The sequence below is a fragment of the Lissotriton vulgaris genome, unplaced genomic scaffold (assembly GCF_964263255.1).
Source record: "Lissotriton vulgaris unplaced genomic scaffold, aLisVul1.2 SCAFFOLD_5407, whole genome shotgun sequence".
Classification (NCBI taxonomy): domain Eukaryota; kingdom Metazoa; phylum Chordata; class Amphibia; order Caudata; family Salamandridae; genus Lissotriton; species Lissotriton vulgaris.
In genome coordinates this window covers 1-128,460 of record NW_028243407.1, presented here as the reverse complement: position 1 = coordinate 128,460, position 128,460 = coordinate 1, and the positions used below count along the sequence as shown (strand labels likewise).

Below are 128,460 nucleotides of genomic sequence, written 5' to 3'. Positions count from 1 at the left end.
TGCAAGAAGCGCCCTGCCATGTCAGCACCACTCTGGGTGTGTTCTTCTCAGTTGTGCCTGTTTCACACCACACAGTGCTGCATTGTGGCTCACTGCATGGGTCTCAAACAGTCCATGAATGTCAGCATTGCTGCTGCTTTTGGGAGCGGTCTGTGGACTGGGTTCCTGGGAGTGTTTGTAAAGGTCTGTATGCAGAGGGCTGGAACAAGAACTCGCTTCTTAACACTATACATAGATTTTTGGGTCCTATAGAGGGTTATTTGTTAATAGTAACTTTTTCTTCCAATACCTGTTAGCTCCCTTGGACCAAGGTGAGCTGTGAGTGCCCTCTAAGCGCCGAGGCACTCAAACCCTTTGGTCTCCTTGTATTGTTTAAGGAATAGCAGCACCCTAATGCTACATTGCTCTTGGCCTGAGGGTTGTTCCAAGCCTGTGTAAGCACTCTGTTAAGGTTTGCGAATCATCAGACTGCTCCAAGGTTGGAATACTTCAAACATATGCAACAGCTAGTTAATCCAATCAATGTGTTGTTTTTTGCGCTCCAGTATTAACAAGCATTTACAATGCAATGGTCTCGGCATCATTAAAGGTAGAGCTATTGGCATTGCTCATGACATTTCTTTTCTTTAAATCATAAATAAATGGCATTGTCATTTACAATGGGCAACTGCAAGACTTTGTTTGTAATGTAAGCCATGCTTTCGCAGTACTGTTGAATTTCATTATCCTCGCCTTGTCCTATTTTTCAGCCGTATATAGCGTGAGTTTTGTGGAATTAAGCATAGTGTAACCTACCTTTGTGTTTTGGAATCTTGTGTAACAAGACATGTGTTCCGCTGTTCTTTGTTTTAGCTCCTGTGTGTCAGTGCACCGTGTAAGCGCACAAACATACCCTGCTCTCTCTGGAACAGTCACTCTGCACTCTGCCCTCAACAGCACTCTGCACTCAACAGCACTAAGCACTCAGCCCTCAACAGCACACATCACTCTGCCCTCAACAGCACACAGCACTCTCTGCACTCAACAGCACTCTTTGCACTCAACAGCACTCTCTGTACTCAACAGTACTCTCTGCACTCAACAGCACTCTCTGCACTCAACAGCACTCTCTGCACTCAACAGCACTCTCTACACTCAACAGCACTCTCTGCACTCAACAGCACTCCCTGCACTCAAGAGCACTCTGCACTCCACAGCACTCTGCACTCCACAGCACTCTGCACTCCACAGGACTCTGCACTCCACACCACTCTGCACTCAACAGCACTCTGCACTCAACAGCACTCTGCACTCAACAGCACTCTCTGCACTCAACAGCACTCTGCACTCAACAGCACTCTCTGCACTCAACAGCACTCTCTGCACTCAACAGCATTCTGCACTCAACAGCATTCTGCACTCTGCACCCAACAGCACTCAACAGCATTCTGCACTCAACAGCATTCTGCACTCAATAGCATTCTGCACTCTGCACTCAACAGCACTCAACAGCATTCTGCACTCAACAGCATTCTGCACTCAATTTGAAAAGTATTTAGCAAAAGTAACTCATTCTGACAAAGTATATTGTGATACATTGTCGGTTCTAAAATAAAACAATTATATATTTTGATACAAAATAATTGGCCTAGAGTTCAGTTCTCGAGTGTGTGAGACCATTTGCTGACTGAGTGTGTACAACAAATGCTTTACACTGTCCTTTGGTTCTACCTTACTGCTCAACCAAGCTACCACTTTAGAGAGTAAGGTTATATCTAACTTTAGCCTCTGCCAAACCTCTGGGGACTGTGGACTCTATACACACTGTACCTTACTTTGGTCCAGTATATATAGAGCCACTTTCTTACACATTATAATTGAACTGCAAAACGTGACTTTTGGTGAAAAATGCTGTTTGCAGCAAAATGTATTTCTTTTCCCCTCACACCACATGATTTCATCGTATTTAGATAGTTTTCTCTGCCACATGATTATAATGAACAAAATCTAAGTGAAAGAAAATGCTTGCTATCGCTCTGATTGCCATGATCTAACGAGACATGCCATACAATAATATTTCATAGAACAGCCCATTGTTACACAATGGGATAATTAACAACTGACAGAGTAAGCTTGCTAAATGTTCTCATGAAAACCTAGCTAGATGTATCTTTTGTAGCCGCCTATTAAACAACAACATGTCGAGATGGACGTTTATCACGGAATTCCAGGAATAAGGCAACAGACCATTGGAAGATCCTCTCCCCTTGGTCGGGGGTGAGTCAACATTTCGAGTTAGCAACATGTTTTGTGCTTTTCCCTATCGTATGTTCCTAGCTAGGGAGGAAAAGCATTCTATGCATACCTTCCCTGCCATGCCCCTTACCACTTTACTGTGCTAATCCTGCCCAAGATTGCTATAAACTACTGCGAACTGTGATTTCCTTTATTTTCCTTACCTTTTGTGACAAGACTTTCCTTCTTTGTGCTGATCATAGCTACTGCTGTGACTGCTTCTTTCTATTTTATGGGTTGTCAGTGCAGCTGGTAGAAAACTCTGCTGAGTTTCAGAACTACTCTTTGTGGGGAGTTTGGCCTTCCATTGCCATTAGCCTTTTACTATATAGTGCTTGCTCTTTTCCAAAATAACTCTTTATGGGCGCTCTTCAGGATACGTTAGGTTCTTTAGATTACGATAGGGAGTATTTCCTTTGTGGAACACACTGTTATTTTAAATACTGTCTCTAATAACACCTTCGAGACCTTCCTCAACCTCTACAACCGCCTGCTAAGGGCAACAAAGAAGACAGCCCTTGTTGCACTCATTGAAACCAGCGACACCTATGAACTTTCCAATATTGTTAAGGAATTCTCCAACCCGGTTGCTGAAAACAACATCACACTCTCACAGAAGGTGCCCGACAACCACACCCACTTCTTTCACGACAGGATCGCAATCATATACAGAAACTTCAAACCCCAACCCTCATTAAGGGGCTTGCTCCACAGATACACCACCACTAAATTCGACACTCAACACACACTGACCACCTGGAACATCCTTTCCACCCAGGAACCCACCTCCACCATGAAATCCATCTACTCAGGAGCTCCTACAGACTGCACAATATCTTCATCCTAGGAAACCAAAGGATCAACCAGGAACTTACCACCATACTCAACACGTATATTACCACAGCATAATTTCCTGACGCCTGGAAACACGCCAAAGTCAGACCACTACTCAAAAAACCCTCTGCTGACCCCAGCGAACTCAATAACTACCTGCCAATCTCCCTGCTCCCATTCCCAGCAAAGGTACTGGAAAAGATCAATCAACTCATGACACATCTGGAGCAGAACCAGCTACTTAGCGCCTCCCAATCCGGCTTCTGCAGCAATCACAGCACTGAAACCGCCCTGATATCAACCGACGCCATCCGAGCCCTCCTCAACTGAGGAGAAACAGCAGCTTTGATCCTCCTCAATCTCTTGGCAGCCTTTGACAACGTATCCCACCACATACTGATCGAAAGACTCCACCACATCGGCATTCAAGGGGACGTGCTCAGATGATTCACCTTATTTCCCACTGAAAGAACACAGAGGAAACACCTCTCAACTGTTGCCTCTGAATCCGAGATAATCACCCTCTGTGTTTCGCCCAGGCCTCAACCCTCAGCCCCACAATCTTCAACGCATATATCATCACCCCGCTGGCCAACATCGTCAGATCCCATGGTCTCAACATAATTTTTTTTACACAGACGACACCCTACTCATCCTCTCACTCACTGATTATTCCCACTACCACCAGAACCAACTTCCACGGATGCAAGACAAACGTCGCCGACTGGATGGACAACAACTGCCTGTAGCTAAACACAGATCAGATGGAAGCACTGATCTTTGGCAACAGCAGCAACATATGGAACAATTACTGGTGTACATCAGATCTAGGACCCGCACCCACTCCCTTCAACCATGCCAGATACCTCGCAATCATCATTGACAACAAACTCACCATGAAATCATAGATAACCGTTGTTTCCGCATGCTTCCTCACTCTGCGCATACTATGTAAAATCTTCAAAAGGCTACCACTACACACGAGATGCACAGTGACAAGCCCTCGTCCCCAGACATCTGGACTATGGCAATGCCCCCTACATAGTAACCTTCTACAGAGACTTCAGATGATACAGAACGCCACAACCAGACTCATCCTCTGCCTTCCCAGACGAATCCACATCATACCCCACCACAGGAAACTGGCTCCCTGTACAGAGGAGATGCCAATTCAAGTTGCAAACCCATGCACACAAGGCTCTACACAACAAAGGTCCCGCCTACATTAATTACCAACCATTGAGAAGACTACGCTCCACCTCGCTACCACTTCCCCATACTCCCTGCATGTACAGAAGAAAAAGTGGAGTACGGTCCTTCACCCACATTGCAGCAAAGAACTGGAACAGCCTCCCCACGCACCTCCAGACCATTATCTCACTTTCGGAATTCCAAGTGGCTCTCAAGACCTGGCTGTTTGAATAAAGCTCTGGGGCCTGCAAGTGCCTGGATACCCATTTGGGTGATTAGCCGCGCTTTTTGAACCTTGATTGATTAAATAATGATTGTTTATATTTCAGTAAACAAACTTTTCTGTCTAACCTGAATAAAAGAACAAAATTACAAACTAATCCCTTTTATGAGAAATAAAGCTTTTGAATCTTAATCAAACCACTCATCGAGTGGTTTGATTAAGCAGTGCGAACCCCCCCCCCCCCCCCCCCCCCCCCAAGCGCCTTGAGACCCTCCGGGTGAGTAGTGCGCGGTATAAATGCCTATGATTGATTGATTGATTGATTGACCAAACATTAAATGTTGTTAGTTAGCAATGTATTCAGATTGTGCTCCATTCTAACACAGTGGCAAAGATTTGTCGACCAAAGAAAGAAATATTCAGAGAAATTGTAGTTCCACTTAGTAAATCTTTAAGTGGAGCTGGTTATAAAATGTTCAAGAGATTTGCACGCTCGCATAACTGTAACTCGCTGTAACTCAGGTACCCTGCTACTGTTGTAAAGTGCTCTGAAGCCTTCGGATCATGTCCACGCTATATAAAAATTGCAAAATTACAAATAAATACCCGGTAGAGCGCCCTGCTTATTCCAACTTGGGCCACATAAACCTGTGGCACTTGACACAAACCGTTTCTCGAATGCTGCTCCCTTCCCTACCTGTACCTGGAACAATCTCCATTCACCCTTGCTGCACCTGAAAGTCCACGTTCTGTGATCACCGCTTCCCCACACCTGGCACACTTTGGTTTACTATCTCACCGCCACATTCATGTAGTACTGGCCTCCGACCCTCGCTCATGCTAATGTACCTGGCAGTGCCTCTGTTTTAAGCTGTCTTCCTCGCCTGTGGCGTTGAAGAACAAACGTTTCTGCAGATCTAAAAGCCTGGCCAACTGTACCTGAAGAATTCCCCTACTGCATGGGACCGCTAAATATTAGCACTGATATCTCCCAGGACATTAGACCCCCACATTACCTGATAAAACCCCTCCCCATATTGTTGCAAACCTCTCCTCCCGCAACTGTAGCCATGACATGGCCCTTCCCTACTCTACCTTATGTCCTACTTTTCTTTTTCAACCCGACACTTTCCTCCCTGAAAGACCCCCATGGCCTCCGTCCAGGGCTGTCCAAAAGCCACGTGCCAGGAAGGCAGAAACTCCGATCAGTGTCCCCATCGACGCATAGGCAATGCGCACCCAGAGGCGCCGGCTGAGCGCCATAGGGAAGAACAGAGGAAACAGGCAGACCTTCCGAAGCACTTGCTGGCGCTGACAACTAGGGCACACAAGGGGGCGGGGTAGTCAGGGACACCCAAGAGGGACTAGGGCGGGCACACAGGGGAAGGGTATGGGCAAAGACACTAAGGACGGACTATAAATATATTGTAAGGGGGAAGAGTTGATGCTAGATACAGAAGAAGGACAAGAGAGGAGACAAAAACTGAAGATGCCTGTTTGTTTTAAAGTGAAGACTGACTATCGCTGTTGGATTGACCCCGAATGGATTTCAGTCCAACTTTAAGTTTCAACAAGTGCAGCGCCCCATCTACAGTTCGTTTGAAAAATAAAGCAACGTTTGCGGTTCAGAGGTCCCCTCACACCCCTGGGGCAGTGTAAATACTGCACAAGTGATTGCTAGCCCTTATCCAAAGTATGTTTTGGGCACCTTCACAGAGGACACGGACAGACATGAACAGCGGGAGGGGACGGGAACAGCAGAAGGGGGATTTTTTGGGTAGTTAACACTTTTCTACACGTTCTTAATAGGAGCAATATTTAATTAAATTATGATTTTTGTTCTCTCAAAAATCCGGGCGACATGGGTTTTTCGAGAGGAGTTAAAGCTTAACGGAATGGCCGACCACTTTTTTATTTCCATGATTGAGACAGTGACACCATTACAAATGGGGCGGAGCTGGAAACCGGACGCAATTCCCGGAACAGAACGGCCACGGCTTGTGCAAGGCTGGTGCAAGAGCTTGTATAGGGCGTGTTCTACAAATGTAAACAGTATTGCGCAGACACTGTAAACATTGACGGTTCAAACCTCCCGCAAGTTTACTATATCCACTTAATTAATTTATGTATCCTACTAGCGGACAGACACGAACAGCGGGAGGGGGCGTGAGGGAGGACAGCGGGAGCCACAACAGAATGGCCACGGCTTGTGCAAGGCTGGTACAAGAGCTTGTATAGGGCATGTTCTACGAATGTAAACAGTATTGCGCAGACACTGTAAACATTGACGGTTCAAACCTCCCGCAAGTTTACTATATCCATTTAATTAATTTATGTATCCTACTAGCGGACAGACACGAACAGCGGGAGGGGGCGGGAACAGCGGGAGGGGGCGGGAGGGAGGACAGCGGGAGCCACGAACAGCGGAAGGGGGCGGGAGGGGGGACAGCGGGAGCCACGAACAGCGGGAGGGGGCGGGAGAGGGGACAGGGGGAGCCACGAACAGCGGGAGGGGGCGGGAGCCACGAACAGCGAGACAATCCTCATAGGAAGAGAAACTAAATAATGGCGGACGGAAGGTTCCAAATTTTTCGGATAGGGGGCGTGTTCGGTGTTTTCAGAATGGGCGTGGCCTAAAAGTGGAAGGAAGAACACCGAACACACCTCCAAATCCGAAAAGGACGGAGCCTATTCGGAGGGACAGCTCTCTCTTCCAATGGCTGGCCTCCGTTTAGGAAGCCAGCCAATGGGAGAGAGGCAAAAACAGAGGCGGGACAAATAGTCCACTCTGAGAAACATAAAATCTCGGTACTTCCGGTTCTGCCTTTGGCAAACCGGATATTACCTCGACCTAAAAAACGACATCAGTCATCAGTGACTGTATCCATTCTTTTAGCTTGTTAATTTTACAGTGAAGTACAAGCTTAGTATGTCTACTTTATATCTGTATGATAAATAGCTGTGGGATAATCAATCCCAGGGTAGCCTCTCTCTCATAACTCATCATAATTCATCAATAATAATTAGGCATATTTTGCAAACTATGGGGCCCATTAGGATGGCGGGTGAATCGCCCCCACTGGGCCGGCTGTAGCCACCGCTGGCCCGGCGGGGGAGATCCGCACGCCATCCACACCTAAAAGACCCCCCACCATATTAGGATGGCACCCCTGGCGGACAGTCCCGCATTCCGTTCAAGGCCGGACTGGGAACCAAAACCGGCCCTGGCAAAGTGCTTGGCCGGCCCCCCTCCCCACTCGGGGTGGTTGGAGGTGCCGCCGAGCTCTTTGCCGGGGCCGGTTTTCGGCCATTTTTGGTACAGGGTCGATTTTGCAACTATGCTGCAAAAACGGCCCTGTAACAAAAACGGCACCCAGGGGCCCAAAACCGGCCCCTACCCAGGCGGCGCACCGGGGGATTGCCTGGTGCCCGCTATGGCCAGTCCGGCCCTGATTCCGTTACGGTGGCGGGCAGACAACATCGTAATGGACCCTATGTCACTTCCTCCATATTTTCGGCAATTGCCAGGTGAATCATTAGTACCTAGGTATCCTGTATGGAGAACTAGTTGTTTTAATATACATGTAGAGGGGAAGGGTGCTCAGATGAAAAAAGTCAAGCCACAGTGTCAACTGTCGCTTAACTAGGTAGCTAATGGCAGAACCCTGGGAAAGGAGAATGCAGAGCAGGGCAAGTATTTTTAGCTAAAAGGTCACTTTAAAGTAAAGAAATATCTTAGTAGCTGTAAACATGTTACCCAATGCAGGAACATACTGATAATGAAAGAAATGATTGCAAGCACGTTTACTGATTTAACTTCCTAATCATTTTGATTTATGTAGCCCTTAATGTTCCTGCATATCTCCACTCGAAGAATAGGAGAGATTCAACCAGTATGACCTTTCTATCACAAAGGAAGTGGTTTACACTCAGGGAGCAAAACTGTTAGTTTCCGCATTGTATATGGTAGATACATGTATTTTATTCTCATAGGGCAAAAGTACAAAACTGTTTTATGGTACAAAAATTATTAAAATCTCTACTTTATATTAATTGTTTTCATCAGTTCCAAATGGCTATTCATAGTTTCACTTTCCAGAATATAACTGGTTTCAAATCTGTATCACTTCTATTTCCTTTGATTATCCCCACATTAAATGTCTTCTAATCCAGCTCTTGCATCCAGTTATAGGCGATTGGATCACTGTTATTTTCACAGCCAACCAGTCATTCAGTTCATGTGTAGGCCATTAGATCACAATTAACTCTATGGCCTGCCAACACGTGTTTCTTAGGATCACCAGCTACTTCTGGGCTACTTCAAGGCTGCATATTGCTAGAACACAAATAAATAATTACTATGGATGTAATATCTTTGGCATAAATACCTGTCTACGTTATGTGAAAGTACTTCACCTTCTCTAATAGAGGTATCTCTCAAATTTTCCTATTACGCTTTACAAATTATAAATAAATGCTGCTAAATAGTTTTGATCCATCAACATCAAAATTCTTCTATTCAGGCAGGCAGTGTTGGAGGGGTTTCCATTAAATTAATGCACTTTTATATTTTGACTTAAGATGATTTGGGGACCAATCCTTTGAATTTGTTGGCATTGCCTTGTCACAATCGCGCACCTACAAGGTGTTAATTAAAAGTCCTCTCTCCGTTATTTTCAACAGGAGTGTGCTGCAGTAATTGTGAGTTGCCAAGGGTGGCACTTGACTTACCCTAAGGTTGGATGGCTTTCATTTACTACTGTTTTGTAACATTCAGGGCTCTAGTAGCTTTAGAAGCGTGGTTTTCGAACAACAATGGGCCTACTTTAATGTGGGTGTTTGTAGTAGCCCTACTCTCCCCAAACCTCTCCTTTCCTTTCCTCAAACTCTTTCCATTTTGTAGTAAATATTCCCTATTTTTCAGCCACTCCCCGTTGCCTCCCACATTTGCTAATGAAATGTAGGCTTATGAGTGCAGATATTGTTACCACCATGGTGGAGATCTCTGAGCAGAAAAGAAAAACAAGGAGGGGATCTCCGTTCATAGGTAGTGAACACAATTTTGTAGTAATTCTTCATATACTACAAAATGCAGTTTGTCAAAAGGCCCTACAGTTAGCAAGGCATAAGTGATATAAATCATGTTTGCTTAAGTGGGCTAATTCAGAAAAGACCAGTGGACATGATGAACCTGGCTTATTCGTTCTTACTCTACAAAGTGAGAAACTCTGTTGAAGTAGCCCATATCAATATAGGCGATTAAGCCTGCCTACATAAAAATTATCTAAAGCATTAGTGGGGAAACGGTTTTAGGGAAATGGTAGAATCTTGATGCATTTTTCATATCTGTGAGTGTTGATTTGTTATTAGGCTATTTGTTGATGGAATGTGCAGCTCTTCCATGTTGGCTTAGTTATCATTCTGGAGGATTATGGATATGGATCAGCTACAGCTGATCCAGAAATGGGGTGCTTTTTTTCTGCAGATCGTCTTCCAGGGCCAGACTGGGGTACCAAAAGCAGCCCAACAAAAATGCTCAAACCAGTCCTGCTCCCTTTGTCGCCTTGTGATATTTCTCCATATCCATCGCACCATTCTCTCACTCTAATTCACTCCTCTCTTTGCCTCTGTGATTGCTTTCTCTCCCGGCTTCCTCCCTCCCTCCCGCCCTCTCCTCTTTTCCTCTCTCTCGCTTAAATCCTCCCTGTGTCTTCCTGTTGAAATTAACCTCTGTAGCTAGGAACAGTGACAGGGGTGCCAGGCATGGCCCTGGACTTTCAAAATCAGCCTTCAAGGGCTCCAGCCACGCAGAATAAAAGACCTGTCCATCTTTGGTGTCTTCTAACTAGAATATTTGCAGTTTGGAAGAAAGAAAAACCAAAAATATTCCCTGAGACTCAAAGAACCAGAAAATGGTGACCGTTTGTGAGGTCTCCCACACAAACACACACTTCTGAAAACAATTATCTTTCTAGAGTCCTGTCAGACCTCACACTTCATGTATGTAAGAGACCAAGGGGCATATTTATCACAGAGTTGTGTCGCCCTTACACCGCGCAAGGGGGCACAAGTGCAACGCAACTACTAAATCAGATTTATCAAGCCACCCAAGGCCACCTTGCATGGCCCTGCATGGCATGATACATCAAGAGTAACACAACTCAGCGTAAATCACTGTGATGCATTCTGCTCCCCCAGGGAGGCGTTCCATGGGTGTAGCATGGGTGTTCCCATGCATTCACCCATGGATTTTGGCACATTCCCAGATGTACCATTACTAGTAGACCTGGCAATGCGTCAAAATGCTACACCTCTCAAAGTGAGGAGCAACAAGGAGAAATATCTTTATTTCTCCAAATGTTTTTCTCTTTCTATGTGTGCTGCATTATGCAGCCCATATAGAAAGAGGTAAATGCCTCTGAGAAATCCTGCCTGCAACACAGACACACGCAAGGGTGCCTGCTTGGGTGCTAGGCAGCACATTGTGCGCCACCACAAGGAAAGAACAGGAAGGAGCCGTATAATGTTAAATATGTCACGTTCCTGGCCTTTCTCTTTCACGCACAGCAGCACAGGAAGGTGGCTTGCTGCGCTGCGTGAAATGTTGAAAAATATGTCTTTTCACACATGCACGCACACACACATACACTACATTTACATGCAAAACAGACACATCATGACTATTAAGCCTAAAACAAGTCAAACTGTGGGATTTGTTTTTAGGTCGAGCCCGGCAGCACATGCGCTGCTCTGCGAGGCATGCTGTATTCAGGTACGGACTTGAAGCTCCACCCACTCTCTGCCCATATTTTCCTTTGGTTTGTGTCATTATCCACTGTAAACTGTGGCTTTTCATTGGACAATAGGCTTAGTAGATCCTCCTTAGTATCTCCCGGACTCATTTTTTTAAATCTGTTTTACAATGTTAATAGCTCAAACTCTCGTAAATGCAAGACCTATTGCATTGCAAATGCTTGTTTCATTTTGGGGTGTATAACACACAAGAAATTGGGCTTTCTTTTATTTAGGCCAACTTTGCTTTGTCGTCCACCTTGGATGCAACACTGTAGTCTACCATGTGATCATTATTGTTGGTATTATTTTGCTGTAATAAAGTATTTTAGGCTTTTGCTATGAAGAACAATACACTATGTGACAAGTCATGTCATGTGTACAGACTTTGGGAACACCCAAGTCCAATGTAGTAGAATTGTGAGAGAATGTTCGAAGTATTCTGTAATAAATGTTTCCTTATGTTTGCTTCTTATTAATGCAAAGCCTGTGGACCACGTAGGAAATCTTTTCTTTAGAGACTTATAAAAGGATCTGATTCCTCCATGCTAAAGAGAACCCCTTACCCGCCCTTAGAAAGCAAATCTACGTGGATTTCCGGGTGAACTTTACTGAGTTCTTCTATGTACTCCTTATGATTTGTATCCATATTGGACTAACTGATTGATGGCCCAGTTTACACATATGATATTCTTTACAAAACTCTTTAATCTTTAGTCCTTCTCTGTCATTCTTTAAGTAGTATTTCTACCACTCCAATATTCCATGTGTAAGACTTAATTAATAGAGAGACGGAACCAGCGGGGAGCACCAAAGTTCGATAGGGACTATACCACTCCTGGTCCTGTCGTTGGCGCGTACAGAATGGTACGCTCTGTAAGGTTTGCACGCCTACAGACTCTGAGACACTATAAATAAACACACACCAGACTCGAGTCAAACTGACTGACAGGGCATAGGGACACAGTGGTCATTGGGTGGTGGTCAGGTATTCTGTTATGAGTTCTTGGTTTTCAGGAACATTCCCCATGACAATTTGTCCAACCCCAACACTGAAGGGGAGTACATGTAATCAATCTCTTTGTGGTAAATGTTCTTACACCGATTCTCCATAAACACAAAAAGAAGAAAATTCACTCTGATTCCCCTGCTCTTGAGTTGCAACAGAAGAGCATCTCATTTCGGCCCGTGACAACATTGTTCAGCTCCCTTGTGCACCAAAAAAACACACCTTCTGTAAACTAAAACCAGTTTTATATTTTTAGCACCCTTTATACACATCAACTCAGTAGTTCAGTGGCTGCCTGCCTTGAATTCAGGAATTGTGCTTTCATTTCTTTCGAATGCACTTTTCCCAACTCTTTCGGAAGTCATGAAAATTCATGTTTAATATAATTCACACAATTCAAGCTGTAACGTGTGTTTTGTCTATAATGAGAAATGAAATCCAACACATTTGTTATTGATGGAGCAAAAGATCTGTACTGTATACATGTGCAATAAGTAACTATTGCATTATTTTTTAAACTGCATATCTAAATGGCATCAATATTTCTTTCAGATTACTCCAGGGAGCAAGTCCTCTGCAGCAAACCTGTGCCCCGGTGACGTCATCCTCTCCATCGATGGCTTTAATACAGCTAACATGACACATGCAGAAGCACAGGACAGAATCAAAGCAGCGACCCATCAGCTTTGTCTCAAGATCGAGAGGTAACGTAATCCTAAAGTATAAGGTAGCAATCCATTATTCGGTTACTAAAATATCACAATCAAGTTATGGAGAAAAACCGAGGTTTGTTAAAGACATAGGGGCTCTTTAAAGTTGGGGTGTATTTCGGCCCCCAGTGTGGGATCTAAATACTCCACACTGCATGTTTTGGGGAAATGACGTGCAGGGATCAGTGTGCCACAATAATTCCTGCATGTGTTCTCCCAGAGTTTCACACAGAAATTTCTGCTGCCTTTAGTCCCCAGGTGAATTCTAGAATTATACAATCCTGATAAGGCTAGTAACTCCTGTTACCGAAGCCCTGCCAAGTACCACGCATCAGGCGTTAGACTAACGCATTTCAGTGTGGTGGTCCGCACACCGCACTGAAGTGCCAAGTCACGCATAATAGGCATAGCGCCTCCTGGACTGTGAAGTCCTAGCGCTGCTAATCATGCACCATTAATGCTGATTGAAACTAAAGCTGGAGCTGGCTGCGCGCCCTGCACGCTGCTCCCTGCAGACCTGGAGAGTGGCTGAACTGCTCTGCAGCTCTAACTGCTACAATGCAACAATAAGATTCATGCTGCATTACTGATTTAATACATCATGAGGGAAAGAACGACTGTGCAAGTGGGTGGCTTCAGTTCATGAAGTTAAATGGTGGGAGGCTGCAGCTATTGGCAATGCCTGCGCTGCTTGCACCGCAGTAAAATTTGTTGATAAGAATGAGAACGATCCCCGCTACTGGACCGGACCCCAACCCCATGGACCGTGGTGGCTGCTTAGCCCAGAGTACACCACTGTGCCTCTGCTGCTTCTGTGCCTGAGACTCATGGCACGGAGAAGCAGCTGGGTCTTTGGGGCTGTGTTGTTACTCTTGGGCACCTCCTTTCCTCCTGCTTACAGCCGCTATCACTTGTCGGGCTTTGAAGCTGCTGGGGGATGCTCAGGCTGATGGGCCCCTGCTGCTTGCTATGCAGGATCTCTGGTGAGTGTGCAACCGCCTGCCTCCCCCCTTATACCACACTGGTACTCTGCCACAGGGTACCAGGTGGCTCTGCTATCTACTTGCAGCCACTTCCTGATATGCCTCCCTTAGTGCACCCACCACGTCTGGTGCTCGGATCAGCCTGGTGTTGAGGCATGAAGGTGGCCTGCTTCCCCTCTGGCATTCTGGTGGCCCTGCTGGGGGCCGGTGGCCTGACTTCTGTTTCTCGCTATGCTCTGAGGCCCCCTTCATGCCCCTGCTCTTACCGCCCAAAGCTATTCCACATCCCAATGGGCACCTGAGAATAGGCCTTTGTCTCTATGATACCCTCCGCCAGCTCCCATCTATGAGAGGGGTGACTCTTAATGGCAGTGGCCTGACTGAAGCAACTATATAGGACTGGCCCTGAGGAATGGCCTTTGAGAGATTTGGGCGCTATTAATAACACGGCGCCCTGGCTGTCTGATCTATGTGGGTCACCTGGGGACTCTCCAGACGTGACGGTTTTCCTTTATGTTTCTTTATTTGAGAAATGCATGAAACATTCTGCAGTCATGAAGTGTGTGACACTTACAAAAATTAAGACAGATAAATGATGTTTAGTAGTCAGCCTCACACGACTGATCTCGCGGTTCGGTCGTAATGCACCCACCTGCTTATGCACATTTACTGGCCTTGGTGAGGTGCACTAACCTCATATCAGCCACTATCGCACACTCACGGTGTGTCTGGCACGCACATTCTAGTGGCACCATATATAGACGAAAACGGGACTAACAGACACATGCTCTCAAAGTGGCCACATGATATTGGCCTGGGTCTTCTCAGATCCTCTTTGGGCCTTTGTGATTCTAGTTTGATCCATTTGGAGCTCAGGGGCGATTTGAAATCTGCTAGGACACGGGAGGGCCTAGGCAGCAGTGCAGCACTATTTAGAGCTCCGAGGCCTGGAACCACAAGGCTTTCATTTGAAGAAACCCTAACCCAAGTCTCCCAAGGCTGCTGACACAATTTAGTTAATTATAAACCTAGTCTTAACCTTCCTTTTCAGGGGCTTTGTAGCAGTTTCAAGCAGTTTTCAGAGCTTCTCATTGCTTAATTGGGTGTAATTTCTGATATTTATATCTTTCCTTGCACTTCATTTCTTGGTTTTACTCGTCAGAAAGTGTCACCCATAGTCTTTGAAATGTCACTCATAATTACACTGAAATTCTGAAAATGTCACACATAGCAATCTGAAACCTTGGCAGTTATATTATCGACAACTGTGGGCTTTTTGGGCCAGTTATAATGAGGACCTAGAGTCCCTCATTGCTTCATAACTAATCAAACAATACCAATTCCACAGAGCTGAGGGTAAAGAATCTACTCAGCACACAATGAGTGGGATGTTAAAGGACCACAACATGTATATTAGGAATGAAGATAATCCTCTTGAGTCAGAACACTAGCAAAGCAGACATCATATGCTGTGAAATAGAAGGCATGGAAGCTGTGCAGGACCAACCTCCAGAATCTTGACAGGAGATCAACCTGCTAATGCGACAGCAAAGTCAATCAGCCTATGAAGTCCTGGATTAGGAGTGATCCAAAAATACCAATGAGTCAAGTAACTGGAGTTACAGGGTCCATTGGAATTGTTTTGGCTTTTCACATGTCGATTTGATTTTGACTGCTGAAAGCTGCCTCAATATCCGTTAGAAACTCTGTAGGAAAACGTGGAAATCTGAGCAGAAACACCAATCCCACATGTTATATCCAAAAAACATGTACTCCCTGTTATTTCTTCTTCCCTGGAATGACAAGAACCCGTAGTCCCACTAATATCCAGATTGAAATAGTCTACACAAGGAAACAAGTAAAAAAAAATGTATAGGTAGTGACAACAGCTGTTAAACGACAACAATGGTGATTTGTATGTTGGTGGACCACTTCTCTATAATTCTCCATGCAAATAATGGAATCCCCATAAATGAAAACAAGCGTTGTGTGTTCCCATTGTAAAATACGCACACGCGTATACAGATTCCTGAAGGAAGGGGATAGTGTCTACCACCATTGGACTGGTGTACATTTTCTGCATCACCGCATCTTTTGTGGAGCATTGGCAGAAGGCAAGGAGTGCCTGGGGATGCTTGCTGCTACCCTAACCAGCTGTGTTCCATTGCTTGAAGCATGGCAGTGTGGCAATGGCAGGACAGTTTGACCGTGATCCAAGAATGGCTGCAAATGATAGGAGTTTGTGGGGTACTGGAGGTCCTCAGTTAGGTAGATTGTTAGTATCTCCAGCCCACTCATAAATGGGTATGGTCCAAGTGGTGGCTGAGCTGTAGGATCACAATTGCTATGCAATCCTATTCTAGTTCCAGATTCCTGAGCACATGAGAAATCCCATCCACCTTCCACAACGCAGTAATATATATAATGCCATCTAGACAGTTTCCTAGGACACTTTAATACACTGCAGGTATGCTCAACATCAGTTTCCTAGGGAACTTTTTTTATGGCACAGGTAGGTTTAAATCCTTCAGGTTATCAGCAATTATAATGATTTATTTGCATAGTTCAGCAATAAATTACGGTTACCCCTGTGAGGCGAGAGATGGAGGACAGAACTTGTTTAATGCCTTTGAGCTACATGGCAAAACAAATGATTTACAGGTGTATGGGTGGAAGATAGAAAACATAGCTAGGATTTACCAGCCAGTTGCTTTCCTAATACCACTTATTCTACCTCATGAGGATAAAGCCTTGCAAGCCATGACCCATCATGTTGAGTGACCACAGGTAGAACTTAGAACAACTCCCACCTTCTTGTGCCTTACAAATATCATCCACCTTCTTGGGTTGTAGAAGTAATAGGGCCTAAAAGACTTCTGACTCAGATATGAGCTGATGAACACATGCAGGTCTACAGGTGAAGGATTTTTTTCATAGTACTGCGGGGAATGAGATTTTAATATCTTTTCTGATTACTTTGATACCTATCTCATTCGTCAAATTTGGATCGATTATTTTCTGTCATTGAGTAAAAGACAAACCCCGCATAGGTTAGATAACCCCATAGACTGACGCAACTCTGAAGAACCACTTACAACTGATATAGTTTAAAAGTTTAATATAAAATTAGAAAAAGTTGCATATACAATCCTCTCAGGATAAGATTCAATAAGTATACAGGAACTAGAAGGAACATAAATTCCCTAAAGAACCTCAGTCTACAAACGAATACAATCAAAATCAATTCCAATATCAACAGATTAAAAAGCATAGACACAATGTGGTTCCGTTGCGTCATCTACAAAAAGAGAAATAAACAAGTTAAATCTGTCCCTACTCTATACTAGGTGACAATCCCTACTTCGCAAGTTCCTTACCTAAAAAAGGTGTCAGCAGTTTGACTTCCAAAGAAGTTCAAACTCTCTTAGCCTCTAATGGTAACTTGTCGAGAAACAGTACCCTCTCTGCCTACCCATCCGCTCTCTAAGGGTCCTCGGCCTACTGCTCTCTTGCGCTCTGCTCTCTCTGCGCATCTGCTCAAGTCATCTGTTCTTCGCTATCTTCTCCCCGGGGTGCTGTCCCTAAAATACACAATCACAGTATGGGTGAAACGCCCCTTTGACGCCCACCACGTACTTTCACATGATGTCATTTCTGGCTCTTTCCATAGCTTCATCTCTTCGCGTCGTCCGTTAAGTTGACCCTTCTTCTTCGGCACCATCTTCGTCTTCGTGCTGGTGACTTCATTGACATTCCATTTGACACTTTCAGAGCAAAGTCTATCACCTCAGCAGAACTCTACTCTTTACGACTATGTTCTTAACCTCCTTTGGTCCTGTGAATGGTCATTTCAAAACAAGACTCAAATTCCAAGCGTCTCTTATCACGTTTAGGCCATAAACTTCGTCCAGCATTGTCACCTTAAATCTAACAAGACCTTTGACTCTTGGCTCGCACATTCAGATCAAGGCTATTCACGACTCCTGTGAGCCCACTAAATTACATACAGCGGACTACACTCCTGCGAACCCTTGGTCAGTCAGGTTAAAATCACATATGACCAAACTCTTCTAACATTCCTACAAACTCTTCTACACAGTATAACCTTTAACACACATTTATATATAATCGCATTTAGCAAATCCTTAGATTATAAGTGAATACATTTTACATAGAATACAACGTTTATATTCTCGTGCTTACATCGTCTATATATGCTCTCTGCACATTTCTTCATTTTACATTTCTTCGCTTTCTCCATTTAGAATTACACGTACATGGATTCTGTTTTGCACGTTCTTCTGTTCGTAAGCATTTCTACACATTACTACATTAGCCCACTATGTATACGGGCCTTCTAAATCTAATACATTCTAAAGTGAATACAGAATACATTTCCTATTATTCATGTTACATCGGCTAACTTTACGCTACAAGTGTTAACTTCACGTTATAGATTCTACGTTTGCGTTATATGCTTGTGAATATGGTACAGATATACTTTTTATTCAAATTGCGCTCTCTCAGTTCCCCCCTTTGATGACCTCTAGGGGTCATCACTAAATGCAATTTGAATGACACTTTACACAGAACTAGTTACAAGATTCCCTCTTTTTATCGTTTCGAGAGTTCTTAAACTTTTATACTGTTGGTCTTGTAAAGCAGCTAATCTCCTTTCTTGCTCTCTCATGGACCTTTGTAACCGGTTCGACCTATACCATTTGTACAGTTTCACTAAACCTAACAATGTGATTATGCAAATCAATATTATCAAAACAGGTTTCAATAGGTACCACACAACACTTTTACCAAGGTTGGCAAACCAACTTCCAACCTTTCCTACTCCATGACCTACTTTTTCCCAAACATTTACTTTTGTTAAATCTTCGATTTCTTGGTGTATCTCTGTAATGTTCCGTATGACTTTCTCAAGTGGTTTTGAATTGTCTGGAATATAAGTACAACATTCCTGGACCTTCAAAGCCTTGCAGACTCCGCCCTCTTTTGCTAGCAGAACATCTAAAGCAAGACGGTTCTGAAGAACCATTGCTCTAATCGACTGCATCTCTCCTTCTACTAGCATCAATGACCTTGCAGTACTTGCGGATAATCTATCTACGACTGTAGCTAGTCTCCTGATCTTAACATCATTAAGTATCAAACCTAAAAGAGGAAACATCGCTCCAAATATGTCTCCTACTACTTCTGCATCTCCTACTTCTCTTTTCGCTCTTGTCGAAGCCTTTCCTTCTATGATCGCTAAATCCTTTGCATGATATATTTTGGGGAAGACAATTGCCAAATAACACGAACCATACCAATTGTCAGGCAGTTTTACATAGGCATTTCTTCCACATACAAAATATACATTGGGAATAGCTTGCATCCCTTTCATAAAATCTTTCGTATAGTACTCTAACCTAAAAGCATGTTCGCAATTTACTTCACCTACAAATACACTCTCATAATATGTCTTGCTTCGAGTTAAACATAACTTTCCTTTCTGCGTTCTATCCAAAGCTATTGGACCATTGCTACCTTTCTTTTTATGTGCCTTTTCTTCTTCGGTCCAATCTGTTTTCCACTGTCCTGACATTTTCAGAATCTTCTGCCTTCTGTATCTGTCATCTACTTGTCCTATGAACTTTTTCTCTACCTCTGACACCTTGCAAGTCAGATTATTTCTGCGTGCATGTGATGTATCTAGTGTATCCCAAGGAAGAAAGAATTTTGCTAGTCTATCTTCCTTTTTATAATAGTCCCACTTATTCATTTGTTTATAATTCGGGACTTCAGGCAGTACCGAATCATAATTTGAAAAGTAGTACTCGAACCCTTCTCTACCATAAAATATACTGAGCAGTAAACTACATATTATCCCATAAGTCAGTGGGAGATGATGATATCTGATGCCTTCATCTACGGAAGCCGGCAATTGCATACAAACATAACAATCTTTGGCCTCCATGGCATCGATATACTCGTACAATAGTTTGGCATATGCGTTTGATCTAAAGTTTCCCTGTGACTCGTCTATGTGTAACCTACGAGCTTCATCTGCCAGTAACGCTTTTTCACGGATCACATTGCTCTCCTCCTTCTTCCCAACAAGAGCAGGTTTCAAAGTCGTTACAGGCTTTACATCTGCTGTTTCTTTTTCACTTTCATGTCCTACTATGTATGATATGGTAACTACTGTAATAATGAGAAAAATTACTACTGCTATTAGTGTACCTATTATGCATTTGGCTTTTCGGTTTGGGTTGCCGTTCTCCATGTTATCAAACAGCGTAGCTCTTTCTTTTTCAAAAAAAAATTTTCTTTGCAAGTCTTTACTTGCCTTGTTCGCTTTTTCAGTCTGTAAAGTGCTCTTCATCAACAAAGTCTCTTTTGCACAACAACAATGTCTTTTTCTCTTCAGCAATAGACAACCCTAACCCTTCTCCGTCCTCTAAATGTAATCCCTAATTTTATTCTTCTTTCCACTCGGCGCTAGGTTATCTTCTTCTTTATTAGCTTAAACACAAAAAGTCTTTATGCATCTACAATTATTCTCGTACCTGCAGCTTTAATAACATGTTCCAATAATTCCAAACAAATGACTTGTTCTTCTTGTTCTGGTATTTGATAACCAAAAGTCGGAAACTCTAATCGATTTAGCACTAGATCTTTGATCCGACTCAGGTAAGGGGGTATGGGAAGTGTGAAAGTCAGTAGCCCCTCAGTCTCGATTCCAGGCGTCAACATCCATATCTCCACTGCCACAAATGGATCGAGATCGATCACCTTCACTTCTCTCACTCTCCCAGATTTCTGTCCCCAAGACATCTGCTAGATAAGTCCACTCTGGGGTGGCGTACCTTCTGCAGGGCACACGTACCCTTCTTGATCTTCTCGGACTCTCAGTGCCTGAATCCGTAGTTTCTTCTTCTAGATCCGACTCTTCAGAGATCGGGACAAGGGTTCTTTCTTGATTTGCTTTTAAGCTTGGCCTTCTCCTTCTCTCCGGCCAACTAGCTTCGTCACTCCTTGTCCTCCTGCTCCTTGTTCTTGGACTTGTCTCTTGATCACTCACAGCTTGTTCGGTATCTGATTCGAACTCCCAGTTACTCTCTTCTTCTGAGGCGACTTCGGTCCCACTGGTGTCCTGACCGTCGTCAACCTGTTCCGACACAGGCTCAGCCTCTTCGATCACCTCTACAGCTTGGCTTTCCCCCTCTTTGGTTTCTCCGCTTTCCGCTGGATTCTCATCCGAGAGAGGAGCTGTTTCTTCCAGAGGTGTTGGCACTCTTCGGGTGTGTGAGGCGTGTATCCAGTTGGGCAAGCCTCCACACTTTACTGCAGTGTTCGTAACTAGTGTGACCTGGAATGGTCCTCGCCAGCGCACGTCTAGGCAGTTCTTCCTGACATGTTTCTTCACCAGGACCCAGTCCCCCGGACACAGGTCATGGCACAAGTCTTGTGCTGATGGAACCTCTGCAGCCTGGACCTGGAGGGACACAGAATTAATGGCATCAGATAGTCCCTTGCAGTAGTCCAAGATCAAATCGTCTGTGATGTTCAATAACGCTGCAGTCGGAACCGATGGCAATCTCATAGCTCTCCCCATTAGCACTTCGTGTGGAGAGAGACCTGTTTTTCTATCTGGTGTGCTACGTATACTCATGAGAACCAATGGAAGTGCATCAGGCCAACTCAGAGATGTCGATGAACAAACTTTGGCGAGTCTGGACTTGATTGTACTGTTGATTTGCTCTACGATCCCTGAAGCTTCTGGTCGATAGCTGCAATGGAGCTTCTGATCGATACTCAAAGCTGAACATAGCATCTTCACTATTTCGCTGTTAAAATGAGTTCCTCTGTCCGATTCCAAAGAGGATGGCACCCCAAACCTCGGTATCAACTCTCTAAGTAACAATTTTGCTACTGTAAGTGTATCGCACCTACGTGTAGGGTAAGCTTCAACCCATCTTGAAAATATACAGACAATCACTAAAACGTATCTGAGTCTATTGCATTTAGGCATTTCGATGAAATCAAGCTGCATTCTATTGAAAGGCCCCCCAGACCTTCCTATATGCTCAATGTGACTGGTGTTCTCTTTCCTACGTTTAGTTGCTGACAGATCGCACAACGCTGACATACTGCTTCTGCCGCTACTCTAAACTTCGGATTAAACCACGTTTGTCTGAATACTCTCACCATGGCATCTCTACCTATGTGTGCTGATCCATGCAATTTCCTTGCCATTGGACTAACAAGTTCGTTTGGTAAAACTGCTCTCCCATCTGCAGAAATCCAAAAATTCATTTCACTTTTAGTACATCCAGCTGTCTCCCAGCCCTTTTTCTCATCATCTGGTGCATTTTCCTGAACACATTTCAATTCGTCCCACGTATCTACAGTGTCTAACAACATTGTTAACTCAGTTCTTTCTTGTATTCCCCCCACTTCTACATTGGTGTGAGAATATCCCTGTTCTGCACAATAACGTGCAACTTCATCTGCGTAACGGTTACCTTGCGACACAAAATCTACATTCTTCGTGTGCGCGGCACATTTGACAACTGCTATGGCTGTCGGACCTTGCAATGCTTCTAACAATAATCTCACGAATTCTCCATTCCTAATGGGAGAACCCGAGGAGGTCATGTAACCTCTTTGAGACCATAACTGCCCGTAATCGTGAACTACCCCGAAACCATACTGGCTATCGGTGTATATGGTGACTCGAATTTTGTTACCTGCCAAACAGGCACGCGTCAAAGCAATAAATTCAGCTACCTGAGCGGAATGTACTCCTTCCAGGCAAGCGGCTTCCACAACTCTGGTAATAGTACAAACTGCATATGCTGCTCTCAGCTGACCGATATCGTCTCTTACGCATGAACCATCAACAAAGAATATTTCATCGGGGTCAGTCAATGGCTCATCTACGATATCGGGTCTCGGTTTGGTGCATAGTTCAGTCACATCAAGGCAGTCATGATCTGTACAAATTTCATCATCAATCTCATTTGGAAGTGGCATCAAAGTAGCAGGATTCAAGACAGAGCATCTCTTTAGGGTCACATTCTCGGCAGCCAATATGACTTGCTCGTAGCGTGTGAGCCTGCTATTCGTCAGATGCTGAGTCTTGGTCCTGGTCATTAACAATTCCACAGAATGCAGTACGTACACCACTAACTGATGTCCCATTACCACACTTTCACATCGTTCAATGCTGACACCCGTTGCAGCTACGGATTTGAAACATCCGGGCAACGCTGCGGCTACTGGATCTAATGTAGCCGAAAAATAAGCAACTGGCCTACGCGCATTTCCGTGTATCTGGGCCAAAACTGCTAAAGCGCAACCTTCTCTTTCGCAGCAGTAAAGCAAGAATGGTTTTTCGTAATCAGGCATTCCTAAAGCCGGGGCACGACACAAGTCCTCCCGCAGCTGCAAAAACGCCATCAAACAATCTTTGTCCCATGGTACCGGATGACTCACTCCTTTGTGCGTCAGTTGTAGTAACGGTTTTGCCTTCAGTGAAAAGTTGGCTATCCACTGTCGACAATAACCGACCATGCCTAGAAACATCCTGACTTCTCTTTGTGTTTTAGGCGCGTTCATTTTCATGATCGCCTCTATTCTGTCTGGAGACACCTTCCGTTTTCCCTTTTCAATCCTATGGCCCAAGTATTGCACTTCAGTCAGACAATACTGCAATTTACTTGGAGACACCTTGTGTCCGTTCTCGGCCAAGTGATTTAGTAAGGTAATGGTGTCTACCTTGCAAGCTTCCTCAGTTTCTGACGCAACTAGGAGGTCGTCTATGTACTGGACCAGAACCGAGTTCATGGGCAGCACTAGACTTTCAAGATTTTTCTTCAACAGCTGGTTAAAAATCGATGGGCTTTCTGTATACCCCTGGGGAATACGACACCATGTTAGAACGCGATTTTCCAGCTTAAAAGCGAACAAATACTGGCTCTCCTCATCTAATGGAATCGAAAAGAAAGCCTGGCACAAGTCTATCACTGTGAACCATTCAGCTTGGAACGGTATCTGAAACAATATCACTGATGGATTCGGTACCACTGGACAACATGAAACAACGATATTATTAATCTTTCGAAGGTCCTGCACTATTCTGTATTTCCCACTAGGCTTCTGCAAACCCATAATCGGGGAGTTACATGGACTACCCACGATCTCCTTCAGTATTCCCTGTTTAATCATGGATTCGATCACAGGCTTTATTCCTGCAATCGTCTCCGGTGTCAACTTATATTGTGGTGTTCTTGGATACTCGGCATTGGGTCTTACCATGATCTTTACTGGTTCTACCCCTTTAATCAGTCCTATTTCTTCTCCAGTAAAATCCCACACCTCAGCTGACACTTTCTCCCTCAAGTCCTGTGGAAGCTCCTCCACTGTTAAGGTAGGATATAGTTCCACGCATCCCTGCGAGTTTACAACCTTAAAATCGGCATCATCATCGTTAGTCTGCACTTCTACTCCTTCAGGTGTGCAATATATTGTGCAATTTAGTTTACACAACAGATCTCTTCCTAGTAGACATACAGGGCTAGAATCACAGATCACAAACTGATGTTCATCACTGTAATTCCCTATCTTTACTGACACTGGTTCTGTCAGAGGATTCGTCATCCTCCTGTTTGCAACTCCTACCACCTGAATCGTTTCTCCCGACATTGGCAAACCTGGGACTACCGCTGATCGCAAAGTGGATCGAGTGGCCCCCGTATCCACCAAAAAGGTCGTAGGACATCCAGCCACCTCAGCTTCTACGTATGGTCCTCTCTGGTCTACCTCCAGGGCTGCTCCTAGAGTACAGTCTTCTTCCCTATTCACTCGTTGCCCCGTAAGAGGATCAACGTAGTAGCATTCTTCTCCTCCTACGAACAATGGCATTTGTCTATAGGTTTTCCCTCCATTTGCAATGCGAGGCGGTTGAGGAAACGGGGCTCGAGGAGTCTGAGTCCCCCCTTTGATAAACTTTCCCTTCGGGACTGCTGCTCCCTTCACCACGTTATTCTGAACCTCATCCTCCTCCTGTTCTAATTCCCCTGTCTCGACATTATAAGGACACTCGCGTCTCCAATGTCCCACCTCGTTACACTGATGGCACCTCGTTGTCTTTTTCAGTGTTGCGATATCTACCCTCAGTCTCGGTCTTTCTTCCTCATCTCTGCTTTGATTATTCTGTTTCTTTCCTGGCGTTCCTGTTCCCTGTTGCCGCTGTCCACCCTTTCCAGCTGATTGCATCTGCACCAACATCAGCTTTTCCTTAAGTTTCTTTGCCTTCGAATCTATTTCATCGCTACAGTACCTTGCATACTTCAGAATCTCATCTAAAGGTTTGTTCTGCCAACAGATCAAATGCTGTTGAATCATCAGGCTTATGTCTGGTCTCAATCCTAATACAAACTTAGACACAAACTGTCCTATGTCTTTGGGATCCATTACGTCTAACCCACTGTACTGTTTGAATGCTTTCAGCAATCTCTCATAGAACTCGTGAACGGTCTCTTTAGGTTCCTGAGTTGTTCGATCTATCTTAACCCAGTCTATGTCCTGCACCGGCACTTTCTCTTTTAACCATGCAATTACCCTCTCATACTTTTCCATGACTCTCTCTGATGGACCGTTTGTCTGGGCATCCCTCGGAGGCTCACAAGCGGGCCATTCAACACTAAGTTTGCATGCCGTCCACAAATCTCCGGGTACTACGATATCGAACAAGGTGTTCAAATCGATCCACAGCACCTTAGAGATCTTCACGAACCTCTCTACCTGCTTATACCACTCGACGGGGTTCTCTCTTAACTTGGGGAAAGAATTAGTGAATGCCGCTAAATCCCCCCTACTCCAGGGCACATGAACGTAGTTTCCGTTCGCGATTTCTCGCAAAGGGAAAGCTTCCATTCGCATTAGCTCTGCATCCTGGGACCTCGCAAGTGTACTCCGTCTGACGGATCCCCTCTTAGACCATCTTTCCTCCCATTTATCCAAATCCCTCCACACTCTGATACTCAGGATCAGTTCCTTTATGTGTACTTTCAGCCCAATCGTCCTACGCTCATCTAGATCCTGATCCGTGCAATTTAGCCTATGGTTGCCCTGTAAAGCTTTAGTTCGTGACATGTCTATCATATACCTGTCTGCCAATTCAGATAATTTTTCATGAGCTGACCTTGCTTTCCGAGTAACATCCTTAGATATAAACAGTATTTCATCATGATCATACAGCTCTATCCTTTCCATTGGCAATGTGCAGTCTATGATTTCATCCAAGTCTGATTTTAAACTCATTACATCGAGCCGTTTTGCTTTTATCTCAGCTCTCAGTATCTCACCCCTAGGTGGTTCACTTACATCCCTCTCACCTCCACTACGCGCCCTACGTCTAAGCACAGGTGAGTTGTGAGGAGTTTTTCTTGCATCTCTTTGTTCCCACCTCTCTAGATCCCAAGCTTTTCCATCTTCCCTTGGGGTATGGTGGAACAATGATCTATTCCCCATCACTACATTCTGTCTTTTCGGCTCGGTCTCTTTGGATACAATATAGGATCCTCCGTTCTGTTCTGTATCACTGCAAATCCCTTGCTGTCTGGTGTCGCTCAATAACCGATAAGGTCCTTCACGGTCCTCCATGTTCCCGCGATCTCGTTCGTGATCACCGGATGCATGGCGAGACGTTTTGCGACTCCCTATATTCTAATGACTTCGTCCGTGATCACCGGATGCATGGCGAGACCCTTCGCGACTCTCCATGTTCCCGTGATTCCAATGTCGCACATTTTCGTCCGGGGCATGGTGAGTGCACCTGAAACTATCTCGGTACTCCAGCGTCCTTCGTTCTCCCTCACTAAGGATGACGCGAGGCACTCCCCCACACCCTGCACTCCTGTCGTCGCACACTTGCCTACTGCCACTGGTGGTATGGCAAGTATCTCCTTTGCTTCCTTGACTCCCTCTCTCCCACTCCGGGCTGCTTTCGCCAGCTCCACAATGAGAGAGGATCCTGTTATCCTGATCTCTCCATTCTGCTTCTGTTTCTAATCTTTTATTCTGAGTCTCTTCGGCAGCATCCCATTCTCTCAAATATTCCCTTAATTCCTTATAGGATTTCGGTTTCGGTCCCCTTAAATCCATCTGTCCTCTTTGACCCCCTTGTTCTATCCAGGGACCCGTTGCGGAATCTAATGGGGTACTCCGACTCATTGGTCCTAGCAACTGCCTCTGGGAATTGATCGTCCTCTTCCTATTCTCCATCTCTGCCCTTTCCCTGTCCCATCGTGCCTGTTCCTCCTGCTGGACTCCCTCTGGGTTGTAGATTGACACTATAGGGCCTATGGTAACAGGTACTTGTAGAGCATCTGGCAATTGATACGACCTTGCATGTTGCGTTTCTGGCACCTTCTGGACCACGAATCTTCCTACTACTCTCTGTTCGGGACTAGATTGAGGTACTTCCTCACCTTTCTTGGAATCCCACTCTGTTACTGGGAGCGGTTTATTTTCCCCCCATCTAGCTCCGTCCCCTTGCTGTAGTTCGGGACTTTCGGCTTCTCTGTTGTACGGAGGTGGTCTATCCATTAATAGTCTCTCTATCAGATCCTCATCTGGCTCGCTATCCTCATCTTCCTCTAGAGGTTTCTTTTCTCCCGTAGTCTCTAGCATTGTGAACAGTTTGTCTGCTTCTATTTTTTGCACCCTCCACTTTTTAGCTTCATCGTCCCATTTTGCATCCTGCACTGCTTTTACCGATCGTCTCACTCTTTCTTGGCGTCTATTCAAGCTCTTCTCGTGTGCCGCTCTAAACCATGCACTAAGGGCTTCGAACTGTGTTGGCCTCGGTAGAGGTCTCGTTGCGAGCATTACCGCTTTCAGTTGGTTCAATACTTCTAGCTTAAACGTCCCGTATCTCGGAAACGTCAGTTCCTTATTCCCTTCCGTTAGTTTATTCCACTCAGAGATCCATAGTATTGAGTGTAAGCCTACATTCACTGCCATATGATAAGCTGGTGTGCCTTCTGGTGGAGCTTCTTCTCCTGCATATAAGTTTCTTCTATCTCTCCTAAAGATCGCCCTTAAACGCTTAAAACACTTCATTTTCGATAATCTACGATTTTTCTTTTAATTCTCTTCCTTATTTACGTCCCGATGACCAACCACCAATCCCTATGCGACTCTCGCTAATCCGCCTATCCCAGCGCGGTTCTACACCAACCGGCCAATCTCAGCGCGGCTCTACCCTGACGTCACTTGTCCCCTCTGCAGCAGTTCCCCTCCTTTCTCAGCTCGTCTCGCGGTCTTGCATGCGTCTCATTCATACACCGAAAAAATGACTACTTCCGTCCAAGCGATCACTTTTCTCTGACTGTACGTCCACAGTCTAACTGTAATCATCACCTCAACTGGCGAGACGTCTTCCTCTCACTTCAGACGCTCGCCTTAACTGATAGGTTACTTACACACAGTAAACGTACGACCAGCGTCCGTTACTCATACACTCACTCTTACGCTCCCCCTATCATCGGTCCTTCGGGCGATCAATGGTACCTCATGACCCCCTTTCAATGGTAGACAATTACTCTGGGTGTTCGATACACCCGAACCACTTAAGCCCTTCTCTGGATCTTAAGATTTTATCCGGTTGCGCGCGCTCACAACCTTCCCTCAATCACACTACAGGCATTCAACTCCGCTTGACATTACAACACAAGTACAACATAAAACACCGCAATCTTACAACGCATGACCCTTATACTCACTCTCGACCGACTCTGCTGCTTTTCTCTCGACGCACCGTCAGCACCTTCTTCGGCAGGGATTCTTCTTCTGGTCGTCGATGACTAGGGACCTTGGGGTAATCTAGACCTGACCTAGGTTGTCTTCCTCAAGAAGAAAACCATCTTTCTCTGCTACCAACTGCGGGGAATGAGATTTTAATATCTTTTCTGATTACTTTGATACCTATCTCATTCGTCAAATTTGGATCGATTATTTTCTGTCATTGAGTAAAAGACAAACCCCGCATAGGTTAGATAACCCCATAGACTGACGCAACTCTGAAGAACCACTTACAACTGATATAGTTTAAAAGTTTAATATAAAATTAGAAAAAGTTGCATATACAATCCTCTCAGGATAAGATTCAATAAGTATACAGGAACTAGAAGGAACATAAATTCCCTAAAGAACCTCAGTCTACAAACGAATACAATCAAAATCAATTCCAATATCAACAGATTAAAAAGCATAGACACAATGTGGTTCCGTTGCGTCATCTACAAAAAGAGAAATAAACAAGTTAAATCTGTCCCTACTCTATACTAGGTGACAATCCCTACTTCGCAAGTTCCTTACCTAAAAAAGGTGTCAGCAGTTTGACTTCCAAAGAAGTTCAAACTCTCTTAGCCTCTAATGGTAACTTGTCGAGAAACAGTACCCTCTCTGCCTACCCATCCGCTCTCTAAGGGTCCTCAGCCTACTGCTCTCTTGCGCTCTGCTCTCTCTGCGCATCTGCTCAAGTCATCTGTTTATTTATTTATTTATTTATTTAAAGTTTTGTAGAGCGCGTAGCAAAGTCTATCACCTCAGCAGAACTCTACTCTTTACGACTATGTTCTTAACCTCCTTTGGTCCTGTGAATGGTCATTTCAAAACAAGACTCAAATTCCAAGCGTCTCTTATCACGTTTAGGCCATAAACTTCGTCCAGCATTGTCACCTTAAATCTAACAAGAACTTTGACTCTTGGCTCGCACATTCAGATCAAGGCTATTCACGACTCCTGTGAGCCCACTAAATTACATACAGCGGACTACACTCCTGCGAACCCTTGGTCAGTCAGGTTAAAATCACATATGACCAAACTCTTCTAACATTCCTACAAACTCTTCTACACAGTATAACCTTTAACACACATTTATATATAATCGCATTTAGCAAATCCTTTGATTATAAGTGAATACATTTTACATAGAATACAACGTTTATATTCTCGTGCTTACATCGTCTATATATGCTCTCTGCACATTTCTTCATTTTACATTTCTTCGCTTTCTCCATTTAGAATTACACGTACATGGATTCTGTTTTGCACGTTCTTCTGTTCGTAAGCATTTCTACACATTACTACATTAGCCCACTATGTATACGGGCCTTCTAAATCTAATACATTCTAAAGTGAATACAGAATACATTTCCTATTATTCATGTTACATCGGCTAACTTTACGCTACAAGTGTTAACTTCACGTTATAGATTCTACGTTTGCGTTATATGCTTGTGAATATGGTACAGATATACTTTTCATTCAAATTGCGCTCTCTCAGTACCATAAATATCTTACTATGCTCACCAGATGCAAAGAGAGGGTAACTCTGCATCCTCCTAGAAATGACGAAGAAGCATCGCCTGATCAGAAATACCCACGTGATAAGTCAAAGGCCGTAACATCCAGGTCCATCCTAAAAGAGATAAGGCAAAGAAGTATTGTGACATTAAAAGTTTTTTTCCCACAAATTAATATGTGTCCATTCAAAACATAGATATAGAACTTTGTGGAAGTCTCAGCAGCGACTATACCTTGGCATATTTTACTATGTTATTCTTTAGTAACTTACAAATGAAAGGGTTTGTCCTGACTAAGATTCTATAGTTAAAGCAACAACTCAGCTCAGTTAATACATGTGTGTGTTCTATAACTCATTCCTTGTTGAAATAGCTCTGATAAGACGTTGTCCATATTTACCACAGGTGCCAACATGGAATTCTGATCAGGTACAAGCTAAACTACATCGCTCTTCCTCAATACAAATACACAAAATGGAGTACATCAATCACAAGCTAGTGAAACATTTGATTAAATTTCCAAAATGTGGAGAATCTTTTCCTTGAGAAATGTGAAAAAATGTAAATACATCTACCAGAAAAGGGGACACAGAGCAAGAAAATAGGTAAGGAGGGAAAAGGGGCAGGAGTCATGAATAGTTGGGAGTGAAGTAACAAGGTATAGATAGGTGTACAGGTATTAGACATTAGGTAAGGGTGAATACACTAGGGTATAGGTTATGGCACAGGTACGAGAGTATAAGAAAGGTAGGAGGTATTAGAGTATAAGGAAGGGGAGAGGAGAAGAGAGGTATGAAGGTATAGATAGCAGTAGAGTTGGAGGCACTAGGGCAGGGGTCTCCAAACCGATCCTGGAGGGCCGGATCCATGCCAGATTTTTAAAATTACTACATGTATCTCAATGGGGATATCCAAAAAATCTGGCATGGATCCGGCCCTCCAGGACCGGTTTGGAGACCCCTGCACTAGGGTATATGTGGGGGAGAGTTACTAGAGTATAGTTAGGGTTACCAGTCCTAAGGTATAGACTTACGCAGTAGGAGGCTGTAGTTAAAGGTACAAGTACTAAGAAATAGACTGGTAGAAGGAAAGAGGCATAGTATATGTAGGAGTGGAAGCATTAAGAGAGTATTAGGGGCTGAGGCAGTAAGGAAATGATAGGTTAAAAGTACTGGAGCGTAGACAGAGGTAGCAGGAGAAGAGGGCGGTTGAAAAGCAAAAAATAACTTAAAGAGAAGGAGAGAGAGACTACCTGGAGTAGAGGATAAAGAATTAGGAAATGAGGTGAGAAATGAGGGCAGGGTTGTGAGCCCACCCCCAAACAAGACAAATCGAAGGCAGCTAGGGAGGGTCCTGAAGGAGGTTAGGGGTTCAGACCTATAAAAGGGACACATAGGATCCCCGTGATCCTTGGGGAAAAGAAGTGCATGGATTTCTTCCTTGAAAGCCTCTGCTTTTTCCTACTGTTAAATATGGCAAGTAAAGGTGCAGCACAAACCTCCCTCAGAGAAGCCCCAGACCTTTTGAAGATGAATAACAAAGGTTGATGATACAGCCGGCAGTCACTGGTGTCCTGGAACAATAATGCCTTATATGCAAGCTTGCCAGATACAGAGGGTTGCCAGAGATGGGGCAGGCCAGACAGTAATGGCTGCTGGATTTTACGTTTTGCCAATTAAAGGATGAAGTGTGCCCCTTCTTTGGTGCCTGACCCAAGTCCAATTAAGAATTAAATTAGGCACCTCTTAACAGTAACACAGGACAGAAAGGAGAGGTGAAGGAATATTTTGTTGATTATTACTTTGTATTTTTTATTATTTGGGTAAACGCACCTTACCCCCCAAAGGGATAACTATGCACTGTAGAGAGATGTTAAAAATAAGAGCAGCACATAGAGAATAGCCACCCAACATTAGGAGAAAAAAGAATTACAAAACAAACGTAACAGCAGGCAGACCTGGAACAATACTAATCACAATAAAAATGTTTAATTAAAAAGTCAGAAAGCAAAACTAAAGGGGATGATGGACGGAGTGTTGAACATTGCAAGCACTCACCCACAATCAACTGATCTGGGTTCAATTCATCATCATTCTTTAGCTCACTCCGCCACCCAAGTTCAGACTTGACCATATGCAAATCAGTCTGACCCTGTGCCTCATGGGAACATTCCAGCCCGAACTGCAAAGTTTGAAAATGGTCATGTCTGAACTGGGGTGGCGGAGTGAGCTAAAGAATGATGATGGATTAAACCCAGATCAGTTAACTGGGGGTGAGCGCTTGCAATGTTCAACACTCCGTCCATCATCCCCTTTGGTTTTAAAAAGTCAGAAACACACAAAAACACTTACTTAAAATATGTGGGGAAAAGTTCATGAAACTTATTAGGTTTAAAATGTGCTTGTGTAAATTGCTCATTTGCGTTGACTTAAGCATGTGTACTTTGAAGCCTACTTTACACTTCTGGGTGTTCCCAGGGGCCTGTGAGGGGAGCAGCTGGGTAATTCTGTTCAACTCTTGTGAGATATAACTTAGGGGCATATGTATCAAGCCCTTTTCCCATTCACAAATGGGCCGATTCTCAGAATCGGCCCGTTTGTGAACAGAAAAAGGCCTTTTGGGATGTATCATCCCAAAAGGGCATTGCAAATTAGAGAATTGCAAAATTTGCGATTCTCTATTTTGCAATTGCATTTAAGGAATCGCAAATAGTGATTCCTTAAATGTGATGTAGAAAGCACTTAAGTTGTGCAAATTTGGCATAAGAAATCGCAAATTACCATCAACTGACAGTTGGTGGTAATTTGTGAATTCTTTGAAAAAAAGCACTTTTTTGCTTCTTTCAAAGTGCCATGTGGCACACATACATGCCCTTGGGGCATGTATGTGCGCCACATGTGCACACATGCTCATTTCAGGGGTGCATCAGGGTGTCCTTATGACACCCTTGCACGCTTGAAATTGCATTCGTAATTTGCGAGTACCTAATGGGTACTCGCAAATTGCTAATGTCTTCCCATTCACTCCTTTGGGCCTCTAGGCCCATAGGAATGAATGGGAAGCCATTCTTTAATTGTGACTCGCAAAGTCGCAATTAAGGAATACCAAGGAATCACAAAATAATTGCGAATTTTTTATTACATCTTGTGTTGCGATTCTCAAAAAATCGCTATTTGAGAATCGCAAATACAGTATTTGATACATATGCCCCAAAGTGGGTATTTGCAAACAAGTGACGACACACTGTTTCCACTGTTGCAAACCCACACCACTGATCTTTAAAGAATAAACGCTGTACTGTGTAAAATGCTACCCACAATAATCATTAAACATTTTTTGTCATCGAAGCGGTTCTGACAAGGGTAGTTTTGTAAAACAGCCTAGAACTAAGCTAGAACACGTGGGGCCTCATTTAGTGTTCAGGGGAGCAAGTGGCATCTGTAAAACACCCCAACACACTCCCAAAAAAGTGTCCCAGCTTGCTTCCTTGTTGGAACCCTTCGCCATGGCATTCCATCTGCCCTAGAACCTCGGGTCACAAGGGCAGATGCCACACCCTGTCTTAGGCAGTCCTCCCACACCTATTTCATGCCTTACAGAGCTGGCCCCTCCAGAAAAAAACACACGTTTCGTCAACATACTCAGAAAACATATCATGCATGCTTCGCAAAATTCTGTTGGGGTTTATTTCTGAAAAAAAAGAAAACCCTTGCACCCAGTTTTGCAGAAGAACATTTAGCAGAAAGTGCCCTGTTGGCATTAAGGGTTCTCTAAATTAGGTAGGGAACTACTACTTTGCTGGATCATGAAGGCAGGGCCTCCGCTGTCCAGTCCAACTCTCAATATTGATCTTAACATACTTCTCATAAAGTAAATTTTGCCTTTTGTTTTAAAAAATAAATGAAAGGAAAGACTCAACCAAAACCTGTGTTCTCTTTTTCTCCATTTATAGGCCAGAAAGTAGAATATGGTCCCCACATGTATCGGAAGATGGAAAGGCACACCCATTCAAAATTAACCTGGAGGCAGACCAAGAGGTAGGAACGCTCATCAATGAAAAGTACATACAAGAGTAGCAATGATTGAAACAGCAGTATCTTGGGCCTTCTTCAGGGCTCCTATCAAAGAGCCTACGCAAGAATTGTTGTCAGTTAATTAATCAGTAAGTCAATCAATCAATTAGTCATTATTTGAGTGTCCCTTGAATTAATTAAAGCTACTGCATTTTACTACATCCAAGTTTGAGTCCAGAGCATAGACCACATATGGCATAGTGGGCCACCTATTGCAAGAAAGAGTGAATCTTCGAAAGGCAACTGAAGAGATCATATTTGATTTACCATATGAGGCACCTGACAGAGTCTATACACTTAAATGCATATTTACAACGACTCTGTGGCACTTTTACGCTGGCGGAGCATCACTTTTGTGATGCTCCGGAGGCGCAGTGTGCTGGCACATATTTACAAGGCCACATAAAGTCACCCTGCATGACTTTTCATGGCCTTGTAAATATGGCCCCCTTTCATGCATTACTCTGCGTGAAAGGGACCTTCCATGGGTGTCGCTGTGGGTGTTCCCATGCAACACTCATGGAATCAGAATCCCATATATACAAGGTTTTGTAAACCTGGAAATACGTCAGATTCTAATAACTCCTCAGGGGTGGCGTTAAAGTGGCACAACGAGAAGAAATGCCTTCATTTCTCCTCGTTTTTTGCTCTTCCTATGTGTACTACATTCTGCAGCACACATAGAAGCAGGAAAACACCATCAATGATTATTTTTGTGCGGGAAGGTGTCCCTTCCTGCATGAAAACATTCACCCCTGCAATGCAAGCACCCTTTCACTATGGTACAACGATGCCTGCATTGGCGCTAGGCAGCCTATTGTGCGCAAAAGCAGAGGAAAGCACAGGGATGCATCATATTCCTGTAAGTACATTGCATCCCTGCACTTTCCTAATGAGGCAGCTTAGCGCAGCAAAAGGCATCCAGCAAAGCGCTGCGTTCTTTTCTAGTAAATATGCCTCTTAGTTTGGAATTCTGTTCCTCAGTTCAAATAATAAATAGAAAGACAAACTTCAATCAAAGAGTAAATTGTTCAAAGCCTGAACCATGTGGCTCTGTAGGCCTCTCTGCAGCAAGCTCTCAACATGGCTCATGCCAGTAGGCCTCTGAGATAGTTCAGTGCCCTGTCACACTACCAAGTGAAGGATGATGCTTAGGGAGCATGTTCCAGAGCCAGGACCTCTTAACATCGAAGGATCTCCCATTATTGAGGGCTTTTGCTAAAATCTACCCAGGTGCAACAGAATCCAAACCCTAAGGGCACTGTTAAGGCACCAGAACGCACGGTGTGAGTGCTAGATCGGACAAGATGGCCGCAATGCCAATGGATCTATGAGTTAGCCTAAGGAGCTGTACCTAAAACGCATTACATTATTGGGTAGATGCACTATCCATTCAGATGCAGTCTAGGATCATATTTAGGAAGTAGGTGTGGGTTAACAGAAAGGGATGAAGTAAAACCTAGAAGGTCAGGAGTTCAGACAGAAGGACAGAGGTTCTGGTACAATGCCTTTTCCAGGCCCAAACAGGATTAAAGACTCTACAGGAAGATGCCATTAACCTTTTGCCCTTCACCTGGATGTCCAAATGGCAAACTAATATTTTGCCTGGGACTCTGAATCCTTGACGGTTGAGGACAGATAACCTTGAACACTATCAGCTGCTGGACACAAATGTCTTTCTTTTGAAGCCTTTGCAAATGATTATTCACATTGGCTCTGAGAACTTGGTTTATAGAGCCAGCAAATCCAAAACCACACTTTGTGAGGGCTTGTGACACCTGATTTATAGATTCCTTCTGAAAATCAATTTCAGACCACACCATTGGTATTAGGGAGTGCAGTAGGCAGCCCGGTTTAGTTACATAAGCATGGCAAGACCTTTATATGTATAAAAAAATGACTGAAAATCAGTGTTTAATGCTGATTCCACCACTGATTTACTTCTGGATGAAAATCTGTATTTTCTTTTCTCAAGCCTGCCTCTGTGGTGAGCAATTCCTTATTGTTTGATGTCGGCCAAGTGTGTTTGGCTGACGCGCTTGATGTCTGACATTTGTGGTTAGTCAGAGGCTAGCCATTCACATGGATTAGTTACTCTTTGGCTCTGTTTGCAGCACATGCTGTACCATACTGAATTGCATCTTATACCTCAGACTGCCTATTTCTATTTTAACTACATACCTGGTTCTCTGGCCAACTTCCTAGGTATTTAGTCCTAGTCTCATATCTATCTTGCTGGCCACTTTTGACCCCAGTGCCATTCATTTGGACAAGGTAATGTCTCTAAATAACGGTTAGCAGCTGTCTTCTGAATGCCTATCTGGTATTTGTCCTTGAATCAACCTGTGAGTGTGGCAGACTTCCACTGTGAATTTAGTTTTTGAAAAAGAACGCCCCAGGATCAGAAAGCTCACTTTAGTGCTTGACAACTTGCAAACTCATTGCAAAATGATTAACACTTGATAGAGAGGAACCTTTAACTTTGGAAGCATACATGTCTAGCATAGGGTTGCTGTTGATCTGTTTGGCTTCATCAAGTCCTTTCTGAGGACTGCGTCAAACTGCCATTAAATAGCTACTAAAAGATGTAGATGCTACTGTGTTTAAAATGTCGTAGGTTATCTTAGAAATCGCTTTTAGATCCAGAATACAAAATATATAATGACAAAATGATTTCAATTCAATAGAGAGGTCGATTTTTATGCTAAAGCATCATATTTCCCCGCATCTTATTTCTCTGACCAGTCAGAGCGCGTGCAGCCTATTCTACTGAGGTAGTTCTGCTTTTTTCCCACAACCTCTACTCTCATATTCACCATGCTGGTGAAGGGTTACCTAGGGGCATATTTACAAGGACGAAGTTAAAATTATTGCCGCTTTAGCGGCAGTAAACTGCAGCTAAAGCGGCGATAATGGGCTTAAAAATAGGCTATTGAGAATTCCAGAGAATTCCAATAGAAGCCCATGTACAGGTATAAACTTGGGTTTCTATTGGAATTCTCAAGAGCCTATTATCAAGCCCATTATCGCCGCTTTAGCTGCAGTTTTCTGCCGCTAAAGCGGCGATAATTTTAACTCCGTCCTTGTAAATATGCCCCTAAGTCCCTTCTCTTTGTGTGGACATAAATCACCACAACTTGTACCAATTCCCTTTATAAGCCTCAGATATATTCCTGGTATTGTACACCCATTATCCCATTGTGTTGCACTCTGTCATACTTCCACACTATCCTAGCACAAAAGTCTCTCTCGCTCTCTGCGCACCTCAATTCAAGTCTGGCTTTGTTTAACAGTGTTAAATCATTATGCACCAGAAAACTTATCTTTGTCAACAATGAGCCTATCACGATTGAGAGAACAAGCGGTTTCATGTTCTTAAATTAACAATCAAATGCTTAATTTCAAACTCCCAGAGATTTTAAAGTAAATTGAATATTATAAAGGAAAAATGTGGATTAAGCTAGGTGTTTGGAAAAGGCCTTAATGAACGTTTGTGTTAGACAAACATAAGGGTTTTGAACTACCTAAGGAAGTGTATAAGAAAATGTTAAAGAAAGTAATATTGAAGGTTTCTTCATATAAAATGAAGTCGAAGTTTAGATATCTCGTAGAACACACAATAACCAGTGCATCAATAAACTCCAATTTTATGTTGCACTAAATTCCCTGCATTCCATAGGAATCTTGACCTCTGGGAACCCTTAAATTAGATAATTCTTACAGTAAGAAAATAAGGGCACTTCTAGGGTATGTGAAGTTGCCTTAAAAGGCAAACATATAGAAAAAGTATATTATGGCCCAAGAAAGGTAGAAAGAAAAACAATATTTTTAATAAAACACAGTGTTATAAATTATAAACAATGATATTGCTATGGATAGCATCTGATGGTTGAAACACACAGTGGGTAATAAGAGCAGTGAATAAATGTAATCTAGATAAATATTGTGGCCCACTGCCGAGTAAAACATTGTTAACAAGTTGCAATTAAGTCAAAAGCATAATACAAGAAAGGCTCACTTAATCCAATATAGCATAGTGCATTCACACAAATGTTGATCAATAGAATAATACATATTAAATATTTAACCTATGAACAAACCATTAGCAATAGAAATTGGTTCTGTTTTACCAAAAAATAAGAAATAAATACTGTGTGCTTATTTTTGACAAACACATGAGAAAAAATTATAAAAAACAAAGGACGAGGTTAAACGTCAATCGTAGGAATTACGTAGAAAGTTCTTCAACATTCAATCCTTATTGCAAAATAATGTGACTATCTTAAAACAAGCCAGTATTACATTGTAAAGATGGTTCATTTGTGTGGTTTTAAAACCGTAAAAAATCTTTTGCATTTTGGGCCAAGTTTATCAAAGACTTGCGTCGCCCTTAAAATGAATCTAGAGTAACACAGCGCAGCGCAAATCGCTGCATTGCATTTCTCTACCCCAGGGAAGCATTCCATGGGTGGAGTGTGGGTGTGTCCACCCATAGATTTTGGTGTATTCCCAGATGTACCATTACTGGTAGACCTGGGAATGCATCAAAATTCTATGGGGCATATCAGCAACAGACGGCGATAAATATCGCACTGCGCGCTTAGCGCTTTATCACCGGCTATCGCTGGAATTTATCACCCGGTTAGCTCATTATTAACAACGTGTTTCTCTAGGGTGATAAAATTCCACCGATAGTGGCTTTGTAGGAGGGGATATCCCCAGAAATCCAGCGAAAAGTCCACAGGATTATCGAAAACGTTGTTGATAGGCCAGGGTGCACTCAGCCTGACGATCCACCTGCCATAGGATAATGCAAGTAAGTCAGGTTTTCAGCAGATGTTAGTTTTCGGCAAAAAACGCGGTTACCAGGGATATTAAAATCGCTAACCATTTTGTGGGCCTGCCTTGTAAATATTGCGATATGCACATAGCGATAATTTACATGGTATTCCGTGAGGGATATGCCCACTTTGCATCTCATTAGAGATGCAGAGCGAGGAGTCGGGAAAACAGTTGCTAACATGCGCTAATGCATGTTAGCACCGCCTTGTAAATAGGGCAAAAATATTATATCCGCTTTTTTGGCTTTTAAAGCCAAAAAAGCTGAGATAAGGCCCTTGATAATATGCCCCAAAGTCTCCCCAGGTGAGCTGTAATGGGGAGAAACATTGCTTTCCCTTTGTGCTGCATTCTGCAGCACACATAGAAATAGGAAAATGCCTCTCAGGATTGTTTTTGTGCATGAAGGTGTCCCCTCCTGCACAAAAACAACCCTGCTTTAAGTGTAGGCACCTTTGTACCATGGTGCAAGGGTGCCTGCTTTGGCACTAGGCAACACATTGTGCATCAGCGCAGGAAAAAACACAGAAATACACTGTATAATTTTAGATACAGTGCATTCCAGCCCTTTCCCTACCGTACGGCACAGTAAGGTGACTTGCTGCGCTGCCCAATGTTTTAATAAATATACCTCAAGGTATATTTAAAACTTAAGTGACATGAACCAAACCGTACAATAATGTGTCACCAATGCATAATTTACCTGGGTGACATTAAATGAATGGGTGGTAACACTTTGTTTTGTTCTGTGCTTAATTGCACCATGGCCACATTTGGCACATCATTGCACATTGCCATTTATTTGGGCAGTTAGTGGTTTGCAATGTTTATACTTGAAAAAAAATATTAACATTGATTTTTACCACTTCAAAGCACCAATGACGGTCGTAAAATGAAATGGAGAAAACCAGCATGACTTTAGAAAATAAAATATTGTGATGAATAGCACCGCAGTGCAAATTAGCACATGCCTCCAGAAGTTAGATCACCCATTCAACTATTGTTTCTAAAGGCGAGATGTATCAATATTAGGAACAGAAGTTAAAGCAGTCTTTTTATTTGAGTGCAACCTGTTTTCCTTAGAGGAAAACGCAATGCATTTAATAACAAAAATGTCTTTTTGTTTCTTTTGTTTGTCTAAGAAGACACAGTGGTTCCCTGGATCACTGCCTCCTCTTAAACACACTTTGTTTTACATTCTTAGATGGAAAGGGGTCCTAATAGGACACCTTTCCATTTGTGAATGGATTATCTCTACACTTCTGTAGACGGTAAATAATTAATGTTCTGTGACTGGAATTCTGCGAATAGGCCCGTTTGTGACTGCAAAAAGGCTTGAAACACGTGGCCCTAAGTATACTTAAATCTTGCATTTAAAAAAAACAGCATTTGTTTTTACTTCTTATTCTCTGTTAATTCAATGCTATATCTGAATTCTAATGTTGTGCTTGGTGAACATGACACTTGATTCATTGATTGATTGACTACGATTACATTGAAACAATTAACCTTCACTTTCACATTCAGTCTTGAAAGAGTGTCTTGTAGTAAACCTTTTTATACATGTAACATGTTCTGTTCTGTTATGTTATTCCGTGGTGATTTGTAAGGCGCATGGGAGGGGGTAGACCATGTGCCCTGAAAGTTTCGGACTGAGTTGTCTGAGAGTAGCCTAGTTGAGGATTCAGATTTTCAGTTTCCTCTATAGCATTTGCACAGCAGTAAATTCGTAAACAAACACCTGGTAGTAATTTCAAATGAAGCTGAATTTGATTTACTAGTGTGCTGCTACAATAATCTGAAAGTGCATCTAATTGGTTGATTGGAGGTCTATGAAATGTGTTTATGTTTTTGTAAATTTAGAGGGTCTTGTGTTGCGATCATAAGTACCTTTTCACCTTGCGGCAGCTAATTGAGGTGCTCAGCAAGACCTCAAACAACATGCATTCTTCCAAGTTTTTGATAATAACGTGCAATTTGAATGTAGAAAGGAATCATGTGGGGACACGCTTTAATTTAAGGTTCACAATGAACACAAGAGCTGGACTGTTTGTTTCAAGTGTTGTACTATATTCGATATGTGTCAGGAGCATTGATTTTCCAGGAAAGTAATACCTAAACTTCACTGAGCACTACTATGACTTAAAAAGCATTGTAGGGCCATATACCACTCCAACTGAGTGCATAGTCCACCTATATCGAACATTAAACTTCTTTCAAAGTTGTTTCTAATTTTGTAACACTTGCACAGAGTGTCATAAGACTTTTCTCCTCAAATGTTTAAGAAAGCATCACAAACAATATCAACCAACCAATGATATTTCTGCTTGCTAGCAAATGAATATAACTCCCATTGGTAAACCTTAAAACACTTCAAATCGAACTGTGCAGCATAGTGAAGGTGTCATGCACATATGTCATTGATTTGCAGAAAAGATCCCTAAATGTGAACCAGAAATAGTTAAAAGCAGAACATGACTGCTGTACTGTACCAGCCATTCAAATTAGTATGCACATACATGTTCACACAGAGCTCCCTGTCGAAGAGTTCAAGTTATATGAGTGTGGCTCACTGGTTAGAGGCGGCAGACCCGAGAGCAGAGGACGGCCCGGGACCAGGGTTCGATTGCTGGCGCGGCAGGTTTCTGGACCAGGGTCAGCGGACTCGATAATTCTCTCGCCTCGGTGCCCACTCTGATCAGCGATCACACTCGGCAACTCTGGGCATTAGCTTGCCTCATCTTCACCAACGGCCCCACCAGACCGCCGGGGATGCCTGGTCTCACCCTGGAGATACCCATTAAGGGACCATCTCCCAGGGAAGCCAGGAAGGGTTTTGCAGCGGTCGAAGCGCCTTGGGACCCTACGGGTAAGTAGTGCGCTATATAAATGCCAATACACATACATACACATACAGTAAAAATCACAAGAATCATAATTTGCCATTTGTGCCTTGTTATTTAACAAGGTGATGATTGAAAAAGATGCACTCATAGCTGCATTGTATCACTGATTTTGCAGAGACCTATGACTAACACTTCTTCACTTTTGTCAGAGTGAATGCCATCACCCAGATAAGAGATCACACGAGTAAAGCATTGGTAAGGACACTGGGAATGTGTTCCTCACTCAAACGACTGCTGATATAATTATTTTAATAAACCATGTTGTTAATTAATCCACTCCTTTAAAGCTAACTTTCATTAACATCGTCCAGAATAAAGAACACGTAATTTAAACTAAGAATTACATTTTGTCGAATATTGATCAAAAATATAATGCAGCAACAGTTCAATATGCTCCTCAAAGTGTTCCTGGTGTGTTCAAATTAATAGCACCTGGGAGCCCAGGATCAACATAAAATAATTGTTAAAAAATCACATCCTCCAAAGCAAACAGTCAGTAAGCTAAAATAAAAATATAAACACTAAATAGATAGAGTTCTGCACAGTCATTAGTTTACATACAGCATAAAGTGGCCAAATAAAGTACTACTAGTTTCCATGTCTTCAATACAATCTTAATTTACAGTCGCTATAGCATGGGAAATCACCATTTTATGACAAGTATTTTGTTTTCAAAGGGTTTCCTCTATATGCAACCTCTCATTTACATACAAGGAGACATGGCCTGCTGTCTTGAAGCAGAAGGTGGAGAAAGCAGATGCAGTGGAGCAATCTGTCACCATTAAAACTATCTTCCTTTCTCCCTCCAGAGGCGAGGGCCTTCGTAGCCCTGGTTTCTCTGTCCAAGTGGCATGCAAAGACAGACAGACCGCGTAAGCGAGCTAGACCCATGCCAAAAAAGTCACCTTCAGTGTCTGATCAGTTGATAGATTTGATGAGTAGCTGCAACACCTGACAAGGTCAGCTGCTTTCAGAAGTTAACCTCATTGCTTTAATTGTTTTTAACCACGTTCTTTTTGCGCACTGCGCCGTAGCTTTTAATGTGTATCGCTCTGTAATTACTTTGGAGGCCAGATAATTGCAAGGGCAACTGTTGTGGGTCAAACTGTGCACTCCGTGTTTCTTTGAAGGGTGACAAATGGGGTGTTTATGACGCTTACCTCATTCTTAGTTCTGGGGCTCTAGCATCTCTTGCATCTGCTCCCCGGTCCACCACAGCATTTGCTGATTGTGTGGAGGGTGCGTTGACGCGATATTTTCCCCCCACTTCCGGTGGGACAATTACAGCCGCCAGTTTTGTTCAAGAGACGGTCTAGTCTCTCGACACAGCACCCAATAGCACTGCATAAATGGAGGGACAGGCGCTGACGCCCAGCGGGCGCGCTAAAGGCAAGCCCTTCTGCGTCCGTCCGCATGCGACCTGCGCCAGCCATGCTGCCAGTTTCCAACCAGGTAGAACATTAGGAGCAGATTCTTTGCATTAATTAAACATCAATAAATATTGTGAACACTATATAGAAGTTAATAAAATTAGAGGCCAGATAACATACCGGAAATGTAAGTTACAGATACCATTCTATGAGTCCTCTAAAACAAGGGAAGAAGTAAATGAAGCCTGTCACCAGGTGGGTGTTAGGGGAGGTTTAATTAATTCCTGATCTTTAGGTCAACCATGCCTTCGATATTAAGGAATTGATCATGGATAATGATTTAGACTTCCTATGTGTTACGGAATCCTGGCTAAAAGAAGACTCTAACCCGGACATTGCGGTTGCTTTGCCACCCAAATTCCCAAGTTGTAGGAAAGATAGAGAGGACGGTAGGGGGGAGGAGTAGCTATCTTACATAGAGAGACCTTACAATGGAAAACTTTCATCTTACCAGGGCTTAGAGGAGCAGAACACATGGGCTTTTGTTGTGCTATTAATAATTCCTTCTCCTTCTCTGGGGCTTTGATATATCGACCCCCAGGCAATAGTAAGGCATTTTTGGACTCATTAGGAGGTGCCCTCAGCGATGCTTTGCTTAGATATTCAAATTTCTGGCTACTTGGTGATGTTAATTTGCACCTGGAATGCAGGGACAGCCCCGGGGTTACATCCTTCCTGGAAACAGTCAATTTGCTGGGCATGAAACAAATGGTCCAGGGACCAACACATAGAGCTGGACATACCCTGGATGCTGTCTGTACCAAATTCAGTTCACTTCAGACAGGAAATCCAATTCCACAGGTCTGGTCTGATCACTGTTTTATCCCCTTAGCTTTTCCAATCCCTAATAAGGATTGTGTGGCAAGGAAGAATGATCTAGGGGCACCAAGGTGGAAATGGCATCTTTTAGCCAATAATCCTTCTTTGCCCTTAATCGCCCAAGACAAGGTTCCAATACTCTCGGGAGAACCGGGAGAGGATTCTCGCGGGTTCCACAATTGGATCATGTCTATAGGCGAAGGATTAGCCCCGACTCAGAGCACGATCAGATTGAATAAAAGGAAAACTCATAACAACCCTTGGTTTTCAAAAGAACTGGAGGGACTTCATCTGCAGTCTAAACAGTTAGAACGCAGATGGAGAAAGGGATATGATGTATCCAATTTACAGACCTTTAAAATCTTTAGGAATTGATATCATTCAGCTAATAAATTAGCAAAAAAAGAATATTTCCATAATAAAATAACTCTGGCAAAACATAATCAAAAAGAAATCTTCACAATTGAAAAATCTTTCACAGATCCCAAAGGCTTACCTGTAGAAATCCCTCCCTCTCAGAAGTTATGTAATGAAATCACGATATACTTTGAAGATAAGATCAAGGCCATTCAAAAGAACTTCGAGACCTACAATCTCCCGGAGCTCATTGAGGGACAGGTGTCAGAAAATAGAGATGACAGGTCTGGCCTCCAAGCCTTCCAAATGGCCACACTGTCCCAGACCAAGGAGGCGATATTGGCCTGTAAATCAGGCTCCCCATTGGACGCATTCCCCCGATCTTACTACATCATATCATCAATATTGTGAATCCAGTGATTAATAATATTGTGAACTCTTCACTATTTACTGGTACTGTACCGGATGAATGGGAATTTGCCACAGTGAAGCCATTGAAGAAAAAAAAAACATCGATCCCTCTAACCTCTCTAATTACAGGCCCATATCCCTGTTACCAACATTAGGTAAGATTACAGAGAGAATAGTATATAAAGAACTCTCTAGTTACTCGGATTCAACACAGATTTTCCATTCCCGCCAATCCGGCTTTTGACCAAAACACTTGACTGAGTCAGCGTTACTCGAGATATCGGACACCATTAAATTTATAACGGACAACGGCAAGAAGGCAGTCTTGATCCTTTTAGACTTGTCTACCGCATTTGATTCCATTTCGCATAACATCCTGCTAGCCAGATTGAGATCTTGTGGCATATCTGATTCCGCATTGGCATGGATTACATCTTTCCTGTCGAATAGGAAGCAGGTGATATCGTTGGGATCTTTCCTTTCGCCTGCACGTATCGTTTCTACTGCTGTACCACAGGGGGCTTCACTTAGTCCACTCTTATTTAATATATATATATGGCCCCTCTTATCACGTTGATTTCGACTTACGGGATCGAAATCACATCGTACACTGATGATACTCAGTTGATTCTGTAACTGGATAAGAATTCTACCGCTGCCGAAGAAAATTAATAAAGCCACCCTGAGGAGACTACAGGTAGTCCAGCATGCTGCAGCTAGACTGGTCCCAGGGCTTTCGCGTAGAGCGTTGGCCTCGGCTGTCCTGAAGACCCTCCACTGCCTCACAGTTCATAAAAGAATTTTGTTCAAACTACTACTGACGACTTAGAGCACACAGTCATATGGGCCCGATATATCTTTCAGCAAGATTCAAGCCATATACTACTGCAAGAACACTAAGATCTAGTGCTGGAGGTTTGCTCAAAGTGCCGGGCTTCAAATTAGTAACTAGAGGTGGGAAATCAGCCACTGTACTGGGAGAAAGGCCTGGAATTGCATGCCAAAGGAACTCAGAGTAGTTGAACAGGAGGGGCAGTTTCGAAAGGCATTAAAGACATGGATCTTTGGAATATATGATGCCTACTGCCTAGACCTAATCTAGGTCTTATACTATACAATTGATCCTTGTCATTTACAATGCCAGGAGACCAGCGACGGCTCGTGGAGGGAGTTACGGTGGGGCAGGAGGGCGGGGAGGGGGAGGGGCAGGGCGGAGGTTGCTAAAAACCGGCATATGGATAATTGCAGGTAAGTAAACAATTTAATTAATAAAACGAATTTCGTAGCTCGCACTGCATTGCATTTTGCGATGCAAGGCGCACTACGAAATTCGTTTTATTAATTAAATTGTTTACTTACCTGCAATTATCCATATGCCGGTTTTTAGCAACCTCCACCTTGCCCCTCCCCCTCCCCACCCTCCTGCCCCACCGTAACTCCCTCCACGAGCCGTCGCTGCAGGAGACTCCGTTAGGAGTTACAGTTGCGCTATATAAGATCCCCTTCTCATTTAATTTCATTTCATTTGGGTTAAAAGGCCCATAGTAAAAATTGGGCAGATAGTGAAGTGTGTATTCTTGAAAACTCAACTACTCTGTAGTTTTGTCAAGGAAACTCATTTTCATAATACATGCTGATAAAATAATTGATGAAAAATCAATAGTAATTTAAAAAAGAACAAACTTGCCGAAAAATGACAACTGGCTTCGCATTGAAACAATGTCTTGAGAGGAAATTATTAAAATAAAACAGAAAACTGGCAAATTAAAAAGCAAATTAAAAAGCAGTGGAAAGTTACATTAATTGAAAAGGGGATGAAGCAGAGCACAAAATTAAACACAAAACAGGGGCACCAAGTGAAAAATCATCTAAATAAGGACAGCAAAAATAAACGGTCCTGGAGATAAGTACATTGTTGCTACACATGAACCAATCAGTGCGATGAAATAAGTAAAGTAAAAGAATACGCAGAAAGAATGTGAGACATAGCTAGTGCAAGATCGGGCATCTAACAACATCCTAATCGTTAAATTCATCCAAGTCTTTACCAGATTTTGAATACATGAGTCTCGATAAAGGTCATGATTGGGCCAACCACAAGGCCAACAAAATCAGGATTTTTATGTCACTCCTGATAGGCGTTATTATTTTATATGTAATACTTAGAGAAAAGGGTATTAGGACCATACACTAGTATAATTGCAAAATAATTGTGGTGGTCAATAAAAATGTGTTATTTAATTTGCATGTCGGAAACTATCTTTCTTTCTCAACTTTCACTTGTGTTTTTTTTCAAGGACTGATTAGTTGCAACACATAAGCAACCCTTGTTCATTTGGATTCTTCTGACTATCTAGATATTGAAATGTAAATAAAGAATTGAAATATTCAATTCTTATGTGTTATCTGAAACTGTCCAGAAAGCATTTTCAAAGAAGCAATGACAATTTGATTACACATGGGAAAATAATTGAGGACACAAATACACTTTTGGCAGCTCTCCAAGCTGCACAAACATATTCCTTTCTGAACAGATATATTTACAACAACATGAACCCACTGTTCCAGATCACATAGAGGTTTCTTTATTTGTTTAATCATTTTACAAGGGTCGTGTTACCTTTAGAAGTAAAATTAGTGTCATTCTTCACTTCTAAAGAGCTCACCTGAGAAAGAAAAAAAAAACTGAACTCCCAGTGTTCTGAAATTTCACATTATCTATGGAGATCGAAAGACACTCTTTTTGTGTATGTTATATGTATCTTTCCAGGATTTTTAGTTGACCCTGCAATAAATATTTTAAGGAAGCAGAATCAGAGAAAGGAGCTGCTTGTTATTGTGCGTTCCCTGTTGGAGAACTTTGATAGATAGTATATTTAAATAGTAGATTTTTTTAGAACATAGTTTGGGAAAAAGCAGTGGTGTATTAGTAGTATTAGCTCACTGTTGGCTGATATTGTACGCAGCATCAGCGAGGAAAAGTCCTTTCCCCACAGTGTTGAACGAGTAGGAAAAACAATTCTTACTAACAAAGTACTTATTAGCCATGCCGTTCACAGTGGTTGTTGGTGGCTGGGAGGAGCACGTTTCCCGGGATTGCGAGGACCAGCACTTTACTTTGCTCGCAGCTGTGTCCTCTTCCCTGTTGTTCCCGCCCTTGCCTGGACGGATTTAACTGACTATACCCTTTTGCAACGCGGACGCGCGCAGGCGTGTGCCGGGCAAAGCCCAGGCCAAGGGCGGGCCTGTTGTAGCCCGTTTGAGCCCGGAGGAGACCGGACCGGGCCCCCCCTCTTTCCACATCCCCGGTACCATGTGCTGTTTCAAGTCTTTTGTAAGTACTTTGTGTGGTGGAATTAGATTTTCACTTACTATCCCACTTTGAAACATGGCTACACGGGAGTCCAGGACTAAAGCCCACAATGGCAATCTCACAGGAACCCTGGACAACTTTATATTGAGAGCCAACTCTGTGATTGACCAGGGTATTGTGTTAATGGAACGCAGGGTGTCACAGGATCTTGCTATGGCCAAAAGATCCTCAATGGGGCACTTTGCGAATGCTCGCACACCAGAGGTTGCTAGGGGATTGAATTAGGACAGTGCTCCAACGACTGTGCAATATCATTCACCTACACAGGGTGTGGCTTTAACTCCCCCGTCTACTCACTCAGTCGAGCAGGATACTTCAGTGTCATTGGGTGCACCCACCCCGTCAAAGACCACGGTAAGACCTAATACCCGCCAGTTTCAGGGAAAATGTATCGGTGCGATTCCCAAGAAGAAGCACCTCACTGCCAATACTGCAGGAGCTAGGGCAGCTAAACCTGCTACAGGCTGTAAGAAAAATGTAACGCTGCCAAGCTTAAAGGATGCTGAGGCACGGAGAATAAGTGTTTTATCTGATCGACCCATGCATCTAGTGAGCATTGGGGGAGATAGTGTGCAAGGTGCAGGTGCACTTATGGAAGATCTACCGACAGTGGAGGACTCTTTATGTCTGAAATTTTGAGTGCCTCACTGCGTCCGTTGGAAGCGAGACTTGTCCGTATAGAAAGACAACTTTCCAAGTTTGATCATGTAACATTGGGAACTTTAAATAGCCTTGTTAATAATGCACTAGACCGGGGTAATTACATTTTTTTGGCCACATCGGGGGGGGTGTAGCTGTTGCTATCCCTGTGACACACCCAGTTGCAGGTAATCCCACCAAATCCTTGGCGGAAATTGCCGCTACTAAAAATGCATCTTCCAAGAAACCGGGAACGGGGTCCAGGGCTGGCCAGCACACAGTACCCAGCAGTGTAGGAGGGGTCCAAACTGATACTAACAGTCATGGTGGGCGGGCACCTGTAAACTTAGGTACAAAAAACAGACCTAGTACTGAGCCTAGAGTTGATTTGCCACCAGAAGTGAGTCCCTATTTAATTGTTCTAACAGGGGTCCCCGAAATTAGTGTGCCGAATGATGAATCTTATACAACTTTGAAAAATAAAGCTACCCACTGGTTCAACATGCACAGACCACTGCCCCTACACACTACATGTGAGATATCTATGGTTCAAAGGGTGGGTTGGGTAGGCCGCACACCTAAAACTCTAACTGGTGATTGTGTGTTGGTTAATTTTATGGACCCACATACCGTAGACTACATTTGTAATTGGAGTACAGCTAGCTCAGGCACAAAAATTGAAGCTAGGACTCTTTCTTATTTCTATCCTAGTGAACAACTGAGGAATCTATATGAGGGCTGGTCCCTTCTATCACACTGTCGAATGGGCAGGGGTGGGATGAACAGGTATGGCCACTACCCGCCGCTTGCCCGGAACCAGATCCCATGTTACAATAGGTTTAGCGGCCTGGAACAGGTCGATTGACTAGAACTAAGTGGGCAAGAAATATTATGTAATAACTCAGGCCAGGATGTTGTTATCAAGGTCAACACGGGTGCATTGGGAAGAAAAAAGGCATATGATTTGTTAGGAGCCCAGAACCACCCACCAGGGAGAAACAGGAGTAGTGATACACCTGATTCAGGGAGGATAGACGATGATCCCCTACTACCACTGCCCTTGGTAACCATTATTGATGATGAACCCCTGGGGAGTGTTGACATTACTTCGTCCGATAGTCCAGGTCTGAGTGCTGGCAACATAAAGTACATGGTATCATGTCCTGAAATGTGGCGGGTTTACTAAATAAATTAGCATGTCCGGAGTGGGGCACTTTCGTGGACACTAGCGACTAATGTGTATTCCAGGAAACCTGGGCCAGGGAGGACCAACATAGAGTGGGTTTTGCAGCCTTTAATATTGCTGCCCGATGGGGAGGCAAGGGACGACCATCAGGGGGCCTTACAACTTGGGTTGGGTTACATCTGGGTTGTATGGGCGGATCCATCTCAAACTATTCTGACGACATCCAGTGTGTTCTCCTGACTTGGCCAATCCCCTATAAACTCGCCATTGTGAATGTTTACTCACGGCCGACAAGTGTGGCGAATGAGTCCAAAACTATTGAAGAGTTGTCATCTTTTCTTGGCTCCCTTAGCAGGGATACACACTATATAGTCGCTGGGGATCTAAATTGCCACTTTGAGCCCCTGCGCATCTTAAATGAGGGGGTGCTGACGGGTGAGGACCAACATTGGGGAATCCTGCCGTGCCAGTCTCCCCATCCGAAGTCCTGGTCCCCATTGGCCATTCAGATCACGGCCCTAACTTTGAACAACTCAATCATAGCCTGCAATGGTCGGACGCCCTCTGATGTTCCGTCCAAGTGTACTTTCAACAAAAGGGCCCACGAATCAAGATTGGATTACATTATGGTGGAGGCATGCTTATGATCGAAGGTTTTCGACTTTGAGGTAATATCCGGGGTGGACAGCGACCACAACGCATTGAGTCTGAAGATGGACTGCCCATGGCCAAGGGTAAATGAAAAGGAACCTGCCCTAGATGGGGTCGAAGGGCTGTCTATAACCAATAACAGACGTAAGGTTAGGTGGGAGAAATTGGCGACTTCGCGAGATGCACTACCTAAACTATATAGTTCAATTCTACCCCTTTTTATAAAGACTGGTGCCTTAATCACTCAGCCCTTGGCGTTAGATTTTAATGAAAATATGCAGTGTCTGCATCAGGACCTAGAAGCCTGTTTAGCTGAATTTCTTAATCCCCCTGGCTCTAGAAGGAGATGCAGGGTGCCTGTATCTTCCTGGTATAATGCATCCTGCAGGAAGGTAAACACAGAGCTCATTGAGGCTCTTAAAGATGGGAGAGAGGAACCAAAAATCCGTTCTCTAAGATTCCAATATAAAGAAATAATGATTCATGCTAGGAAGGAGTGGGATATGGAAAGATGGTCTAATCTTTCCTCCGCGCTGGACTCGAGAGATGTGCGCAGAGTCTGGGCTATAGTTAGTACGGGGTCCGGAGAGCCCAGCTCCGCGATCAAACTTTCCATCGAGGCGGGGGTCTGGGAGCTCCACTTTAAGGCCTTATATGCAGCAGCCCCAGGTCCGGAAAACCTACTGGTAAACACAACAATCTCTGGGGTTTTGGATGAGCAGGAATTCACGGTGGGGGTGGTCCAGATCTCTATAGGGAAACTGCCTATGGGTAAGGCTCCCGGCCTAGACAGACTTCCCGGTGACCTATTCAGGGATCAACCGGGGATCTGGGCCCCCTACCTGTGTGCCCTTTTTAATGCAGTTATGGGAGGTATGGAGGTACCGGGCACTTGGTTGGTAGCAGAGATTGTCCCAATTTTTAAGAAGGGCTCTCCTCTGCTCCCAACCAACTATAGGCCCATTAGCCTTATTGACGTCCCCAAAAAAATCTTTACCCGCCTAATCCTGGATCGGCTCCAGGAGTGGATGGAGGAGTATGATATCCTCAGCCCTTATCAGGCCGGATTTAGGAGGAACACATCTACTGTGGACCAAATTTTCCGTCTCATTTTGTTATTCTGGAAGACGGTAACATTAGACAGTCTCTATATGGTCTTTGTGGACCTCCGGTCCGCGTTTGATTTAGTACCCAGGGGCAAATTGTGGGCAGTGGGCCCTCTGCCATGTTGTAGTATATAACACACCATAAATATCTGGACTAAAACTAACTGCAAAGTTGCATGTGTTTCACAAATCAGGATGGTCTAACTCAAATTAGCAGGCAGAGAAAACTACTAGCACCTAAGTTGAAGTACCATAAAAAATACAATACCCTCTTGGGTACCACTCCTACCCTTTTGTTCATTGAAAGCACAAACCTGACTCAGTTGGGAACCTCACAAGGACATTAAGTTGTTCAACCTATCTTTCATGTGTTAGTCGCAGACAAGCTGCTAATAATTTGTTCGCAGCTGGCTTTGCTGGGACGACACTGCGCAAGAATATAGTTTACCACTATAGTAGAGGGCTGTGAGGAGGGTGGAGATACTAGGATGCAAGCTCGATGGAGCTGTTTGCAAGGAATGCCACTAGTGATCAAAAAAATGGTTAGGCTTGTTGCTGTTTTGGCGAGAGAAGAGAGGCTTGAGTAATCCCAATGAAACTGCAAAAGCATCCCTCATCTCCAGTTTAGAAGATACAGGCAATCACTCTCTGCATATCCTTGCATTCCATGGATCTAGGAAAGCCTCTTTATTGAAAAGAGATAGGAACAAGAGTGTATTGTTAACAGTAAATAACCCTGACTTGGAAATCTATAAAACACACTTTTCTCGTATCTCGGATGGAGCAAATCAAACTTTTTATAATAATAAGATTTTTTTACCAGGCATACTACATTAGCTTTTTGTCTATGTCAGTGACAGCTTGTACTATTTTATTAATGCTACGCCATTTGATGATGATGGAGCAGGGGTATTTGAATATCAAGCTCTTGGTAAAATCATCAAACAGAATTCCTCACTCGTAGTATGGACCTTTGGTTGTCGACTTAAAGCATTGAGAGGGAGATAACATCGGTAATACATTTCAAGTACTGTGAAACAAATGTGGCTTCACAATAACGACAGAGACGAGGGAATTCAACTGTAAAGGTTTATTTTTCAAGCATTAGTCAAGCAAACTTGGCAATGGTTTAGAAACCAAAACAATAGAGACAGAATATTAAGATGCTCAGGGACTCTAAATGTAAGTATTATGAAATGCAAAATAGTAACAATCAATATGGAAAGAATGCAAGACATCCAAATTAGCTGTTCCTTAAATGAAAGTGAGTTGGGGATTTCTAAAGGGAAGGGAAGAATGTGTCAGCATAATGTAAACCTCATTAGAAGGTAGGAGGAAATAAAAGAGTGTCTAGCATGAAGCTTTCCACTCAGGGGAAACCCAGCAGAGAGATCTCCTCTCTTCAAAGTCAGGATAAAAGTCCATTCTAACTAACTATGGAGCACTAATTAAAAGCACAATTGAAGGCTCCAGAACGTCCAAATCTTGCTCCCACAGACTATAGATAATCCCATGATGGCATGTGCTGGGAGTCGGCAAAACCTCTACACAAATAGGTGCACGTCTATTTGTCCTCGAGATTTGCATCTTCCTAGTGCTCCCAGGTACAGGATGCTCCATTCACCCTCATTCCTCCACGTCTGCTGCCATATTTCCATTCTCAGGCCTCACCCGCGGTCTAGTACATAATAATAAACCTTTTTGCCACCTAACAAGAAACCAGATAACACACCTGCAGAGGAGAGAAAAACAGCATACTGGCAAATTTAAAAGTGTGCAATTCTCAGCTAAGGTCTACGATCAAGCTAAGTACACTTGAGAATCAACATTGAAGGACATTGCAGTTTTATAAATCCTTGGCAATCAAACAGTTATTATTAAACTGTAAATATATTCAATAAATGCAATTATATTGGTTAATATTCAACTCAGTACAACTACATATGATTTCTTAATACTGTGCTCAAAAGTGATGGCCTACTACAATTTTATCAGTGGGAAACACACATGTCAATAAAGTTAAACACACACTGAATATATAGGTTACATCTAAATGCACACGAATGATGTATAGAAGGTGAAACCCAAATTTACACTGTTCCAATCTTCTGCAATGTACACTTTCACAGTGCCAACTCATTGAAGGCAGTTTAGAAGATGAGAGTTTTGCTAAGAAGAAATAGGGCAAAATAAATGCATACATGAGAGTTTTTCATGGGACCTCCCAGTAGATGGTAAATCGTTAAGGCCCAGATGTAGATAGATTTAGCATTTAGTAACGGGACTAATCGCTATTTCGGCCCATTAAGAAATGCTAAATGGCATTGTCAGAAATACAACAGGACAAACCGGTCTTAATTTGTGTTTCTACCTGGTAGAAATCACAAATTGCAACTGCGATTTAGGAATCAAAAATAGGGATTACCTATTTGCGATTCCTAAAGCACATGTATGAAGCATTTCATAAATGGAATCAGGCATTTAGGCAATGCTATTACCACCGACTTGAAGTCAATGGTAACCATGTGCAAAATTAAAAACATTATTTAAAAGAGCATTTTTTAATGTGACATGAAGCGGAAGCGCACATATGCCCCTAGGGCACATGTGCATGTATATGTGCAGTAGGAAGTTTAGGGTGCCTCTAGGGGAGACTTAAGCCCAGAGGCGCCCTTGGCTTTGCATTTCTATTTTTTTTAATTCTGTTTATTCAACCATTTGCTCAGATACATTACACTTATTCTGTACACTCAGTTAGGTTTTGCATTTCTTAAAGTGCAATTTCCTATTAGGAAACCGCAATTTAGGAAATGCAGACCATTTCATAATTTGACCATAGGCGGGAATGCAATTGCATTTCCTATTTGCGATTCCCCAATAGCGATTCCTAATTAGTAGGAATTGCTATTAGGGAATCGCTAATTTAGTACATATCCTTTGCATTTCTTAAATAGTGACTCCTATGGAGTCGCTATTTAGGAAATGCAAACGGGAAGCTTTGAACATCTGGGCCTAAGTGTACAGAAGTGTTTTTTTAATGTGTGATGCCCAATAAGTGACAACCATCCCAATACGAAAACTGCATGCTTATTTCTCACATGCAATGTGCACATTTTTATAGAACAGAGACGTCTCTACCTGTGCTAAAATAAAATAAGTTTTGAGTTTCTCCTAAGTACCTTAGTGTTTACTAAGAAAGTGAAAGGCCTCAAAAGTCCCTTGCATTATTCTTGCTATGTGCAGAACTAAGTGTGCCATTTCTCAGCACACAGACTTTCTTGGCAGTTAGGACCAGGCACCCCTTTAAATGCAACAGTTTTATAATGACTGTGTATGCCATTTTTTTCCATAACCGATGACTAATTTACAATGAAGAATTTCCTGGAAAATCTTTGTATGCCTGTCATAACATGACATTGACCTAAAACGTAAGGCCTGGTGTAAAGCAGCTGTGCAATCTTCAAGATGTCTCCCTTTATATCAAGTTGCCTGCTTTCCTTTCCTAGTTTTCCCTCTAACTGTTCCTTTTATTTCAATGCCTTTTTTACATCACAAATTGTTATTTTGTTTATATATATTGTACAAAAAATCTCTTGTATTATCTCACAAAACGAACTATTTATTTCCTTGTGTTTGGCACTTGCAACATTAAAAAAAATCCCAGTCCCGTAATCTATTTTGTGCCTACACTCGGTCTAATTGAAAGAAATAATGAACCGTTGCTGTTCATCAAAGTATAGACATTGAAAAGAGACTACCAGTGGCGTGCTGCTGCTTTACAGGAAGGCCTTCCTATGCAAATGAGATTGGAAACGTTGCTGTATTAATGTGAATAGCAGTGCTCCAGTATTAACACCCAGTGTTCTTGGTTTTGCTTCATTCTGTTAGCTCTGGCATGCATTGTAGCGTTGTGTGTTTTGTACAGGAATTCAAGCCCATTGGTGTCGCGCACAACCGAAGGGCGCAGCCTTTTGTCGCTGCAGCAAACCTTGATGACAAAAGGCAGTTAGTGAGTTCCTCCTATAACACCCCCATTGGGCTTTACTCATCTGGCAACATAAAAGATGCCCTCCACGGACAAATGAGAGGTCTTGTTCCCAATGCTGAACAAATGTAAGTATCAGATATTTCTCGCTTGTGCTAATAATCAATAATGCATCTTATTTTGCGGCCGAGTCCAGTTCTTGTTGTTTCTATTCTTTCTTACCTTCATGTCCCTTTCTGCCACTCACAATCAGGTAAGGCGCGGCTGCCTTTCTGTCAATGTTTACCTCTTCATCAATCTATTAGGCCTTTTGTTCTCAAAATGGTAGCACTAGAGTCAGAAATGTTAAAAAGCTGCGGTCAGCTAAAAGTAGGACATTACTTTTGCTGACACTGTCAAAAAATTCAAGGAACAAATGATGGTCGGTTGAGATTCAAGGTTTATTTAGGGTTTGATAGAATGGATGCTGCATCACAAACGTGGCGAATGAACTCTCCGCCGTATTACAAGTGGATTTTAGAATATGCCACTTGTAATATGGCGGACAGGATAACCATCACATTTTGAAAGACTGTCAAAACCAAACTCTACATGAGGCCCTGAGTTCTTTGTGAATATTTTTGTAGGGAGTTATGACCAGCAATCTTTATAACATATAAATGGCTTTATCTTATCCACTAAACACTGCAGTACTTTATGTTATCGAAGCAAAAAATGCTTTATTCAGATCCCTTTTCATTACAGGACTTGGGTTACTTTGAACACAAGCATAACGTTCGGCCTAAAGCCTTCATACTGCCCGGCCGAAGCAGGTTATATATATATACTTCAACAGCATGCTCTGCATTGGGTTTCTAATTTACTTCCATTGAAACATACCAGTCTGTCATTAATAAGGACATGCGATATCCCTGCGCTGCTGCCTGATCTGTTGAATTTTGTTACCCACTAATCCTTTTTAGCTTACTCTTTCACGCTATATTGATTTCTCTGTTGTTGCCTATTTCTAAATCTCTGCCTTTTTGTATTTATTTTATGGAATGCTTTTAACTTTTTTGGGGGGAATACCAAATCCCAATTGTAGTTACACAAATTTCTCGATTCTGGGTGTGGCTTTCTGATTCAAGGTACTTGGTTAGAAATATCCTCGGTGCTTAGATGTCTCTAATTTCCTGGAAAAATCCCCCTAAATTACATAATGCTTGTTTACTCCATGAGTCAACCTCTTTACTTGATAAAACACAAGGCCATTGGAGCTCATTGCCTCTAGATACACAAATGATTTACCACTGGAAATGATTTGGATACATGGCATCCACACAAGTCCTATTCTTTAATATCTCATATAAAAAGGACAATTTATTTAAATGGTCTAGAATTTGGCAACAATACGCGACAACAGTTCAATTCCTGTCCTAATGGAGTTTGTCAAGACAGAGTTATGTTTAATTTCCATAGGAGCCAGGATCAAATGTACCAAAAGCCCTCGCTGCCATAACTGGAAAGTATCGCAGTCAATTCCATTGAGAATACATTTGATACAAAACCGTTGTTAAAGGCACAAAGCTTTATCTTCTTCTACCTGAACTCCTTGATTTAAATACAAAATTCTAATAGATTATTAAACAGTAAAAATCTAGAGAGAGTTAAGGTTGAAAAACTTTTTGCAAACTGAGCATCAAGCCTAGGAAATTTTTCTAGAACCAGTGATGTTTGTAAAATACATCGTTTATTCTTCAAAAACTGCTGCAGAGAATTCGGCAAGGGATTTTATGCTAGAAAGAGTTACCGTAGCAGCCCTGTCTCAGTTCGAAGGTAACCTGGGAATTCTAGCTACCAGTGTTTTTAACATTTCAACTCTATTTAAGCAACTGCCTCTCAACCTTCACATTTCTTACTTCAAAAGCAGCAAACAGTTGCCTCGTTCTGCTGAGCAATTCAACCACGTCCAGAGTGAACTTTTAGTAGTATACCGCTACTATATTGCATGTGATATATGGCACGACAAAATGTTACATCCACTAAATTGATCTGAGCACTATTTCAAAAGGTAGGTCTAAGTAAGTGGATGTGGAGTTAAGAATAATACATGTAAACTTACCTTAATGGTGTATTTTTGTAGGTCAATATTGTTGACCTCAAAATAGTGATATATAAACCTTTAGATAGTGCAAAAAGACTTCCCCCAAAAGTATGGGGAATATTCAGCAAAAAGACTACTTTATTTCCAAGACCCCATGAAAACAATAGAAGTAGAACAAGAAGTGTAATCAAAGCTCTAAGAGATGGACTCTAATAGGTCCTTTCTGGCAGGCAATAACAGATGACTATGACACAATAATTCATTGTATTACCAGGTACATATTCCCCCACGTTTCCAGCAATCCACAACATTCTGCAACCACCCCAAAGTAGGCTTTTTGAGCAGTCCAATACACCCACTTCTGGATCACAACAGCCATGAGACAATTAACGGTAGACAAATAATCAGGATTTGTAGGTGTACATTAGTAAGTAAGGTATCTTTCGATTCCTACTCTCTAAATGCTGCAGGTGGAAGTGAGATGTTGCAGTGATGAAACACAGAGCTATGGTCCAACATCTGGCAGTTATACTGACACCAAGATTCACAACTGGAGCTCTGGGACTATTACACGGTTTTAGTGCATTATGTGGGGTGTTAGTACACTGTTCAAGTCTTGGGCCTTTGTTTCTCTCTAGATTCTAACAGACGACAAACTAAGCACAACTCAATTAATCTTTTTATTGAATGCAAGCATGTGCATGCTCTTCCCAATAAAAATTGGTACACTAAGTTTTTAGATACTTTTTGATTGCTGATTTCTTCTCTTTGATTCTTCTTTTCTGTTCACACCTCTTTCTTCATCTTTATTGTTTCTACCTCTGTCCGTGCCCACGCCTGCTTAACCACACAGTGAATGCAGCACTCCTTCGGGCTTTGATGGCGGCAGTGGACGGAGCACTCCTTCTACCATCAGTAATGTTAGCACTATTGACCCAACTGACCTGAAAGTTGCCGCCAAGATCGCCCCTAACATTCCTATGGAAATGGAGATACCGGGTGTAAAAATTGTGCACGCTCAGTTTAATACACCAATGCAGTTATACTCTGATGAAAATATTATGGAAACCTTACAAGGCCAGGTTTCTTCGATTTTGGGAGAAAAGCCTCCACCGAGGTAACCATATGTCTCATGTGGTGTGCAGTGAGTGCATTTTCAGTTAGTGTGACCACATTCTGCTTTTTGTTTCAAACTTGTGTGTGATTGTACTTATGATCAGTATAAGACAGTGAGGTCTTGGGTTTAAGGAGTGCTTCTTGGCAAGCAGATGCAACTCCAAGTGACTGGACATTATAAGTTAGTTGGAGCAAGTACAAACAAAAGGCCAAAGTAAAACAAAATGTGCCTATGTTCTCAAAAGGAAATCATGTTAAAGAATCGTTTCAGAAAAAAAGGTTTGCTTTTTCAGCTATTAGTTTATATGGACAGCTACCTGTGAGACATTGTAGACGTACAGTGATGCACGCATTTGGTTGATCTTAGGACACTTCAGTCCTGTATCCACAGACTGCATGAATCCCCACGTATGAGAAAATGTGGTTGAACCTCATAGAAAGGTTCCTTTCATCGTTTCACAGGGAAGCAAAAGTTTCTTTTATTGTTGTGGTCGGAGCAATAGATAAAATGTAACAAGGGTGAAATAGTGTGTAGATATGGCAAATAGCTGGTATGGATTTCCCTACTGCAACCACACCACCACACCCATTAGCTTACTTGAAAGGTCTTCATCACAAGAAGTGCAACAACCTAATGTCACAATTCAGAGTCAAAGTCAACACCCAGTGGTCCAACTTATCAATCGATGACCACATCCAAGATATGATGCCCCCTGAGACATATGCCTCGCAGCCGGACACTTCAAAAAGAGTTCCATGGCTTTTAGCACTAATGGGAGTTTGTTCACATAGAAAAGCATGAGCACCATCACCTATCACAGACTACAAGTTGTTAATTTCAATCCACCAACCATGATTCCACTCATCACCTCACTCGCCTATGTATCATTAACATCATAACAGTTAACTCGAAGTTGAAGCAGGCCATCATCACTCTGGCTCTGAAAAAAATCTAATGCAGACAATAAATCAGTTCCAGCCTGTCTTCCACCCACGATCATGGACAAAAACCACGCAACTGTATGTATATATGTCAAGGATTAATTTCTTGCAGGGACAAAAGTCACAACTATGCGCTTTCTAGTCATCCCTTACTACCATTTTGAACTTTGTACAGACCAACATACTTTAGTGTATTACAAGAACCAGTTTTATGTTTTAGCATTTATTTGGGTAGTATCAACTAGCAGCAGATGGGATGTGCCACTTCAGAGATCAGTGCTGTACTCTGTAATATCCTACAATCAATTCTAAAACCAACATAATTCTCGTGACAAGGGTTTTTTTTAGAAAAATAGGACTAGATGGGCGCGCTACCTGGGTTAGAACGTTACAAAGTGTGTGAGAAGCAAGATAGTCGTTCATGTAGTGCGTAAAGAGCAGACGGCAAAACACCCTTAACCGTCCAAACAAGTCAAAAGACAAAACATTTGTACATAGCTAAGCTCTCGCAACTACATTGATGTTCATCCAAACAAGGTACAATGACCAAAGTTCAAAAGAAGCGCAGAAGCAGGTTCTTTGATGTAAATCTTCTTGTCACAGCAAGACGTTTAATTTTCTCCAGACTTGAGAATAACAAATACGCCGACACGTGTTTCGTCGTGTACGGTTGAGTCACACGACTCTTCAGGGCTGATAATACAAAATAAAGTGGACATTTTGTTCACTAGACATGTTCAGCAATATACTGCATATGGTGACACTTGTGCAACCGACATGCAGTTTGTGGCGTGCGTGGATATCGCACATGGTTGGTGAAAAATAGTGAAATTACTTGCATTGATGAGCAAGTAATTGGTCTATAGTGCTAATGTGTACGTAGTGAGTGAACTAGAATTAAAGACCCATGTGTGGTCATGTGTCACTCGTACACAGTGGTCCTAAAATTTAGAGGGTATTTATAGTGATGGTGGGTGAAAAGTGAGATGTCAAAAACATTCTATTAATAAAAAACGCAAGGAGGCATGTGTGTAGCCACTTGTTGTGGCGGTGATAAGGTGCCTAGTATGTGTTAGAGATCCAGAGAGCACAAAACATGCAATACCTTTTGTACAAAGGATAATAGACAGTACCTTCCACTCCAAATCCAGTGTGTGGAAGGAGTAAGTCTGGACCTCTGAAGGCTCAGTATCAAGCTAAAATACCATGAGGGTAAAAGAAGAAAGAAAAGGGGGCTCATAAGGAGGCTTGCAAAGGAAGAAAATGTTTGCGCAACTAGTATGAGTTTTGGGCAACGAAGAAAAAACAAATTATCCCTTACCTTAGGGACCAAATGTATTCTACTTCCATGTATGTGTTTTGAAGACATATCTTGTATATTGTACCTTTTAATAAGGGCAAATGGTTTTAGATTATTGTTAATATTGTTGGATTATCAAAAAAGACAGTACAAACATTTTCTACCACTTCGTAATCCTTACTGTCTATTTACATATCCTGATGCCTGTTTTTCGCAATTGTGCATTTAAAAACTACATGTATTTTTAATTGTTTATGGACAGGATATGCCTCACTATTTTCATTCACCTTTATTCACAATTAATTTCTGCACCTTTACCCTTCTTTTGCACAATACATTGTAGTAATCCGGCCAAACCCAGGCCTTGCCCCGCATGTCTCAACTTCATCTTTTTATGTCGATTTTCTCTTTTCAATGGTTATGGGGTTTCAGACTGTGATGTTACCCATCAGCGCTGAAAATCTTTCCCCATATTTTAACAATAATCATTGAATGAATGCTAGCAGCCAGCGGGAATCTCTCTATTTTTTATATTTTATTTTTTATTTTATGTCTTACATGTGAGTAGTCTACTTTCTATCCTTTTCCGTTTTTTCCAAATGTGGCGAGCAACTACAGACAAGGACGGCTATTTACATGCAAATAGACCTAAACGTCCTCCTCTCGCCACAAGCTTCCCCCTTCTATAATGGCGCTTCAATTTTCCAATTGCGGTAGTACGTCTTCTACCTCGCTCTTTCTCTATATAATCCCTCCTCTCCCGGGGTCACGTGTCCGTACACGAGAGACGACCGCCGGGAATTAACGGAGGAGGGATTGCCAGCAGCGGGTAAGCATCTTGTTTTCCCACCGCTATTTTGATACACCGCATACCCGCGTTTTACAGTGTAAACGTTGGGTATACGATGCGCTACACTTTCGTCCTTAGAAACGTTTCTCATTGGAGATGTTTGTATTTACTTTCAGCACACCACTGCTGAGGACACGTACCCGTTTCCTTTCCTTTTTTGGCGCCATTAAGAATCCCCTCCCGGCTTTCCGCCTTTACACCATAGCAACCTAAGGTAACCAATCACAAATTTGATAGTTTTATTTTTCTTGAATAGCTTTTTGGGCAATTGCTGTTTTGAATCCCTATGAACTGGCTATTTTGCTCGAAGTAATCAATTAGCACTTTTGTAATGTTGACTCATATATCGCTCATCCCCTTTTGTTTATACATAGTGCTATTCCTTCACATGAAAATTACCAGTGGGATAAGACAACTATTATCCTCACACTGCAACCTAATATTGTGTCAACACAGCATCGGCTGTTGCATAAACTTACAGTAAACCCATTGGTAAGGGATAATTTGTTTTTTCTTCGTTGCCCAAAACTCATACTAGTTGCGCAAACATTTTCTTCCTTTGCAAGCCTCCTTATGAGCCCCCTTTTCTTTCTTCTTTTACCCTCATGGTATTTTAGCTTGATACTGAGCCTTCAGAGGTCCAGACTTACTCCTTCCACACACTGGATTTGGAGTGGAAGGTACTGTCTATTATCCTTTGTACAATAGGTATTGCATGTTTTGTGCTCTCTGGATCTCTAACACATACTAGGCACCTTATCACCGCCACAACAAGTGGCTACACACATGCCTCCTTGCGTTTTTTATTAATAGAATGTTTTTGACATCTCACTTTTCACCCACCATCACTATAAATACCCTCTAAATTTTAGGACCACTGTGTACGAGTGACACATGACCACACATGGGTCTTTAATTCTAGTTCACTCACTACGTACACATTAGCACTATAGACCAATTACTTGCTCATCAATGCAAGTAATTTCACTATTTTTCACCAACCATGTGCGATATCCACGCACGCCACAAACTGCATGTCGGTTGCACAAGTGTCACCATATGCAGTATATTGCTGAACATGTCTAGTGAACAAAATGTCCACTTTATTTTGTATTATCAGCCCTGAAGAGTCGTGTGACTCAACCGTACACGATGAAACACGTGTCGGCGTATTTGTTATTCTCAAGTCTGGAGAAAATTAAACGTCTTGCTGTGACAAGAAGATTTACATCAAAGAACCTGCTTCTGCGCTTCTTTTGAACTTTGGTCATTGTACCTTGTTTGGATGAACATCAATGTAGTTGCGAGAGCTTAGCTATGTACAAATGTTTTGTCTTTTGACTTGTTTGGACGGTTAAGGGTGTTTTGCCGTCTGCTCTTTACGCACTACATGAACGACTATCTTGCTTCTCACACACTTTGTAACGTTCTAACCCAGGTAGCGCGCCCATCTAGTCCTATTTTTCTAAAAAACCCCCTTGTCACGAGAATTCTGATCTGGCTTAGGACTGGGTGCCTCCACGTTACTACTTTAACTACTACAACTACCACATAATAGGCTTTTGTCCACTATAGAATGGATAGAGACAAAGCAGCAGCAGATCTCTTTGAGAACCTTGCCAAAGGCATGCCCACACACCAGGCATCGGCCGCAGCGGGTCCTGCACGAATAGAGGGTCTTAGAGACAAATTCCTGAAACTGGAGAAGCTTAAAAAACAAGAAAATTCCAGATGGTGGGATGGGGCCACTCTTAAACACTATTTAAAACTCAAAATAGTCCCTAGAGGTTTAAGGTCCCACATCTTCCCCACTTATGATGATCTCGACCGGGATCTCATGGTCAAATGGGAGGATTCACTAAATCAGAATTCTACCACACTCATGGACATTCTTATTGAGAGTGCTGACCGTAAGACCGGGAAATTACAGACGGAAATTTCCATTATTGAACAAGAGATTAAAGATCTCAATAAACCCGAGGCCACCGTAAAGAATTATACTTTACTGGATGAAATTCTGCTCAAACACCAGACAGAAATAAAGAATAGAAAGGCACGCCAAATCAAGAGGGATGAGGCAGATTACAAGAATGGGAGAGTTTACACATTCGATCGCAAATACGACTCATTGATCCCCAAACCTAGGAGCAGCTCGCAGACTGGGAAACCAACCACTTCCAATTCCGCCCACTCGAGCACTACCTCCCTGAGTTCTACTGGACTCAGTGACATTGAAAACGAAATCCTTGCTAACGCACAACCTAACAATTCCACCTTTTTTTTAGAAGTGGAGCGGGTGCGGAAGGGCAACAGAACCCAGCCTCTACAGGCCGCAGCAGACCAAAACCCCATAGGGGCAAACGTGGGAACAAGCGAGGAATATCGCAGAAAACTGAGGTCAGGGACACAGAGGAACTAACAACACCACTTGATATTGTCCAAGTTATCAATCTTTCCTCATTATCATTGACACCTGACATGATTTCCCTACTCAGCAAAGGTCTTAACTTTAACCCCTATGCTACAGGTGACTTGTGTCAGACTAAAATTGACCTGTTTAAGTTTATACGTAATCTGAAACTTAAAAAACATTTTGTGGGATCACAACAATCACAAAGACAACCTACTCTTGTTCCAACTGTATTTGACGATGTACCTGTAACGATTAAAGATATACAAGCAACACATCTGCTTCTTTCTTTGACGGACAGGGAAGACAGTCCATTGGAAATGGAGCAGTTACTAGAAGAACTAGATATAGAAACAGATTACAATATAACAAGTGGTCTGAAATGTAAATCTAAATGGATACCTACACTATCAGGTTGCAATTCTATTGACAACTTTCACAAACGTGTTCTAGAAGATCTAGATCGAACCAATACCAAATACCTAGATAACAAATTCAAATATAAGGACAATCTCACTAGAGGAGAACGATCGGCACTGTCTACTCTCAGTAAGAACTCCAGCATCATCATTAGAGAGGCTGACAAAGGGGGTAATGTAGTAGTCATGGATTTAGTTGACTACAACAACGAGATCCTTGGCCAACTGAGCGACTGTTCTTGCTACGAGTCACTCAACTACAACCCCACAGGTCCACTTACCAAGCTAGTGAATGAACAATTGTTACTTTGGAAACAATCAGGTCTTTTAGATGACAACGAATATCTATATCTCAAAGTCCATAAACCTACACACCCTTGGCTCTACACTCTACCCAAAATCCATAAGGACAAACCATTCCCACCTGGCAGACCTATAGTGTCAGGGATTGGTGGTCCCACCGAGAGGGTCGCGGAATACGTGGACCTCTTTTTGGGACCACTAGTGAGAAACCTTCCCTCATACATCCAAGATTCTAAACATATACTTAATATAATGACTGACATAGATTGGCAGACAGGCACCATACTGGTCACGATGGACGTAGTGTCCCTTTACACCAGCATCAACCTAGACCTAGGGATTGAAGCCATTACAAAGGTTCTCTCTAACAGACCGGCTTCACTATGGGCACACACAAACATGTTAATTCAAATGATGAAGATCATATTGGAGAATAATTTCTTCATGTTTGACCGCAAATGGTATAGACAGAAGAAAGGAGTAGCAATGGGCTCCAAGTTTTCACCCTCCTTTGCAAATCTCTTTATGGGAGCATTGGAGGCTGATCTCATCTGGGGCACCAAAGGTACACAATACACTGACTCCATAGTGTTTTGGGGTCGATACATAGATGACTGTTTTCTCCTTTGGTCCGGGACTGAGGAACTCCTCAACTCTTTTTTCGAACACCTTAACACCAACACTTGGGAAATCAGTTTTACCATGCGACACAGTCAGACTCAAATTGAATTTCTAGACCTAGAATTCTATGTAAAGAACGAACAGTTACATTCGAGACTTTACAGAAAACCAACCGCATGCAATTCTATTTTGCATGCTTCAAGTTTTCATCCTGAACATCAGATACGATCGATTCCCTATGGAGAATTTCTCAGGGCTAAACGCAACTGTAGTGAAGCCTGTGAACTTGACAACTGCATCACAAACATGAAGAAAAGGTTTCAGAATAGGGGTTATACCAAAAACTCCCTAAAAAAATCAGAGTCGAAAACGAAAGCCATCACTAGACCTGATTGTCTAAAAACACGTACTGAGATGAAATCCACTGACAAACACGTCAGATTCATTACTGAATTTAATGCCCTAAATCAGCTCACAAAAAAGAGTCTGAACAGGCACTGGAAACTCTTACTAGAGGACCCCACGCTAAAAGAATTTATCCCAGAAAGACCGTCTATCACCTATAAAAAAGGTTTTACTTTGAAAAACAAACTAAGTCCTACCGTTCCCACTAACACCACAGCTCAGAACTGGCTGTCCACACGTGGCATTGGCTTCCACAGATGTGGATTTTGTTCTATGTGCATATGGGGGAAACACGGCACAAAAAACTTTGCAGGACATGATGGTATGGTTTATCAGATTAAACACAACATCACTTGCCTCAGCAAGTTTGTGGTGTACATTATCGAATGCCAATGTGGCAAAAAATATGTGGGGAGTACCATTAGAGCTCTTAAAGAGAGGACAGCTGAACACATGAGGGCTATACAGAAAAGGGACCCCAGATACCCAGTTGCCCTTCATGTGGCAGAATGCCAACCTAACGAGGATGACATCAAAGTACGTGTTTTTGGGATCGATCTAATTCCCCTCAACATTAGAGGGGGCAATCGGGAACTGATGCTCAGGCGTAGGGAGGCCACTTGGATCATGCGCTTACGCAGCGTGGAACATGGGCTTAACTATGATTCTGAGCTCCAATATTTTCTTGGAGATTAACAATGTACCGGGGGGATCCTTGGTGCACACAGAATGACATATTGCGCAAACACTAGGAACCCTAAAATGAGGTGAACAAATGACAAAACAAAAGATTTCCTCTCTTAGGGACCAAATGTATTCTACTTCCATGTATGTGTTTTGAAGACATATCTTGTATATTGTACCTTTTAATAAGGGCAAATGGTTTTAGATTATTGTTAATATTGTTGGATTATCAAAAAAGACAGTACAAACATTTTCTACCACTTCGTAATCCTTACTGTCTATTTACATATCCTGATGCCTGTTTTTCGCAATTGTGCATTTAAAAACTACATGTATTTTTAATTGTTTATGGACAGGATATGCCTCACTATTTTCATTCACCTTTATTCACAATTAATTTCTGCACCTTTACCCTTCTTTTGCACAATACATTGTAGTAATCCGGCCAAACCCAGGCCTTGCCCCGCATGTCTCAACTTCATCTTTTTATGTCGATTTTCTCTTTTCAATGGTTATGGGGTTTCAGACTGTGATGTTACCCATCAGCGCTGAAAATCTTTCCCCATATTTTAACAATAATCATTGAATGAATGCTAGCAGCCAGCGGGAATCTCTCTATTTTTTATATTTTATTTTTTATTTTATGTCTTACATGTGAGTAGTCTAGTTTCTATCCTTTTCCGTTTTTTCCAAATGTGGCGAGCAACTACAGACAAGGACGGCTATTTACATGCAAATAGACCTAAACGTCCTCCTCTCGCCACAAGCTTCCCCCTTCTATAATGGCGCTTCAATTTTCCAATTGCGGTAGTACGTCTTCTACCTCGCTCTTTCTCTATATAATCCCTCCTCTCCCGGGGTCACGTGTCCGTACACGAGAGACGACCGCCGGGAATTAACGGAGGAGGGATTGCCAGCAGCGGGTAAGCATCTTGTTTTCCCACCGCTATTTTGATACACCGCATACCCGCGTTTTACAGTGTAAACGTTGGGTATACGATGCGCTACACTTTCGTCCTTAGAAACGTTTCTCATTGGAGATGTTTGTATTTACTTTCAGCACACCACTGCTGAGGACACGTACCCGTTTCCTTTCCTTTTTTGGCGCCATTAAGAATCCCCTCCCGGCTTTCCGCCTTTACACCATAGCAACCTAAGGTAACCAATCACAAATTTGATAGTTTTATTTTTCTTGAATAGCTTTTTGGGCAATTGCTGTTTTGAATCCCTATGAACTGGCTATTTTGCTCGAAGTAATCAATTAGCACTTTTGTAATGTTGACTCATATATCGCTCATCCCCTTTTGTTTATACATAGTGCTATTCCTTCACATGAAAATTACCAGTGGGATAAGACAACTATTATCCTCACACTGCAACCTAATATTGTGTCAACACAGCATCGGCTGTTGCATAAACTTACAGTAAACCCATTGGTAAGGGATAATTTGTTTTTTCTTCGTTGCCCAAAACTCATACTAGTTGCGCAAACATTTTCTTCCTTTGCAAGCCTCCTTATGAGCCCCCTTTTCTTTCTTCTTTTACCCTCATGGTATTTTAGCTTGATACTGAGCCTTCAGAGGTCCAGACTTACTCCTTCCACACACTGGATTTGGAGTGGAAGGTACTGTCTATTATCCTTTGTACAATAGGTATTGCATGTTTTGTGCTCTCTGGATCTCTAACACATACTAGGCACCTTATCACCGCCACAACAAGTGGCTACACACATGCCTCCTTGCGTTTTTTATTAATAGAATGTTTTTGACATCTCACTTTTCACCCACCATCACTATAAATACCCTCTAAATTTTAGGACCACTGTGTACGAGTGACACATGACCACACATGGGTCTGTAATTCTAGTTCACTCACTACGTACACATTAGCACTATAGACCAATTACTTGCTCATCAATGCAAGTAATTTCACTATTTTTCACCAACCATGTGCGATATCCACGCACGTCTAAAACCAACATAGTAGAAATCTTTTGTGCCACAAGAGAAGCAGAGCAATTTCCAAAAATGATGCTTTACTTGTTATTAACTTTGAGGAGACATTTTGAGATAGAGATTGCTTGATATGAGGAAGTCACTGCTGCTTGCTCTCCCCCAACCATTAAGTGAGGTCATTATACAAATGTGCGTCATACTTAAACCAGGCAAGGACTTACCACAATGAGAATCATATTTGCCGTTATCCGTTACTAAGCTGACAACACAATTCCAGGGAATAATCTAGTGAAAAGGCCCACATATTAATTACATTCCTGGCTTTGGCAGATTCATTTAGATTGTCCTGGAAGGTCCACTAGCTGTGATTTGTGCATCCTTATTACTCATTTCATTATGTTGATCCCTCTCTCCAAGCCATGGCTATTATCCTTCAGTACCACACACTAAGGTCCTCATTACTAGATGCCCGTTATCCCCCTGATAGCTCCAACTCCCCCCACACACCTGGAGTTACCATTACCAAAGGCGTCAGTAATTCCAGAGGCAGGGTTACTGTGGAATGCATGTTGGGATCCTGAGGCTCCCCTTAGATAGGAGTAATTATTGGGGAAATTAACAATTTGGGATCCAGGATCTACAAGAAATTTCTCATTTTTATTTGGTATTTCACTGAAAGATTCCACTTTCCATCAACTGGAGTTTCCAGTTAAAACACCACAGTTACTGTGGATCCTTTATTCCCAAATCAGGAACACCGGGACATCAGAATGAGGTCATTGGTGGTGTTGGGGGATGTCTTCCCAGGTAGACATGTTTTTACTGTACAAACATTCAGAGACAGAACATCACCACCAGCCGGTATGCACCTGTTACAACGCATTTTTTACAACGCACTACCACTACAACGCAGGCATTACAACGCATACCATTACAACGCATTGCGCTGGGGGGCGCTCTAGGATAAGAGGTAAGTTTAATTTACTATCCAACACCTTCCCTAGGGTCCACGGGGACTGGAGTTAGAATAGTAAATTATACTTACCACTATCCAGCACCCCAAAGCGCTATGCGTTGTAATGGTATGCGTTGTGAATACCGCGTTGTAATGGTATGCGGAGTAAAAGTATGCGTTGTAACGTCATACATCCCCACCAGCCATACTATTCTATGTCAGCCTATTACACACATTACACGTATTAAGTTCGTTTTCTACTTGCATACAAAGTATTGAGTTAGTTTGCTTGTTACATAAGGAGGTGATTGGTAGTCGCTGTGTACCTCTTCTGTCTTCAAGGTTCACTGTAAGAGTGGTATGGGCTTCCCAAATGGCAGTCCTAAACGCATGCGTTTCAAATTGATATAGGACATTTATGGTACTCCTTCTTTGCTTCATAACAATGATCAGTACATACATCATTGATGCCACTGGTGTAGAGCTGAGTGAATGGATTTCTATCGCCTTCTATCACCTTGCCTGCAGCAGTACAGTTATTCAGATGTATTGGTCCCAAATATTTGACCACTTAAGGCAATGACTACTATGAGAAATCTAAGTAAACCTGCTACAATTGGGATACGCACTGGATGCAGCTAGAAAGTATAAGAAATTCATTGCTACAGCTTTGCCTCTTACACCGTGTAAGGTAGTCTTCTGCTGGAACAGATGGCCTCCACTGCTGCAAAGGACTGGATATATACTTAAGGCCTGTTTATGAGATGTGGAAACCTTAAGGGAGGTCAGAAAATATCTCCCATTATTCGAATTTGCCTCAGGAAGGAAGCATAACATGCGGATACAATATTTGTCGCACCAAAATCTTCATGTTTTACCTCTTTTTTCAGCATCCCTCCAAACATATCTCATCAAGTTGATCGAAAGATATCAGAGGAGACTGTAAGTGCACAATAATTACCACACAACTCATAATTTTGCAAAGGAGTTTGTATTCAAAGCCTGGATTTAATCAGAGGGCCTCAGTATAATGCGCTGAAATGATGGCGCTATACTCATCCAATGTACAACCAGAGTCAAAGAGGTGATAGCCTTTACATTGCTGTTTTTACAACAGGATTCCTTTACCACACATCCTTTACCACGCAGTGCCTTTATCATGCATATGCCTTCACCATGCATGTCTTTACAACACCGAAAGGTAGGCATATTTAAGTTGTAAGGTTGTGTGTGTGTGTATATATATATATATATATATATATATATATATATACCAAATTAAACAAGCATTGGCATAGCCAATAGGTCTCGCCTTTGGGACCTTATAAGTGTTTAGCCATGCAACAGTTGGTGGCGAGACCTGTTGGCTATGCCAATGCTTGTTTTACTTTAACCCTCCCTCATGTAAACGTTCACATTGCTTGGGTGAGGCCATGCATTCTCTCTCCCTGGATATGGTCAGCTGTATACCAAAAAAACGAAAATAAACTAAGATATGTGCAAAAAAAGCATACAGAACGCATAGTGCAATATGAAATTCTTTACTTTCGAAGGAATTCAATATGCTCGGCAAAACATAACAGCTGGAAATTAATTTATATGGTAGGTACCCTCCTCTGAGCTATTTCCTTGAAGTGGGGACAGGAAGCAGTCCTGATACTTCGTGGGTTCCTTTCAAACAGCACTGAGCCGAAGCTCTTCGACAGAACAAAACATAACAGCTAGAAATTAATTTATATGGTAGGTTCCTGGGTTCCTTTCAAACAGCACTGAGCCGAAGCTCTTCAACAGAACAGTTCCGAGACCCACCTGAGAGGATGAGCATTTTCCGTTCTCATTACAATTTGACGGAAGTACCATGTTGAGACGAGGACCTAGGTATTGTGTTGTATGAACGTTTTCAGCCTATGGCATCTCTGCATGAGTGTTTCTGTGCTCCGGTAGCCATGTTTACAGAGCAGAGCAGGAACTGTTATTTGTAATTATCTGCTCGATGACACTGAGTTAGTAATGCTCTGCTTAAATATAGCATGCCAGAGCCTGCCTGTTGACGAACGGGCTGACATACAGTCCCAGTCACTGAAAGTCTGTTAATCGCTGGGCACACTTAATGAGTTCACTCTGCTGTTTCAGGCTTATCAGACTTGGTGGTGAGTTTGCTGTGTGCACACGTTGTTGCGTTTATATATAGCATTTAAAAGCGAGTGATGCATTTTCTTTATTGCGTAATCAGCATGAAAGCTACACTACCCCAGTTTCAAGCAGGTGCATGAATGGCATTAAATGCATGCACAATGCCACAATTTAAAACAAGCATTGCCCGCCAGCTGTAAAAGTAACGCTGCGCGTCCGTGAAATGAAATAATTTTTTTGAAAACGCGAGTGGTGACGCGAGTTGTGCGCACGCGCGCAACGGGAAAAAGTGCTTTGCATGTCGCGTGCACTTGTGCACGTTCTAGCAAGTTGGTGGCCGTCAAGGTAGCGCTTTTTGAAGCAGTTACTAAATGTCTTGCAACAGCAGCGAATGCGCTGACTCTAGCGAGATCTAAAAAGGTTAAAGCTTAATTATAGTTAGGAAGCCTTTTTCCCTATACAGACCAAACTTAAACTACACAAACTATAAATTCTAAAAGTATAGTTATAACTTTCACTTACAATTTCCATCACCTTGAAATTATTATAAGTGGTGCAGCTCCATACACACACTTTTCAGCTCGCTAACCAGGCAACACTAACTAAAACTCGTCACTCTACCATGCACTGTGTTGTGAGAAATGTTGTCATTTGAGATGTTATAGGTGTTGTTGTGAATGCTATGATGTCATATGCTATATGTGATGTCGTATGTAAAGGTATAACCAGTGCATAGTAAAGATGTCGCTTATAGCTAATGTAGTGTAGCGAATGAGGTGACAAGACTGTATTCGGAGGTGCGTGACGTATAGTAATTTGAAGATAGTGCATAAATTATAAATTGAAGTTATAATTATAAGTTTATCGTTTTTTTCCAGTTGGATTTGTAAAAGAAATAAGAATAAATAAATGCCCCCATTAGGATGGTGGGCGGACTTAAGTCCGCCCGCAAACCCTAGCGGTGCTGTGACCGGCCGCCAGTGGCGTGGCTGTCCTGCACTGCCAATTAGGATGCGTCCGCCACCCTGGCGGTCACATCCCACATATTCAACATTGTGGCTGGCTGTGCTGTAAGCAGCACCTGCCACAATGTTGAAAATGCATGTTGTGCATTGGCATGCACAACGTGACAGGCACCGTGCGGTGCCTGCCATCTTGTGAATGCCAATGTAGGGGGGTACCATGGGTACCCCCTAGGTGAACCCCTCACCACCTCCAAACACCAAGGGGCCCGAAACGGGCCCCCAAAATAAACACTGCATGCCTTTCCAGGGCAGAGTCTCCACCATTGAAAGGCATTTCTCTGCAGACATCATAATATGGATGCCTGCAAGGCACCGCCATCATATTATGGGCATTTTCTGCCCAGCAGGCAATCGTGACAATTGCCTACCAGCAGAAAAGCAGTAGACGGTCTTTCCGTCCGCCGTGTTACCCCCCGCCATGCTAATGGCCGTCTGGCGGGGTGTTTTGGCGGGCAGATCGTTGGCGATCCGCCCGCCTTGCTAATGGGCCCTAAAGTGTTTCTAACCATAAATTATCCTTAATCTTTGTTTATTTCACTCTATATTAATGTTTTTATTTTTATTGAAAATATGTTTCAAATCGTACTGTGGAGTTTCATTCACTGGAGTGTCATGAAGTGGAGTGCCATACAGTACAGTGAAGGAGAGTCACACAGAGTCTAGCGTAATAGAGTGAAGTATTGTTGAGTGGAATAGAGTGGAGTAGAATAGAGTGGAGTTATGTAGTGTACAGCGGAGTAAAGTGTTATACAGTGGATTGGAGTGGTGTGTCATATAGTGAAGTGGAGTATCGAAGAGTGGAGTGGAGTATCGTAGAGTGGAGCAGCGCGTTCTATAGTGTAGTGGCATATCCAACAGTAGAGCTTAGTGTTGTACAGTGGAGTGTCGTCAACTGGAGCATCATGAAATGGAATATAGTATCATGGAGTACAGTGTCATAAATTGTAGTAGCATAGAGTGGAGTTTAGTGGGGTAGAGTATTGTACAGTTCAGTGTTGTCAAGTGTAGTGTTTTACAGTAGAGTGGTGGAGAGTCTCATAGAGTGTAGTATTGTACAGTGGAGTGTCATTATTTGTGAGATCACAGTGCATGGTAGAATGGCGAGATATAGTTAGATTTGTCTGGTTAGCAAGCTGAAAAGTATGTGAATGGAGGTGCATTACTTACAATAATTTAAACGTGGTGGATAAATTGTAAATGAAAGTTATAACTATGAATTTAGAATTTCTAAAATGTGTGTAGTCTGTGTTTGGTTTGTATATAGGGAAACAAGTTTTCCTAACAGTACCTTAGCTTCATGTTTTTCATTGAATTTCAATGTTTTTTGAAAATTTGTAATAAGAATGTGTTTTAAATTGTAGAGTCCAGTGTTGTCGAGTGGAGTGTCAGTATGTGGAGTGTTGTACAGTACAGTGGAGGAGAGTGTTGTAAAGTCTATTGTTGTAGAGTGGAATATTGTAGAGTGGAATACAGTGACGTAGAGTAGAGGGGAGTGGTGCACCGTACAATGTAGTAAAGTTTTAGCGTGGTCGAATGGTGTCTCATATAGAGGAGTCAAATATTGTAGAGGGGAGCGGCGAGTTGTACAGTGGACTGGCATGTCGTGCAAAAGAGTAGGGTGTCGTAGATTGTCATAGAGTGGAGTAGAGTGTTTTGGAGTGGAGTAGGGTGAAGTAGACTGTCGTAAAGTGGATTATTATCGAGTGGAGTGTCGTAGAGTGCATTAAAGGGCAGTGGAGTGCTGTGTTTTTTATTTTTTTTATTTTATTTAATGCGATTTTATATAGCGCGAACATTACCCGAAGGTGTCAGAGCGCTTTACAAAAGAACCAGTTGCGTTACATAAGGACTTTGGACTACATGAGTTACATAAGGGATACAAACAGAAAAAAAATGAAGTGTACAAGGTGTAATGTCACTCAGGGAAGAGATAAAAACAGGAAAAAATGCACATGTACACGTTGAAAGTCACTCAAGGAAGAGATACAAACAGATAAACTCTAAAATCACATAGGAATGGTAGTAAGTACAAACGTCTACTACATATACTAGTGGTTAGAGTTCTATACATACAAATAGTAAATTCACACAGGATTACATTTTAACAGCAAGTAGGCTTGGATAATTATATAATACATATTTACATATATATTTAAAGCCCCCCAGCAAAAAGAGAAAAACCATCAAAGGTCATCAGGAGGAGTCCTGAGGGAACAAGGAACGGAACAAAGGTCAGACAAAATGGCGGGTCCGGGTCGTGGGTATAGACTGAGATCATCTCAGGTGGGAAGCACAAAAGTCAGGAAAGTCAAGAATCCAAAAGAAGAACACAGAGAGCAGGATTCCATGGAGTAAAGTCAGAGGGGTACGCAGCATAGGAAAGGATTCCTTGGCGAGGGACTGGCTGTTGAGATCGCCCGGAGTTATCAGGAGGCATTATGTCCTCTGCAGGCGCCATTTTGGAGTACACAACCCAGGTCAAGGAGGGCGGCAGTATCACTGAGGAGAAACAGTTCACAGCCCTGGGTGGGAATTCACAGCAGCACCTCTAGTGAACTAGAGGTACCGGGATCAGAGGATTTCTCAGCCCCTCTTGAACCCGTCAGCACCACAGGGTGCTCGCGCGTGCAAGAGGTGCATGTCCAGGCGTGCAAGAGGTGCTTGCATGTGCCGGGCAGGGTGGGTGTGCAGCTGGGCAGCGGCAGCCGTGTCGGAGGGCACAGCGCCCTGAGCCGGGGCCCCTCACCTGTGACCGCATCGCTGGCCCCTCACTGGGGCACCGGGAGCTCGGTGCTGTCTGTCCACCACAACACAAAAGCAGAATAGATCTTCCATAGGTGAACTTAAGCAGAAGCACATGCTTCATCCTCCCTCTGCATGAACTGATCAAACTTTGCTGAGAACCCCTGCATGAACTGACATTAACAGCGTATCCCCTGTCCCTTCCTCCCCCAACACTGTGTGGCGTATCGTAGAGAGGAATGGAGTGGCGTATCGTCGAGTGTCATGCATGGTAGTACAGTGGCGTAGAGTGGATGGGTATAGAGTAGAGTAGAGTGGCATAGAGTGGCATAGAGTGTAGTACAGTGTTGTAGAGTGGACTTTCATACAATGGAGTGAAGTGTCGGGCAGTGTAGCATCTTATAGCCGAGTACGGTACAGTGGTGTAGGGTGGACTAAAGAATAGTAGAGTGGAATCTAGTGGAGTGGAGTACACTGGAGTGGGGTAGCATAGAGAGGAGTAAATTGTCATAGATTGTAGTGGTGAGTCATAGAATATAGTGGCATGGAGTGCTGTAGAGCAGGGTGGCGTATCATACAGTCAAGTAAAGTGTCATAAATTGGAATACCGTGTTGTACAGTAGAGTATAGTGGCATGTCGTACAGTACTGGAAACTGTAGTCTACAACTGTAGTGGCAGACTACAGTAAAGTAGAGTGGTATGCAATCTTGTAGAGTTTTGTAGAGTGGAGCAGGGTACAGTACAGTACAATGTTGTAGAGTGTAGTAGAGTGGATTGGCATACAGAGTTATAGAGTACAGTGGAATAGAGTGGCATGGAGTGGAGTACTGTGTCATAGAGTACAGTGGAATAAAGTGGGGTACAGTGGCATACAAAGAGTTATGTAAAGTGTCGTCTAGTGGACTACAGTGTCGTAGAGCGGCACAGAGTGGAGTAGAGTGTTGTATAGTGGCATACAGTACAGTGCTGTATTATACAGTGGAGTGTAGGGGTATAGACTGGAGTAAAGTGTCAGAGAGTGGCTTTCAGTGTAGTAGAGTGATGTTGCATGGAGTGCAGTAGTGTGCCAAACAGTGGAGCTGTGTAGAGTGGTTTGTTGTTCAGTAGTGTAGAGCCCGGCAAAGACTCAAACAGAGGAGTAGAGTCGAGTGGAGTGGCATAACGTAGTATACAGTAAAGTAGAACAGACTGTATTGAATAAACTGTTATAAATTGGAGTGGTGTTTCATACTGTAGAGTGGAGGGCTGTGTCATACGGGAAACAGCCATTACAACGCAACTAAAACAAGGCACTACCATTACAGCAAAACCTTTACAACGCAGGATCCATTACAACGCATGCCATTACAACGCATACCATTACAACGCAGCTGCTATTACAACGCATGCCATTACAACGTAAGCATGGGTAAGTATTTAATTAAATTCTAACCCCTATACCATCCAACACTTACCCTACTATTATGCCCCCCTGAAATTAGAATAGTAATTTTAACCCCTACACTTTCCGACACTTACCCTACTATTACACCTCCTGGAGTTAGAATAGTAATTTTAACCCCTACACTATCCAACACTTACACTACTATTACATTCCCATTAATTAAAAAAATACTTTCCCATACTTACGTTGAAATGGCATGCGTTGTAATAGCAGCTGGGTTGTAATATCATGCATTGTAATGGATCCTGCGTTGTAAAAGTTTCGTTGTAATGGTATGCGTTGTGAATGTATGCGTTGTAACGTCATACATCCGTGTCATACAGTGTTGGAACGCTGGGTAGAGTGTTGTATATTAGAGTGTATGGGCATAGAATTGAGTACAATTTTGGACAGTGGAAGGTTCCGGGATTCAGTAGAGTCTGGTAGAGTGGCATAGAGTGTAGTAGAGTTTTTTTAGAGTGGAGGTATATAGAGTGGAGGAGTGTACATAGCATACAGTGGAGTGGTATACAGTGGAATAGCAGATACTGGAGTGTTGTAGAGTGGAGTGGCATACATTGGAATAGCATGGAGTGGAGTGGCATAGAGTTGAATAGCGTACAGTGAAGTTACTTACAGTGGGGTGGCATACGGTGGAGTAGCATAGCCTGTAGTGGCGTACAGTGGAGTGGCATACAGTGGAGGGTTATACCGTGGAGTGTCTTAGAGTTTAATAACACATTGGGGTCGATTAGGATCGCGGACGGACTTGCGTCCGTCCGCGACCCCAGAGTATGAGGGAACGTCCGCATGGGCTGCGGCGTTCCCTCATGTGCGATTAGGATGTGACCGCCACCCTGGCGGTCACATCCTGGATATTTAACATTGCGGCGGGTGCTGCTTCAAGCAGCACCGGCCGCAATGTTAAAAGTGCATGTGTAACATTTACATGCACAAAGCGGCAGGCACCGCGCGGTGCCTGCCGCATTGTGCATGTAAATGCTGGGGGGTACCATAGGTACCCCCCATGTGCACCCCCCACCCGCCAACACCCTGGGGGCCCGCAACGGGCCCCCAAAATCAAAAGTACACATGCTTTTCCACGGCGGAAAAACCGCCGCGGAAAAGCATGTTTTCAAATGCTTCCTAATTTGGCCGGCGGTGTCTGATAGACACTGCCAGCCAAATGAGAGCTTTTCCACCGCGGTTGTAATCCGACCGCGGCGGAAAAGCAGCGGACAGAAACCAAGACCCACCAGCCATCGTAATGCGGCGGTGGGTCTTTGGTGAGTCCGCAGAGGATTTTCCGCCTCCTCCGGGCCGGAGGTGGCTTCCGCCGGCCCGGAGGAGGCGGAAAATCCTCCGTCCTAATCGGCCCCATAGTGTGTAGTGGAGTGGGGTAAAATGGAGTGGTGTAGTCTGGAGTGGCTTACAGTTAAGTGTAATAGAGTATAATAGCATACAGTGGAGTGACATCCAATGTAATAGTGTAGAATGGAGTGGTGTGCAGTTTTTTTCCCAAAGTTTTATATAGCGCGAATTTGACCCAAAATTAGGTATCAGAGTGCAGTTGTGTTCCATGAGGACACATTAATTTTTGTTAGACACTGGGAGATTAAGTAATTTGCTTAGAATCACAGGATGTTGAGCGTCGTTGCTGAGACTCAAACCCGGTACTCCAGATTTGAAGTAGACCGCTCTAACCGTTCAGCTACATCCTCTCCCCAGTGGAGTGGGATAGAGTGGAATGCCTTACAGTACAGTGGGGAAGATTGAAGTTGAGCACAGTGTAATAGCGTATAGTGGAGTGGTGAATAGTGCAATAGCATAGAGTATAGTGAGTGGCATAGAGTGGAATAGCGTACACTGTAGTGGCGTACAGTGGAGTGCATAGAATGGAGTGGTATAAACTGGAGTGGCATACAGTGGAAAAGCATACAGAGGAGTGTTGTGGAGTGAAGTGGCATACCATGGAATAGCGTAGAGTGGAGTGGTGTAAGTGGAATGGCATACAGTGAAATAGCGTATAGTGGATGCAAGTCCAATAGAGTGGAATAGACTGGAGTGGCATAGAGTGGAGGTGCATACAGTGTAAGAGCGTAGAGTGTAGTAGTGTGTACTGAAGTTGCATACTGTGTAATAGCGTAAAGTGGAGTGGCGTAGAGTGGAGTCTCGTACAGTGGAGTGGGGTTGAGTGGAGTGATGTAGAGTGAGTGGTGTACACCGGAGTGGCGTTTACTGAAATACCATTGAGTGGAGTGGTGTATAGTGTAATGGTGTACAATTGAGTGGTGTACAGATGTATGTGAAATTTAGCACAATGTACGTTATGGTGTGAAGAGTAACACAAAACAGAGAATTGCATTGCCTTGCTTTTCTCCAGATTTACCAGTCAATGCATGTTAATGCATGGCAGCCTTGCTCTGTAAATCTGAATTAAGTATTGGGTTGCCCATGCAACACCATGCGTGATGCAAAGGTACCGCAATACAATAATACAGCTAGGCCTTAATTATATTTTGGGTCATGGTATACCGTAGTAACTTTGTGGTATACTATGGTATATGGCGCTCACAAGTCAGTATATAATTGGGTAAGTCCTGTTTTTAGAAAATGAAAAGGCAGCCATATTATTTTCACCACACTTTGGCTGTGTTCTGTGTTAGGGCCTTTGATATAGGTGATAGGTTTTATTGTCGTTCCGTACATGTTACCATTTTACTAAAGTAGTAATAGGTAGGGAAGAGAAATGTATTTTTTTAAACATATTTTTAAATAAAGTTTATGGATTACTGCAATAGTACTGTATTTTTTAGGAAATGTTTCTTTTTTTATATATATGTTTTTCAAGTTGCGTGGTATTTTTTTAGGCATTTCCATAGTACTCCGTACACTTTTGTGTACAAAATTAAATATGTTTAAAATTGTAAATACAGTGCACTGCACTATATTTGTGAAATACAGTGTATTACAGTGGTTGTCAATTTTTTAAGATTTATTTTTTAAATATATAGAAATGTATAATTATTTATCCCCAACTATTACTACTTTACTAAAATGGTAATAGATAGGGAAAAAATATAAAACCTAATACCTGACTATATATAGGGTCTTTATCCAGAACGCTAGCAACGTGGCCTTAAAAGAACATGGCTGCCAAAACCATTTATTTTGTCCTCATATTACCTCCAGTGAGCATACACCCAAGCTATTTTAGCCTCTAATGCTCACCAGGTTGGAATCAAGGGCCAGTGTTCTCTATGTGGTATCCAAAGCCATTACACTGACATCACCAATAGAATTATATTTATTGAACCTTGTCTCTTCTAGCATCCTCACTGTGAGTTTCCACATGGACTGATTGCAAGGGTAACCCTTATCTGCTGTTTGTTTTCTTTTCAATCTCATAATAGTAGGCCACTGATCTCCACCAGTCTGACCAGGTTGGGGGGGGGGGGGGGGTCTGACTGGGACCACCTCATACATATCTCTCTCTATCCTTATTAAGGGGAAATGTAATTTTCTTAAATCGGTATTTGACTGACTCCACTCTGCTGCATCTTTCAGTGTTCCAAATATTACCAACATTGGGCTTACCTCCACTGCCCTTCCAAGAATACTTGCAGTCATCTTACCCACTGATTCGAGAAGTAGATCGAAACCAGGCAGCTGACAAACATATGAATGTCATCAGCATCCTGACTTCTGCACCTTTTACACTATCCCTATTTCCATTGATCTTCACCAGCTTCATGGGTGCCCAATGAATTCTGTGGGGAGTTAACAGGTGATTTTTCTTGAGAGGGGCAGATTTTACTTTAGAATATAGTAAGATGAAAATACTTGCCAGAGTTCCTGTAGCTCCTCTTGAGGTAGGTTATCTTCCCATACACTAAATGCTGGATTTATATTAGCGTCAGCTGCACCTACCAAACGTAGGTACCACTTGGACAATTCCTTCGTCATGGGCTTACTTTTCTGAAGCTCCATTTCGATGATGCTATTAGGCTCACATTGTGTCCAACCCTTCATCTTAAACCAAGTGGCCTGCTGATAATATTTGAATCTGGACATACCCCACTTTACAAGCATCAACCAGTCATCCCAAGGCATTAGTTTATCTCCCCCCATCTCCTGACCCCATGTCATAAACCAGGCATTCCTCATGGGGCCGACTAGGCAGCTTTTCAAACATTCTGGAGTCCCCGGTGAGCCCCGAATTGGCACCAGCTTATTCTAATATTGGATCGCTAGTATAGTTCTAACTTCAGCCCATAATCTAGCAGTTGATCTCAAACACTTCAGTCTTAATTTGTAAAAATATTTGGGGGCTCAAAATGTCTGTAGGAAACCTCCATTACTAATGCTTTCCAAAATGGCCATGGAAAGAATCCACATACAGGTCTCATCAGGGCAAGAAAACAGCACCCCCCAAGTTCTTCAATTGAAATGCCTAGCAATACAGCTGAATATTGGAGAGTGCTAACCCACCTTTGCCCAATTTTCTTCTCAGTCTTTTCCGGGACAATCAAATGCTTTTCGAGGCCCAGATAAAATATGTTACTCTCCCCTGTATCTTATCTAGGGCTTTCCTTCCAAAGGTAGGTGAAATGTTGTCAAATAAAAAGGGAAACTTAGGCAGGCAGGATTGTCATTTTCACAAGATTAACCCGTCCATGAAAAATAAATTGCCCATTAGCTTGTCCACTTTTTTCCTCACACTCTTCAGTTTCCTGTCCACAAGATTGTCAAGATTGCGAACTATGCTTATTCCAAAGTACCTAATAATTTCTTTGGTACCGCCTCCCTCCCATTCCATATTCCACTATGTCGGTCTTGGTCTTATTAACTTTATAACATGATAACCTACCAAAAAAGCCAAATCCTGTTCTAGATGTGGCAGCGATTGGTTAATGTCCAAAATGTATAACATCAGGTCATCCGCATGTAGTTCTACCTTCCTGCTTAGTCCTCCACACCTAAAAGGAACTATCTCTATATTCTGTCTTAAGCTTCGTTCCTGTGGCTCTATATAGAGTGCAAATAATAGAGGGGACAAGGGAAATCCCTGCCTAGTTCCTCTCATAAGTTTAATTGTTGCAGATAAGGAATCATTGACCAAGACCCTTGCTGTGGGGGAGGTATAAACCTTCCAGAAAACCTCACTGAATGCTCCTCTAATCCCCAGATGGTCAATAATCAACATCAAATATTCCCAATTAGCTGCACCAAAAGTGAGAAAGGCCAAGGTAAAGAGTGTTCAGTAGCAATATCAATAGAGCCAATCAATCAGGCTGTGTGTTAGTTCCCTCAGTTGTTTTCCTGGCAGAACACCCTTTTGGTCTTGATGTATTACACTGTTGGTTACTTTACTCAGAAGATTAGGAAGGATATTCGCAAATACCTTATAGTCACAATTTAACTGCGATATGGGTCGATATGACTGACACTATTTCAGGTTTTTTCCAGGCTTCAAAATCAAAGAGATAGTTGATTCATTCCACAATGGGGGAATTGAGGATCCTTCCAGCAAACCTGAATTAAACAGGGTTATCCAGAAGGGAACTATCTTATCAGCTGGTATAATATAGACCTCGTTTGGAATACCATATGGCCTGCTGCCTTCCCCCGTTTCAGTTTCTTAATTGCAGTGAACACCTCTGACCCACTAACCTCTTAGTTCAAATATGCCTGGCAATCCGAGGAAATTTTTGATAACCCTTTACTTTCCAGCCATATCTAGGACTAGAGTGGTGGGCTCAGTGTAAAGCTTCTGGAAAAAAATCACAAAATCTCCTTTAATCCCTGAGTGCTCATCTTATTGTACCTTTTTTCCCTCCTCTTGTATCCCTGTTATGTAATTCCTATTTCTATCTCTCTTAGTCATCCATGGCAGCATCTTTCCACAGCATTCACAATATTAAACATTTCTCACTTTGCTGACATCCTTTCGCTGATTCTCCATAGTCTCAATTCTTGCCCTAAAGTCTGCTTGGTGCAGGAATAACTCTTGTTTTATTCTCCTCTTATCTTCTTCATCCAACCCTGCTAATTTCAACCTCCCTTTCATTGCTCATCTCTACTTCTAATTTCAATATCTCACTTCTCTCTTTTCTTTTCTTGGACACCGCTAAGCTTTGTAATATCCCACTCAGATAAGCTTTATATGTGGCTCATACCACTTCTAGACTTGCTATTCCCTTATTGGACTCAAAGAACTCTTCTGTTCTCCTCTGAATCTCAGACACCTTATCCGTATTGAGGAAGAGCTTTGTGTCAGACGTCCATCTCACTGCTTTCTTTTGACCGAACTAAGCATTTTCCTACGGGTGTCCCCTCATCAACATTAGGTCCACAATTGGCTATAGCAAACCAATCCTTGTGTATCTTAATTTCAATGATGACCCAGGGCCCACCATCATCCAGCCTATTTCGTACCACCACTATACATTCGCCCTCGTTACAATTGGCTTCCTCCCTGAGCCTTGTTAGGCCCTAGGGACCCCATCATCCAGGGCCTTTTTTCATAAGGGGTAGAGGGTCACTTTTAGAAATAGGGGTCTACAGTTGGCAATGGCTTGCACCTTTTTCCAAATAGTGACCCTTGCTTCTAGTCAGAATAAGGGGGATACACTCCTAGATAACCCCTGCTCCCCCTCCTTGGTAGCTTGGTACAAGCCGACAGGCTTATCTCAGAGGCAGTGTGTAAAGCATTTGTGAACACATACAGAAATACAGCGAAAACACTACAAATGAACACCACACCAGGTTAGAAATAAAAGTAATCTTTACTAGACTTAACACAAGACCAAACGACAAAAATCCACAATACAGTAATCAAAAATAAGACTTTAAAATGGTAGAAATAGCTTAGTTCAATATAGATGGTAAATGCAACACTTTACTCTCAAAGTACCTTGGATGCGTCACGCAAAACAAACAAAAGTTTCACAGCGAAGGTGATGCGTCAGTTCCTTGCTTCGGGGGAGGTGATGCATCGGTTCCTTACTTCAGCGCAGGGGAGGTGATGCGTCGGTTCCTTACCGGCGAGGAGGTGATGCGTCGGTTTCTTACTGCGTTCCGATTGCGAAGCGACAAGATGGTGCCTCGATGCGATGCGACGATCTGATGCGATGCGACTAAATGGGCTCTTGGATGCGATGCGACAACGTGGATGCGATGCGTGCATGTTCGATGGCGAAATAGATTAATCTTGGAGTTGATGCGACGGCGACCTCTGCAGCGGCTGCACGCTTCTCCGGTGATGCAACACACTTCGTCTACGATGCGATGGCGAACAGCTGCGGCGGAGACACGCTTCTCTTCATTGCGTCGTGCTTCCAGCTTCATGCTTCCAGCTTCCAGTCGCACGCAGTTTCTCAGAGGGCCCAAACAACAGCAGGCACCTCACTGCAGGTAGAATCCTCAGCAAGGGAGTTCAGGGGAGCTTGTGGTTAAGTCTTTGTGGCCCTGAAACTTCAGAACAGGACACAAGCTCAACTTCAAGCCCTTGGAGATCTTCCTCAAGATTAATAAAGTACACACAAAATTCCTTTTCTCCTTTCCTTGGCAATAAAGTAACCACTGCAGGCCAACCCCAAACAGTCACTATTGCAGGGGCAGTCTCCTCCTTCAGCTTCCTTGGTTCTTCTCCTTGGAAAAGGTTTGTCTTGATTCCCAGAAGTGATCTAAAGTTCGGGGCCCCATAATTTATACTGCAAAATCCTTTGTTCTCTGAAGGCAGAGAGTGTCTGTACCTAGTAAAAACCAGTTCTGTCCTCCTGGGTGCAGTTTCCTGGTAGGAGGTGGAGACAACATTGTTTGAGAGCAGACCTGGCCCTGGTAGCTGAAAGGAAATCTCCTCCCCCTACTCTCTATTTTATGAGGGCTCAGGTCAGTGAAAGGAAATCTCCGCTCCCTACTCTCTATTCAATGAGGGCTCAGGTCAGTGAAAGGAAATCTCTGCACGCTACTCTCTATTCAATGCAGGTCCTATTCAGCCCAGCCCAGACCCATCAGACTGCTGGAGCCAAGGCCCTATCCAGCCCCCCTGTCACTCACAAACCAGACATGGAATACACAAACCCAGCAGAGACAACTGGATGGTTAGGCAAGAAAATACCTACTTTCTTAAAGTGGTATTTTCAAACACAGAATGTAAAAATCACCCTCACTAAAATATATATTTTAACAGTTCAGGCATACTAAACCCGAATTTCTACCTTGTTCCCTGGGTCAGTTAGGATTATAAGATGTTATAATCAAACTGCCCATTCTGGCATATGGGAACAGGTAGCCTTACAATAGTGAAAAACTAAATTGGCTGTAATTCGCTATCAGGACATGCTACACACAACAGGACATGACCTACCATTCACATACAATGCACCCTGCCCATGGAGGCACCTTGGGCCTACCCTAGGGGTGACTAACATATAGAAAAGGCATGTTTTAGGGACTGGCAAGTGTGTGCACTTACTAAGTCGACATGGCAGTCCCAGACTCCACACAGGCTCTGCAATGGCAGGCCTGGGCCATGTTTTACAAGCTGCTTCTGTTGGTGGCACAATCAGTGCTGCAAGCCCACCAGCAGCATTTGATTTACAGGCCCTGGGCACACATGGTGCACAGTACTAGGGTCTGACAAGTAAATCAAATAGCCAATCATGGAGTCACTAATCCATTACTATAATTTACAATAGAGAGCATATGACCTTTAGCACTGATCAGCAGTGGTAAAGTGTCCAGAGTCATAAAACCACCAACAATAGGTCAGAAAAAATACAGGAGGAAGGCAAACATTTCAGGGATGACCCTGCAAAAAGGGCCAAGTCCAACAGCCTAGCAGCACTCTTCCCCAAGCCTGTAGAAGACCCTGGGGATCCCATCCCCCAGAGCCTATTTTTAAATAAATGGGGAGCCGGGCCGCTTGACTTCTGTCCGAGTCTCATTTAGCCCTGGAGACACCTGTACCCAAGGGCGTTATTTTTTTTAAAAGGGGAGGGGGCTGCATTGCCCCCTCCCCGAGCCTTATTAAGTCATGGAGACCCCATCCCCCAGGGCTTTATTTTTTAAATTAAAGGGGAGGGGGTGGCATGGCCCCCCTCCACAAGCCTTATTAACCCCTTCGCCGCTGGGGCTAACTCCGCCGCGGTGCTGGGGAAGGGAGGCCGAGCGCGGCGCCGCGGTGCTCGTGACGAGCTGAGCTCGTCACGCAGCACAGTGGCGCTGTGCTCATGATGAGCTGAGCTCGTCACAACCACGCCCATTTCAATGGAACGCACAGCGGGGGAATTATCCCCACGTGTGAGCGCCGCGGCGGTCATGACGAGCTCAGCTCGTCATGATCACAGTGCCACCGTGCCTCATGACGAGCTCAGCTCGTCATGAGCACGAAAGGAGTTAAGGGCTCGTACTCCAACTCCCAGGGCCATTTATTTTAATTAAAGGTGAGGGGGACCATATGGACCTCCTCCCCAAGCCTTGTTAGGCACTGGGGAGCCCATGTCCCAGGGCAATACATAATATGTTAAAAGGGGAAGGGCCCTCCTTCCCAAGCTGTTATTGGCCCTGTTATTGGCCCTGAGGACCCCATCCCAGGGCTCATATCATTAAAGGTGGGTGCCCCGGTGACCTCCAAGGCCACCCTCCATACATTTGTTGGGTGTGTGGGGGATACCCAAGGACCCGGTGGCCCCAATAGGCTCCCTGTATGGAACGGGCCACATTTAAATAGTTTATCGACCAGGTAGCCCACCCCTGGGGCTTAATTCATAAAGGGGGCTGTGGGGAGCCCACCCCTGGGCCCCAAATTTGTTTATATAGGAAGATTGTCACTATTCCCCCTCCATGAGCCTCCAAAGGCCTGGGTCGAAAGGTGTTTATAGCGGCATGGGTGGGGAAAACGGTGTTTGCTCTTGCTTGTCGGGAGCATTTGTTTTAAACATCTTTTTATTAAACATAAACAAGCTTCAGTTCAATATCCATGCAAAAATTACATATTAGGAGAGACATATGATACAGGTTTCACAGTTCTTAATATGTACCCCATTGTAGGTTCCTGCTAGTAAATAACCACATTCTCTCGCCGTAAACCATAGCATAATTTCTCCCACATCAGCACATAACATTTCCCAGGGCCTTATTCAAAGGTCTCTATACCTGGCCCAGGCACTCCATATCTTTTCACCTTCACGTGGGCAGCCCCGACTCTGATGTATAACCCGTTCTGTACCATAGCACCAGTCCAGGTCTCTCTTCCAGGCTGTGAGTGTGGGGGCTGCCCCTGCTCCCCATGCTTGGGCAATGTTTCTCTTGGTCACCCCGCCTGCCAGGGCCAGCCAAGTCCTGGCCCATTGCTGCCACGTCGTTTCTCCAGTCACTCCCAGGATGAGCCACCTCGGTTCATGCGGGACATTCACACCCATCACCTTTGTCAGCACTCAGGTTATACCTTTCCAGTACGTTTGAATCCTGGGGCATGACCAAGGTATATGAAAGAAGGACCCTGCATCACCACAGGGAGCATTTTTTAAATCTCCCACCAAATGGGATCAAACACCAAGGCCCAGATTCACAAAAGAATCACGAAACGCAGCTCTGCTGCCAAAAATGCTGCACTGTGTTACCTGACAGGGAGGGAGCAGGAGAGCACCACATATATAGAAATATGGTTCTCTCCTCCCCTCTCCCTAGCACCGAGGCTGATTTCAACTGCTGTGCTCCAGGCACACACCTTAGTGCCACAGTGCTATGTTGCATGTCTGAGTCTACCATAGGTTTTGTACTGGAAGGGTACCTTTCCAGTACAAAATACTATGCTTAGACACACTTTAAAACTTTTCCCACTTTATATGTGTGCTGCGCAGTGCAGCACGTATGCAGTGTCGGAAAATAAAGGTGAAATAAAAACATTTCTCCTTTTAAAGCATTCTTTCAGATGGCATTAACTTATGGCGCTAAACCCTGTCTACTATTGTTGTAGATGGGGTTTAGTATCAAACGGCATGGCTGACTGCATGGGAACACCCATGCACCACCCATGTAACTCACCATTGACACTAAGCTACGCAAAGCAGTGCTTTGCGCTGCTTTGTGTTACTGTTAAGGTATTTTCCTACGCAAAACAAGTTTTGCACGGGAAAGTAATTTAGGAAAAAAATAACTTTGTGCTGGTTGGCATCACTTTTGTGATGCTAACCCAGCACAAAATGTTTGAGAATTTTCCCCCAGATCCACTCCCAGCGGATGTGAGCTTTGAAAATGCTCCTGCCTGCTGGGAGCAGACTTTAGATCTGTTTCTCTGCCCGCACTGAAGCAGGCAGGGAAACAGATAAACATATCGCTCCTGCCCGATTGGATCAGTATTAGGAGGTGCTTACTGCAGGTGTGAGCAATGACGGGTTCTGCTGTATGCGGGGAGCTGGCTGGGGACACAGGGGCCTTGGGCTCCCTGCGGCCTCCCAAAGAGAGTACGGTGGGTGCCCTGGTTGGGCACCAAGGCACCCACCTTTAACAGGTTTGCCCCGGGGATGGGATCCCTGGGGCTTACTCGGCCTTGGGAGAGGGTCTGTGTGCCGCCTCCCCTAGACAGTGCTGCTGGGGATGGGGTCCCCAGGCCATAATCAGCCCTGGGCGGGGGACCCACGTGCCCCCCTCCACCTGAAAATGACACAGAGACCCAAGGAATGGGGTTCCCAGGCCTGAAATCACTCCAGGGAGGGAGCCGTAAGTACTTTCTTTAAAGGAGTGGCCCTGGGAGATGGGGTCCCCTGGGCCTATCAAGGCTCGGGGAGGGGAGATACATGGCCCCACTCCCCTTTAATATAAAACAACGGCCCTGGGCGATGGGGTCTCCAGGACCTAATTAGGTTCAGGTGGTGGGCCATGCAGACCAGGCCTTGTGGCCAACCCCTCCAATGCTCACATCTGAAGACTATGCACAGTGAGGGGACGGCTATCTTTATGGGGGTTGGCTACACGGCCTGGTCAAGTGATATCATCAATGATGTATTTTACGATGCCATCAGTGATGTCATAGAACATGTCAGGAGTGATATAATATGTGAGGTCATAAGAAGTGCATGGCAGGGCACAAATTATAGTTAGTGCTGCCACCTATAACTGGTGAATATCTGTCTTTTTTTTTGTTCAAAACATTAATGTTATGATTGACAAATTCACCTAACTGTAGCATTACTTTAACCTTTTTGTTTTTCAGTGACATATATATATATATATATATACATATGTACATGATATATATTTATATTCACAGCATGTTCTTTTGTCCACACCCCTTGACTTTTTTATCCTTTCGATTCCTCCACTGTGCAGGATCCATCCATGAAACTTATCCCCTGGGGACTTATATCCTTTCATACTCTTATATCTGCATTATTTCCAGCACATGCCAAACTCGCACAGTTTCTGCTCACTCCAGCACGCATGGAACTGGTCCTGTCCCGTTTTACGTTTTCCCTTAAGCGCACACTTGGCGCCTGGGTGTCTAGAGCCAGCATGAGGTTTCCTCTCTGACATGCGATCATTATTTCCTTTACCGTGTTCACTATGGGCTTATTGACAGTCGCACTACACCATATGCTCACACCTGTGCATTGCCATATGTAGGACTACGACTGCAGCCTTGCCTTTTTGCCACTCCAGTTACCATGGGACCAGCATGAGGCTTTCTCTCTGGTAGATAGATAGATAGATAGATAGATAGATAGATAGATAGATAGATAGATAGATAGATAGATAGATAGATAGATAGATAGATAGATAGATAGATAGATAGATAGAAAGATAGGTTTAGGGCTTGGTAATGGTATTGGGTCATAAGGGTGTTTTTAGAATTTAGTGATGGTGAGGGGCATAGGGTGGTTAGGGTATTTTTAGGGTTTAGGGGTGGGTTGGGTTGAGGTATAGTGTGGTAAGGTTACAAAAAGGTGGATATACGGTTCTCATCCAAAAAGAAAACATTTATTTTTATAATAACACATAAAAGGGGGAGGGGTTGGGAATCCCCATTAAGAAAACATTTAAATGTACAATCATTTTTTCCAAAAATGGAGAGTTGGGGTTTTTCCCCGATAAAAGAAATGTAAATAAGTATATGTGTGTGTGTGTGTGTATATATATATATATATATATATGTATATATATATATATAAAAAGTAGGGGTTTCACATACCATATATATGTTTACCTTATGTTGTAAGGCATTTGTGGTAAAAGCACTGTGTGGTAAAGGCACTGCATGGTAAAGGATGCGTGGTAGAGACATGGGTTGTAAAAACAATCAAGCCTAAGCAGGGCGTTATTTTGGATCCACTGTGCAGTACCTTTTTACAAGATGATGTGCCATATCTAATTAGTCATCTTAACTGTCTTTGCAACACTTTTTCCTCCATTAATTTAATAAAATGATACTCTACCTATGTGACATAACTCAAGGCCTACAGCAAGTTTTCTGGTCATTTGTGTGAATCAGCACATTTACTGAATGAATGAACAGACATTTATAAAGCGCACGGCAACTCAACAAAGTGTCTATTAGCCACATTCGCTTTCGCCATGCCCACCTAATTGCAAAATAGCAAAGTGTTGAGTTGTTTCCTGAAAACAGCCTGTTCAGTCGTGGTTCTGAGGCCCACAGAAGATAATTCCAGGTTTGGGCTCCCATAAACATAAAAGATCTTCCTCTGGGTTCTAACCCGGCGTATCCTGGGTATGGTAGCCAGGCGATCAAATGAGGACCTCAAAGTTCTAGGGGGTGTGTAGTGAAGTATTCTCTTCCTAATGTACCTGGCCCCCATGCCATGTAACGCTTTATATGTTAGCACCAAAGCCTTGAATTGTATCCTCTTTCTCACTGGCAACCAGTAAAGAGCACCAAGATGCAAGGACATATAAGTCCTGGCATGGGCGGCTCTAGGCTCATGGCGGCCCTGGGCAGGGAGCGTAGGTAGGGGGCCACAGAAGAAGGGGTCCGGGCGGGGCGGAGCACAGATGCCAGTGAAGAGTGGGGGGTCAGGGTGTTTGGAAGTGGAACAGAGCCAGAAGCAGCCAAATCCCTGCCAAGGGCCGCCATGCAAATATGTATCCATCCTCAGAGGATTATTATACTAAGGATATATATTGGCTTGGTGGCCCTGTGCAGGCGCACAGCTTGCACATGCCTAAAGCCGCCCCTGGTCCTGGGGTTTAAATTGAGGACTAGCCTTGCTGCTGCATTTTGAACTACCTGCAGACGGTTTAGAAGATAATCAGGCAGAGCCAAGTATAGAACATTCCCGTAGTCCAGCCTAGAAGTAACCAAGGCCTGGACCACAGATGTCCTAGTGGTCAACGACAGGAGAGGTAAAAAGGTCCTCAGAGTTCATAATAGCCTGAAACAGAACTTCCAAAATGGATGCCCAGATCTTTTACTGTGTTTTGAGCAGCCGGAGGTGGAGACATATCATGGAGCCACTAGAGTCTCCACGCCTCAGAGGGTGGAGCACCAAACAAGATAATCTCTGATTTATCCGGATTACATTTTAGTTGGATCCCAGCCAGCCAAATTAACTCCCTGGAAAGGCAAATTCTAATTATTTTAACCCTGTACGCTTCAGCCAAAAATACTAGTGGGGTCATATACACATTAACGAGTGTAGAACTCAAAGCAGAGCCCTGCAGGACACCCACTTTCAGATTCGAAATGTGTTTTATCACTTTCATTTCTGAAAGAGTTTTTTTACCCTGCAACAAATATGCTGCCTGTCTGGAAACCAAGATCAGTGTCTGTCCTTTTTAAAACTGGTAACGAAAAATTATAAATATTTTTTTAAAAGAAAGAAATTAATTAAACACATTTATCATACAATTCAAAAGAGCTTCTCTGATGACCTGTCACATTTCCCAATGATGGAGCAAATTTACTTAGAAGGAATGTAACATAGCAACCAAATTTAGGGGCCGATTAGGATTGCGGTGATTCCGCATCCCCTGGGTCGGCGGAATCCACCGCCGGCCCGGAGGATGCGGAATCACCGCAGCAGTGCTTCCAAAGACCAACCGCCAGATTAGGATGGCTGGGAGGTCATCGGCGGACGGGAAAACCGTCCGCCGTTTTTCCGCCACGGTCGCCTTCTGACTGTGGCGGAAAAGCTCTAATATGGTGGCAGTGTCTATCAGACACCGCCAGCCATATTAGGATGGGGGAGGAAACATGATTTTCCACGGTGCCTGCCGCTTTGTGCATGTAAATGCAATACATGCATTTGTAACCTTGCGGCGGGTGCTGCTTCAAGCAAGGTTAAAGATACGGGATGTGACCGCCAGGGTGGCTGTCATATCCTAATTTGCATGGAGGGACCGTCGCTGCCCATGCGGACGGTCCCTCTACCTTGGGGGTGGCGGACGGACGCAGGTCCATCCGCCATCCTAATGACCCCCTTAGTCCGCATTGCGTATAAGGGCAAGAGCACAGCAGTGCCATGCGTAGTAGGGTATAATGCTGTTGCTCTCTCCCTCAGCCCAGGCACACTTTAGCTTGCCTTCCACCACTCTCCCTCACTTTCAATCTAATTCAAGGGTGTCTGAGTGATGTCTCCCACAGGCTTTTCACTGGAAGGGTAACCTATGCTTAGACATAGTTTAAACCGTTTCTTAATTTGTATGTGCCTTCAAGGACTAATATCGATGCTCAGGCAAAGTTTAAAACGTTTCCAACTTTGTATGCGTGCTGTACAGTACAGCATACATGCAAAGTTTGAAAAGGTTGGAGAAAAATCTTTCCTCCGACTTCACACTTGCCTCGAGGAAGCATACAGTTTTGGCACAAAGTCATGTCTACACATTTTAATAGGTGGAGCTGTGCATGAGAATCCATGGGTGTGGTTGCAAGGGAGCACCCACATACCACTCATGAGATGCCCCCACCTTGATACAAAGTAGTGCAAAGTAGAGAGCAGCACTACTTTGCGTTACTTTAGGGCTACACTCCAGCACAGGACAGTAAAGCCCAGATCAACAGTTTAACAGCTGACTTCCCTTTAGGTGGCCTGGACTGGGACAAAGTGTGCCTGACTCTGGTCCAATTTCTCTACTTCGTTCGCGATGAGCAAAGTGTCTCACCCCTCAGTAGTAAACCTGGGGTCTAATATTACACTGCCATCTAGTGAAAACATTGGGTATGTCCCGTTGGATTCTTGTCTATATATGCTTGAAGGTTTGCATTATGAATTCTGCAGAAAACATTCTTAAGTCCTGAAGATTGTCAAATGGGAGGAAAACATATCATATGGGATGACCACATTAGACAATAGTAATTTTGTCTCATGTTCTAAGAATAAAATATTAAAAGAAGAAAGCATTTAAAACATGCAGTCGAATCAGTGTCTCATAAATCGCATAAAAAACAGCAGCAGCAATTTTTAAAAGATAAGAAACATCGCTACATGACAAAAAAATATGAGAAAAGAGAAACAAATCACAATAAATAAACCATTGGTGATCACACATAAATACGCCACTTTAGACCTAGACCTGTATTGAAGTGGTTAATCTATATGTTCCTATGTATTGGGCATTTTTGGCACAAGAGTCTGCTAAAATCGGTCATGTCTACTGCTTTAAACATGAGCCTAAAAATAAAAATGAATAAAAAGAGTATTTTGAACATACTACAAAAATAATGAACATTGATTGGTTCTTAGCTAATTGATATGTAACCAGGAGATTTATGGCCAGGCACTGAGACAACTCTCATTACTGTTACAGCACACTTATCATTCTGTCTTCTTTCCCTAGCTGCTTGGAAAATCACAGGGTTCTAATAAAGCACTAACCCCTAGATGCATCAACGTTGTCATTTGCGATTCCTTATTTGCGAAAAATAAGGAATCGCAAATTAGGAATCGCAAATGGCAATGCATCATTAATTTCGCTATTTTATTGAGATTCGGTAAAAATCGCAATTTTTACCGGATCGCAATAAAATTGCGAGTTTCAAATAGCGAATTCGCAATTCCCATTCATTCCTATGGGCTGAAATGCCCATAGGAATGAATGGGAATTGCGAATTCGCAATTTGAAATCAGAATTCAACAAAGCCTTTCAAGGGTGGACCTGCGTTTATGAAATGCACTTTTACATGTAAGTTACATACACACATGTCCTAAGCACATGTGTGTCTGTAACTTAACACTTTAAAAAATGCATTTTTGTGCGTTTTTAAACAGTTTTGCAAATTACCACGAAGTTCAACTTCGTGGTAATTTGCATTTGCAATTTGGAAAATCGCAAATGTTTTGAGAATGATGCATTGCATTTAAGGAATCGCAAATTTGCGATTCTTTAAAAGCAATCGCATTTTTGGAACTTGCAAAAAAAAGCGTTTTTCCAAAAATGCTTGATGCATCCCAAAAACCATTTTAGGAAGTGCAAAAGGCCGATTTTTGCGAATCGCACCGTTTGCACTTCCTAAAAAGGTTGATGCATCTAGGCATAAAGTGCTAACATGAGTCGCAGAATGTCAGAACAGGAGACATTCTGATGGATCAAACCGTTTAGAATCCTTCGCTTTCCTCAGCAAAAGGCTCAATAAGCACTTGAATATTATAGTTACCTTTGCTGCTGTTGCTGCAGTCCATTGTAATTAAGGGATATATAAAAGAAAACGACTGAAAAAATAAGGAATGCAAAAATAAAATGAAACGATCACACGTAAGCTCTTTTGCAGCGTCTAACTACACAGTTATATCAACATTGTTCATGTTAAATATATGCTTACAATCAACGTCCTGCCCATCTAAAGAATCTACTACCATTTATTAAAATGGAAGACTAAAAACCCCTCTTTCCTGGATTAGAATGTTACTATTTTAAAATGAAAAGAAGAATGAATAAACAGAGATTTGATACTCTGAGGAAACGTGGTAAAAGCACGTGTAACAAAGGTGTGGCTCTGTCCCATTAACTCATGTTAGCCCTTCACAAACGTATTATGTCTTCAATGAATATCCATACTGATCTGAAATATTTTGAAACTGACAGACAAATGCTTCTGCTGTTAGAAGTCCAAGTTTCACCCCAAATGCACGTCTATTCAGACCCTCCAGTTTATCGCGATTTCGCGATTCACGAAAAAATCGCGAAATCGGCAGATTACCGCGATGGCCGCGAAAATAACCATATTGGCCGCGATTTTTACAAGTGAGACAGCAAAACATTAACAAACAATGCCTGGTTGTGCGCGCCGCCCTCCCCCCCACTCGTGTGTGTCAGCAGCTTCCTGGGACACACACAGACAGTCAGACTAAGCCTCATTAACAAGTGAAAGGTCTTTAAATGACCTGTGAAGTACTCGGGTGCGGCTGGCAGTTCAAAGCTGCCAGCCGCACCCGAGTACTTCACAGGTCATTTAAAGACCTTGCACTTGTTAATGAGGCTTAGTTTTTCACGCCCCCGCCTGTTATCCTCGGCTCTGGCAGGTGTCAGGGGCTTGCGGTGGTGCAAGCTTTCATCAGACAATACAAATACAAAACAAGCAGCAAATGTGTAAAGTTCATTACACATATGAGAGGGAGAATGGTCAAGAGTTCTGCACGCTTCTCACACGCAGACAAAAGGCGCAGCTAAGGCTTTGTCACTGCAAGCTTATTCTTTTCCTTAGACACAGCTGAGCTCTGGAGGTTCCCAGGTTCATTCAATCGAGTCTTTCTTTGGACTAGATGAGCAACTTAAGTGCAAGCTTCTCGTCATTTGCAGCCTCGCAAGAGCCTGCAGAACATTCAGATGTTTTTATCTGACAAGTGGGAGATGTTGGTTACTTAGCACCTGCTACCCCAGCACATGTAAAAGTGTAGCTGTCATTACAAACTATTACATCTCATTTTATTCAAGTTGCATTGTGTAATGCACTGAGTGGCAGAAAATATAGGGAAACTCAGGGGCACAATCTCCCAAGGTTTTTTGCATATAAACATAGTGCTGTCTCGCGCTAATGATGCTTGAATTATAGCTGTCGAAAGTTAAAACTTCTTCACTTAGATATTACATTTCGTCAGGGCTAGCTTTAGGGCAGTGCAACTGGTGCTACCGCACTGGGCGCTTACCTCAGGGAAGGGGCGCTGTATTTAGAAATAACTTATGAGTTAAGAATACTTGTGGCAGAGTTCCTTGGGGGTCAAGTTTTCAGACAGCATTAAAAATGACCAGATAACGCTTGTGATTATTGTTCCTGCTAAACGGAGAGGGAGAGCAGATTTTTTTTCTAAATTAGAAAAAAAATCTGTTTTTCTTTTTTCTTGCTCTAGTACTGCGAGACCCCGGGGTTTCTCTCCGGAGGATGCGAGCGACAGTTACCAACGGCTTCCTGCACGGAGGATCACAGACAGGAGGGAGGGAGAAAGAGGGGTTGGAGGTACGTGTGAGGAGAAGAAAGGGGTGAAAGAAAGGAAGAGTGGCTGGGGGCACATGTGTGAGGAGAGGAAAGGGGTGAAAGCAAGGGAGAGTGGGGCGTTTAGAAGGAAAGGGCAAGGGTAAAAGAAAATTGGAGGATAAAGGTGAAAGGTGGAGCGCAAAGGTAAAGAGGGGGAGCAAGAATGAAAACTGAGGGTATGGGGCAGGTGAGACGAGAAAGAAGGGGTGAAAGAGAGGGGGGGTGAGCAAAGAAGTCATAGAGGTGGGAAAGAAGGAAAGGGTAGTAGGGGTGAGAGAAACTGGGCGAATGAAACTGAAAGGTGGAGAAAAGTAGAGAGGAGTGAGCAGGAGAGAAAGAGGGAGGGTGAATGCGCGAGAAAGAGGGCGAGAGAGGAAGGGGAAGAAAGACAGTGTCTGGAAGAACGAAAGTATGAGAGTTATAGAGAGAAGAGAGGGCGAGGAAGGCAGAGAGGGAGACAAGAGAGAACTAGAGAGGCAGGGTGCTAGAGAGATCCGAAGATGGAAAGAGAGAGGGACAGGGGATAAGAGACTGGGCTGATGAGAGAGATATCGAAAAGGAGAGAAAGATGTGTGTGTGTGAGAGAGGATGAGTGAATGAGGCACAGAAAGGAAGGGGCATGAGAAACAGAAAGCTGAATGGGAATGTGGAAAGAGTGTAACAGGAAGGAAGATAGAGGAGCTAAAAGCGGCAAAACACAACTAAGAGAGGGAGAATTGGGAGGCAGAAAGAGTGTAAGGAAGGACGGGTGACGGATGGGGTCACTGGAGGCCGCTTTATCAAGGTCCAGGGCCAAATATAATGCCGCAAAATTGCCGCTAAATTTCCATTTTTGTGCCGCTAAATTTCCATTTTTGTGCCGCTAAATTTGCTAATCCATGCCGCTATATCCTGGGGGGTCTGTCTATTCTCCCACTTGATGAGAGAGATATTAGTGATTTTGATGAACGGCTGTCCCCATTTTATCATACTAGATCACTAACCATAATTTCCATGAGAAAATCAAATCATGAGACAAAATTGTTGACTCTAAAAAATAGTCCATCGAAGCCCAGAAGGAGTGGGTCAACGTTTTTCACATGTAAAATCACCTTTAAATTCACCACATCTTCAAAAGTTACAGGCGCATCACCAGTAATTTATTTTACCTATGTTTTAATATTTTGTATATCTTTTTAAATTGTACTTTTAACAACTCTCTAAAAAATAAATTTACCCCAAAGCTGTTCATGTGGGAAAAAACACCAAAATCACTAAGCTCATTGCGAGAGTTAAGCTTCATGTCAGCTTCTGACTATATATTACAGTAAAAAAACAAACCACATAGCAAACAGTGTTACAAATGAGCCATCTAGTTGTAAAGGTTTGATTCACAAAATCCATATTAGTCAACGGGGAAGACACACCGAGCTATTTATTGAAGTTATTGATCACTCAATCAATCAATCATTTGTAAAGCGTGGCAAATCACCAGTGAGGTCTCAAAGCACTAAAGTTGCTAGCTGCTGTGTGGTGCTCAGTTGTATGCTGGTCCTAAGTTGTGCGGGGCTTTGTGTGTGCGAGTCAACATCTTGAACTGCCATCTTTTCTGGATTGGGAGCCTGTGTAGCTTCTTAAGGTGAGGTGTGATGTGGTTCCATCTAGGGAGGCAGAGGATGAGTCTTGCTCAGATTGAGGCAGTAGCCCTTCATCCAGTCAGCGGCGCTCATCATACATCTGTGGAAGTTGGCTCTGGTGCTGGAGGGGTCTTCTGACAGAGAGAGGATGAGCTGGGCGTTGTCAGCATAGGAAATGATGTAGAGTCCGTGCGATTTGACAAGGTTGGCCAGGCGGTCATGCATGGGTTGAAGAGTATTGGGGCTGAGGGATCATACCTGAGGGATGCCGCAGATGATCTTCCTCGGTTCAGAGGTGAACGGTGAAAGACAGAATATCTGAATTCTTCTGGTTAGATATGACACAATCCATTTAAGGGTGTGTGCCTGTATTCCGATGTGGTGGAGTCTGCTGATCAATATGTGATGGGAGACTGTATTGAAGGAGGCTGATAGGTCCAGGAGAATGAGAGCTGCTGTTTCGCCGTGGTCCAAGAAGGGCCTTACTTCAGCATGCTTCTCCTCAGGAAAAAAGGACAATGTAATGGAGGTGTTCAGGACTTTCTTGAGTTTGTTGGCAATCGTCTTGTTCTGAAAGGTTGAAGATGTAAATTGGGCAGGGGCCCGCAAATGCTCCTGAGTGTACAGAGTTCATGACAGTGATTGTGGCTTAGGTTGTGAGAGGGTCCCAGTGAGTAAGCACATGTTTTGATTTTGTGTTTGTGTGTTGGAGCAGGTTGAAGCTGGTGGTGGGGGGGGTTGGGGTGCAACATTTTTGTAGATGACTGAGATCTTGTCAAGGAAGCAGTCTGCCAGGGTGTCACACAGTTTTTGGGAGGGTGTGATGTCGTTCGTGGTGGCTGTGGGGTTGGAGAACTCCTTCATGATGGCAAAGAGCTCCTTGTTGCGGTTTGTGCTGGCTTCTGTACGAGCTGTGAATGTGTTCGTCGTTGTTTCTTTCAGTAGGCAGTGATGCTGGTTGAGTTCTGCCTTGAAGGCGGTGAAGTGCCCTGTTTCTTTTCTGGTGTACCACTTCCTTTCGAGTTGCCGGCAATTGCATTTGGTGGATTTCTGTTCCGGGGTGAACTAGCTGGTTCTTCTGGTAGGTCCTTTGGACTTTGGCTGGCTTGATGGGGGGATTGTTTTGGCACATTTTGAGATCCATTGGGAGACATTCTTCGCAGCCTGGTCTGGGTTGGAGCAGAGTAAGGCCTTTGTCTTCTCCTGAAGCCCCTGGACTTCATCCCACTTAATAACTACTTCAGGGTCGACTCCACCAACCTGCAGTAAGAAAACTTCCAAACTATCCCAGACTAGTGATATATTGTTTATGTTCCACTGAAAGAAAAATTGAATTTTAATGAAAAAAGGGTGATTCTGATCATATGTCAGTCTACGAGCTCCATGGAATTGTGGGGCATATTACCAACAACTAGCGATAATTTTTGTCTCTAACTTGTTTAGAGACAAAACTTATCGCCGCACATCGGCGATTTTTATCGCAGATAAACCTTGCTATTAGCAAGGTTTATCGCAAATGCGATAAAAAACGGCCGCAATGCATGAATATCGCTGAAAAGTCAGCGATATTCATGCATTATCGAGCAAATGCTCTTAGCCATGTTATCCACCTCCCATTGGATAACATGGCTAAGAACTGCTCAGGGCAGGTGTTAGCTTTTGGAGATATTTGCGCTTAGCGCGAATATCTCCAAAAGTTGGTAATAGGAGATAGCGATGTTAGGGACTGTTTCCAGTAGCTAACATCTTGGCACGCCCACTTTGCATGTCATTAGTGATAAATATCACTGACATGCAAAGCGGGGCCCAAGATGGTCGCTATCTCCTATTAGCTGTCACTAACTGGTGTTAGCGACAGCTTGGTAATAGGGAGATAATTTTATCTCCGCTTTCTTGGCTTTTAAAGCCAAAAAGCGGAGATAAACCCCCTTGATAATATGCTCCTGTATCCATTGACGGTCTGCTTGGCTAAAACTAGGCAGTAAACCGAGTGCCGGACTTCCTGCTGAAATGATGCTGCCACGTGTAGTTTAACATGTATTATGAACAACATGTAGTTTGAAATGTTTAGTGCAAAAATAATAAAGTCCCGAAATCTTTTTTTATTGAAAGTCAAATTTTGACTTTTTCCAAAACCTCCCATTACTTCCACTTGCCTTAACTGGCCGAATTTGGATGGAGCTACAATTAGAAAAAAGATTTAACAATTGAAGTAATATCAAAACAAGGTGAGGCTAAAGTCAAAATTATGGTCAGGTCAAAGTTGGAAAAAGGCCACTTTAAAATATTTTGTCATTTAAAAAAAAACATATTATAAAGTACATACCTATTAATAATGTAGGACGGTTTCTTAGTAGATGTTTTAACATACATGTATTTCACATAAACGTCTCAAGATGTTTCAGTAGATTCCTTCCATTTTTTTTGTAATAGACACATGGCTCTATTCATTGAATTGTACAGTACGTGGGATATATTCCAATCTCTGTAATATTATGATGAAGATTACAACTTTATGTTTCATCGAGATCTGTGATTGTGAATTTTAATGTAGGAGGTACTGATTGATGCACCTGCTGTCACCCCCGTTTCACTTGTAGTGACCCAGCTCCCACATCAGTGCCCCAGTCTGATGTGTACAGGATGCTTCACGACAACACAGAAGAGTCGAACAAGCCTCGCCAATCAGGTTCCTTCAAGGTGCTGCAGGACATGGTCGACGATGATGAAGGTAAGAAATCAAGGGGAAATGGAAATGAATGCCAGCTCAGAAGTTTGCAGGACTTAAAACTCCGAGGCATTGCATTTTCATCAATGTCAAATGGGCATGGCTTCCTATTTGATGCATCAGCTGAAGCAGAATTCCTGAGAAAAGAAATGCAAGACTATGAAAGTTCCAGCCTGGATCAGAGAAAAGAGAAAGGAAAATTTGATATTTGATATTTGATATTTATTTATTTATATAGCGCTGAATCACCCATGAGGGTATCTCGGCGCTTCGGAAGGAGAAACAACCTAATTCAGGAAGAGGATTTTATATTATTATTTTTAGAAAAGGTGAGTTTTTAACATTTTTCTAAATTGAGACAAATTTTGTCCCAGACGTAGCGAAGAAGGCAAACCATTCCAAAATCTTAGAGCCAGGTAGGAAAAAGATTTGCCACCACTACGCGCTTTTTTTATTCTAGGAACAGCTAGCCAATGCTCCTTGCTGGACCTGAGATTGCGTGTGACTGAATAGGGAGAAAGTTTGTTAGAGAGATACTTGGGGCCCTTGCCATTACAGGCCTTATAAATGATGCAGCCTATTTTAAATTTTACCCTTTTCTTTATGGGAAGCCAATGAAGCTGTTTAAGAAGAGGCCCAGAGGATGTTCTAGATGGGACAATGGAGATACAGGCCTAAAAACCAGTAGCATACATAGCAGATGGCTGTCTGCTCCCGCATGTGTTTCTAGAACAGTTGTCTTAAGGAGAGGCCCTGTTCAGTCAATCCCAATTTTGAGATTTGCAGTAATTTCCCACTCCAAACCTTTCCCCTACAGGCAGATTTCACCAGCTACCACCTAGCAAGATAACCCATGACATGATTGAGAGTCATATTGTTCAAAACAATACCTCTAATAACAGATTGAAATACATCCATTTGAAATGTCAACAGGATCATGTTTTTCTGATGTGCTCCAACCAGATAGGCCCTTGTAATTTGAATAAGGATGCCATTTCTCACTGTAAGTTGGAAAATGGCTGCTACATTGTGGCATTAACTGATCACACGAGGTACAGAGAACATTAATGTTGCCACTATCGTGTTTCTATTCTACATTATCAATGCCTTTTTTTTTTTACAGTATTTGTGTATTTGTTTGTTCTTCAGATCGCCCCTCTGGCACAAGGAGCGTCAGAGCACCAGTAACTAAGGCACACGCCGGGGGTGGCGCTGGTGCAAACAAGATGCCAATGTGTGACAAGTGTGGAAATGGAATAGTGTAAGTGGCTCTTCTGATTCATTTAGCTAATTACTCCTCACTTCAGCCGCCTTTGTTCTCAAACACTGAAAGCTATAGACAAGCTGTGTACTTGGCATTTAACAGACAAACCTTAAAGTTAAAACATATGATGTATACAGAGATCTGGAAATGTGAGAGAGGAAAGAGCGCAAAATATTGAAACACAATGAAAGGTGCAAAGCCAAAAAGAGTCATATCAGCTGACATCAGAGGCGAGGAGGAGAAAGGGTATGAAAAGGAGGATGTGCTCGTAGAATAGGAACGGGAGATGATAATAAGCAGCATCTAGAGAGAAAAGGGGCCACATAAGAATAGTGGTGGAAAGGCTTTCTTGCCAAGGCAGCGAATTATCATTGCAAATGACTACATGAACAGGCATGATTTTACCTCAACTGATTTGAGTGAGTGTTCTGATGGTAAAATGTTCTGCGGATATTTCAGCAGACTGAAGGATTTCTACGTTTCACTTTTTAGCAATGAGTTGCTGTATTCAAATGGAGTGCCTATCCGATGCTTCCCATTCTCTGCAACTACTGTTCATACTTATCTCAGATACCCCACTACATAAAATGATAAATCATTTTAAAAAAACACTTACATTCAGGCCGGCCACCCGCCGACTCTAAGTCAGCCCGTCCTTGCCTCTCGCTCCTCAGAAGCAGGAACCAGGAAGCACCCAGGCACCTGACTCCCTTAGCTGCAAAGCAGCTTTGTGATTGGTCTGAGCGCTGTGGTTTGGCGCTCAGATGGGGTATAGGAGCCCGGGCATGTTCTGCACCCAGGCTGTAATGCAGCCTAAGTTCAGAACATGCAAGGTGCGCATGACTGTTATTGTTGGCCGAGAGGGCCAGTCAAACAGCTATGCGCACTTTAGAGTGGAGCAACCACTCATCCTTCTGGATAATCAGTGGGCGCTCCTCCGCTAAGGCGGAGGAGCATCACCCCAATGCTCTGCTAGCAGTAGCTAAAGGAAAACTAAAATGGTAATAACCAGTTTAACTATTATTTTAGTTTTCTGTTTCCTGGTGCAGGCGGAGTTGGACTGCCAGAAAGCTGGTGCGGCGATTACTCACACAACCAGGCAGATCAAAGATTAAATCCCATTATGAGTTGTCTCCTATTAATATGACAAACATAAACCATATTAATTCATCAGGTGTGTTAAAATCATCTCATATTTTGATTCTGGGCCCAATAATTTATATACAAATGCCACCCTTACAGCACAGGAAAATCCCTCTTAGCTCCCTAAGAACCATTCTAAATGCAGAAATTAGGATTATCACTGGAATCAGAAAATACAATCACATCTCACCCTCTCTGAAAGAATTCGAATGGCTCCCAATTGAAGCTCTTTCCAGCTTCAGAACTGCATGTCTCACTCACAAAGTTCTTCACACTGGTAAACCAGATTATCTTGCATCCAAACTCAAAAAGGAAGGTCAGAAGAGAAACCTAAGGAGCACCAACACCTTGCTTCTCATCCTGCCGAAATCGCAAACAAAGAACCCAGACAGGCTCCTTCCTGGACAATGCCCCTAAAATCTGGAACTCCATCTCAGTATTTATCAGGGCTAACCCATCCTTCATAAACTTCAAGAGACAGCTAAAGGATTTCCTCCTTAATCGACACTTCAACCAGCTGGATAGCGATCACCCAGCGCAGTAGGGTTTCTTTACAAACGGCATCTTAACCAGATGGATAACAATTGCCCAGGGCATGATAGTTAGTTTCTATACCTTGTTATTTTGGTTCCATCTTCTGTGTCTTCCTCTGGGTCATCACCTCATTCGGCTCTCGAAACTGCTGTTTCCCGGAACTAATTGTTGCCTGTTATCGTCGTGATAATGTTGTAAAGTGCTCTGATACCTTTGGGTCTGGCCATCATTATCTAAAACTCTTAAATAAATTAATAAATACAAATTTTGCAATTAAAATTGTATCATGCCCCAAACTGGAGCTACAGTTTGAATACAAAAAAAGGCACTGTGGAAACATTATATAAGATACACTGTACCCACAAACATTGGGGCAGTTCCTTTCATTCTCCAATCAAATCATAGCAATTTAGACTGAGCCCCATCTGTCTTAGTGCTACTTATATGACATAGCATGGCATTTCTGCAAAACAGTCTTCCTCATTAAGCTTGCATGTGTACAGATGTGTGTATGTCAGGCATTTATCACATGCATCCTGCTCATAGCCTCTTACCCCAGCTGTCCATAGCAGCTGACTTTATTTTGAAAGGTGGGTCCTGAGGATTACCACTCAAAACTATTTTATATAAAGCATTGTTATTGGGGCTCATGAAATTGCAGAATTATACCACCAGTTGTCAGAAAGCAAACACAAAATGTGGGTTTTTACTGGCAGAACTCCCTTCTTCGCATTTCATCCCACACACCCACCCTCAACGAGGCAAAAAGTAGGTCACTCAAGTTGGACTCTGTATTAGCACCATATCAAACCCTATTTCACCAGTGAAACAGCACACTAGATATTTGATGTTCATGCCCAGAACTAAGAAGACAAAGATCAGAGCTTTCCCGAGTGGAAGGAGAATAAGTCCCCTAAGCACACACACTGACCCCTCCATGCCAAAGGCATGTTTGTCAGATCAAATGAGTCGCTCTAGCACCTCCATGCCTAGTCGAGCTAGAAAGGAATTATGGACAGCAGACAGCAAAAAGAGCATACAGCAAGTCACCAAGATAATACATGGTGCGTGGAAAGTCAGACTTGGGCTTCTTCGTAGAATTATGAATGTCATGAATTCCCAATTGGTAGTGGAGCTTGGCATTATGAAGAGTCCAATCCTGATGCTGGTCTTTCTGTTTCAGTTACAACCTCTGGGAACTTTCCAATCCAAGCTGTACCAGAATCTCTTCCTGTGAGATGAGTTCCTGTTGAGTCATATAAAAGACAGTGCTAGCAACAGCAAAACATACCACAAACATTCGTTCCCTGATTTTTCATTGCACTCTTCGTCACCTTGCTTTCCTTGATTTTTCTCAGCAGATTGGATCTTAATTGTTGTCTATTTGTTGTCTTCAGTACCTTTGCTGTTTGTATTGTGCTTTATCCCGCACGTAGTTTTGGCTCAACCTCCTTGTGGACCATTCGAATCTGCATCTTCTGTCTTGCTTGGCTCTTTTCTCCTTCCTTATGTCAGAGAAAGTTTAGAGCCTTGCTGATTTTGCCAATCCAATCAATATCTTCAATCGAGATCTACACAAATTGCCAAAAATGTTTTTTTACTTCTTAGGTTTTTCCTCCTAGCTGTGACTCTCATTACCTGTCAACTTTCACATATAGTATTCTGTGCAGGAAGGCACTGTGGCTACTGATAGGTGTCACCCTTTCCTCAGGTGATCGCAAACAGAATTCAACTGACCTACATTGTCATATGGATACTTCATTACATATATTGCGTTAAGTTAGCATGAGTGTATTACATGTTTAAACAGCCGTTTTGCCTTCAGGCTTCAGTTTTGCACACGACACGTACTTGTTGTTGTAGCTTTCAGCCTAGAAGTGGTGAGGTGTTTTATTTGAGAATAATATGTTATTCCTATGCTATCAGCTTTGCCTTGTACACTTGGTACAACTGTCTGCACACTGAGAGCTGCACACTCTAAGATTAACCTAACACAAGGTTGCTGGGAAGTCTGATCCTCGCACCACATTAGACATTAGACATAACACAAATAATGTTGATGCTAACATTTTGGGCTCTACGCGGGTTTAAGATAGAGTTACACGGAATAAACGCAGACACTTGGTGCTGCGCATGAAGAGAGCTGGTAGCGGTTGATGTGAACTGCTCCTACTGACATTGAGAGGTATGGGGCCGCCCTGCTAAAACCCGAATGAGACCTTCTTAGATATAATATAATATGCTAGATAGGGTGCGCGAAATATAGGTGATACAGATTTCTATAGAAATTGCATTATAACATGCTAGCACCTTTTGCTTACTATGGATTAGTGACTATGCTGCTGACTCTGATTTTTATAATCTGCATTTTGGTATTATACAAGATACTGCGTTTGAGAACTATGCATTGAATAATAAATATTTCAAACTTGCACTTGTGTTCTTCGACTCTCAGTTTTGGTCTGAAATGATTATATAACGAAAGAGTGTTCATGTGTTCCACGACTCCTGAGGTATTCTAAAGATCATGTTCTGGTTTGTCTAATACATGGATCATTCCATAATGATCCATGAGACACTGTAGCTAGCTAGGTAACGAGATTTCTGACACTGAGATGAGTTTTTGGATCATCCTAACTCACTGAGGTTCTAGATCTCTATGCACAGTTCTGTGGGAGAACGGAAACCCTGCAACATGGCGCCCAACGGATTGGTTGGCCGTATTTCATGACACTCGAGTAGTATATCATTCAAACCTTGACACCTTCATTCCCGTTTCCGGAAAACGGTGGTGTCGGAAAAACCTACCTATTTATGTGATAGGTGTTTTCAAGCTTGAATTCTTCAAAAAACGGTTTCTTTGAATCACTACCCAGTTGTGCTACACACAGTTCTTTGTCTGGTTTTTCTTCTTCCTGTGCTAACATGGCAGTGGAAATAGCGCAGCATAGCCGCGTCGCGGTTCGCGATCACTTGCGGGGATATAATGTACCCGCGGAAGGCTTAGCTGTGGTTCTAGTTGTGAGTGCGGAACATGCGTACCCGTACGAATTGTTTTATTCCTGGGTGACATTTCCGGAAGTAGACGCTAATTCGGGTGTCTATCATTCATACACTGCCTCAGCAGTACCGGCAGCTTATGCTCCGTACAGGGCACTGGAAGTACCTATTGACGCATGGCAGCACGGTGTTTGGTTTGGTGGCGCCCTACCCCATACTTTGAACGCTACGAGGTTAGGTCCTTTGTCCATTCCGGGCACAAATTGGCCCGCCTTGGGTGGATTTACTCCTCATCCTAATCGCGCCACGTGTAACGTAGCCGACCTAAGACGTCTTCATGAGGTCTCGGTTGGTGTGATTAGAGCGCTTGTTCATTACATTAGTCGTAATGTTCAAGGCGCAGCCCCCGCAGGTGCGCAGCTTCGAGCAGAACAGGCTGGTTTGAAAATCAGTCCTGTCTTGGTGAATTCCGTTATGGGCAGAAAGCCAGATAGTACGGATGAATTTCCTTACTGGCTTGCCGAGAAATTCGACCAGTTAGAGGCTGTGTTTCCTAATACGACTCCGAGTGAAAAACACCGGATTCTTACGCTTAGTTTACCGAAGGAAATAGCCCCGGACCTTGCTGACTGTGAGACATGGGGTAAGACTTTTGCAGCGGTTTACTCGAGGTGCTTTGGCACACCGTCAGTTTCGAACCTGTCTGCGATCCTCAAGCGTGTTCAGGATGATCACGGACCTGAGTCGGCGGTTGAGTTGGGTATGCGCCTGAACGGTTCATTTGAGACAGTTTGCGGTATTATCCTTGCCAATGTAAAAGGGGATGCAATGAACTTTCAGGTGGCCAATGGTCTGGCGTTAGTACCCGATGCCGAGAAACCCCGTCAGCTGGCAAAAATTATTGTGGCGGCTTATAAAACGGTTGGCCGCAATTCAAGGGGTGCGAAGGTTTTTCTTGAAAAAGAAAAGAAGCAACCCCAGGGGCAGTCTTCGGAAACAGGAGGACAGCCCAAGTCCAAAAAACAAACTTGGCCTAAAAAGCAGAATAAGGGTAAGCAACAACAACAACAGACACTGGTCTCTAGTCCGGCGCCTTCACAACCTGCGCAGTCAGAGCGAGTTTATGAATTGCGCGATCGCGCTACGATTAAATCGCCTGACAGATATCAGGCATCTGACCAACGCTCTCCTCGTTCCTTTCAGGACTCATCGGCTCCGTCAACCGGTGGTGGAGGGGGCGGCAGGGGCAGGGGTGGTCAGCAAGGACGTGGCCAGCCCCGCACGCGAAGTGAAGGGGACCAGCGGGACGACTCTACGCCAAAGAGACCGCAGTTTGCCAAGAAGAAAGTCGCAGCCTTAACGGCGCATCGATATGCCCCAGATAGTGAGAACGCGGCTTCGGAATCTGACGTGGGCTCTGACCTTGCTGGACAGCGCGGCGGAGATTACCATAGTGAGAGAGGCCCTCCGTCCACTGTTGAAGGTGACAGCGACTGACACTTATGTTGTAATCGAAACAGCTGATACACATGTTGCTCCCCCTGAAAGACTTTTTGAAATTGTCCTGTTAATTGAAGGTGACATGCAGCGAACTGTAAAAGGGGTATTCTGGGAAAACCTTTCAGATACGTATGACATTTTGCTTTCGGAGGCTGACTGGCCCCCACCTTTTGTTCTCGCAGCTCCGCGAGGGGAGGAGGTAATCCTCCCCAGTTTCGCGCACACTGTACCGAGAGTGGAAGCGCTGCATTTTGCAGAAGAGTGGGCTCTGGCGCTTGCGCCGGCTGTGTACCGAAATCAGTGTGGCTGGGATAAATTGTCCCCTAGCCATGAGATTCCTTTACGGTCACAGCCTCAGCCACAACCCCAGTACCCCATACGGCGTGAAGCTAAAGCTTCGGTCGCGGCTATCCTTGAACAATTGGAATATCAAGGTGTAATTGAAACATGTGTGTCACCAATGAATAATCCCCTTTTTACTGTTAACAAGCCGGACGGCTCTTATCGTCTAGTTTTGGATTACCGGCATTTGAACTCGCATTGCCGTAACTGTGCGGTACAGAATACTCACGGCTCTGCCCTAGTGAATAGTCTTGAGCGTAAACGGTTCAAAACCACGCTTGACATTTCCAATGGTTTTTATGCACATAGATTAGATGGTCTAAGTTCCCAATGGACCAGTTTTACATGCGGCGGCGTACAAAAAATGTTTAAACGACTCCCAATGGGATATAAAAATAGTCCTGGAGTGTTTTCCGCCCGCATTGTCTCTCTTTTGGAGAGTTTCGATCCAGTTGCATGTTCGTATGTGGATGACATTTATCTCACAGACGACGAGCTTTGGGTGCATCTGTGTCGAGTAAACAGCATAATTTGTAACTTTGCAGACATGGGTTACAAGTTTAACTTTGCAAAATCACACATTGCGGAGTACACAGTGTTGTTTCTAGGTTATGAACTTAACCATGAAGGAAAGGGATTGGCTCCTCACTTCCTGGAGAAGTGCGCGCAGTTGCGCTCTCCGACAACACTGAAAAAATTACAGTCTTTACTGGGTTTTTTAAATTTCGGGAGGACATACATTCCGGAATATGCCCAGCGTATCAAGCCTTTATATGCCTTGGTACAACCATCTTTTTCCAAATCTTGCTGGCTGCCTGAACATTCAGCCATTCTGCAGTCCTTGCAGGCTGATTTGCTCACTTCTGACTACTTACAGACCCGTGATAACCAGACCAACCTGGTGATAAGAATAATCCCTGGGACGGTGGGTTTCACGTACCTGACTTTTAATGAGGGGGATACTGTACCTATTGCTTACAAGTCACACTTGTACACTTCAGCTGAACTGCGTTTTTCCACTGTGGAGAAAGTGTTAACGGCTGTGCAGATGGCAATTCTTAAAGAACGTGCCCTGTCGCAGGGAAAGCGCATGTTGGTTGTTACCCCGTGTCCTGCATTGGAGGCGGTCACGAAAGCCAGTGTACCGAATTCTAAAGCTTTGCACCCTCGGTGGATTCAGTGGGCTACATCCTTGACATCTCAGGATGTCACGTTTATTTTTGACGCCGCTTTACGGTCACAGGAGTATTTACAGTATGAATTTGTTCATCCTGCTCCTTTAGCAATGCGGCCGTTGGAGGATTTCCACTGTATCATTTACACGGATGGTTCGGCGCAGGTTGCGCATGGCTCTAAACATGCCTACGTTTCCGCTTGCGCCATTGTGGTCGGTGCCATGGTGAACGATGAGTTCAAGTCCAGTGTCGTGCACACGCAGACACTTGGAGACTGCACCGCACAATTAGCAGAGCTCCGTGCTCTTATGCTCGCATTGGAGTACGCAGATCCTAGTGTGACAACTTTAATCGTAAGTGATTCTTACTACTGTGTCCAGTCTTACAATGAGAACTTGTTCTTTTGGATTCAGAATGATTTTCGTGATTCCAAAGGTAGCACAATAAAACATAAAATGATCTGGGTCCGAGTGGCGGAACTTAAAGAAAAGCTGCCGCTCGTGTTTGTGATTCATACTCTCGGCCACCAGCGCGTGGGAGTCCACGCTGTTGGCAATTCGCTTGCTGATGAGGCAGCGAAGTCTGCGGTATCAAAATACTTAGTTGCAGCGGTCACGAGGTCCAAGAGCAAAATAGATGACGACATCTTGGCGGCTGTTGCTGCCACGGCGAAGGGAGGTAAATATCCTGCGGGGTTCCCTTCGAAATACACATACCACTTAAGTCCCGATAAGGTTCCTTATGTGAAAATTCCTGAAGTTGGAGAGCGTCTAATTCCCAACTCGGATCGCAGAGCTTCTCTGATTACAGCGGCTCATGAAGGTGTGGCGTCTGCGCATGCGGGCGTCTCAGCCACTGTATCACAGCTACAACAGAGGTTCTGGTGGCGGGGACTGTACAAACAGACGCGCGATTATGTCCTTATGTGTGACATTTGTCAGCAGATTAAGCCTTCTACTGCTGCGCGTCCGCCTCAGACAAAGTTGTACATTTCTAATAAACCGCTTGGTTGTGTTTATTTGGATCACTGCGGTCCTTTCTCTTCTGATACTGCGTATAAATACATCTTAGTAGCAGTTGACTCATGCACACGCTTTGTGTGGTTATGGCCGCATCGCAGCGCTGATTCACGGACTGTCATTAAGGATTTGCGTGTCTTTGTGGGAATCTTTGCTTGTGGTGCTTTCCATTCGGACCAGGGTCCGGCTTTCGCCTCTAAGGCGTATAAGGATGCTATGGTTTCGTTGGGAGTACAGGTGAAGTTTTCAAGCCCCTACAGGCCTGAGGGCAATTCTGTGGTAGAAAGAATGAACCGCGACTTAAAGCAATCTTTGACAGCCCGAGTTATAGGCACTGGTAGAAACAGGCTGACCCACCTCTATGGCGTGCAGCGTGTGCTTAATAATCTCCCTAGAAGGTCTCTGGGTGGGCGGACCCCATACGAAATGCTCTTTGGTATCAAGATGTACGTCCCTGACCTTGATGGTGCAGACTGCCAGGCCCAGGCCGCGGCCTTTGACGTAGATGAACATTGCAATGTTTTACAGGATCTACAAAAGACCAGAGACAGTCTTGCAAAGGAACACTTGCCCTCCACGTCGGATGATGCGTTGCAGATCCCGGTAGTTGGCTGGCTACCCCAAGTTGGAGAACTGGTTCGAGAGAAGATCGATAACAAAAAGGAATTTGGTCCCTCATATCGAGCGCCAGTTCGGGTCCTTGGAGTGAAGGGCACAAGAACAGTCATTTTACCACCACTTCCAGGTCGTAAAGAAAACAGATTTATTTCTATTGACAATGTCAAGACACACAGGGTGGCCGATTCTTCATAGCATGACACCGGCTGTATCCTGTCCTTCCATGGTGAGGCACTCTGTGCTGGCTATTACATCCGGTGCAGATCAGGAGGTGTCCCTCGAGATGCCTGCCATATCAAGTCCTTTATTAAATACTATTCCTGTTACTAACATTGATGAGGTGACCTATGCAGATCCTGCTGATTTATCCATGTCCGATTTACATGCACGTTTGGCTAACCAGTCCAGATTCTCTTTTGACTCTGTTTCGGAACTTTCAAAGAAACCATCAACTATTGCAAAATATGCCACGTTGTTTAAAAAACATTTTTTAATTCCGCCTTGGACATACGTTTGGCTGATACTATTTTCGTTTTATCTTTTTATGTCAATTGGTTTTGTGTTTTATTTTTTCCGTCTGATTGATGGCCATTATGTGAAAGAAAGAACAGGAATTCGGTACCTTAATGGAACATTGGCCCCTCACTCCTCCTCGCATTCAGCACACAGACTAAAGAGAGACTTACATTCAGTACAAATTACTGCTTGGCCTGTCCTTGATGGGATTGTGTGGGATGCGGTTAGGTTTCAGATACATGGCCCCACAGAAGTTATTAATGTTCCTAATGTGCTTAGAGTAAACATGGGAGATGTGATTAAGCAAAATATTCGTTCTGATGATTGGGATCTTCAGGCAGTAGAAGCATTGTTCTCTGATTTGAAATATTATGCGGCCTTTGATGATGAGGATTTGTATTTAGATTCTGTCAATTATGGTGATTTATTTTGTTACCAACATTATGGAAATCATTTCTTGCACAAGACAAGTTCCAGGCGGGTTCCTGTGAATTACACTCAGTGGGAACATTGCCCTGCTCCTTTACAGGGGAGCTCAAGTACTTTTTTGGGAAAATACTCTTACTTTACAGATTTTAATCAATCAAATCCTGAGTCTTTTTACTTCAAGGTGAAACAGAAATCAATGCCAAAAGTTAGACTGACTGACACAAAATTGTTGTATTCAAAGTCCTTTCTAGAAAGGTTATCTGTGGATGGCTATGAGTTATGGAAGGATGTTATTGACCTTAAATCGGTTTGGGGTACCAAAGATTGGCAGGTACAAGGCACTGAGGCTTTGCATCGTGCATGTCTCATCCCAAATCACATGTTGTTTTTAAATTCGACTATTTCCCAAACAACATGTTTTGGATTGGCTACATCTAAAAAATTAAATACCCCTACTATCCCTGATTTGGAAGAATATTCAGGTTGGAGTAATTTCACTACATTGTCCATAAGTGAGATACAAGCACTTTTGCAGAATTCCTCCTTTAATATTTCCAGTTTTGATCCGGATGGGTGGCTTTTATGGCAAAGAAGCTCTGATTCTTGCCAAAGTCGTTTTTTGGGTTTGTCTGAGGGTTTTACACGCATCAGGCCAGATCCCAGGTTTGACCAAGATCACACTGTTACAACTTATTCAGTAGGCAAATTGTGTCAGAACTGGTTACAACATTCCACTTTAGCTGCAGTTAAACTGCATCTGTCCCAGTTGAATGAAAACATAGAGTTGAATGATTTTATAAAAGGCCCAACTATGGGTAGGTCTAAACGCTTTATTTATGCTATTTACAATGAAATTTGGAAATTTTCAAGAGTCGAAGCAGCTAAACGCCTGAGGGCTATTGATCAAGCCAATTTGGAAAAAGTGCTTGCAGTGGTCGATAATAGTATTAACACGCTTTCTTCCAGAATTTACACATTGGATAATATTGTTTCTTCTGTTGTTGATATTGTACATGATGAAGTGTCCACGTTATACCATGGTCAAAATCAATTACGTTCTGTAATGCAGTTTGCCTGGACTCTACAGACAATTAAGGCTGGTCGAGTTCCCTGGACCTCATTGAACGTTTCATCACTTTTTGCCCCTTTTAATCTTACTGATAAACAGCGCATGCTTTCAATGCGTGATGCATCGTTTTCTATGTTACATATTGAGAAGCTAGAATCCTTACCTTTTTCTGTTGCTGAAACCACCACTGCCACGTGGCTTATTCATGGTTTAATTACATTACCATTTCCCTTATATAAATTTACTAACTGTATGCGGTATATTGCTATAGGACGATATGAGCCACTAGGCAATGCATTCCTACATGAGGCATGGTCATTACCATACACATACAGATGTCTGAAAGATGGAAAAGAAGTGAATCTTAATGGTGAGGAATGCACACAGTCACCTGACCATTCATTAATATGCAGACACATTCAGTTACACGGTTCTTGTAATCAGGACCGCCCAAATTTAGCATGTGTTTTAAAAGGCACGCCAGTTCCAGCAGTAGTGCCCACATTTACATTATTAGCTAATGGTAGTTATTTGCTTTTAAACAACGAATTATGTTGTGGTTTATTAATTGGTGTGGCTTATATAGTTACTGTATCAGAGCGTGTAGTGTGCTGCAAGAATGTTCTATACCCACCCACGCATGGCTCTTTAGATGTCTCCATCTGGCCTCGGATCCCAACCTTGGAAGCGAAATTCAATGGTTTAAGCAGAATAAGGGCTCTTTTGTCTCAAAAACAAGTGACCCTGAGTTCGGCCCGGGAAACTTATGTCCTTCACATAGCTAACACCCGCACAGAGGTGCAGGCGCTTTTAAACACTGATTTGCCATTTCATTTCTGCGAGCTGGTACACCAGATTTTTAATGCTTCTTCAACGACTGGGCTGGCACATTTTTTTTAAACTAGTAAGCAGTGGCCTCGTGACTACGTTTGAAAAAGTTTTTGGTATCATTCCCACGTTTTTCCACACTATTTTTGGGAGTTTGTTTGGTGGAATACCTGTATTGCTGGCTGTGGCCGCAGGCTTTCTGTTGGTGTTTTTCTTCATAAAACATGGATGCCCATCCTGCACAAGACGCCGTTCAACGCCTCCTGACACTGTGCCGTAATCGGATGCTCAATTACTATGGAACTTTGCCGCTTGCAGCATTAAGCACGGCCTATAGATTGTCATTTCGGTTCACCGACTTCACGTGTGTCCAACCTGTGTTTCACTGCCTAAACTGCGAGTTCGATTGGGCCATTGATTTGTGCCTATGCTTGAGGACTGCTCCTGACGTCGATTTTGATCAGCTAATGCGTCCCGTTGTGGCTCACGAGCTGATCTGTTCTGGCGAGAGAGTTATGGCCTTGGCAGCGATAAATGGAGTTCTGGGCCAATGGGAGATCTCTGCAGCGGCGAATGCCTTTCTGACACACAGCGTTCTGGTGAACCCACCGAGTTGTCCTCTGACGTTGCAGGAGGATCCGATGCTGGAGGAGCACGTATGTTCTTTCCCATTGCTAAATTGGATGGCTGAACTATTTTCGGATGATGGCAGTGATTTCATACTGGAGGCTGTTGCAACTTTCTTTGCATATACTTTCCAATCGTGAGATGCCTGGAAGGAATGCTTTGTTGTGAAATATAACTTTCCCCTCGCTGAATTGGAGGGATGGACTATGTTCAGCTGATGGAGAGTTCGCTCACGTGATGTTGCTGGAGATAACGTCTAAGTGGCACATGACTTTGGATATCGGATGAGTGCCTTGGTTTTTTCTCTTACAAACATTTGAAAGGATGCGACCTGGTCATACATTTCATAATTTTTTGAACCGGGCGGAAGACTTTTGGTTCAAGACTTTTGATATTTTTTAGATTTGATGCCACTGTAGGCATTCATACATATTCATTCATACATATTCATTCATACATATTTTTAGCTTATTTTAGCTCAAAACTATTGAATTTTGCTTTCAAATTGTGTATCTGATTTAGTATTGCCTTTTCCCTTATGATTGGCGGTGCTCGGACCAATGGGGGGGTGTCATATGGATACTTCATTACATATATTGCGTTAAGTTAGCATGAGTGTATTACATGTTTAAACAGCCGTTTTGCCTTCAGGCTTCAGTTTTGCACACGACACGTACTTGTTGTTGTAGCTTTCAGCCTAGAAGTGGTGAGGTGTTTTATTTGAGAATAATATGTTATTCCTATGCTATCAGCTTTGCCTTGTACACTTGGTACAACTGTCTGCACACTGAGAGCTGCACACTCTAAGATTAACCTAACACAAGGTTGCTGGGAAGTCTGATCCTCGCACCACATTAGAAATTAGACATAACACAAATAATGTTGATGCTAACATTTTGGGCTCTACGCGGGTTTAAGATAGAGTTACACGGAATAAACGCAGACACTTGGTGCTGCGCATGAAGAGAGCTGGTAGCGGTTGATGTGAACTGCTCCTACTGACATTGAGAGGTATGGGGCCGCCCTGCTAAAACCCGAATGAGACCTTCTTAGATATAATATAATATGCTAGATAGGGTGCGCGAAATATAGGTCCAGCCCTTGACAAGATATTGCAGTTGTGCTGTGTGAAATTTCAGTTTTTTTCTCATCACTGTCTCATTTAAAAAAATCCAGATTTATCTTGGTCCTTTCTCCCCACCTCTCATGTTAAATGTCTCAATATGCCATCCAGTGGTTTGAAAGCTACAATGGGACACATACACATGCACCTTTGAAATACACAAAGACATCTTAATATAACAACCACTTTAGCTAGGGCGATCCTGCCCATAAACAACAAGGGCAAGTACGTCCAGAAGTCAATACATTTTAACAGATTACATTCATGATACAAATTTAGGAGATGGAGTTTGCAATCTTCTTTCAAAGATGGCAAAATAAAACAACCACATTGGGAAGACTGGTTCCTGTTTTTCAGGAGTCTTAATGGGAAAAGGATTGATTTGTCCCAATTTAGCTTAAGGCTAGGTAGTGTGCCAAATCCAATCACACAGTCTAAAAATGTCTCTACAACAACATATGCTGGGAATGGTGGCTATATAGCAATATCATCTGTAGAAAGCAATGTTATGAGTTCTGTGTTTCCTATTGAAAATTCCCAAACCCAACATTCTTCTCTCAGGAGCCAGGCCAATGGCAATATAGCTAAAGCAAACATAAGTAGCAACAGTGGAGGACTCCTTTGTTTGTTACATGTCCATGGCACCAATGGTCTGACAGTACAGTACAGTGTTCATTCTTACCGGTGTTTGTGGTTCATTGGCTAAAGGTTTCACACAGGTTAGAACCTGTTGGCCAATGTCCATTTTACCAAGGACTCTAACAGGAACTCCCAACATGATATTAGTTGCTTTTTTGGCGCCCAGTGCCACCAGTGTCTATACCCTTCCCAAGTTGAAGCTTACCGCACAACATGAGCCAACATGATGAATTGTGTCCCATGTTCCCGGTGCTACAAAGGCACTTTGATCTAGGTGTATCAGATTTGTTAGACCAACTCAGCCAATAATGTATTAACTTACCAAAGACATTGTTGTCTGTGTTTAGCATTGTAAGACGGTGATATGCTATGTGACCGCCTTGGTAGGACTGGAGACTATAATTCTCTATTCTTTTTTAGATTCTGGTAATATCCCTTTTACCCCTCCTACATACTCTCCTCAAATACTGTCAGAAAACTGATCAGTAGTATTCCTGCGAACTCTGCAGGTAACCCATCACTTTCAAGGAACAAGTTGAGGAAGGGAAGTACTCTTCTCACATAACATCACAGAGACTTGGAGAGATAAAGAAAACTCTAAATATTCATGCTCCAAATTTCTTCCTGATTAACTATGCAGGGGTCTGACACAGGCCCACAGGAGTAGACCACAGACTCTTGTCTGAGCTGTTTGAAGTGTTATGGAACATGATCTTTCATTCAGTGTAATTACATTTCAAACAGTTATTACTCGTCCACCATTGCAACCGGCCAGTGTTGCCTAAAGTGCAGGGCATTAGTAACCTATTTGCCCTGCACATTAAAATGGATTTCTGTTTTACTTGTGTACATATGAAAAGTTCATGCAAAACCATGTAACAGACAACAGAGAGAAGGTCAAGCCTTGGGGACCAGCTCAACAGACTGAGGGAATACTTGAGGGAAACACCCGAATTGGACTTTATCCAGTAGAAAGGCCTTGACCATGTTATAACACTTGGGAATGCTCTGGAGCAGGAGCTGGTAGTTGATGGTGTTGAATACTTCTGGTAGATCTCATTATGTCTTGGCCCTGCCTCTGTACTATTTGCTAAAATTTGAAAGTCATCAAGCACGGAAATGAAAGCTGATTTCTTGCCCATAGCAGGGAAAAAACCTGCTTAGAAAGAGAAATCAGTATGATTTGTCTCCACAAACATCTGCACCTGCAGAGTGGCAGCTCTTTCAAGCTGCTTGGCAAGATATGGCAATCTGATCTTTTAGCATAACTTAGTTATCACTACTGCAGACCACATAGGTCTTCCTAGGAAAACATGATAGGTACCCCTCCCAATGACCCTACCCAACTCCCACTAATAAACAACAGCCATATACCAGAGAGGATACATACAATCAAACTCCTACCACTTTTCTAAACTTCCCCCAAAGGAAAACCTCCTTAGTGCCAAGCAATATTTCTCTAGGAGTCACAGCCAAAACCATGAACAATTTGACTGCCCCCTCTTCAAAGCAAAAAGGAGTAAAAGAAACACAAAAACGTATTTAGTGACTCACTTGAGTTAACAAATCCAAATGCAGATGCATTAAATCAACAAAATACCTCAAAGGCCAACTTATCTGCAGCCATCTCTCAGATTCTAGACTACCCACTTTAGAGACAAGGGTGAATGAATACCAATAATTCTATAATAAATGGTCGATTTTCTACATTGACAAAGATAACTCGCCTGAATCAACTTTAATAAAAAAGCTCCCCACAGGAAAAAACAGCATTTGTTTACTCTTTCCTCTTCACAATTTGTAAACACCTAAAAAGAATAGCTATAGAAGAACAGATTTGAAAGGCCAATGATAGGTCAGAAATGCTAGGACAATGGAATGTATGTTCATAATTGGATGGGGTCGAAGGCGATGAAGCAGTAAGGGGAGATCTGTAGGGAAAGTAATGAATGGTTGGATCCGTTTGTAACGTTACACTGCCGGGGGCTGAAGAGAGCTAAAATCTGCACTATTGAACCTGCACTGTTAAAAATAATAAAATATTACTAAAACAATAGAGTCAGTCATAGGTGGAAGTGGTGAAGGATGCCATCAGAGGAAAATGTTGGACGAGAGATCAGCAATAGAGAAGAGACAGGGGTATAATAGAGACCCCCGCAGCCCCCGCAATGCAGTGGCCTCCAGGGTTCCTTGTTTTGGAGGGGGCCTTCTCACCTCCCAAAGCCATGCCATTGCATGCCTTGAAGAATGCACGCAATGGCACGGACTAAGAAATAGGTAAATGCTAGTAAGTCACTCTGCTCTCCCACCTGCAGCATTGGGGGGCAACCTTTCAGGAGGACCCCATTGAGCCCAAGCCCCATGAATATCTGTGCGATATAGGAGACAACGAGGTCCCTCATCGCATTTTGCAGGGGGCCCAACATTTTGTGTTACGCCACTGGGAAGAGACAATCAGAGAGGGAAGTAAGAAAAGAACTGACCACAGGGAGAGTTAGTAAAGTGGCGTTTGTAGCGGGTAGTTGGAATATGGCGACCAGGAGAGTAAACTGGAGAAAGGACAACCAGGGAGTCTTACGACCATTCTCCTTCACTGTTCTTAGCTGTCCACGATCTGACCTCTCCTTCCTCTCTCTTTACATCAACTCTTTCTTCCATTCCCTCCTTTCATTCTTTCTCTTTGCTCATGCCACATTATATCTGCTGCAATCAACCCCAGCAGCTTTATAGAGTTAGTGGCGTCTGCAAGTCCTCCACCCCCGTCCCGCCTTGGGGATGCCTGATCAGGTAAGTGGCTAGCCACGGAAAGCAGTGTTTAGAGATTGGCTGAGGAAAGAATCAATCAGAGGTCTAAACATAATAAGAAGGGGTCACGTGTTGACTATTACCTTGAGCATGACAAGTCACTACTGTAGAAAAATTGTCATGTATAAAAGAGGGAGCTAGAGATGGAATTTACCAGGAGTGTGATGGATGAAGATGCTGCATCAAAAGTGACTGAATACAACAATACCGGGCAAAGTGTAGCAGCAGAGGCGAGAAATCAGACTAGAAAGAACTGGAGGAAAAAGTACTGCCCAGGGTCTGAAAGTGATTCGTGTTTGCAATCCACGGTGGTAATACAAGCTATATAGGAGGATGACGGAGGGGAAAGCAGGACATGGACCCTAATTTTACATCAAAAGACCTAGTAGCTTGCTGTGATCCACCAAAATATTGTTTAGCCCAATGCTTTTCAGTACAGTCCCAGCAAGTCAGTGTCAGAGGACCACTTCACTACAAAGCTCACAGGTCAGCAGCTATCAGAAGCATGCACACAGTCGTCAGAACAGCACAGTATGTAGGTGAAGACATAGGACCTGTTTACGATTACTGAATACATGTCTGTGTTGTCAAATACGCCAGTCACAGTGCGCATAATGGCGAACCATGGTGACAAATATTTGAGAGAACAAAGCAAGTCAGCCTTACAGGATGTGCAGGTTAGTTATTGCGGTTTTGCATGGGCACATTCTTGGTACAAAGCGTTGGAGAGCCAGTGCCTTGATGTATTTAATAAAATACTGCTTGTGTAGCAGAAGACAGCCCTTGGTAAACCTGTCGGGCAGATTTACAAGCCCCTTGCGACAACTTTACGCCGCTGTTGCGTCACTTCTGTGACGCAGCGGCATTGTAAACAATGTGCAAAGTTGCAAGATATTTACAACGTGACGCATCTTGGGAGATGCATCACGTTGTAAAGCCCTGCGCTACATTATACCTGTGTCAGGTATAATGTATGCAGGGTGGGTGTTCCGATGTAAGCAAGCTTCGTAAAAGTGACGCAATTCACAGAGTCACGTTTGTGACGTCACTGCGTCAAAACCTTGCGTCTGCTTGATGCAGGCATAAGGAGTGACGCAGCATGATAGGAAAAGGCATTCCTGACCATTGCTGGAGTTCTGTTTTGCTTGCGACATGACTCCAGCAATGCGCTGCCCTTACGCCAAAAGATGCGTCACGCATCTGTCTATCCTTGTGCCACGGTACAAAGCATTGTAAATTTAATGCATCCATTGTGGCGCAAGGTTTTTTTACATGTCGTAAATTAACTGCCGCGTCTCTGCTAATATGCAGTAATGCGCAAGTTCTTGTAAATCTGCTCAGTTGTGTCTTCTAACTTCAGGTGTAGGGCTAAGCTCCTGTTTTGCATTTTACCATTAATCTCTTGTTATGTTTGCCCCTTTTCCATGCAGTGGCGCAGTTGTGAAGGCACGAGACAAGTACCGGCACCCAGAATGCTTTGTGTGCTCTGACTGCAACTTAAACTTGAAACAGAAGGGCTACTTCTTCGTGGAGGGACAGCTGTACTGTGAAACGCACGCGAGATCCCGCATGAGGCCCCCTGACGGCTATGACGCAGTTGCTGTATACCACTGATTTGCACATACATCCACACACACATTTTACCACCGTCTATGGACAAAAGCGACAGCTGGCTACCTGCTCAAATTAAAAAAGCACAATTTTACAAATGTTTGATGATTTCGCCTTTGCTTGAGGTGAGGGCTTAGGAGCTATTCTCCAGTTGCCGCACATTTACATTACACTATTGCTTTTTGCAAAGGTGTGTGAACTTGACATGCTGAGATATATTCTCACTTCAAAATGAGAGCACACAGAGCTGGAAGGGACTCTAATACGAAAATTCTATTCACAATAACATTTCTAGAACACAGTGATGGTCAGTCAGAAGTCAGAGGCCAGGGAATGAATGAGCATGGAATCTGTACTACCTTATAATTTGCGTGATGAGCACAGTTGGTGCATGGGTGTGCTGTGCGACAGGCTTTCACGGCCAAGCATCTGTTCTTAGCTCCACACCCTCACCAGTGCTACAGCAATGCTAGAAATTCGTAAAGGTTGGCAAAGGCGGGTCACTTCACAATGGCATGTAAAAAAACACCTGCTCTCACTCGTCTTTATTCACCGCATCTATTTAATTTAAAACAAAATGGCTTCTGTTTATGGTTTTGTGGGCCATTTATAGAAGAGGATTTCATTTATTTATCTAGCAGTTTCTTTCAGAAATGTAAGAACCAACATAGCTTCACGCAGTTCACTCACATCACTACATAGGCAGCCCCAGTGGCAAGACTTTGTTTTTGGACTCAACCGCCTGTGCAAAAAGTTGTTTCTTTGCTTGTAATTAGGTGAAAAACTTGTTTTCTCACTTGTTAGGTCGTACAGAGGTGATGCAAATTTACATTGGCAACAGTTCAATCTTTGCAATATGGAAATGTTAGTGAGAAATTGCACCTTCATGTGTGCAATATGTTTACACCACTCTTTGATTTCCACACAAAATGTATCAACATTGATAAGATATCCTGCGTCACTACTGCTTGCTTTGTGCACAATCTGGGTGAATATTGACTTTTCTAAAGTAAAACTGACAAGCATGACTTATCTGAGACAAGATATAAATTGTGACAAAAGTAAAACCCAGTATCTGTTTTCTGTAAATTATATGCAATAAACAAATATATGAATAAAAAAGTACCATACTTACAAAATTACCCTCATGTTTGTTCTTCTTGTAAAAGGAGTTTTCTGCAAAAATGCACCCCCCAGAACTCTTACAGTATGAGACCAACAGTGTGCGGTTTCCTTCCAAGGGTGTTGCACCTGTGAGGAGATCCTATGAATGGGGAGGGCTTATGGTTTTACTGAAGTACAAATATTTCTTCACTGATTCGCAAATTTTAATTGTGAGTGTGTGCGTGTGTCTTCGTAATAGTCTTAAACACATGTGCCTGGCCCTTTGTAACTCCGAGCACACAAATAGCACAGGGTTAAAATCTTGATTGTTTACGTGTTTTAATATTTCTCCTCTTGTTCCATAGGAATGTTTTGACTTACTTATTTATTTATCGTTTCTGCACACCGCACAGTATGTTTGATAAATGTCTTTTTTAGGAGGCAGCCATGTACAAAGGAAGTATTATGTATTGTATGTAAAGTAGTTCTTGTTTAATCTGTGTGTATTTTTGTGGACCTCAGTGGGAGTTCCATATCAAAATAAATTATACTAGTGTCTCTGTGTATGAGAGACAGAGAGAGAGAACGGGTAAATGGATCAATGGGAGAGAGATGATGGATAGAGCAGTGTTTGGGTGGGTGAATGGATTGTAAATAGCTCATGCGTCTTTTCATCCATCCATCAATTCACTCTCCCATTTACCAAACGATGCACTTACTCATTCATTCACCCAAGCATGCACCCCATAGTATTCCCTATCTCAAGCACGGTGTTGAACACAAGGCACCTCTATTTCCAATCATGTAAAGACCTTCCCATGTATCAATATTGAGATACGTTTTGTTTTGTACTTATTTGTTTTTTGCATTTACTTACCTTTTTACGATGACCAATATGCAATGTACTATTTTAAAAGGAAGTGACTGGGTAGTGATAGGATCATCTGGCAGTTGTGCCATTTCTGATTTCGTTTTTGGTTTCTTTGGAAGTCCTTCTCAGGCAGAAGCCATCTGTCATGTCCTAGCATCTGACAAAGAGCTCATTGGGGATCACCTGATCCCGACCCTCTTCAACATATCCTTAATGTGTTATAGTAATGCACAGCTCTGTGCTATGATGATAGGGTTGACTTGCTGAATCCATTAAATCTGATGTGAACACGTGCAGCAGTTAGTCTGGAGTGATCTTTGACTAGATCTCTTCCGTTGGCCTTATAGAAAGGACGTCCTACTCATTCGTACCTGCCCCATCAGTAATATTTTGTAACTTCATTTCATAGTTACATATGTATTAAATACAGGCAGGCAAGTTCAATAACATTTTTATTATAAGACAAATGCCAGTATGACATGGAGTCCGGACCAACAGTAGGCCCATAAGAAAATGGCTAATGTCTACTACCTCAGACCCATGCCCCCACTTCATATACAACCTTGGAAGAACCATCATCTCCCCCACACTCACCACTATCATCAACACTTCCATGACCACCGTCGTGCTGGAAAAATGCAGAAGTCAATGCACATTAAAGATACCAACATCGGACCCCAACACCCTCAGCAGCTACAGACCCATTTCGCTCCTGCCTTTCTCAGCTAAAGTCATTGAGAAAGCAATCAATACCCAACTTGCAGACCACCTAGAACTCCATCAACTCTGAGGCAGCTCTTAATCAGGCTTTCACACCAACCCCAGCACAGGGACAGCTCTCTTTGTGGTCACCAATGACATCAGAAGCATCCTCAGTCGAGGAGAAACTGCTGAACTAATCCTACTCGACCTCTCAGCAGCTTTTGATATGGTCTCCCACAAGTGACTCACCAGAAATTTTCAGCACTTTGGTATCTATGAACTGACTCACAAGTGGCTGTCATCCTTCCTCACGGATGGAACTCAGCGAGTTAAACTTCCACCCTACACCTCAAAATCCTAGAAACTCATCTATGTAGTCCCTCAAGGATCATCGCTCAGCCCAGCACTCTTCAACGTCTACTTGACGCCCTCACAGACATCATCAGAGCCCACAACATCAATATAGTGTCCTACTCCAACAACACACAGCTCATACTTTCCCTCACTGACTCATCCAGTGCCGTCAATACAAACTTCGCCAACTGCATGAGAAACGTTGCTGCTTGGATGAAAAACATCTGCCTCCAGCTCAACACAGACAAAACCAAAGTCATAATATTCAGTAACAACCATTCCCCCTGGGATGCCTCTTGGTGGCCCTTCAAACTTGGCACCCAACTGACCCATGTGGATCATGTCAAACACCTCGGGATCATCCTGGACACCAATTTCTCCATAAGCAGACAGATCTAATGCTGCATGTAAAATGAGCATGTAGCAAATTGAAGAACTCAAGTAAATGCTGTACCTGGTACTGTGGTCATTGTTATATTAGATGATGTGAATTTGTAGAGCACAGCTAATCACCTGTGAGGGTATCCAGGTGCTGAGTAGGACAGGCCTGAGGGAGAAGGAGGAGATCATGCCTGTTTTGTCTGGAAGAGCCATGTCTTGAGGTTCCTTAAGGAGTCCATGAGGGAGGGTGAGGTTCTGAGGTGTTTCAGGAGATCTTTCCAGATCTCTGGAGGTATGAGAAGGAGCATCCTTCTCATACCTCCAAACTTCTAAGGACCAGGCATCAGTTCGCTGAGTACAGTCATTTAGTAAAGATTTTTACCCTACTCTACGCCGTAACAATGAATCACCAAGGGTGACCTCCAGAAACTAGGCTCCTGGAAAGCACAAGGGACTGGACAACAAAGGCTCACCTGAATGCCTCAAGCTACTGAAAAGTACAGAGATGGGTTTATGGATCCACAGGAGGCCTTCTGGGAGCACTTTAAGAAGCATCGGTGGAGGCAGAAAGGTGGCTGACACAGCAGGCGTGCCACTTGATGCCCCAAGACCTCCAAGAGGTGCTGACAGCAGTCCCTGGTTGCGGTGCTAGGAGAATGTCAGAAGAGCTGTGATCACCTCCTAGAACAAGTAGGGCTGTTGGGTGGCCATTGCACCACTACAACCCCAAGGGATCAGAGATCCCTGGCAGTGGTGTGGCGTTCTTGAGGCTGAAATATGCTTAGCGGGACCGCTGCAGTCCCACCAAGCATATTATGAGTTTCCTCTCCGCCATGGTTTTCATGGTGTTTCCTCCTCCATGAAAACTGTGGCAGAGAGCAAATAAAGGGGCCCCTACAGGGACCCCTGATGTCTTTGGGACGTGGGGTGCCTGCAGAGGGGCACATGTTGTTTCCCCCTGTGTGCATGCACCTCAGTACCTGAACGGCATGGACAGCACCAGTTCATGCCTTGCCGGTACTGTCTGCGATGCTCCCATTGCGGTGCCTATTTCATAGGCACTGCAGTGGGAACGTCAAAGAACTGCCCGCCAGTGACTTAAAAAGTTTAAAAAATGGTGGGTGTGTGCACACACGTTTGGCAATGCGGCGGCGGGGCAGTCCGCTGCTGCACCGCCTTTCAAACTAACACGAAAAAACATGTAAAATAAGAAAACTTAACGGATAACACGTGATATGGTCCTATTTTGCCATCTTCAGGTTCTAGTGATATTTATAAATGACTCTGCCATTTAGCTTGTGGTTTATGATGTCACCTAAACCTACAAGTTGGTTGCCTTATTTAATTTGTTTACTTATTGAGCTCAGTCCAGATCCTGCAATAGAGCCCTTCGCACCATCCCAGCATCCTCTGAATAATCATGCATGCACATTGCACACTGTTTTAAGTTAGGGCAATGTGTAAAGTATTTATGCAGCACCAAAACAGTCTCTTCCGACTCATCTAAAAAAACATAGTTCCTCCATCAGCAAGAGACTGGTTAAGGGTTCAAGGTTTCAAGACCGCAACAACAGGGGTAGTACCCTGGGCTCGATAACACATGGAACCTTTAGTGAATCCAACCCTGTTCTTTTATATTCATGGCTAGACTGCAAGAGAGCAGTACCACCAACAGTATCTGCACCTAGAACCCAGCATAGTGACTGCATCAGCATACTTATAGAGGTCAGTAGCTTTGTCCACTCCTACTTTTATATTTCTCATCGCAGATGTAAGTTTTCAGGAATGGAGGAAAGATTACAAGGCCAGAAGTGCAAGATCCCGGTTTGAGTTTTAATTTGCCCACTTGTTAGGCTTCATGTGCTGGAAAACGCCAAAGCCATGCCCCCTTACGTGGGCCCCCCTCCTTGGTGGGCTCTCTACATCTGCAGTTAGCTTGTTCACGAAGCTCTACAAGCAGGTGGGTCTGAAAACCAACTTTTCTTTTCTTGTAGGCTTGCTCAATGCCGTGTTTTAGGAGGTACCTGGATCCTTCACCCCATGGCTTCGTGGGTGCCATGTTGCAAAGGGTTGAGTCCCTTTTTATGTAGTTTTTATTCATTGATTTCTCACTTTTCATTTAATATAATTTGCCAGTAACTTCCTTCAATAGCTGAGCCTGTGTGAAGGATTGGTTGCTGGAACCCCGTTTTTTAGTTTTAATTGCTCATTTGTTTGGCTTAACGTGCTGGAAAAGCACTGAGCCATGCCTCCTTACACGTCCCCCCCATGGGGGCTATTACAGCTGCAGTCAGTGCTTCTGAGAGCTATATGAGCAGGTTGGTCTGAAACCCCACTTTTTTTCCTTGTACGCACGCTCAGTGCCATGTTTGAGGAGGTGCCTGGCTCCATCGCCCCAGCGCTTCATGGGCGCCATATTGCAAAGGGTTCATCCCAGCTAACCTCCAGCCTACTGAATACCGCATTTGGTTTAGGTATAGTGTGTTCTGCATCTTAAAGATGGCAGCGCGATCCTTGAAGAATAGTTTTTACCACTTCTTCACATCCAGAATGAATTCACCTTGAGGAATCTGAATATTGTAGGAAAGAAACTCTTTTTCTTTTTTCAAAATCATTCTCTCTCCCAGGTACTGAACTCATCCATGGTTGTCTGTATGCCCTGAGCTTGGAGTGAGCTATTGACATTCCAGTTCAGCGTTGTAAGTCGTAATGAAGACTCCAGATACAAGAAGGTAGTAGGTAAGTAGTTTAATGCAGCAGCACAGAAGTAACAGGACCGTCGCCCATCTGGCCAAGCACTAACTGCCACAGAGTAGAACCAGCAGTAGCGTCATGGGGAGAATCATATAAACAATCTAGAAGGTTGGCAGAAGGAAAGGCAGGGAAGGGAACAAGCAGGGAACAAGCTATGTACAACACATCTCCCCCCTCTGGACAATAAAAGAAAAGAAACAAAAGTACAGAAAACAACTGAACAGAAAAACTCTCAATGGACATAATCATTTAAGTAAGCAGGTGGATGGCGAGAGCGAGGACTCCTTAGGCTCACACTAGAATGAGAGAGATGAGCAGGAACAGAAGCAGGGATAGAAACCCCAACCTCATCATCACACAAAGATGAAGAAGCATCACCACCACCCACCTCCCCCCGTACAGCAGGCAGACAAGACAAACCTGAATCCCCCTGAGTGGATAACATGTAACCATTGCAACCTTTGTCAGAAAAACAGGAAGAACCCCCTGGAAGGACTGCCCCACCCTTTTGGTAAAGCGCCACTCTCCTGTAATTCCACTTTCCACCGTTGTCAAGGAGCACAAAATGAGGAAAAGCTTTCTTAACACGAAAAGGACCTCTAAATTTTGAAAAGGCCTTTGGCACACCGACCAGGTTTGACTTTGACAAGATCACCTTCGGAGATCGGTAAAGGAAGCAAATCGGGTGAGGAGGATTGCTTACCATTCTCTCTTAACCAGGCAGGAGTCAATCTCGAAACGGGGAACGACC

At 43.3% G+C, this 128,460-nt stretch overlaps 1 protein-coding gene across 2 annotated transcripts; it reads left to right on the top strand.

Annotated features, from left to right (window-relative positions):
• Positions 1–12,873: 12,873 nt before the first annotated feature.
• Positions 12,874–122,678, top strand: LOC147668411 (PDZ and LIM domain protein 3-like). 2 transcript variants are annotated; one of them, XM_086948568.1, is made up of 7 exons: positions 12,874–13,027; positions 34,339–34,423; positions 56,906–56,973; positions 59,098–59,361; positions 101,174–101,304; positions 102,451–102,562; positions 121,363–122,678. In XM_086948568.1, the coding sequence occupies exons 1-7, from the start codon at positions 12,960–12,962 to the stop codon at positions 121,544–121,546; spliced, it is 912 nt and encodes a 303-aa protein (XP_086804694.1). In that variant the 5' UTR covers positions 12,874–12,959; the 3' UTR covers positions 121,547–122,678. The 2 variants fall into 2 exon arrangements, with proteins under 2 accessions (XP_086804694.1, XP_086804695.1); XM_086948569.1 differs by lacking the exons at positions 56,906–56,973; positions 59,098–59,361 and adding an exon at positions 56,102–56,289.
• Positions 122,679–128,460: the final 5,782 nt, after the last annotated feature.

What these genes read in the sequence shown, in the direction of transcription:
- LOC147668411 (XM_086948568.1), top strand. Translation starts at nt 12,960, where the DNA reads ATGACACATGCAGAAGCACAGGACAGAATCAAAGCAGCGACCCATCAG. An exon ending in GGAGAAAAGCCTCCACCGAG is followed by an intron (nt 59,362 to 101,173) that starts GTAACCATATGT and finishes TTTCACTTGTAG; the next exon opens with TGACCCAGCTCCCACATCAG. An exon ending in AAGTGTGGAAATGGAATAGT is followed by an intron (nt 102,563 to 121,362) that starts GTAAGTGGCTCT and finishes TTTTCCATGCAG; the next exon opens with TGGCGCAGTTGTGAAGGCAC.